The sequence below is a fragment of the Oncorhynchus masou genome, chromosome 12 (genome assembly GCF_036934945.1).
Source record: "Oncorhynchus masou masou isolate Uvic2021 chromosome 12, UVic_Omas_1.1, whole genome shotgun sequence".
In the NCBI taxonomy this organism is placed as follows: domain Eukaryota; kingdom Metazoa; phylum Chordata; class Actinopteri; order Salmoniformes; family Salmonidae; genus Oncorhynchus; species Oncorhynchus masou.
The window spans coordinates 46,225,761-46,369,939 of NC_088223.1; the positions used below are offsets into that span (position 1 = coordinate 46,225,761).

General features: G+C 42.8%; 2 protein-coding genes across 2 annotated transcripts; one reads left to right on the top strand and one right to left on the bottom strand.

Moving 5' to 3' along the window:
• Positions 1 to 7,254: 7,254 nt before the first annotated feature.
• adamts15a (ADAM metallopeptidase with thrombospondin type 1 motif, 15a) lies at positions 7,255 to 37,049 on the bottom strand. Its single transcript, XM_064980746.1, has 8 exons — positions 35,815 to 37,049; positions 29,001 to 29,133; positions 28,302 to 28,469; positions 15,035 to 15,321; positions 14,530 to 14,707; positions 14,064 to 14,239; positions 10,673 to 10,848; positions 7,255 to 10,455 (listed from the first exon to the last, which is right to left on the bottom strand). The coding sequence occupies exons 1-8, from the start codon at positions 36,760 to 36,762 to the stop codon at positions 9,654 to 9,656; spliced, it is 2,868 nt and encodes a 955-aa protein (XP_064836818.1). The 5' UTR covers positions 36,763 to 37,049; the 3' UTR covers positions 7,255 to 9,653.
• Positions 37,050 to 39,923: 2,874 nt separating this feature from the next.
• Positions 39,924 to 66,028, top strand: adamts8a (ADAM metallopeptidase with thrombospondin type 1 motif, 8a). The gene is made up of 9 exons (XM_064979168.1): positions 39,924 to 40,658; positions 56,868 to 57,107; positions 58,161 to 58,293; positions 58,617 to 58,784; positions 60,724 to 61,040; positions 63,720 to 63,906; positions 64,397 to 64,569; positions 64,757 to 64,932; positions 65,152 to 66,028. The coding sequence occupies exons 1-9, from the start codon at positions 39,924 to 39,926 to the stop codon at positions 65,882 to 65,884; spliced, it is 2,862 nt and encodes a 953-aa protein (XP_064835240.1). The 3' UTR covers positions 65,885 to 66,028.
• Positions 66,029 to 144,179: the final 78,151 nt, after the last annotated feature.

Here is a 144,179-nt window from a genome sequence, read left to right on the forward strand (position 1 = left end):
CTGTCATTGCAATAGAATCCTACTCCGGTGCGTTCTGCCTACAAGAAAATATCTTGCATAGTAAAAAACACCTCTCTCCAGATTACATCTCAAACTAAGGGCAACCATGGCATCCGACAGGAGATGCGTCCATCTATGATATGTACGGGTAAGAAAGTTGTTTAATTTCAAGTTAAAGTGTACTGTTAGCTAGCTAACGTTAGCTGGCTTGCTAGCTAACGTTACATTCATGCAGGGTAGTAAAAGGATTATGGTTCATTGTTTAGCTAGCTCGCTAGGTACATATTTTAACAAAAGACTCCACAATACAAGTATCCATTTCAATTGCCTTTCACTGCGACAACTGTTGATAGACATTGGTTAGCTACCTGCAGATTGATGCAGGGTACCAACATCATTAATTGTGATTGTGGTTCATTGCTTAGCTAGCTATCTAGCTACATGTCTTAACAAAATACTCCACTATGCAAGTAACCATTTCAGGTGCATTCGTAAATTCCGTCTGGCCATCTACTACGATTTCAGAGCAATCTCATCTGAGTGTGCCAGAGCGCAGAATAAGTGATGAATTTGTGAACGCTCAACACCAGTTGAATATGGCTGGTGTCAGTAAATGTTGGCAAAAAAGCGTAATTAAATTGTTGCCAGCAGCACAGTTACAGTCACCAATGCTCTGGATAACATGAAAACAGCCTAACCAGCTCTGCTAAGGCGAGTAAAATGGTCAGAGTGGGGTTTTCTCTCATTATGTGTCTGGAAGTAGCTAGTAAGCTAGCCAATGTTAGCCAGTTAGCTTGACTGCCGTTTTGATGTCAGAATGTTCGGATCAGCCCTACTCATCGGCCAGAGGGTCCAGTGTGTGCTCTGAATGCTCGGAGAGCAGAATACTCTGAATTTACGAAAGGACAATTTAACAGCACAGTTGTAGTCACCAACGCTCTGGATAACATAACAGCCTAACCAGCTCGGCTAGGGAGAGTAATGTTCAGTGAACATTCTGTTCTCTCATTTGTGCCTGGAAGTAGCTAGCAAGTAGCTAGCCAGTTTATAGTGGAGTCTGGCCTGCTCGCCTCCCTACCACTGAGGAAGTACAGTTCCCGCTCAGCCCAGTCAAAACTGTTCGCTGCTCTGGCCCCCCAATGGTGGAACAAACTCCCTCACGACGCCAGGACAGCGGAGTCAATCACCACCTTCCGGAGACACCTGAAACCCCACCTCTTCAAGGAATACCTAGGATAGGATAAGTAATCCTTCTCACCCCCCTTAAATGATTTAGATGCACTATTGTAAAGTGGCTGTTCCACTGGATGTCAGAAGGTGAATTCACCAATTTGTAAGTCGCTCTGGATAAGAGCGTCTGCTAAATGACTTAAATGTAAATGTAAATGTAAGTTAGCTTGGGTGCTTGACTGCTATTTTTATTTATTTTTTATATATTTATTATTATTATTATGAACAAAACAAATACAAAAACAGAAATATACATAAACCTACATATCGAGATACATTTTCATTTTGTCAAAACATTTTATGGTACGTTTTGCTTTTTTGTTTTTATACTTAATTTCAAAATAATATTTAAATCAATCTTAACAATGTGAAGTGGGGTTTGTTCTCCGCCCACTTCATTTTATGGATAAAGAATCGGCCATAAAAATTAACAAATCAACAATGAATGTTAAATCAGGGTCCATATAATTTGATTCAAAATAAAACATAATATCAGAGTCTTTCAAATGAACATTAATAGGAACATTAAAAAAAATATATATCTACTATGAAATCTTCTGAAATAAGAACAGTCTCAAAATAAATGGTCAGGGAGTCTCTGGGTCACAAACAACAAATACACATTTGTGTATCAAAGCAAAATTACTTTCCCATTGTTCCTCAAATAGAGTGTATGATATACCATTTTGTAGCTCTGAGTCTCTACATTTATCCAATGTAAAAAACACAATTTCAAATGTTGCTACTTAAGACCGATTTGACAAATACTAAACAACCCTAAGGAATGACTCTTGTTGGAGCTACAATGTCATCAAGAGAGTTTTAGTGGATATCCCACTTCTGACACCATGTATTGGTTAGAAGACCATTATGTTATCCTTCATTAGCATATTTACTCCGATAAAACCAAAAATGTTATACAGCATTATGGGTATTGAAGTATTTCATCCTACAAGTGTGGCCTGAGGGGACTTTTGGGGAACTTTTGGCCTGTATTTACTGACAGTTGAAGAAACTCCATCTATTCCGTAACACCAAGTGTATTAACAACAGACATTAAGTTGAACAATCACTGAACCTTAGACACACAGAACCCTTTTGGGCCGAATGACTTAAGTTATATGCACTGGAGAAGAGGGGTGAAATTTGTTGTTATGAGTAGTATAGCCTAGTCCCAGATATGTTTGTGATGTCTTTCCTATAGCCATTATCCAGACTCCTATAACCATTGGACCAGGCTACAGTAGACCCTTTCTCCAGGTCAGCAATATTGTTCCCAGATGTATCATATTCTATTCCCTGACTTAGCACCCAGCAGACCTCCTCAGAGTTGACATGTGCTGAAGTGGGCCCTAAGGGCTCTTCTGATAAGCCCTTTAATTTAACATTCACCATATAGGCCTACCCTCGTTCAGTACCATATGATACTGGTACAAAGCACTTTTTATTCCACAGCGATTATCCTTTAAACTGTCTCCAGAGAGAGCAGTTTGTCTGATTCAGTGATTCCGTGTTCAACCACAAAAACAGGAATCTGTTGCTGATCAGACGGAACCCAGAGAGAGAGAAGAGAGAACTGAGTCATCTGCTGACTCTTCTCATTCTAATTATCTCCAGAGTTCTAGAACGGTTAACATTTTTTTCTGTGGTCGTTGGTGAAACTAAAAATGACGGGGGAAAGAAAAGAAAGAGGAGGAAAGAAAGAAAGAAGCTTGGATTTATGGGTCAGTTGGTTTAAACAGGATATAAGGTGATGAGGTCGGATTTTCCTCCTCTTGCAAAGACTTCCCCCTCTTCCTATTCTATTGGGCCCAAAAGATCCCAGGTTTAAATTCCAGGGCATGTATTCAAAAAGCATCTCAGAGTAGCAGTGCTGATCTAGGAACAGTTCTGATTTGAGATCGTAATGAATACAATTTTATGGACGCAGGGACCTAATCTTAGATTAGCACTCCTACACTGAAGCAGAAGGTGGATGAGTTCATGATAAGAATGGCGCCGGAGGAGAAGGCTGAGATTAACGGGCTCCTGACCAACGAGTGGGTAAGCAGCCTCTACCATCCACCCTATTAGCCAACGTACAATCACTAGATAATAAACTGCATGAGCTGCGATCAAGACTATCCTACCATCGGGACATTAAGAACTGTAATATCTTATGTTTTGCCGAGTCGTGGCTGAATGACGACATCGATATCATACAGCTTTTCAAATGGTAATGCTCACCTGAGGAAGAGTATCTCATGATAAGCTGTAGACCACACTATTTACCAAGAGATTTTCATCTATATTTTTCGTAGCTGTCTATTTGCCACCATAAACCGATGCTGGCACTAAGACCGCACTCAATGAGCTGTATGCGGCCATAAGCAAACAAGAAAATACTCATCCAGATACGGCGATCTTAGTGGCCGGGGACTTTAATGCAGGGAAACTTAAATCAGTTTTCCTAATTTCTACAAGCATGTCACATGTGCCACCAGAGGGAAAAAAAAAGAAATTAAGATAAATCTACATTAAAACTAATTTTAGCAGACTAGAATATGTTCCGGGATTCTTCCGAAGGCATTGAGGAGTACACCACATCAGTCACTGGCTTCATCAATAATTGCATCGATGATGATGTCTCCACAGTGGGGTACATACCCCAACCAGAAACCATGGATTACAGGCAACATCCGCATCAAGCTGAAGGGTAGAGCAGCAGCCTTCAAGGAGCGGGACTCTAACCTGGACGCTTATAGGTTAATCCCACTATGCCCTTCGACGAGTGTGGCAGGGCATTGATGTGGCAGGGCATTGAAACTTTTAAGGACTAAAAAGGGAAGCACAGCCGCGAGCTGCCCAGTTACACAAGCCTACCAGATGAGCTAAATGACTTCTATGCGCGCGTCGAGGCAAGCAACAGTGAAGCATGCATGAGAGCACCAGCTGCTCTGGACGACTGTGTGATCAAGCTCTCCATGGTCGATGTGAGTAAGACTTTTAAACAGGTCAACATTCACAAGGCCGCAGGGCCAGACGGATTACCGGGATGTGTATTCCGAGTATGCGCTAACCAACTGGCAAGTGTCTTCACTGACATTTTCAACCTGTCACTGACCGAGTCTGTAATACCAACATGTTTCAAGCCGACCACCATAGTCCCTGTGCCCAAGAACCCCAAGGTAACCTGCATAAATGACCACCGACCCATTGCACTCAAGTCTGGAGCCATGAAGTGCTTTCAAAGGCTGGTCATGGCTCACAACACCATTATCCCAGAAACTCCTAGTTTGCATACCGCCCCAACAGATGACGCGATCTCTATTGCATTCCACACTGCCCGTTCCCAACTAGAAAAAAGGAACACCTATGTGAGAACCTATTCATTGACTATAGCTCAGCGTTCAACACCATAGTGCCCTCAAAGCTCATCACTAACGTAAGGACCCTGGGACTAAACACTTCCCTCTGCAACTGGATCCTGGCCTTCCTGATGGGCACCCCCAGGTGGTAAGGCTAGTTAACAACACATCTGCCACGCTGATCTTCAACACAGGGGCCCCTCAGGGGTGTGTTCCCAGTCCACACCTGTAATCCCTGTTCACCCATGACTGCATGGCCAAGCATGACTCCAACACCATCATTAAGTTTGCCGACGATCCAACAGTGGTAGGCCTGATCACCAACAGCCTATAGGGGGGAGGCCAGAGACCTGGCATGTGGTGCCAGGATAACAACCTCTCCCTCACTGTGATCAAGACAAAGGAGATGATCGTGAACTACAGGGTTGTAGTGGAGCAGGTTGAGAACTTCAAGTTCCTTGGTGTCCACATCACCAACAAACTATCATGGTCCAAACACTAAGTGAGTCATGAAGAGGGCACGACAATGCCTATTCCCCCTCGGGAGGCTAAAAAGATTTGGCATGGGTCCACATATAATCAAAAAGTTCTAAAGTTGTACCATCGAGAACTGGTTGCATCACCGCCTGGTATGGCAGCTGCTCTGCATCTGACCGCAAGGAACTACAGAGGGTAGTGCGTACGGCCCAGTACATGACTTGGGCCAAGTATCCTGCCATCCAGGACCTATATCCCAGGCGGTGTTAGAGGAAGGCCCTAAAAATTGCCAAAGACTCCAGCCACCCTAGTCATGGACTGTTCTTTCTGCTAGCGCACGGCAAGTCTAGGTCCAAAAGGCTTCTTAACAGCTCTTACGCCCAAGCCATAAGACTCCTGAACATCTAATCAAATGGCTACCCAGACCAGTCAAAAGTTTGGACAGACCTACTCATTCAAGGGTTTTTCTTTATTTCTACTATTTTTCTACATCAGAACTATGAAATAACAGATAGGGAATCAAGTAGTATCCAGAAAAGTACCCTTGATAAAGAGCCCTGATGGAGTTGGGTCCCCCAAAAGAATGCCCCAGATTTATTGAGAAGATGTTGTTACTAAAGCATCTGTATCTTCCAAGATATGTCTCCCTGGAACAAGCGGTTCTTCAAACTGCTCAAAGTTTTTTTTCTCTTCTGTGAAGTGCATGCTGCACTGCTCAGAATTTCTCTAGATACAGTTGAGAGTTATTTTGCTGTTCCAGAGGAGCCTTCAACCAAACTCCATCATCCTGGACTGAGGCTAAGAAGCCAAGAACAAAACAATTCCGTCAGGTTTTTCTATTCCCTTAGCTTTTTTTCTCTTTTTATTTTTTATTTTGATCTGCTTTTATGTAGGTCAGTTTAATCAAACTTTCTTCCTACTGACATAACAATACCTTCAGCTTGATGTAATAGTCCTCTCTGCAGCCTGGAACAATACCTCCCTCCTGGCTTACTGGCTGTACTAGCTAGCCTCTGACCCCTTTCTCTGTTTCTCTTTCTCTCTCTTTCTCTCAGTGAGAGCCGAGAGCCTGCCTATATATAACAGAGTAATACTGAAGTCAAACTGCCATACATGGCTTTGCTTTGGGAGGCTCCAGATGTAACATTTTCCTGGTTGCAATTTGGTTCCTTCCACACTCCCTTTCTCTTCTTCTCCCTCTCTGTTTGCCCTCTTTTTTGGATGATGATCCATATTTTTGACGTGCCCCACATTAAACAATGCCTGGAAAATGATATGCTATAAACATATGACTAACAGACACAACTACAAGAGAGAGAGAAAAAAAAACCTTTGTATATTGTATACATATCCCACTGGGTACGCCACGTCATTTCAAAGTGGATAATATTTGACAGCAAAGTTCAAATGGGAATACAATGTCAGATATTTTGTTTATTTATACAACAGATTCATGTGTTATCACGGTGCTTGGTCAGAACCAAATGACCTGGATTGGAGTTGAGATTACATTAAAAGTACATGGTGCAAGTTATCAATGCCGTTTGAGATTCTGCACAGATTATTACAACAATTGTGAAGAACTCCATAGACCTGCAACGACCTATGCATGCTATCTTGAACATGCACGCTTTATATGATTCATAAGAAGAAATGCATAGTTAGACAGTAGCCTCAATGTGGCTTTGAATGTGTTCATCATTTTAAGGTTGAATGTTACATTAGTTTGAAAGAGATGTATCTTCTGCTTGGACAGTTCCATCTGTGCCACTGGCTGTAATTCCAGTTTGTCTACAAAAAAATATTTATATGTTGAATTCATGTCTCCATCTCAACCAAAAATCGAAGTTAAATAATATGACTAAATCAAATCAACTTAAAATGCACTTTAAATAAAGTTTGATTTGATTTAGTCCCATTCTTTAACTTGTATTTTTGTTTGAGATGGATTTGTGTATGTTTACCATGATGACATAATCCTGTGGTTTAAATTTTACCCCCAAAACAACAGTTTACATTGATGACTTTTTCAAACCTAATGTATTTTTCACATAGATTCCATGTCACAAAACATTGACAAATTACATTGAGTCAACCAGTTTGTACCCAGTGGGAAGCTTTTTCATTTATCGTTGGCAACAAGCCTGAGGACGACTGTGAGAACCAAATATATTTTGAAGAGGGGAAAAGGGGGAGTGAACAGATGTGTAAATGTTTTTATTTGGAATAAATATCTTGATGTCAAATACAATAAAAAAATTGCCAGCGTAGACAAACCCTCCCCCAAAAAAACATGAAAAAGTATTTACAATACTTATTTTGCGCAAAGCGGAATGGATGTATACATAGTATACAAAGACAGCCCATGCAAGGACATGACATTGCACTCTTTTGCTGTACAAAGTGCAAAAGATAAATGACAAATAAAATATTCCAAGTAATACAGGAACCATCGTGTAGATGGACAATGTGGTCCCTCTGAAGAACCAAAACAAGAAGCATATAATGGATTACAGGGGGTTTCATTAACTGTGTACAAAGAACAGCTTGCCTCTTGCCTTAGGGCTCCGGCTGTGGACAGGATGGAACAGAGAGCTCCAACAGAACACACATTCTGTCACAGTCTCAGAAGTATTAGTAGGACATTTTTCTATACCACTTTGATGATTTAATTTCGATGATAATAACTTGGCTATGGCAACTAAGCCAAACACGTTGACAGGATTTCAGAAGCTGCACCGCTGGCTCAACAATTGGAATGATAGGGGCAACAATGAACACACAATCAAACCCAGTGATAAAGATGAGTACATGCTTGCTATGTCCTAGTACAAGCTCAAATACTGCATCTATACTAACACACTACTTGGAAGAATGCATGCCCGACACCCACTGCTTAATTCCTTGTGGTGTGCCAGTGCAGATATTGGAACACACTGTCTGTCCATGTGCATGTGTGGAGGGGATGGTGGGGAAAGGGAGAATGAAAGGGAGAAGGTATCTGCAAGTTAGCATTTTGTTGGATGGTGTACACGGAGTGTACAAAACATCATGAACACCTGCTCTTTCCATGACATAGACTGGCCAGGTGAATCTAGGTGAAAGCTATGATCCCTTATTGATTTCACTTGTTAAATCCACTTCAATCCGTGTAGGAGGGAGAATCAAACAGGCTGAGTCAACATCGGTCTCTGCTAAACTGAGCTGAACAACGTGGTAACGGCCGGTGGGGCGCAGCCTAACTTAGTGTGGCGCTGGGCGCAGCCTAACGTAGAGGATGATGACATCGCTGAAAGCTCTCTCTCTCTCGCTAACACACTGGTGTGGTGGTGACAGAGTGCAGACTACTACAGAGGCGTCGGTAGCGAGTTTCCTTTTTTCTGTCCCAGTTCGCTTCTAGGGACTGACTACACTACTGTATGGGGCTTTTTCTAAAGCAGCCAATAGGACGATTTTTGCATCTATTTCTGTAACAGTTTTCGTTACTCAAGTTCTGCTGTCTGTCAAAGTTCTGTAGAAAGTTAATGTCTTATGCCGCATCCAAGGACAGGTTTATTTCTGCTCTTCTGTATTGTTTGCAAGAGGAACACAAGGGAAACAGATATGATATCCCCATTGCACTACCCCTTTTTGTCATTGCTAAAAAAATGTGTAGGCATATTTTCATGTCGTGGAGGAGCAGAACACCATAGGAAAACAATTATTTTCATGGATCACGGAACAGACATTCTATCATCACATTCTATGCTTACCAAATTAATTCCTAATAAGAACATGTTAATTCTAGAACCAGGTGTGGAATAATTATCATGATACTGTATGAACCAGGTGTGGAATAATTACCATGATACTGTATCTACTGGTAATATCCGGTGCAATAATACTCTACAATACTCTGTATAGTACAACCATTTCTCCTGATTCTTATTCTACCTCTGGACGTAAAGGGGATACAATAAGTATTTTTGCAGTATAAAGTATTCTCATGCAGTACAAGGGCATTATGATCTTGGTCCAGTTAGCAGATGGTTTTTCCATACTGTATGTTTTCTTAAAATTTTCCCACAATGTCTGGCTTCAGGATAAGTAGGTGAGAAAGCTGTGTGGACAGTTGGCTCGCGAGCAACTTAGAGTTCTGCTATGTCCCACAGAACCTGAACTTTACAACACCAGAAAGGGACAAGATCGTGCATTGGTTCCAGATTCATCAGGTCAACTGGATGGATTGCTGGCATATGGACACTCTAGAATACAATCTAGAATACATTGGGATTGTAACAAAAAATACAAACAACACCAACTGTTTCTGTAATATTGGCTCTTCAAAAATGTTTCCGGTAACCAACTAACCAATGACCTAAAGATTACAGCACAGTTCCCTCTCAGTCTCTCTGTCTTTCCAACAACATTCTTCATTCTTCACATTTGTCCCATTTTGCAGGCAGATGCCAGATACACCAGAAACAAAAATCATTATTGGGATTGTTTATTCTTGTTGGTTTTGTCTTTGTCAAATGTATTTTTGAAAAACACACCAGTCCATTGAGGAGGGATAGTACTTGTAGACTAGGAGGCAACAAAAGGAGGGTTCATGGTGTGTTAACAGGGCTTTAGGTGACAGAAGTCCAGTTCCTGTGGCTTGCGTTTCCCCGCACTGCAGTGGTCCCGGGGCAGCTGCAACCCCGTCTGCGTGGTACAGCGCAGCGGCCGCCTCTTGAAGCCTTTCCCGCAACTCCTGGAGCAGGGCGACCACTCCCCAATCTCCCACACCGGACAAGGGTCCCCACACACTCTGGTAGCAGAGGGCCTCACGATGGAGTCACAGTCCAGCCCTGGCTCTCCGTCCTGCGCCAGGCACTGCACCAGCCTCCCTTGCACCCCTCTCCCACACGTCACCGAACACTCGTCCCACATGGCCGCGGACCACTTACCTGGAATGGGTCCCTCAATACTGTATGAGGACTTCTTCAGGAGATCCCCTCCTTCTCCTCCCTTCTGCCCCCCGCCCACGTCCTCCGCTAGAACACTGTTATGTGACCTCGCCCGTTCCTCTTTCTTCTTGTCCTTGCTCTCGCGGGCCAGGTAGAAGGAGTAGCGGATGCGGGGAGGGGTCATTTGACCGACAGACAGGACCTCCACAGTGAGGGCCTCGCGGAGCGGCTTCACAGCCAGCAAGGTCTCTGCCAGGCCGGCCGTACCGCTGTACCTCAGCAGGCTACCCTTCACGATGATGTCCCTCTCCACGGCAGAAACCACATAGTTCCCGTTAAGCAGGTACTGGCCCTGGCTGTTCTTCACCGCCAGGTAGTTGTCATCACTCACCAGGCCCTTGTAGCCGCGCTGCCGTACGTCTATGTTGGATGCCCCCACCGGAAGCATAACCACAAAGTTGTAACCGTGTCTTTGGGGGAAAATAGAATACATTCATAAATCAGTAAAACCACTGTTATTAAACAGTTACAGTAATGTTAACAAAACCATTCCTTTTACATGGAATTCATCCAATCCATTCCTGTTATAGGAATTTGTGTCACTTGTAAACAATGACGACTTCCATGCATTACAAGATGGTTCTCTAAACACCTATGAGAAATTGCATAAATGGTCCGAGAACTCACATGGGTTTGGTGAAGAGTCCTGACACCTTCTTGCAGCTCTTGTTGTCACCTCCACAGGTGCCACACTTGTCAAACTTCTTGTTGGAGCCCAGTTTGCCGTCACAACCAGCCTTGATACACTTCCCCTGGACACATACTGCTGAGGAGTCTGGAGAACATGGGGTCCCATCCACCACCTGGGATATAGAGATAGATATATTTCATTACTCAACAAATGTTATGCAACATCAATAGCGGCAGGTAGCCTAGTGTTTTGAGCGTTGGACTAGTAACCGAAAGGTTGCAAGATCAAATCCCTGAGTTGACAATGTAAAAATCTGTTGTTCTGCCCCAGTTAACCCACTTAACTGAATTGCCTAGTTAAATAAAGCTAAAATAATAAATAAATAAAATTAAGTTCTGGGCTCTGAGATTTGTGTTCATAACATACACAAACTATATATGCAAAATATCACACCTGAGGGGTATTTAACAAAACAGGTTTGAGGAGTTAGCGAGGTAACTTTGGTCAACTCAGGATAACTGGTCATACGAAAGTGGAAAACCTTTTAGCCAGGTAAATTTCTATGCCCACGAATTCTTCAGAACTAACCTGCACCGGGCAGGCTAACTCCCGTAAAACTTACCCTGAGTGAAATGACTGAGCCGCGAGTTGAGGACCAAATGCAATCAGATTCTGTCCCTGTTGCAAAGATTGCGACATCATCCCCTTCATTTGAGGAAGACGACTGATTAAATACTGCATTATTCAATTGTTTTTTTGCGTGTTAAAAAAAACAGTAAGGTTAAAATATCACATTGCACATTTAGTAAGAACACGATTAATTTAAAACGTCACGCAACGTAACCCTTTTGTTAACCCTTTTGTTATGACTTAATAAAGAAATAAAAAATATCGATAGGAGTGGGGGAAAAAATGTTTGTGTGTTGATAAATAAGCATACCAAAGCACACAAAAGACGGCATTAACAATAAGTAAAAAATAAAAAGTCTATTTCACACCATCAAAAAAATCATTTTGATTTCGGCACAAATGAAAATGTAGCACTGACTCGCACATGGATTGATATTTCAGCATTGTCTCAATGAAGATTTTGTTGTTCGACTTGCCAAGTGCGACATGCACGTGCAGTTAAACGCCTGCTAGAGTTAGCGGCAGGCGGACGAGCAATATCCACTGTCATAGTATGGATGAAGCCTGAGCTGGAAAGCGAAGCTAACTGAAGCTGGTTAGCTTTAGAATACCCTAAGTAGATGTAGCTTGTTTTGTGGGATACCCCTCTGTTCTGTCCTACTGTGATCATTTTAGACACGCTTAGACTGTGCAAAATATGTAGTTTACATACAGCCTTTATAGTTGGTTCTCACAACCTGAACATGACCCTACTAACGCATGATCAGCCTGTCTGGAGTGGAAGCAGTCGACCAGGTCAGTATGCTCAACAGTCTGTGTCGGCAGAGTCGGGACCATGGTGAAATATGGAGCTGATAACTCAACATAGTGTCTGTGAGTACTGCCTCAACTGAACTCAACACTTTTTCCCATTAATCTTGTTGTCATAAGGTTCCATGACTTTGTCCACACAGGGCATCTGAACACACAAAATACATGTAGATGATTTTCATAACATTTTGGGTGTTTTATTTAACTTTTGCACACCTGTGGTGTTCCTAGTCAAAAATGACCGATCATTATAAATGAATGGGTGAGACTCCAATTACTGTATAAAATTGAGTGGCAACCCCAACGGGAACTTTTCCCCAATAGAATCTTTCTGCCACGGGAACCACACCTGTTGGCATTCTCACAAACATTCACAAAATTGTTTCAATAATATATAGAACTTTTCTCGCAGCTCTGGTATATGAAACCTTTTTGAGGCCTTGCTCACAATTCATTCTGTGGCAGCACAATGACCAAACGATATACTGAATGTGAGGCTCTTGATCATATATTTGATCATGACACTGGTGAGGAGGAGAGAGGCCTTGTTAAACTTTGACACAAAGTAGTCTGTGATAAATAGCACAATATGTTTCATCTGAGTATTTGTTAGAGTCAAAATAATCCATACATTATGCTTTTTTTACTCAAAAACGAGTTGTGTGAGCTTAGGTCAATGAGGCCTACAGGCCTTGTAATGTTCACAAGAACTTAAGTTGATAAAAAGATCTAACACAACATTAGGTGATAACATTAGCTATAATGGGGTGGTCATTTTGGAATGAAACGAACACAACAGGAGTGTTAAATAAACACTTGTTCTCAGAAACTCTGTTCCAGTATTGACCAGTAAGAGCTCTTACCCCTTCATGTCTCTCTGCATATCTGCCCCTGCTCTGAAAGCCTGATAGTGTGATGGCAATGTGAAGTGGAGTTTGTGGACTGTGGAACCCGCAACTCCATGCCGTGACTGAGGCTCCTGGACTGTCTCACTCCACACCACTCTATCTGAACAAGATAAGCCTTGTCTCCATGCCCTCCCTTCTCTCTCTACATTCCCTCCTCATTCCTTTCTTCTTAGACGCTGCTCTCTTGTGTGGGTGTGTGTGTGTGGGGGGGCTTTAGTAATTCTGGACAAAAACATATCTCAGGTGGTCTGGACATGTGTAGGAGAGGTCTTCACGGATATACCCTAACCCGATTACCCGAGATCCGACACGATATTCGATAGTAGGTAGGTCAGATATTCTGTAGTTGACCCTTGGATCCCGGGTTGGATCACGCTCGGTCGCCAGGGATTTCGGATCTGTCTGACAATATGTGAAATACCGACCAGATCCAAAACTGTATTTGAAGAAGAAAATATCCTGATGAAAATAAATATTCCCCATGAATCACATTTGCTACACATGGCAGTTGTCAAAATCATGAATCTCTATCCTCTGCCTGTCTGCCTCTTTCTCTGACTGGCTTGATCTCTCGCTGTAGCGGACATGCTACATTGTTTCAACTGGGCCCTCCCAAGGGGGAAGTGTTCAGGTAGCATATTCCATGATGTTTCCACTGGAGATATGAGATCAGCAATATGTTGCTATTTCATACCAAGGCGCAGTGGTTACTTATGCCTATCGAGAAGGAGAGTGTTGGAAAGATCTTTCAAACCCAGTGAGGAACTACTGCTTAAATTTACACACAGGCCAGGTACTTTTATGCGTGCTCAAGCAAAAAATGACCTGGTCCTGTCGGTGTCAGTGGGAATTTAATGGATCCGATTCCATTTGGATTGCAATTTCTGGATCCGAGAAGACCTCCAATGTGTAGTGCTTAACAATGCTGCTTCTAGCACACGTACCATGTCTTCATGGTTTCAAATGTGCCTGTTGCTAACCTTAGGTTTGAGGGTATAGAATAGAATAAAATAGAATAGGAAGGTGGCTGCTAACTAACCTTGGGTGCAAGGACGTAGAAGTATCCGGTGCCGTTGGCCCTGCAAATGAGCTTGCACTTGTCCTTGGGGGAGACCCCGGAGTACTTGGGGACCCAGACCACCGAGGGGGTAAGCCGGTTGGTGTTGAGGCTGAACCCGTTAAACGCCTCACACTGCTCCTCGCGGTAGCTTTTACCTAAGACAGGGAGAGAGAGGTCAGATGTTAGAGGTGAGGACCAACTATACAGTCATGTTGATTTAATGTGTACTGTCCCAGTAAAACTAAATGTAACAAAGTAAAAGTAATAGAGTAAAGTAGTTATAGGTTTTGAGAGATGACCTGGCAGGGATCACCTCTCTTGGAGCAAGGTACAACATGTTGCCATGGTCCGGAAGAAGTGGAGTGAGCTCATTGACCTTACAAAATGTCCCAAAGGGAATAGAGAGGATTAAGTAATTAAATATAGGTCTTGGGCCGACTCTTACCTGTGTCAGAGCAGGGGTTCAGGCTACAGGAGCGGTACTTGACCCGGACCCCTTGGCAGTATTTGCCCCCGTTGGAGGGCACTGGGTTGTTACACTCCCTCTTGGCCAGTTGGACACCCCCACCACACGTACGGGAGCAGGAGCCAAACGAACCCCACCTCCCCCACCGCCCGTCCACCTGGGGTGAGGTTATAACAGGTTATTATACGGCTATAACAGTTATTAAAGTGTTATTACATGGTTCTTATAAGCGATATGACAACATGGCCTATGTCAGTGGCCAATGCTCCAGCGTGAGTAAAAGACCTAAATAAGTATGTTTGACAACATGGGGCTTGCGTCATTCACACCACAGTGGAAGGGCATTCACATCTCTACTGACATGACATATCTCACACTGGTGTGAGAATTGCTTGAAAGCTTGAAGTGTTTGAAGTGTGTTGACGAGTGTTGGACGAGCGAGTGTGTGTGTGTGTGTGTGCATGTGCATATCTCACAGCCTTACCTTTGTCTTGTGTATATCCATCTTATCCATGCAGACGCCCCTCATACACAACTTTCCATCCCCACAGGCGGTGCCATCAGCCCAGGGGAAGTGACGTGTCTGACACACCAGCTGGCCCCGGGACTTCCCTGTACACCAGAGCCGACCACAGGGTGGCTGCATGAAGGGACAGGGCTTGGAGCCATCTCCGAAGGCCAGCTCACACTGCCGGTCCAGGCTGTAGGAGGATCCAGGGAGGACTTCAGGCAGGGCCAGAGGCTTCAGGGGCTGATCCAGCAGACACTCACCTAGTGAACAGAGAGTGAGAAATACAGGCCATGAGTTACACAGCTACACCAACAGAAGTTTTTTACTCCAACTCTTAGTAAGGCTGAGCTTACTGTATTTCAAGTGTCTTCAATTCAAGTGTTTAACTGCTGTTTTAACTGCTGTTTTATTTTTCTGCAGTGAAACACTTTGCACGTGAGGATTAGGATTTTCAAATGTTTGTGTGAGTGGGTACGTGTGTATCTCTGCGTGTGTGCACGTGTGTGCAGATTAAACAAGTGCACAGCCTCTCAGCCAGTCACCCAGTCGTGACCCTGTGACGTCGACCCCTTTGAAGACGGCGCTTCAGAAACTGCTGATGGTTCATTACACGTAGCTGTTAAAGACCAAACACACACACACACACACACAGGAGGTGGTACGTCTACCTCCTAAAACATACACACACAATTTCTTGACTCGACCATGTCTAGTTTAACCCATTAGTGTGCTGTTCCATAGACGTCTGCCTAGTGTCACACACACACACAAGCACACAGACATGCACACACACATGTGAACACACAGACATATACAGAGACATATGACCACTCACACACACACACACACACACACACACACACACACACGCACAAACAGATATATGCAAATTCATTGACTTAAGGCTAGGGTTGCAAAGGGTCGGAATCTTTCTGGTGAAATAGTAGCTTACAGCAAAGTGTGTTTAAATTATTTCTAACTTGTTAACAATTTCTGCTAGTTAGTTATTGCTACCGTGTGGGTTTTAGCTTGCTAACTGAGGAGTGTGCTAACTGCTAACTGAGGAGTGTGTTCATTCACCTGTTTCCATACATTCCATTCATTTTAAAACATTTATCTTACAAAGCAGTTGTTTAATCTAACTTCTGAACTGTTTATCTATACATGGAATTGTATTTGTTGTTTTTTTTACTCATTTTTTTCTAATCTTTACAGGAAAATCCACAGGCACTATCTGATTGATGTGTGGAGATATTTCACTGCAGCTTATGTAGAAGGAAAAGCTGTGTACATTTGCAAATACTGTGCCAAATCATATGTGAAGAATGCAACAAAGATGCAGAATCATCTGGTGAAGTGCATAAAGTTCCCTCAGCGCTTACAACAAGCAACCTCTGACAAAAGTCCCTCTACTTATATTTGAGGGGGAAATGATGAATCAGACACCTTATCGATAGCAACAGCTCATGGTCCTCCTGGAATCAGATATTTTTTGACTCAATGGAGGAATGTAGTCAGAGAAATGCTGATGAATGTCTTGCTCGCGATGTGTATGCAACTGGTTCACCTCTGATACTCACAGGCAATGTGTATTGGAAGAGATTTCTGAATGTTCTTCGCCCAGCATACACCCCTCCAACCAGACATGCTTTATCCACTCATTTACTGACTTCAACAGAGTTCAAGTGAAGGTCAAGCAAATCATAGAGAAAGCAAACTATATTGCATTCATCTCTGATAGGTGGTTGAATGTTCGTGGGCAAGGAATAATTAACTACATCATCTCCACCCCTCAACCATTATTCTACAAGAGCACAGACACAAGGTACAACAGACACACCGGTCTCTATATAGCAGATGAGCTGAAGGCAGTCATCAATGACCTTGGACCACAGAAGGTATTTGCACAGGTGACAGACAATGCTGCGAACATGAAGGCTGCTTGGTCTAAAGAGGAGGAGTCCTACCCTCACATCATACCCATTGGCTGTGCTGCTCATGTATTGAATCTGCTCCTCAAGAACATCATGGCACTGAAAACAATGGATACACTCTACAAGAGAACCAAGGAAATAATTAAGTATGTGAAGGGTCATCAAGAGCAGCAATCAACCTCACTAAGCAAAGTGAGATAAATAAGAGCACCACATTGAAGCTTCCCAGCAACACCCATTGGGGTGGTGTTGTCATCACGTTTGACATGATCTCCTGGAGGGGAAAGAGTCTCTCCAAGAAATGGCCATATCACAGTCTGCCGATATGGACAGCCCCATCAAGGGGATCCTCCTGGATGATATATTTTGGGAGAGAGTGGTAAGCAGCCTGAAACTCCTGAAACCTATAGCAGTAGCCATTGCACGGATTGAGGGAGACAATGCCATCACGTCTGGTGTTCAGACTCTACTTGCAGATGTAAGAGAAGAAATCCATACTGCCCTGCCCACTTCACTGTTGCTCCAAGCAGAGGACACTGCTGTTCTGAAATACATAAAAAAGCGTGACGACTTCTAACTGAAGCCCATATACGCCACAGCGTACATGTTGGACCCCAAGTATACTGGCTAAAGCATCCTGTCTGGTGCAGAGATCAACAAGGCCTATGGTGTCATCACTACCGTGTCTCGCCACCTTTGCCTGGATAAGGGCAAGGTTCTTGGCAGTCTGGCGAAGTACACTTCCAAACAAGGGCTTTGGGATGGAGATGCAATATGGCAGTCGTGCCAACATATCTCATCAGCCACCTGGTGGAAGGGACTTTATGGATCTGAAGCTCTTTCCCCTGTGGCCTCCATCATCCCCCAAATCCCACCAACATCAGTCGCCTCAGAGCACAACTGGTTCTTGTTTGGGAACACACACAACAAAGCACGCAACAGGCTGACCAACACAAGGGTTGAACAATTGGTGGCCATCCAGGCAAATTTGAGGCTTTTTGAGCCTGACAATGAGCGATCCTCAACAAAGTTGGAAAGTGACAGTGAAGATGAGGCCTCAGAGTCTGATGTTCAAGAGGTGAACATTGAGGAGGTCCAGGGAGAAGACATGAAAGTCTGAGAGGAAAACAACCAAAGTTTTTGTTTCTAAATTATCATTTTACAGATGTATGTTGAAAACATTTTTGGGAGATGCGATGGATCATTGGAGATCATTCAATATTCCCTTTATTTATTTATTTATTTATTTATTTATATTTTCTTTTGTTGTTCAGTGAAATCATCCCACGTGTGAAGAGTCAACTAATTTAATTAAAGTCCAATTCGTAACTAAATCGTTTTTTTTCTTTCTATTGGAAGCATTTATCATTTGCAATTATGTCAACTTATGATAATGTAAAAGGTTTATGTTTCTGTCTCCATGTGATATGGTAAATATATCCAATGCAAAAAAAATCTAAATTTAAATGGTATTAATATTAATGTGCATATATTTCCATTAATTCCTATATATTCCCGTTAATTCCCACGGAATCTTTCCACCTCTGAATATTCCCCAAAATGTGCAACCCTACCTAAGACAGCACACCTGAGTGACAAAAGCCCTGCAGAGTGGAGTTACGATAAGAAGAAGAAGCACAGAGCAGAGGGTCTAGCTGTTTCCAGGAAAAGTCTAATAATAATTCAGGTTTGACAGGCCTGTGTTACACAACATCAAAAGGCCAGACTGAATTGGAAGCATCGGACGGTCTGTGACTTAGCACTCAGTGAGACTCTCCTAACTTCTCAATACACTCAAATCTAACTTTATTTGTCACATGCTTCGTAAACAAAAGGGGCATACTAACAGTGAAAGGCTTACTTACAGGACCTTCCAAACAATGCATATATATATATATATACAGTGCCTTGCGAAAGTATTTGGCCCCCTTGAACTTTGCGACCTTTTGCCACATTTCAGGCTTCAAACATAAAGATATAAAACTGTATTTTTTGTGAAAAATCAACAACAAGTGGGACACAATCATGAAGTGGAACGACATTTATTGGAAATTTCAAACTTTTTTAACAAATCAAAAACTGAAAAATTGGGCGTGCAAAATTATTCAGCCCCTTTACTTTCAGTGCAGCAAACTCTCTCCAGAAGTTCAGTGAGGATCTCTGAATGATCCAATGTTGACCTAAATGACTAATAATGATAAATACAATCCACCTGTGTGTAATCAAGTCTCCGTATAAATGCACCTGCACTGTGATAGTCTCAGAGGTCCGTTAAAAGCACCAAGAGCATCATGAAGAACAAGGAACACACCAGGCAGGTCCGAGATACTGTTGTGAAGAAGTTTAAAGCCGGATTTGGATACAAAAAGATTTCCCAAGCTTTAAACATCCCAAGGAGCACTGTGCAAGCGATAATATTGAAATGGAAGGAGTATCAGACCACTGCAAATCTACCAAGACCTGGCCGTCCCTCTAAACTTTCAGCTCATACAAGGAGAAGACTGATCAGAGATGCAGCCAAGAGGCCCATGATCACTCTGGATGAACTGCAGAGATCTACAGCTGAGGTGGGAGACTCTGTCCATAGGGCAACAATCAGTCGTATATTGCACAAATCTGGCCTTTATGGAAGAGTGGCAAGAAGAAAGCCATTTCTTAAAGATATCCATAAAAAGTGTTGTTTAAAGTTTGCTACACGCCACCTGGGAGACACACCAAACATGTGGAAGAAGGTGCTCTGGTCAGATGAAACCAAGATTGAACTTTTTGGCAACAATGCAAAACGTTATGTTTGGCGTAAAAGCAACACAGCTCATCACCCTGAACACACCATATACCCACTGTCAAACATGGTGGTGGCATCATCATGGTTTGGGCCTGCTTTTCTTCAGCAGGGACAGGGAAGATGGTTAAAATTGATGGGAAGATGGATGGAGCCAAATACAGGACCATTCTGGAAGAAAACCTGATGGAGTCTGCAAAAGACCTGAGACTGGGACGGAGATTTGTCTTCCAACAAGACAATGATCCAAAACATAAAGCAAAATCTACAATGGAATGGTTAAAAAATAAACATATCCAGGTGTTAGAATGGCCAAGTCAAAGTCCAGACCTGAATCCAATCGAGAATCTGTGGAAAGAACTGGAAACTGCTGTTCACAAATGCTCTCCATCCAACCTCACTGAGCTCGAGCTGTTTTGCAAGGAGGAATGGGAAAAAAATTCAGTCTCTCGATGTGCAAAACTGATAAAGACATACCCCAAGCGACTTACAGCTGTAATCGCAGCAAAAGGTGGCGCTACAAAGTATTAACTTAAGGGGGCTGAATAATTTTGCACGCCCAATTTTTCAGTTTTTGAATTGTTAAAAAAGTTTGAAATATCCAATAAATGTCGTTCCACTTCATGATTGTGTCCCACTTGATGTTGATTCTTCACAAAAAATACAGTTTTCTATCTTTATGTTTGAAGCCTGAAATGTGGCAAAAGGTCACAAAGTTCAAGGGGGCCGAATACTTTCGCAAGGCACTGTATATATATATATATATATATATATATATATATATATATATATATATATATATATACATTATCATTCAAAAGTTTGGACACACCTACTCATTCAACGCTTTTTCTTTATTTCACTATTTTCTACATTGTAGAATAATAGTGAAGACATCAAAACAATGAAATAACACATATGGAATCATGTAGTAACCAAAAAAGTGTTAAACAAAGGTTATAAAGTAGTCGCTAGCCTTTCTTGATAATTCCTGCAATACAGCCTGTTCAGAACTTTGGTGAAGGTTTGAACCAGTTTGGAAGTGTTTTATTTCATTCTCTTCAGCCATTTTCTTTGGCCAAATGAAGTTCCAAATGCAATGTTGTGTTTGCTGTGATATTTTCCCTTTAGCAATAACTTGACTTATGATATTACATTACCTTATGTTTAGAAATGGTTTTGACAGTTTGGTGTGGTGTGATAAGAAGGCAGTGTGCACTGGCACTCTAACTGTCTATGACAGTAGAACTTGAGGAAGAACATTTTAGGCCTACCAAAGATTCTCCTATAATCTAACATACAATGCTTATCTTTATTAAATTTTTTTAGGATAAAACATTTACGAATTAGCCTCCTATGTCTATATCTGTATAGCAGACGCAGTAGCCTATCTGACAAGGATAAATAAATGCATGTCGGTGTCATAGCATGCCACTGGCATATCTGTATCTCTCTCTCTGGGGCTAGGCCTAAGCATCTCTTCCTTTTACATTTTATTTTAAAATATTAATATTATAGAGTGGATGCATAAGTCTATAGGCCTATATGCATGCAATTCTCTGATGCATTTTGTGCTCAAATCTAACAGCTGAACCGTTAGGTGGACAATAATTATTTTAGGAAAGTAAAACTCAATAAAACCATATGCAATAGTTTTGCATATGCTACACATCGAAAATCAAAACATATAGAATAGTGTTTTTGTAATTTGTTGTAGGCTGTTTTTAAGGACATGTAAATCATTTGGTGTTCATGGCTGGCTGAAGGACTGGACCAAGGTGCAGCATGGTAAGCGTATATTTTCTCTTTATTAAAAATGACGCCGACAAAACAAAGAACAAAACCAAACCGTGAAGCTTTGGGCTACGTGCCCTGAACAAAGTCAAAGTTAACTTCCCACAAAACAGATGGGGGATAAGGGTACCTAAGTATGGTTCTCAATCAGAGACAACGATAGACAGCTGTCCCTGATTGAGAACCATACCAGGCCAATACATAGAAATACAAAACATAGAAAAAAGGACATAGAATTTTTATTTTACCTTTATTTAACTAGGCAAGTCAGTTAAGAACAAATTCTTATTTTCAATGATGGCCTAGTAACAGTGGGTTAACTGCCTTGTTCAGGGGCAGAACAACAGATTTGTACCTTGTCAGCTTGGGGATTTGAACTTGCAACCTTTCTGATACTAGTCCAATACTCAAACCACTAGGCTACCCTGCCACGCCTAGAATGCCCACCCTAGTCACACCCTGGCCTAACCAAAATAGAGAATAAAAAGTCTATATGGCCAGGGCGTACCAGGCCAATAGCCCTAGGCTTTTGATGCCACTGGCTGCGTGTGTGGACGCCCTAATGGCACATTGGCACATAGATGACCAATACATTTGTCAAATGTCCGATCAATGAAAATCGTCACTTGTCCAGCGTTTCTGTTAGGTAATAGCCGGCTTTTGGACGATAAAAACAATAGAAAAGGTGATAAATAAAATTAGCACTGGTCAATTGTCCGGGAGAAGAAGAAAAAATCACATTGCAAAATAATCATTTTTAGCCTATTCATTGATGGATGGAAAAACCAGTCAATACATTTGACCGGTCATGCTTATCGGTCTATGGGTTAATTTGCATAATTTTGTGGAATAAAATTGGCACGCACAGTGGTTCCTCCATTAAAAGTTGTGTCATACTGCAGCACACCTTGCTGCAGCATTCTATGGCACGTTATTTAATTACATTGGTAACCCGTTTATAAAAGCAATAAGGCACCTCGGGGGTTTGTGATATATAGCCAATATACCACGGCTAAGGGCTTTTGAGTCCACCCCCCACCCTTAAATATCCCCCACTACACCACTGGCTTAAATAGCCCCCGCTATCCATACATTTTTTTCTTCTTCACCTGGGGATCATCTGTTTTACAAAAAGTGCACTCTCCTACATACATGAGTGCGCTGGTATTACCATTTCTGTCTTTTCAGCATCACCAACCTGTCACGCAATTAAGGCCTAGGTCCACTGCGCAAACATGTCTATAATAGATATAAAGACTGCAGGAATTAATGTTTCAAGAAAGGAGTGTGTATATTTGGCCTGGCAAAGTGGTTGTATGCGCTTATTAAATGGAGGCTGATAATTATGTGTTTTTTGCTCCGCTGGTCTCGGCTGACTGAGTACAAATGTCTCTGACAGGACAAGACCGAGACACTAAAAATGTGGTCTCAAGAACGGTCACAGTCTCCAGTAATTACAACACTGCCTAGACCTACTGATTGTATGAATTTGGGTTCTATTGTCCAACATGTGTCCCAGTGTCTGCTGGGGTCTTTGACAACTTTTAGGACCTTTCTGGACCCTTTCTGGACCCTCTATTTCTGAAACTATCCGCCGCCATTGTCGCAACCCCTATTACCAGCCTGTTCAACCTCTCTTTCATATCGTCTGAGATCCCCAAGGATTGGAAAGCTGCCGCAGTCATCCCCCTCTTCAAAGGGGGAGACACCTTGGACCCAAACTGTTACAGACCTATATCCATTCTGCCTTGCCTATCTAAGGTTTTCGAAAGCCAAGTCAACAAACAGGTCACTGACCATCTCGAATCCCACCGTACCTTCTCTGCTATGCAATCTGGTTTCCGAGCCGGTCACGGGTGCACCTCAGCCACACTCAAGGTACTAAACGACATCATAACCGCCATCGATAAAAGACAGTACTGTGCAGCCGTCTTCATCGACCTTGCCAAGGCTTTCGACTCTGTCAATCACCATATTCTTATCGGCAGACTCAGTAGCCTCGGTTTTTCGGATGACTGCCTTGCCTGGTTCACCAATTACTTTGCAGACAGAGTTCAGTGTGTCAAATCGGAGGGCATGCTGTCCGGTCCTCTGGCAGTCTCTATGGGGGTGCCACAGGGTTCAATTCTCGGGCCGACTATTTTCTCTGTGATGTTGCTCTTGCTGCGGGCGATTCCCTGATCCACCTCTACGCAGACGACACCATTCTATATACTTTCGGCCCGTCATTGGACACTGTGCTATCTAACCTCCAAACGAGCTTCAATGCCATACAACACTCCTTCCGTGGCCTCCAACTGCTCTTAAACGCTAGTAAAACCAAATGCATGCTTTTCAACCGATCGCTGCCTGCACCCGCTTGCCCGACTAGCATCACCACACTGGATGGTTCCGACCTTGAATATGTGGACACCTATAAGTACCTAGGTGTCTGGCTAGACTGCAAACTCTCCTTCCAGACCCATATCAAACATCTCCAATCGAAAATCAAATCAAGAGTCGGCTTTCTATTCCGTAACAAAGCCTCCTTCACTCACGCTGCCAAGCTTACCCTAGTAAAACTGACTATCCTACCGATCCTCGACTTCGGCGATGTCATCTACAAAATTGCTTCCAAACACTCTTCTCAGCAAACTGGATGCAGTTTATCACAGTGCCATCCATTTTGTCACTAAAGCACCTTATACTACCCACCACTGCGACTTGTATGCTCTAGTCGGCTGGCCCTCGCTACATATTCGTCGCAAGACCCACTGGCTCCAGGTCGTCTACAAGGCCATGCTAGGTAAAGCTCCGCCTTATCTCAGTTCACTGGTCACGATGGCAACACCCATCCGTAGCACGCGCTCAAGCAGGTGTATCTCACTGATCATCCCTAAAGCCAACACCTCATTCAGCCGCCTTTCGTACCAGTACTCTGCTGCCTGTGACTGGAACGAATTGCAAAAATCTCTGAAGTTGGAGACCTTTATCTCCCTCACCAACTTCAAACATCAGCTATCTGAGCAGCTAACCGATCGCTGCAGCTGTACATAATCTATTGGTAAATAGCCCACCCATTTTCACCTACCTCATCCCCACAGTTTTTATTTATTTACTTTTCTGCTCTTTTGCACACCAATATCTCTACCTGTACATGATCATTTATCAATCCAGTGTTAATCTGCAATATTGTAATTATTCGCCTACCTCCTCATGCCTTTTGCACACATTGTATATAGACTCCCCTTTTTTTCTACTGTGTTATTGACTTGTTAATTGTTTACTCCATGTGTAACTCTGTGTTGTCTGTTCACACTGCTATGCTTTATCTTGGCCAGGTCGCAGTTGTAAATGAGAACTTGTTCTCAACTAGCCTACCTGGTTAAATAAAGGTGAAATAAAAAAATAAAAAAATAAAAATTCTCCACTGCCTGGTATAGAGGTCCTTGAAGGTCTTAACCTGCTCCACTACAGCCCAGGCGATGTGGATGGGGGCATGATCAGCCCTCCGTTTCCTGTAGTCCACGATCAGCGCTCTTGTCTTGCTGACATTTTTTTTTTACCTTTAACTAGGCAAGGAGAGGTAAGGTTCTCCTGATACCACACTTCCAGGTCACTGACCTCCTCCTTATTGTCTCTTCATCTTTGGTGATCAGAGCTATCACCGTTGTGTAGTCATCATCAGTAAACTTAATGATGGTGTTGAAGTCATGCATGGCCACGCAGTCATGGGTCAACATGGAGTACAGGAGGTGACTAAACACGCACCCCTGAGGAGCCCATGTGTTGAGGGTCAGTGTGGCGGTTGTGCTGTTGTGCTGTTGCCTACACTCATCACCTGCGGGCGGCCTGTCAGGAAGTCCAGGATCAAGTTGCAGAGGGAGGTGTTCAGTCCCAGGGTCCTGAGCTTAGTGATGAGCTTGAAGGGCACCATGGTGTTTTAGTCGATGAACAACATTCGCACATAGGTGTTCCTCTTGTCCAGGTGGGAGAAGGCAGTGTGGAGTGCAATAGAGATTGAATCATCTGTGAATCTGTTGGGGCGGTATGCAAATTGGGTCCAGGGTGTCTCAGATGATGGTGTTGATGTGAGCCATGCATTTCATGGCTACAGATGCGAGTGCTACGGGGCGATAGTCAATTAGACAGGTTACCTTGGCGTTCTTGGGCACAGGGAATATGGTGGTCTGCATGAAACATGTAGGTATTATAGACTTTGTCAGGGAGAGGTTGAAAATGTCAGTGAAGACACTTGCCAGCTAGTCAGCCCATGCTCTGAGTACACATCCTGGTAATCTGGCCTTGTGAATATTAATCTGTTTAAAGGAATTAGTCATATTGGCTACGGAGAGTGATATCACACAGGAACAGCTGGTGCTCTCATGCATGGTTCAGTGTTGCTTGCCTTGAAGCGAGCATAGAAGGCGTGTAGCTCATCTGGTAGGATCGTGTCACGGGGTAGTTCGCGGCTGGTTTTCCCTTTGTAATCCGTGATAGTTTGCAAGCACTGTCAAATCCGACGTGCGTCAGAGCCGGCGTAGTAGGATTTGATCTTAGTCTTGTATTGATGCTTTTCCTGTTTGATGGCTCGTCAAAGGTTGAAGAGGGATTTCTTATGAGCGTCCGGATAATGTCCCACTCCTTGAAAGCGGCAGCTCTAGCCTTTAGCTCAGTGAGGTCACACAAGAATCCATGGCATGCCTGTAATCCATGGTTTCTGGTTGGGATATGTACGTACGGTGGGGACGACTTCATTGATGCACTTATTAATGAAGCCGGTGACTGATGTGGTACACTCCTCAATGTCATTGGATGAATACCGGAATATATTTCAGTCTGTGCTAGCGAAACAGTCCTGCTGTGTTTCATCTGCTTCATCGGACCACTTCCGTATTGGTTCTTCCTGTTTTGAGTTTTTTGCTTGTAAGTCCAATTTGTAAGTCGCTCTGGATAAGAGCGTCTGCTAAATGACTTAAATGTAAATGTAAATGTAAGTAGGAATCAGGGAGGGCGAGGGAGAGCCTTGTATATGTTTCTGTGTGTCGGGTAAAGATGATCTAGAATTTTGTGGCCTCTAGTTGCAAAGGTGACATGCTGGTAAAAATTAGGTAAACGTATTTCAGTTTCCTTGCATTAAAATCACCGGCCACGGAAATCGCCACTTCTGGGTGTACATTTTCTTGTTTGAATATGGCTCTATACAGGTTGTTGAGTGCAGTCTTGGTGCTAGCATCGGTTTGCGGTGGTAAATAGACGGCTACTAAAAATATAGATGAAAACTCTCTTGGTAAATAGTATGGTCTGCAGCTTACCATAAGGTATTCTAACTCAGGCGAGCAAAAACTTGAGACTTCCTTAACATTAGAGAACACGCACCAGCTGTTTTTAACAAAGAGACACCCACTCCTAATATCCCAAGGCACTCCTAACTTGCGTGCGTGCTTGTGCTACTTTGAACCAGCCATTGTCGTTGTCTACTTTTCTCTGCCCTGAGGAAAAATGTCATGTAACGGCCATGAAAACAGAATGGAACGAACAGAGCATTTTTCTTCTATTCTATTTTAACCTATGTGGGAAGTATTGAGGACTACACCTAGCTGCCCAAACCACTGCGGTGGTTCTTCGTATAACAGCCCCTCTAATTTGGGACAGATGGTCAGGATAGCAGGCCTTGAAATAACAGTTTGTCACTGATCTGGGTCCAGACCTTGTGGTTTGCCCTGCTTGGCACAAGCTCCATATTCAAGAGAGTAGGATTAGGATGTCTGCAGAGAGAGTTCTCTCTCTCATTGTCTGTAATGTAACATTTTGTGAGGGCCTCCAACATTACAGTGAGTGTAGGCTGTCTGGTCTGTGCACATGTCCCATTTAGAGTTATCTGATACGTGATTCGTCTTTAAGACAGAGATCACATAGCTGTTGTTACCCCATCAGGTCATATTCATGGCTGAGAGGTTATTATATTCTTGGACTATTTGAAGACTTATAATCATTATGTTAAGCAGTATACATGTCTAAAACACATTTCCCTTTCAGGGACAATAACTACCATCTTTATCTATTTGATCTTATCAGACGGAATTGAGAAAAATAAAGAGACAAATGTCTGCTTTGCGAAGTAAGTCAGCCTGCTCCTTGCCAACCGCAGGCTTCATAGCCCCCTAGTTACTGACCCTGTAGCAACAGATAACAGGCTAGACTGTGTGACTCTGTTTGTGACAGGGACACAACAGGAACAGAACAGGCTCTGTGATTGCTCAGCAGCACGTTAGGATGGGCATGTGTTCTCTCAATGTGATCAGCCATCAGCAGTCCTGGTGCCAACACAACACAAGATGTTTGTACTGTATGTTGTCAACCAATGAGTGTGTTATAAGGGGTGCCTGGAGCAACACAGTGAGACTGAGTTCAGCTGAGTCTCACTCATACCTCTTTATCAAACACTTTCCCTACATTCCTTCCTCTCGTTCTACACAACAAGGGTCAGGGGTTAGGGGTCAGAAGGTAAGAGTCACGATGACTCACCATTTCCACTGTCCAGGCAGTGTACCAACCTTGTAGGGTTTTCCCACATATTACACAAGATACATGGGTTAAGGGTTTGCCCAGTTTTTTACCGGCAGCACTCAAGGGTTACCCAAATATCTCTTTACCACTACCACACCTTAGTAAGGGTCAGGTATGTGCTGTGCGTACATGCCTATGTGTGTGCGTCAGGGGTTAGAGGTCAGAGGTTCTGCTGACTCACCATGTCCGCTGTCTAGGAAGTCAGTGATGATGGCTGCGCTGCAGTGGGACCAGGGGCTGGTCCTGTTGATCTGGATCAGGGTAGGGGACATCATGTGGTTGTCCTTCAGCTTCCCAAACGTCTCCTCACACGCCTTCACATTGTCATGTGGCATGTTGAACACGTGGCCTAGAGCAGGAAGAGGAAGAAGGGAGACATTACTGTCTCATTCATCTTTGTTATTCAATAAATTACTTACTGGATTTACTTGGGCAGCATAGGTCATATACCTTGCCGTCAACTGGCTTGTTATTTTTGTCAGTCAATAAACACTGGACATTTACAAAAATGATTTTATGGTTGCTCAGGTATTGTGAAAGGAGGTGATACCGTCAACAGTTTCGTCTTTGTTTGATGGTTTTACAGCTTTACATTCACATAAAAATACAATGAGAATCTACATAGATATCGGTCTTCCTTTATATCAGCTCTAATGCTGTTCAAACTAAAAAAGTGGAAATCGGGGTCATTTTTAGTAACTATTCTTGTCACACTGACAAAACAGCAACTTTGGGTTCTCAATGACTGTGCCAGGGGGGTTTGGAGAGGACAGCAGGTTTGGGTGAATGGGTTCACCCCATTGAGTCAATTCAGGAAGTAAACTGAACGTTCAATTCCAACCCTGGAGGACGGACTAAGATGATGTGGCAGAGCACTCACCAAGTTCGTGAGCAGTGGTGAAGGCGGAGGGCAGACCGTCGTCTTCTATCACAGAGCAGCTTCTCTTGGGGTCACACATGGTGCCCACGTCAGCCATGCCCAGGGTGTCACAGGTGGAGGCTCCACAAAGGTCCTGGACAGGAGATAACACACACACCACACACTGGTCAGACAAACACACTCATCTCTCCCATTACACATGTCAATAACATTTGTATTGCTGTTCTGAGATTTAACTAGGATATTCACTTGCTGTCAAGCTAATTTGACCCTCTTACTTGTCGTGCTTTTAATACCTTGAAAGAGGTAGACCACACAGTAGTATGTACTATATATAGTTATTATACTGTGTGTCATCAAATCAAATTGTATTTGTCACATACACATGGTTAGCAGATGTTAATGCTGTGACAAACCATTCTAATATGTCTGCTTTGGCTTGCCATACGTTCTCCCAATAGGCATTGCTTTCTGGAAACCCCCACTACACATTCAATCTACCTTTACTTGAGTTAATGAAAATGCCTCCAATTGTTCTGTAGCAAAGTTTCCAATTTACCTACATTTCTGCACCACACTGTTTTAAACACAATGTATGTTAGTGAGTAAGGACCCATTGGGACCTCATTATCACAGGCCTCACAGGCCTCACTGACAACCAGGCAGTACCTAAACAACACTTTCTGCCCAGTTTGTATTATTCTGTAAATAAATCTGTGAAACTAAATTTAGTATGATACAGTATGTTACGTTATGTCGGGTTACATTATGAATGGAATAGCGGTCGTACAATATCATACAAATTAGAGGATGTATAGTATCATACATTTTACCTGGTCGTACAGTAAGTAGCATACGAATTGGATGACGGAAGTTATCACACATCTGGGAGGACATATGGTATTATACGTCTTTCTCTGAGACCAGGTTGAGTGTTGCATGTAACAACAAAGTAGAAATACGGGGAAAATTTACGTTGTTGGTTTGGGGAACTAACAACAAAGGTTAGGATAAATTACGTGAAAGGTTAGGGGAACTAAAAGAAAACTGTAAGGTGAATTTAAGTAGTAGTTTAGGTAAATTGGTTTAAAGTTTAGAATAAAGGTTAGGGGAAGAGTTAGCTAAAATAATACAGTTGTTCCCGATGTGACTCAAACACACAACCTTTAAATTGCTAGGTGGTCGCGGACTACGTCCAACCAATCTCCCTACTTTTGTTTCAGTCTAAAGTAACTAGATAATTAGTAGGTATCATACATCTTGGAGATGCTCAGAAATACATTAAGTATGTTTCATATTGCTCTGATGCCAGGCTGTGCACACTAGAGTAGAATCTTCGACAAACACACAGTAAAAACCATCAATCCCCAAGCTCCTCTCAGCTTTGATCTGGTGTTTAAAAGTATATCCAAACTGAAGCCTTAAAGTACTGTAACAAATTATTTGAAGTATCTACCACAATTGCTTGACAATGAAAATCCAATCCAGATGTGTGTGTGTGTGTGTGTGTGTGTGTGTGTGTGTGTGTGTGTGTGTGTGTGTGTGTGTGTGTGTGTGTGTGTGTGTGTGTGTGTGTGTGTGTGTGTGTGTGTGTGTGTGTGTGTGTGTGTGTGTGTGTGTGTGTTTTAACTCAATATCAAATAATAAAGTACCTGGGATTCATTTCAATTAAAATGGTCAAAAATCGTAATTTCTCATGCAATCATTTTCTACGACTGTCTGGGAGTGGTTTGAGTGGGGAGGGAAAAACTGAGAACGGTCTTTTCAAACAGCTCTTACACTAAAAGCCCATTATTGTCATATTCACAATTTCATATTATTATTCCAACCTCATAGTGTGGAAATATATACAAAACACAGGACAATCACATTTTTTGATTGTTCTAGGCCTATGAGAAAGTATACTAAACTGCAATGAGCTGCTGTGTTTTCATCTGCCAATGACCTACTTTTCCCATCCGCCATCTGCCATATCTTTCCATGGTGTGGACTCACTCACCCAGCTGTTTAACACACACACAGACACGCACGCACGCACACAAACACAACTGCCAATCCTGACTCTCCATCCTATCCATCTTTCCACGGTGTGGACTCACTCACCCAGCTGTTTAATGACAATGACCAATAATATCGTTCCAATCCTGACTAATCATTATTAAAAGACCCACTACTTTTGGTGACCTTGTTTCTGCATGTTACTTCCTCTTTTCACTGAACCAAGCATAGAACAGAGTAGGATTTGGGATGGCCTAGTGGTTAGAGTGTGGGGCCAGTAACCGAAAGGTTGCTGGATTGAATCCCCGAGCTGACAAGGTAAAAATCTGTTGTTGCAAAAAGAGCAACAGCGAGAAAGAATTAGGCTAGGCACTAAACAAGTTACACAACAACAACTGCAGCAGCTTGCAACGACAACTGGAAACCTTGGTCTGATACACCAGTATCACTGGGAAGGGTTTTATAAGATCTGGAAATACTTAGCTAGGTGTGTCCTTCCCCCCTTGTTACCCTGGTGTGTATCTGTCTATCATGGAAGTTAATAGCAAACTTAGTGTAGAGTTACTCTCCCATCCAGCCCTCTCTGGGGAAATATGAATCTGGCAGGTTTATGGTCAGAATCCATTACTAATCTTTTGGAAAAGGGGTTTTCACATACACTGCACATTCTGTGGACGTTACTGTGCGATCTCAGCAAGCTGCAGAGCAGTAAGGAAGGAGCCATGGGGAGAACTGAGGCTCCCTGTGAGAGCTGAGTGGTCTATATAAAACACATAAGTATAGTACATTAAACTCAGCATAAGTAAACATCACATCAGGCGCAATCTGTGCCTTACTCAAGCCAATGTGCTGTTGATTGCAAACCATTTCAAGACCCTTTCACAGGCGTCTAAATCTAATGTGCCTAACCAGCTGGGGGGAAATGGTTGAAATGGCGTTAGAAACTGATTGAAATTACATCATTTTGATGTCATGCCCTCTGGGTATTTAGAATGAGAATGCCTATGCCACAAGCATGGAAAGTGTCCCATGACTGTCTCCTGCTATGGACCAAGGTCGGCTGAGTGCATCATCAGCATCACCACCAGCCCATGTCTGTCAAAACCTATTCATTTTCACTGTGTCAAAGACGACTCCTCTCCTCAAGCAACACTGACCCAATTGGCACCCGGTGGTACAAACAGCAGACTTTCATTAGGCTTTTATAACATCCAAACTGTTCCATGTGTGCATTCCCCCTCCTTCTCTTTCCATTTCTCTCTCTTCCTCTGCCTCTATCTCACTCCAACTCACTCTCAATTTGTCTACTTTCTCCCACTCTCCAGTTCTCGCACTCTCTCCCCTCTCTCTCTCTCTCTCACACTTTCTCCCTCGCTTTTTCTCTCTAGTTCTCCCACTCTCCCCATCCTCTCTTTCTCTCTCTCTCTCTCTGAGTCACAGACTACATACCAGTGTCCACCACAACTCAGCTTTAACATGTTTAATCAGACTTGTTATTATTATAGACAGAAACTAGCGGAAATGGAAAGGAGAGCTGGAGAGAATGGGATTGGGGTGAGAGGAGGAAGTTAGGATTACTGCCAATGAAAGACAGTAAAGAAATTAGCTCACACAAGGGTCTGAAGTGTGGTAGTTGTAAGGGCCCATTGGGAGTATTGGGTCTCATAATGTCAGCTTCACAGCTGAAGGTGAGATATGTTAGTCTTTCACGTCCACTCCAATGTTCAGGAACAGTAAGACTCATTTGTCATTGAGGAATAATCTGAATGCCTGAGGGAGCTAAATTTAAACTGAAACTGATTGTTTCAAGTCTTTCTTTCTCCCACTTCCTTTACAAGTCCCCATGGCAGTATCTTTTAAATGATGAGCCCAAGCCCATGCTTTGGAAGGTTTTACCCTCACAGAACTGCATAGTATCTCAGTGGTCATAACAAATCCTGTTGCCAATGGTCTGTATGGTTACCAAGATTACTGTAAAGGCAATGACTGCAGAGTGTAATTCTAGAGATAAAATATTCATCCAACTTGTTGAATTAAGTTTTATCAATCTACTCCTCTTCTAGTAGGCCTATTATCATTGACATTACTTTTTAAGCCTACATTCAGCCAATACAGCTGCCAACTAAGCCAACAAAAGTGTTGCCTGGAGAGATATGATTCTGACACATTCAATTTTCTAATAGTGATGCTGATCCATATTGCCATTCTTTGCCACTCTTTGCCACTCTTTACCACAGCGAATGTTCTGACACACACAACAGTCAGTCTCTGTTATGTTATTCAATGTGTAATTACTTGGTTATAGCCTGGCGTGAGACTGTTTATATTTAGTGGTTTTAGGATGACAGGCTCATATGGTGCTGCTTAAAATGACTTGCAAGGATTCTTTGTCACTTTTGGGGTTTTGAGAGGAAAGCGTGTGACTGATGATGGCCAACTGTGCCACGCCACACTGCCAGTGCTACTAAGCCTCTTTTATTAGGTGTAAATCTGAGGGACTCGATAAAGTTGGGCTTTATTAAAGGTAAGGTTTAGCCAACTGGAAACCACTATGGTAAATTAAAAAGCAACAAGACGTGTAATAGTGTAGTTATTGTGCAGTTGTTTAAAATCTCCAGTGTATTTTCAATACTCAACAATAAATGATCAATCAATTTTCAGAATGACTTTCACATAATGTGTAGGTGAACAACCCTGACGAGTGACAGGAAAAAAAAAAAATCGCTGTAGAGGACACATGGTGGGAACGCAGGAGTGAATGGAAATACACACAAACAGATCTAAATCAAAATGCTAAAACTGAGCCAACAACCCAGATGAGAAATGTGCACTAGGCAGAGGAGAGGTGTGCTGAATCCTGTCCCTTGCGGCTGGCTGCAGCTGCGAGGCTCTCCCTCCTCTAGTGCTGCTGTGGTTTCAGACTGGGGGCAAGCACGTGGGCCAGGGCCAGAGACGTGGCGGGAGGGACGGAAGGATAGGGGAATTTCTGACATGTTCATGGTGATCTTCCCCAGGGGCATATTTAATGGGGAGCAGGCAAGGCATCCTCAGAGGGGGAAGGGGGAGGTGGGGTGGGACAAGCCAGCACAATTACAGCTGGAGGCAAGGCAGGGTGGGAAAGGTCCACATAAAACAAGACACTTCCGATTGCTGCATCCCTCGGGGTACTGACGGACTGACTGACACTCCCTTGTCACAGAGCACAGGTCAAATAACTAAGCTAGTTGTTAGTTTATTGGTACATTTTCTATTGGATTATTATGTTCAGTATGTTTGCTGGAAAGTACAGTGACTTGGTCATGAAGAGATTGGCCATGACATAATGTGCTATATGACATGATCCGGAATTATTTAAATTACATCTGCCAAGTAAGGGTGGTTGAGTACAGCACTGCACTGACATTAAGTTTGGCTCTGCCAATCTATTTATTGCATGAAAGCTCTGAGACTAAAGTAGCTAACTGCATGGTAACTGTATTCCTTGCTACTATTGGAGGTGTTTGAATCTCTCTCCCCACTAAATGCTTGCCTACCTTCAAGACAGTAAACCATGGACAACCTTCTTTACTAAGGAAAACAAAGGACTGTATAACGTCTGTGTCTGTCTGTCATATCACGGCTGTCTGAAACTTGGCTGAGAAGTGAGTGTTCACATGTCTCTTCATGGGTCAAAGAGCTACACCTTCTCTAATAATGGTTGGAATGTAAGGAGGGACTTCAACTCTGACCTTGTCTGAAATTTAGAAATGAATCAAAAAGAAAATGTCAGCAAAACAGAAACAAATAACTGCCACTCTGCTCTGACAGTGATTGTTTTTGGTTGTAATGGTAAACTTGGACCATGACAATCCCTGACCTTACTTCAGTGTTAGGGCTGACCAGCCGGTTGGCCACGTGGCATGTAGAGTCTTGTTGTTTGGCTGTGTGAGTAATGAGTAGTCTGGTCTGTCGACACTGTGCTGTGGGCGCGGCCCTCCATTTCACTCTCTCTCTCTCCCTCCCAACAGGTGGGGATTGTCTCAGAGTTCATCAGAGGTGGAAAGTGTGTTTGAGTGCAAATCAATTAATGTTTAAGGGCATGGACAACCCACTGAACCCAGCCTTTTATAAATAAGCATTGTGATTTGTGAACAAGCATAAATCAAGTCAGTGTCTACTTTATGAGACCTGGGGTTGGGTTGGTTTAGCTAGTTTTATGTCTACGACTATGTCTCGTGTGCCATTGGGTTTACATGGACTTATGCCAAGGCTGCCATACCTCCTTGTGACAAGTTCTATTATATGGCATCTATGTCAACATAGACAAACACACTGATGACTAATAGAAGCTGCTGGTCAGCATTATAGACTGGTTTAGACTGCTTATGTGGTGCATTCAATTATATTCCCATTTTCAAACTATTGCAATGATCCAATGCATCACAATCATCCTCATTCTGCATACAGATTACACAGTAATTCTAATTGCACAGATGCATACATACTTGCAAACCAAGGTAAAATATAGGGTGCTTAAATCTATCCAGTTTCACGGCATGTACAAGTGTGAGGTGTAAAATGGAAATGTGCTTTTTGCTTATTGCAACTCCCCCTGAGAGTGGGGTCATTGGCAGGAATCAACCATTATTGACAGAGACCCTGAAACATTTAGGGTTAGAGGGAAGATTTTTCATCTTGTGGAATTCAAACTAGCAACCTTTCGGTTACTGCCCCAACACCTTTGCAATAAGCTACCTGCCATCCCATGCTCCCATGGTGATCGCAAGGTGGACAGATAGAGAGCACCCCATGTTGACAGAATAAAGCTCAACTTTACCTGCTTGGTGAACAGTATGGCAGTATCCCAATAGTCTGGATGCTTGTCGTTATTCTTATTCATCTTTTTTTGCCAAGTGCAGAAGTTACGCAGCGTCATTGCTGCATTGCCTGAGACTTTGGGTCCTTTGTCATCATCAGTTAGCACAATGAACTTGACAACAACAATGTTGATGGAGTTGAGAATACTGGGGTGTTTGTAGAGCCTAGCTGCCACAGACATGAGTGTCAAGAGGTAATGTTTAAGGTCATCTCCATGGAAACTAGCCATGGACTCATCAGCAACAACCAGCGTCTCCACGTATCTGGGGATGGAGGCAAATCTCTTGGATCTACCTTGGATACCTTTTAACATTGTTTCAGTCACATTGTGCCCTTTGTATAAGTGCTTGTATTTCTCCAAAGACGCGGCGACGTCGGGACTCAGACCCGTGTCCACCGCGCACCTGGAGGTCGAGTTACCGTTGAAGTTATCATTGCTACGGCGCCGGATAACATGCACGCTCTCGGCGCTCCTGGTATTTCCTGAAGTGGTGTCATTGTGGACAGGATTGATTAAATATTCCCAGCCTTTGAAACCGAATGCGCCTTGCAAGCCCTTGCACAGACTCAGCGCTGCGTATGAGAGCCGGTCTGAGTTGACATAACCAGAGTAAAAACACCTGCTCAGGTCCCCGCTTGCAGCTGGACTGGAGGCAGAGACTGTGGGGGCAAGGAAATTTGAATCTGGATGCAAATCAAGCACAAGCTCCTGCTGGAAGGCGCTTATTTTAAGAACAATTATCCCCGTAAGAATATCCTCGCCGTTGTCAAAAATATTATGCTCATATTGTTTGTCATCCAGTCTAATGGGGTAGCAAAGTTCACTTTCACTCTCCATGCAATTAACGGATCTGGAGTGTAGAATCACGAAACAATAGAGCAATATTGTCCTTATGAACATCACCATGATTGATTTTATTGAGTAACCTAATGCAATGATCAGGAATTGAAATGAACAACAGAAGTAGCCTGCACGAGCCGTAAACGTTCCCTATGATGCAGTCGTAATGAGTGATCGATACAACAGAGAATAATCCAAGGCGCAAATGGAAGTCTATTCTAAAACATTGCCGTTACAAGTCCGCTCAGTGCAAAATCCTTCAGTGTCTGACCCGTTCCCATCATCTACCTGTCTGCTGAGCCGATTGCTTCCTTCTGTGGACTTTATGCTTTTGCGTCATGAGTAGCCTAAATATTGAGAAATTGTAATCAGATTTTTTGGGGTCGTAACTAGTTACCACAGCCGCAAAGTCGTAATTATGGTTTAACCCCGCCTATTTCTACAATTTCTCTTAAAATCTGATTTTAAACCTAACGTTAAATTTATCCATAACCTTAAACACACTGCAAACCTTATGCCTAACCATAACCTTAAATTAAGACTATAAAGCACATTTTGTTTTAATTAATTTTTATGATATAGACCATTTCGACTTTGTGGCTGCGGTAACTAGTGACAACAGAGTTTTTGGGGAGGCGCTCGGGAAAGCTCATTGGTTTATGCGTCTCAGTTCAAGGTTTACTCTGCGACCACTTGAAACTCTGTACTGTATTAGCATCACAACTTCCGCGCAGCACACGAAAAACAGGGTTTCCTTCCACTTACCCCTCGAGCTGGGTCTGTGCTATGCTATGCAGTGCATAGCGCGCAGCCTGCCTCCATACACATTTGTATCCAACGCAACATCCAAAGCAAAGTAGCACAACACCAAATGAGTGATATATTTTGCATATGTTTCCTAGCCAGTGCCAATACTCTACAAAATGTCCTTTTATAACATGGCTTTGTGAATTAGTAAGATGTATCTAGGAGTTAGGCTATGCTTCAACACCCACTGATGATACAAATATGATCATCTTATTGGCATACGAGCTCAGAGACAAACATCAGTGGCCGGGGATAAGTGTGCATAATTTTAGTCTTGTGCTCAATATACCCAGTCTTCTTGGGGTTTATAATTAACTGAAACCAGTGGGCTACATGCCTATGCGCTGTAGTATAATTGAGCCAGTGAGACAGGGTTTAGGCTATATCTGATTATAAAGTAATCATGCTGTCACAATCATCATACTAATCATCATCATCAGATCATTCAGGAAAAGTCCATTCAAGTTCAACACGAGTTTATTGCCTACAATGTAACACAGTAGCCTAATGTTACTATGGAACTGTGAAAATAATAATACAACACAACCTTGACAAAGTGAAACAATCTGATGTGTTGGGTACTTTTACTTGACGTTTTTGCTCTTTCAAGATTGTTCAGAACTCCAACTTAATTTAGATGGATGCCTGGCGGTGTCCAGACAGTCCTCTTTTCAGATACAATATTCTGGAGGCTGATACAAGTGCGGCATCTTGTGGCTAATAGGCATAATCATGTACACGCTTCCCTCTAACTAAACAAGACTAATCAAATAAATACATTTTTTTTATTTTACCTTTATTTTACTAGGCAAGTCAGTTAAGAACAAATTCTTATTTTCAATGACAGCCTAGGAACAGTGGGTTAACTGCCTGTTCAGGTTTTGAATTTGCAACCTTTCGGTTACTAGTCCAACGCTCTAACCACTAGGCTACCCTGTTACGTTTTAATTGTGTGCATCATTTGTTTGATTTCTTTCCATTTAAATGCATTTTTGTAACATACATGGGCTTCAACTCCATCATCAGAAGCGCCTACATTTGAATTGGGAAACAACACTGCCACATCGTGGTTAAAAGACGGTAATTTAATAATACTTTTGTTTTATCATTGGTCATTATGATAATTTAGCTGACACCTGATAGAGACTTCGAAGTAAAGTAGCCTATTGTAATGTGGCCAAAATGGGAAATACGTAATAGACATCGAAGCATTTTAAAAGTCCCAAAGTGAATGTGATGCGATTGCATTTTTTTTTCATTGTAATTTTGGAAATTTTATTTAACTCCACATTTGTGTTAGGTGTGGGCGTGTTTTAACTTAATTTAATGTGTCTAACGAAAACACAATTATTACATTATTATTGTTGTGTAACAAATAGCCATTTTACATTTTTACTACCAGGCTATAACTGTCAATAGCTATAGCCATAAACTGCCTACTGATCCTCAATAATGTACACGTGTCGAGCTCAGTCAATCACCGAGAATGAATAAGCAGCACAAGCACAGCCTACAAAATAATTCCAGAGAAAGAAAAATGTGCTCAAGTCTTTCCTCTATGTATCACTCACGGCTTTATTATGTAATATATGTAAGTGCTTCCTTTGAGCTGAAATCAAATATTTGGTGGTAAACAGTCCAGTCACAGAGGTTCTAAATACTGTACTGTCTTCGGTCCAGTCTTGTCAGATGGAACGTGAAGATGAGACTTGAGCCTTAAGTGTGCGCATGCAGTTCTGGAAGAGATTTGATTATATTTTCAGACTTATGCTGCAGTTTGCCGCTGAAATAGAGAGCTAAGCGTAATGGAGTGAGTTGAGCCAACGGTTTGTTGGTATTACTTCGACCTTACTCGGTAAAGGGACGTCCCAAGGATCCCGTTTAGACTGTCCCGTCTAGAATATCTGTTGGAACTATTGAAGAGTGGGCGTGCCAGTGAGGTCCCATTGGATCAATTTGATTTTAGTTTATGTTTTTTTCTGTAAGCACGAGGGGGTGGAGAGAGCAGCAGCAAATTATATAAAAAAGTAAACCACTTAGGCCTATGTTTAAGAAGAGCAGGGCTGTATAAATACCAGTCACGATAAGTCGCCGCTTATTCAGTCTGCTACAGGTCTCGAGTTCTGACTTCAACTAACTATAAGAATAATTCTTTATTTTTAGTATAGCCTACTGTTTTGCAACTCCTATAGATGTCAATGGCTATAGGTGATTGGTGGTTGTTTAATTTTGATTTACTAAGTCAAATTAAGATGTATAGCGCAATTTTATGTTGAGCACTCAAGACTGTATGGTACCTGTTATACGCGCTCTTCTTTATTCATAGCAATTTCTCGATTAAGAAGATTAAGAAGAAAAAATATCTTATCACACATTTACATCGTTTCTTTGATATAAAGGGTGCTTGTGATAGTAATAAAATGGGTTCAACTTTACATATCACTTTATTAACCCTGTCCTTCAACAACGTTGTGCTGTCGGAATTGTTCCACTCGGAGGAGACCATACCCGTCATAAACAGTGTGAAGACCAGCGGTCGGCTCTGGAAAAGGAGCGAGGATCAACATAGCTTCAGATTGACAGCTTTCGGCCAGGACTTCACATTGAATTTGACTCCGGATGACTCGTTTGTTGCTCCAAAGTTAACCATTCAGCACATACAATCGAAACATCTGGCTGCGCTTTTCAACGGAACCAGATCAGGGCATTTTACCGGTGGTATCATCAAGACAGAGGGGAATGGGGACGAGCTTAAAGGCTGCTTCTTCTCAGGGAAGGTGGACACCGACCAGGAATCTGTTGTCGCGGTGAGCCTGTGCCACGGGATGCAAGGGTTCTTCATAGCGCATGGGGATGTGTATCTAATTCAACCCAAAGTTCTTGGCCATGGTAAAACAGAGAGATCATTCTTGCAGGTACACATTATAAAAAGGAGAGTTTTGACCGAAGTACAAAATTTGTCCAAGACTTTCCAAGCTTTTGATCAGGTGAAGGATAAAAGCCGTCTGGCCACAGATGACAGCACTGCATATCCTGTTGATGATGCTGAGCTAGCGACGGGACGGAAGCGACGGTTTGTCTCCTCTCCAAGATATATCGAGACGCTGGTCGTAGCCGACGCTTCAATGACACATTTCTATGGAGACGAAATAAAGGTGAGGGCATGAACTAGCACAAATTGATAACCACAAAACCGAATATATCGTTAACAAAAATGATAAACCGATGCACTAATTATATATTGTTTTGCATTGGATGCAATGTGATGGGCACATGTCCAAACGCGTAATTACACACAAAGGATTTCCAATGCAGTTTAATTTTCCAGGCAAAAATAAGCGCCTGAAATGGCATTTGTGGAACTGTCAAGGCAGGCCAGCCTGATCTCATAGACCAGGCGTAATATAGTAAATGTAAATCCGTGAAATCTAAATTAGTGTTACTTGGTATGGTTACCTGGTAAAATAATGATAAAATAAATAAAACATATTAAACATAAGATAGAAGGTTATTTAAGGCAAAAACAAAGGGAGGGTGGATGGGTGGGCATATAATGCAAATGTCTAGCAATCTTTGTTTTAATCTCATCATGGATAACTTTAGCATTTTAGCTAATTAACAACTTTGCAACTATTTACTACTTTTTAGGTAGTTTGGAACCACTTAGCATGCTAGCTAACACTTCCTCAACCTTAACCCTAACCCTTTTAGCTAACCTTAACCCTTTAACCTAACTCCTAACTGTAACAATATCCCCTAGCTTAGCTAATGTTAGCCATCTGGCTAACATTAGCCACCTAGCCACCTACCTAATGTTAGCAACAAAAAATTGGAATTCGTAACATATCCTACATTTGCATATTCGTAACATATTGCACATTTTGCAAATACGTAACATATTTTACAAATTGCACATACAGTGAAAGTCAAAAGTTTGGAACCACCTACTCATTCCAGGGTTTTTATTTATTTAAAAAAAATCTACATTGTAGAATAATAGGGAATACATCAAAACTATAAAATAACACATATGGAATCATGCAGTAAGCAAAAAAGTGTTAAACAAATCAAAATATATTTAATATTTGAGATTTTTCAAAGTATCCACTCTTTGCCTTGATGACAACTTAGGACACTTGACATTCTCTCAACCAGCTTCACCTGGAATGCTTTTCTAATACTCTTGAAGTATATCCTGAGCACTTGTTGGCTGCTTTTCCTTCACTCTGCAGTCAAACTCGCCCCAAACCATCTCAATTGAGTTGAGCTTTGGTGATTGTGGTGATCAGGTTATCTGATGCAGCACTCCATCACTCTCCTTCTTGGTCAAATAGCCCTTACAAAGCCGCCTGGAGGTGTGTTGAGTCATTGTCCTGTTGAAAAACAAATGATAGTCCTACTAAGTGCAAACCAGATGGGATGGCGTATCGCTGCAGAATGCTGTGGTAGCCGTGCTGGTTAAGTGTGCCTTGAATTCGAAATACATCACTGACAGTGTCACCTGCAATGCACCCCCACACAATCACACCTCCTCTTCAATTCTTCATGGTGGGAACCACAAATGCAGAGATCATCCATTCACCTACTCTGTGTCTCACAAAGATATGGCGGTTGGAACCAAAAATCTTACATTTGGACTCATCAGACCACTGGTCTAATGTCCATTGCTAGTGTTTCTTGACCCACGGAAATCTCTTATTATTATTGGTGTTCTTCAGTAGTGGTTTCTTTGCAGCAAATTGACCATGAAGGCCTGATTCACACAGTCTCCTCTGAACAGTTGTTCAGATGTGTCTGTTACTTGAAGTATGCAAAGCATTTCTTTGGGCAGCAATTTATGAGGCTGGTAACTCTAATGAACTTAACCTCTGCATTAGAGGTAACTATGGGTCTTTCTTTCCTGTGGCGGTTAAAGTAATGATGGACTGTCGTTTCTATTTGCTTATTCGAGTCATTCTTGCCATAATATGGACTTGGTCTTTTAACAACAGGGCTATCTTCTGTATACCACTGCTACCCTGCCACAACACAACTGATTGGCTCAAATGCATTAACCTCTTGATGCTATGGGGGCGCTATTTCATTTTTGGATGAAAAACGTTCCCGTTTTAAACAAGATATTTTGTCACAAAAAGATGCTCGACTATGCATATAATTGATAGCTTTCGAAAGAAAACACTCTGACGTGTCCAGAACTACCAAGATATTTTCTGTGCGTGCCCTAGAACGTGAGCTTCAGGCAAAACCAAGATGAGACGGCATCCAGGAAATGAGCAGGATTTTTGAGGCTCTGTTTTCCATTGTCTCCTTATATGGCTGTGAATGCGAGAGGAATCAGCCTGCCCTTTCTGTCGTTTCCCCAAGGTGTCTGCAGCATTGTGACTTATTTGTAGGCATATCATTGGAAGATTGACCATAAGAGACCACATTTACCAGGTGTCCGCCCGGTGTCCTGCGCCGAAATTGGTGCGCAAAAGTCAGTTTCAAGTATTTTTCCATGGAATTTAGAGAAGAATGCAAGCTTCCACGAACGATATATCAATGAAGAGATATGTGAAAAAACACCTTGAGGATTGATTCCAAACAACGTTTGCCATGTTTCGGTCGATATTATGGAGTTAATTCGGAAAAAGTTTGACGTTGTAGGTGACTGAATTTTCGGTTCGTTTCGGTAGCCAGATGCGATGTACAAAACGGAACGATTTCTCCTACACACAGACGCTTTCAGGAAAAACTGCGCATTTGGTATGTAACTGAGAGTCTCCTCATTGAAAACATCCGAAGCTCTTCAAAGGTAAATGATTTTATTTATTTGGTTATCTGGTTTTTGTGAAAATGTTGCGTGCTAAATGCTACTCAAAATGCTAAGCTAGCTCTGCATACTCTTACACAAATTCGTCAATTTCTATGGTTCAAAAGCATATTTTGAAAATCTGAGATGACAGTGTTGTTAAGAAAAGGCTAAGCTTGAGAGCAGACGCATTATTTTCATTTTATTTGCGATTTTCAGAAATCGTTAACGTTGCGTTATGCTAATGAGCCTGAGGCTTTAGTCACGATCCCGGATCCGGGATGGGGAGTTTCAAGAGGTGAAGGAAATACATTCCACAAATGAACTTTTAACAAGGAACACCTGTTAATTGAAATGCATTCCAGGTGACTACCTCATGAAGCTGGTTGAGAGAATGCCAAGAGTGTGCAAAGGTGTCATCAAGGCAAAGGGTGGCTACTTTGAAAAATATCAAATATCAAATATATTTTGATTTGTTTAACACTTTTTTGGTTACTGCATGATTCCATATGTGTTATTTCATATTTCATAGTAGGACAGACTATGTTTGTTTCCACTCTCTATTGGTTATACAGACTCTTGGCCTCCCATCCTATTCTAACCACCTCTTCCCGGCTTTGTATTCATGTTTCCTGATGAAATTGCTGTACAATATGATCTTGTTTCCATTTAATGCACATTCAAATGTCATAAATCAACACTGCAGAGCTCTCTATATCCTCTGCCGTGCCCTGATTGTATTACTGGAACATCTACCCTGGACCATCTACTGTTGCTAGCCGCAATTCAGACTTGATATCTGCTTCACTGATTTCTGCTCTCTTAAAAGCCTGGGTTTTCTACACGTTAACCCTAGAAACGTATTACCTAAAATTGATCAATTAAAAGTGTGGGTTCACAGCTCCAATCCAGATGTGTTGGTCATTACTGAGACGTGGTTAAGAAAAAGTGCTTTGAACACTGATGTTAAACCTTTCTGGTCATAACCTTTTTCGGTAAGACAGATCTTCCAAAGGTGGTGGCGTAGCAATCTTTAACAAGGAACACCTTCAGTGCTCAGTTGTCTCCACCAAGTCTGTCCCCAAACAATTCGATTTTCCGGTTTTAAGCATTAAACTTTCAAATAGCTCTTTGTTGACTGTTGCTGGGTGTTATTGTCCACCATCAGCACTGGCCTGTACCCTAAATGCCCTATGTCTGAATTTGTCCTGCTAGGTGACCTAAACTGGCAGATGCTTAAACCACCTGACCAAGTCCTAAAGCAACTAAAATAATGGGACTCTCTAATTCTTTCTCAGATTATTACTAATTCCACAAGGTATGTCTCCAAACACCCAGAAAAGGCTATTTTCCTTGATGTTATCATCACAAATAATCCTGATAGGTAAAAGTCTGGTGTTTTGTGTAATGACCAAATCAATCATTGTTTTAAAGCCTGTGTTCATAATGGCTGCTCAGTGAAATTACCTGTACTGATTTGTCATAGACGCTTGCTAAAAAACTTTAATTAGCAAGCCTTCCTTCAAATCAAATCAAATACAATTTTATTGGTCACATACGCGTGTTTAGTAGATGTTATTGCGGGTGTAGCAAAATGCTTGTGTTTAAGCTCCAGTAATATATAACAAGTAATATCTTAACAATTTCACAAAAATACCCACAATAAACACAAATCTAAGTAAAGGAATGGAATTAAGAATATATAAATATATGGATGAGCAATGTCAGAGTGGCATAGAATAAGATACAATAGAATAGAATACAGTATATACTGTACATATGAGATGAGTAATACAAAATTTGTAAACATTATTTAAGTGACTAGTGTTCAATTATTGAAGTGGCCAGTGATTTAAAGTCTATATACATAGGCAGCAGTCTCTAATGTGCTAATGATGGCTATTTAACAGTCTGATGGCCTTGAGATAGAAGCTGTTTTTCAGTCTCTCGGTCCCAGCTTTGATGCACCTGTGCTGACCTCGCCTTCTGGATGATAACGGGGTAGTGAACAGGTAGTGGCCGTGTGGTTGTTGTCCTTGATGATCTTTTTGGCCTTCCTGTGACATCGGGTGCTGTAGGGCTGGTAGTTTGCCCTCGGTGAAGCATTGGGCATACCGCACCACCCTCTGGAGAACCCTGTGATTGTGGGCGGTGCAGTTGCTGTACCAGGCGGTGATACAGCATGACAACATGCTCTCAGTTGTGCATCTGTAAAAGTTTGTGAGTGTTTTAGGTGCCAAGCCAAATTTCTTCAGCCCCCTGAGGTTGAAGAGGCGCTGTTGCAACTTCTTCACCACACTGTCTGTGTGGGTGGACCATTTCAGTTTGTCAGTGATGTGTATGCCGAGGAACTTGAAGCTTTCCACCTTCTCCACTGAGGTCCAGTCGATCAGCTCCTTAGTTTTTTTGACGTTGAGTGGGAGGTTACTTTCTTGGCACCACACTCCCAGGGCCCTCACCTCCTCCCTGTAGGCTGTCTCGTCACTGTTGGTAATCAAGCCTACTACTGTTGTGTCGTCTGAAAACTTGATGATTGAGTTGAAGGTGTGCGTGACCATGCAGTCATGGTTAAACAGGGAGTACAGGAAGGGGCTGAGCATGCACCCTTGTGGGGCCCCAGTGTTGAAGATCAGTGAAGGAGAGGTGTTGTTTCCTACCTTCAGACCCAGGGACTCGAGCTTAATGATGAGCTTGGTGTTGAATGCTGAGCTGTAGTCACTGAACAGCATTCTTCCATAGGTATTCCTCTTGTCCAGATTGGATAGGGCAGTGTGCAGTGCGATTGCTATTGCATCATCTGTGGATATATTGGGGCGGTAAGAAAATTGAAGTGAGCCTATGATGTCGGGTAAAGTAGAGGTGATATGATCCTTGACACTTCATGATGACAGAATCGAGTTCTACAGGGCGATAGTCATTTAGTTCAGTTACCTTTGCTTTTTTGGGTACAGGAACAATGGTGGCCATTTTGAAGTATGTGGGGACAGCAGACTGGAATAGGGAGAGATTGAATATGTAAACACTCCAGATAGCTGGTCTGAGGATGCAGCTAGGGATGCCGTCAGGGCAGCCTTGCAAGGGTTAACAAACATGCTTAAATGTCTTACTCACATCGGCCACAGTCCTTGGCCCGCGTCATTGGCACTGGATTATCCTTAAAGCGGGCGAAGAAGGTGTTTAGCTTGTCCGGAAGCAAGATGTCAATGTCTGCAACATGGCTGGTTTTCCTTATGTAGTCTGTGATTGTCTGTAGACCCTGCCACGTACGTCTCGTGTCTGAGCCGTTGAATTGCGACTTCACTTTGTCTCTATACTGATGTTTTGCCTGTTTGATTGCCTTACGGCGAGAATAACTGCACTGTTTGTATTCGGCCATATTCCCAGTCACCTTGCCATGATTAAATGCAGTAGTTCACACTTTCAGACCTGGCCCCTGTAAATTGGTATAGAATCAGCTTGATCTCTGTCGAAGACTTGGACCTTCTTTTTTAATATTTTCAGTGGTATTGTTAACAAACACACACCCAAGTAAATTGAGAATTAAAACAGGTTCAGCCCCTGGTTCGACCGTGATCTGGCAAAGTTTCTCCACCTCAAGAATTCCATTTGGCGCAAAGCACACGCATACTCAGGCTGACTGGCTCTCATTCAGGCAAATGAGAAATAGTGCACTCAGGCTATCTGGAAGGCCAAGTTAGTTACTTTAAGGAGCAGTTCTCCCTCTGTGGGTCTAACCCCAATGAGTTCTAAAAAAAATGGTTAAAGACCTAGACAATAAATCCTCCTCACAGGTGCTCATGTCCCTTAATGTTGATGATGTGGTTGTTACTGGCAAGGAGCACATGGCTGATCTCTATAATCACCACTTCATTAAGTTAGGATTCCTATTTGATTCAGCCATGCCTCCTTGCCCGTCCAACATTTTTTCATCACCCACCCCTTCACGTGTTTTCCCCTGTTCTGCTGCAAAGTTTCTCCCTGTAGGTGGTCACTGAGTCCGAGGTGCTAAAGGAGCTCCTTAAACTTGACCCCCAGAAAACATATGGGTCAGATGGTTTAGACCCTTTCTTCTTTAAGGTTGCTGCCCCTATCATTGCCAAGCCTATCTCTGACCTTTTTAACCTGTCTCTCCTCTCTTGGAAGGCAGCCACGGTGCATCCCTTATTTAAAGGGGGAGATCAAGCTGATCCTAACTGTTATAGGCCAATTTCTATTTTGCCCTGTTTATCAAATGTGTTGGAGAAACTTGTCAATAATCAACTGGCTTTCTTGATGTCTATAGTATCTAGTCCCAGTTGGTTTCCGCTCAGGTTATGGATGTGTCACTGCAACCTTAAAGGTCCTAAATGATGTCGGCATTGCCCTTGATTCCAAGCAATGTTGTGCTTCAATTTACTTGGCAAAGGTTTTGATTTTATTTATGTTTTACCTTTCTTACCTTTCTAAATTCTTATTTTCAATGACAGCCTAGGAACAATGTGTTAACTGCCTTGTTCAGGGGCAGAACGACAGATGTTTACCTTGTCAGCTCAGGGATTCGATCTTGGAACCTTTTGGTTACTATTCCAACGCTCTAACCACTAGGCTACCTGCTGCCCCTAATATGGTAGACCATTCCATTCTTGTAAGACGGCTAAGGAGTATTGGTGTCTCTGAGGGGTCTTTGGCCTGGTTTGCTACCTACCTCTCTCAAGGAGTGCAGTGTATAAAGTTTAAAAAAACTGCTGTCTCAGCCACTCCCTGTCACCAAGGGAATACCCTAAGGCTCAATCCTAGGCCCCACGCTCTTCTCAATACACATCAACAACATAGCTCAGGCAGTAGGAAGCTCTCTCCTCCATTTATATACAGATGATACAGTCTTATACCATCCTACCCATGCTAGATTACGGAGACGCAATTTATAGATCGGCAGGTAAGGGTGCTCTCGAGTGGCTAGAGGTTCTCTACCACCGTGCCTCTACACCTGCATTGCTTGCTGTTTGGGGTTTTAGGTTGGGTTTCTGTACAGCACTTTGATATCAGCTGTTGTACGAAGGGCTATATAAATACATTTGATTTGATTTGGCCATCAGATTTGCCACTAATACTTCTTATAGGACACATCACTGCACTCTATACTCCTCTATAAACGGGTCATCTCTGTATACCTGTCGCAAGACCCATTGGTTGATACTTATTTATAAAACCCTCTTAGGCCTCACTCCCCCCTATCTGAGATACCTACTGCTGCCCTCATTCTCCACATACAACACCTTGTTCTCCCAGTCACATTCTGTTAAATGTCCCAAAAGCACACACATTTCTGGGTCACTCCTCTTTTCAGTTTGCTGCAGCTAGCAACTGGAACGATCAGCAAAAAACACTCAAACTGGACAGGTTATCTTCATCTTTTCATTTAAAGAATCAATCACAGACATTTACTGACAGTTGTGTCTGTTTTGCTTGATGTAGTGTTGTCTCTACCTCCTTGCACTTTATCCTGTTGTCTTTGCCCAATAATGTTTGTACCATGTCTTGTGCTGCTACCATGTTGTGCCGATGCCATGTTGTGTTGCTACCATGTTGTTGTCATGTTGTGTTGCTACTATGCTGTGTTGTCATGTTTTGCTGCCATGCTATGAGGTGTCTTAAGCCACTCTTGATGTAGTGTTGTGGTGTCTCTCCTGTCGTGATGTGTGTTTCGTCCGAGGAACCATGCCAAATTCTTTCAATCTCCTAAGGGAGAATAGGTTTTTTCGTGCCCTCTTCACGACTGTCTTGGTGTGCTTGGACCTTGTTAGTTTGTTGGTAATGTGGACGCCAAGGAACTTGAAGCAGTTTTTTACAACAGTTTTCAGCTGTGCTAACATAATTAAAAAAGGGTTTTCTAATGATCAATTAGCCTTTTGAAATTATAAACTTGGATTAGCTAATACAACGTGCCATTGGAACACCGGAGTAATGGTTGCTGATAATTGGACTCCTGTACGCCTATGTAGATATTCCATTAAAAATCTGCTGTTTCCAGCTACAATAGTCATTTACAACATTAACAATGTCTACACTGTATTTCGATCAATTTGATGGTGTTCTAATGGACAAAAAATATATTTTCTTTCAAAAACAAGGCCATTTTTAAGTGACCCCAAACTTTTGAACGGTAATGTAAGTTAATTTGACCCAAAACTTTTGCTCCCCTAAAATGGGGGGACTATGTACAAAAAGTGTTGTAATTTCTAATAGTTCCTCAAATTAAAGCTGACAGTCTGCACTCATAGTAATTTTATAATTTCAAAACCAAAGTACTGCAGTACCGAGCCAAAACAAATAAAATTGTCACTGTCCCAATACTCTTGGAGCTCAATATATACAGTATCTCTGTCAATACCTAATAACCTCAGAAAAGATGGAGACATTCTGGTCTTAATATATCGTGTGATGTTATACAATCTGACTAAGTTTGTGTCTATCTGAAACTGTAAATAAAAATGTTGGCACAGAGTCTTGTGTTTGAGTTTAAACCATCTGGGAATGAGAGGAAGCCAAGAGTAGTTTTGTTTTTGTGGTCTTCAACCCATTTTATTGATGGAAAGAAAAACACAAATGTTTAAACATTTGATTCCAATTGGCTTACGGATTTGGGTCCCTTCTCTGACTTCCCTCAGAGCGTGTGTTGTCAGATCTCTTTGCAATTAATTAAGCAGTGAAATTAATCCAGGATTCAATGTTTATTGACAACAACTAGGTAGTGCACAATTGATAGTGCCTTACCAGCAAACCCGGGAACATTCCCATAACATTAACCTAGATTCACATTAAGTTAGGGATGTATCTAACACTAAGAATATAACATACAAAAACATTCAGACAAATGCATTTATCATAAATGTTTTATATTAAATATCCTTGGAGTGTTCTAACGTTCGCTAAAATGTTGTGCACAACATCTGTAACAATGACCACAGAACATTCCCCAAAAAGTTTGTATGTTTGTATAAAACATTTGCCTGATGTTGCAGGAATGTTCCTATAACACATTTAATCTGTTCTTTAAAGGTTCCCAGAATGTTTAATTAGCTTGTGGGAAGAGTCTGGTGGGAACATTGTGGGGACAAAATATATGTTCCCAAAACACCAAAACTGTCCAGCTGTGCAGATGATTTCACAATGTTTCTTTAAGGGTGCAAAAAACATTCACCTTATGTTACAAGAACGTTCCCACAACACATTTCATCTGTTGATTCCCACAAATTTGTGGGAACTTTGTGGAAACATTGTTGGGACATAACAAGAGACACAGCATACTCCCAAACTCAAAAACTGTTGAGTAGTTTTGACATTCAGATAACGTTTGTATCAACGTGTACAAAACATTCATTTGATGTTGCAAGAATGTTGACAAAACAGTGTTTCTGAGTTATTTAAAGGTTCCAAGAACATGTAATTAGGTTGTGGAAACAGTGTGGGTACATTATGATAGGTTACCAAAACACAAAATATGCTCAGTTGTGATGACATTCATACAATGTTTAAGTTAGGTTGCACAGGACATTCCCTTGATGTTGTAAGAATGAAATGTGAGTTTTTATGAAGTTCAGAACATTTTCCTTTAAAATTTAACATAATTGTCCATTGATGTTCACTCAATATACATTTTACCTACCTTTACCTAGCATTTAGAAAATTATGTATTTACGTTTGACCTAATATTACCACAACATATGCACATTAAAGCATAGGAAAGCAGATAGGAATGCATCCACATTATGTTTCTCTCCGGATGTAATGGCAATTCACATTTGAGGACTGTATTTGACAAATAGTGCATTCGGAAAGTATTCAGACCCCTTGACTTTTTCCACATTTTGTTACGTTACGTTTTTCCTCATTAATCCACCCCATAATGACAAATTGAAAACAGGTTTATACACATTTAAAAAAAAAAAGAAATACCTTATTTACATAAGTATTCAGACCCTTTGCTATGAGACTCAAAACTGAGCTCAGGTGCATCCTGTTTAGATTGATCATCCTTGAGATGTTTCTAAAACCTGATTGGAGTCCACCTGTGGTAAATTCAATTGATTGGACATATTTTGGAAAGGCACCCAACTGTCTATATAAGGTCCCACAGTTGACAATGCATGTCAGAGCAAAAACCAAGCCATGATGTCAAAGGAATTGTCTGTAGAGCTCCGATTGAGGATTGTGTCGAGGCACAGATCTGGGGAAGGGTAGCAAAAAATATGTGCATCATTGAAGGTCCCCAAGAAAACAGTGGCCTCCATCATTCTCAAATAGAGAAATTTTGGAACCACCAAGACTTCCTAGAGCTGGCCGCACGGTCAAACTGAGCAATCGGGGAGAAGGGTTTTGGTCAGGGAGGTGACCAAGAACCCAATGGTCATTCTGAAAGAGCTCCAGAGTTCCTCTGTGGAGATAGGAGAACCAGCTCTACAGCGCTCCACCAATCAGGTCCTTATGGTAGAGTGGCCAGACGGAAGCCACTCCTCAGTAAAAGGCACTTGATAGCCCGCTTGGATTTTGCCAAAAGGCACCTATAGACTCTCAGACCATGAGAAACAAGATCCTCTAAACAAGATCCTCTGGTCAGATGAAACCAAAATTGAACTCTTGGCCTGAATGCCAAGTGCCACGTCCCGAGGAATCCTGGCACCATCCCTATGGTGAAGCATGGTGGTGGCAGCATCAAGCTGTGGTTATGTTTTTTAGCATCAGGGAGACTGAGGGAAAGGATTGAGGGAAAGAAGAATGGAGCAAAGTACAGAGAGATCCTTGATAAAAACCTGCTCCAGAGTGCTCAGAACCTCAGACTGGGGGAAAGGTTCACCTTCCAACAGGGCAACAATCCTAAGCACACAGCCAAGACAACACAAGTCTCTGAATGTCCTTGAACCCAATCAAACATCTCTGGAGAGACCTGAAAATAGCTGTGCAGCGACGCTCAACATCCAACCTAATAGAGCTTGAGAGGATCTGCAGAGAAGAATGGGAGAAACTCCCCAAATACAGGTGTGCCAAGCTTGTAGCGTCATACCCAAGAAGATCCGAGGCTGTAATCGCTGCCAAAGATGTTTCAATTCAACGAAGTACTAAGTGAAGGGTCTGAATACTTATGTAAATGTCATATCTGCAAAAATTCTAAAAAGCTTATTTTGCTTTGTTATTATGGGGTATTGTGTGTAGATTGATGAAGAATTTAAAAAAAAATCTATTTTATAATAAGGCTATAATGTAACAAAATGTGGAAAAAGTAAAGGGGTCTGAATACTTTCCAAATGCACTGTAGAGACACAGGACATTCTTATTTAATTCGTAGGACATTTGAACAGCATTTAATCATACAAGCACATCCATATTTTTAACACTTCAAATGTTGACAATCTGTATTTAATTTAATTCATAGGACATTTGAATTTGAACATTTAACCATACAAACACAACCAGATTTTTTTACACTTGCTATATGTAAACAATCTGCATAGAATTTCATTAATAGGACATTTGAAACGCATTTAATAATAAAAATAAACATTATTTTATACTTCATACAGTGCCTTCAGAAACCACAGACTTTTTTTCTCACCCATCAACACACAATACTCCATAATGACAATGTTAATACATGGTTTTAGAAAATTTTGCTAATGTATTGAAAATTAAATACAGAAATATCTAATTTACATAAGTATTCACACCCCTGAGAAAATACACTGCTCAAAAAAATAAAGGGAACACTTAAACAACACAATGTAACTCCAAGTCAATCACACTTCTGTGAAATCAAAATGTCCACTTAGGAAGCAACACTGATTGACAATAAATTTCACATACTGTTGTGCAAATGGAATAGACAACAGGTGGAAATTATAGGCAATTAGCAAGACACCCCCAATAACACCCCCAATAAAGGAGCGAGCTGTGGCAAGAAGGTTTGCTGTGTCTGTCAGCGTAGTGTCCAGAGCATGGAGGCGCTACCAGGAGACAGGCCAGTACATCAGGAGACGTGGAGGAGGCCGTAGGAGGACAACAACCCAGCAGCAAGACCGCTACCTCCGCCTTTGTGCAAGGAGGAGCAGGAGGAGCACTGCCAAAGCCCTGCAAAATTACCTCCAGCAGGCCACAAATGTGCATGTGTCTGCTCAAACGGTCAGAAACAGACTCCATGAGGGTGGTATGAGGGCCCGACGTCCACAGGTGGGGGTTGTGCTTACAGCCCAACACCGTGCAGGACTTTTGGCATTTGCCAGAGAACACCAAGATCGGCAAATTAACCACTGGCGCCCTGTGCTCTTCACAGATGAAAGCAGGTTCACACTGAGCACATGTGACAGACGTGACAGAGACTGAATACGCCGTGGAGAACGTTCTGCTGCCTGCAACATCCTCCAGCATGACCGGTTTGGCGGTGGGTCAGTCATGGTGTGAGGTTGGTCCTGGTCAGTCCCTGGATGGGAGACCAGGTGATGCTGAAAGTGGTGTTGGAGGGCCAGTAGGAGGCACTCTTTCCTCTGGTCTAAAAAATACCCCATGGCAGTGTTTGGGGACACTGCCCTGTGTAGGGTGCTGTCTTTTGGATGGGACGTTAAACGGGTGTCCTGACTCTCTGAGGTCATTAAAGATCCCATGGCACTTATCGTAAGAGTAGGGGTGTTAACCCTGGTGTCCTGGCTAAATTCCCAATCTGACCCTCAAACCATCAAGGTCACCTAATAATCCGCAGTTTTCAATTGGCTCATTCATCCCCCTCCTCTCCCCTGCAACCATTCCCCAGGTTGTTGCTGTAAATGAGAATGTGTTCTCAGTCAACTTAACTGGTAAAATAATGGATATATAAATAAAATAAAAATATGTGGGGGTACTGAGATGAGGCAGTCATTAAAAAATCATGTTAAACACTATTATTGCACACAGAGTGAGTCCAGGCAACATATGTAACTGGGTAAGCACATTTTTACTACCTAACATATTTAGGCTTGCCATAACAAAGGGGTTGAATACTTATTGACTCAATACATTTCAGCTTTTCATTTTCAATTAATTTGTAAAAATTTAAAATAAATAAAATCTCATAACATCTCATTTTGACATTACAAGATATTGTGTGTCGGCCAGTGACAAAAAAAATCTCAATTTAATCCATTTTAAATTCAGTCTGTGACACTTTGAAAAAGTCAAGGGGTGTGAATAATAAGACTTTCAACACGTGATGTAGAAAGAAGTGAGTGATGGCTGTTTAACAGTCTGATTGCCTAGAGATAGAAGCTGTTTTTCAGTCTCTCGGACCCAGCATTGATGCACCTATACTGACCTCGCCTTCTGGATGATAGCGGGGTGAACAGGCAGTGGCTCGGGTGGTTGTTGTCCTTGATGATCTTTTTGGCCTTCCAGTGACATCAGGTGGTGTAGGTGTCCTGGAGGGAAGGTAATTTGCCCCTGGGAGTGATGTGTTGTGCAGACCTCACTACCCTCTGGAGAGCATTACGGTTGTGGGTGAAGCAGTTGCCGTACCAGGCGGTGATACAGCCCGACAGGATGCTCTTGATTGTGCATCTGTAAAAGTTTGTGAGTGTTTTCGGGGACAAGTCAAATTTCTTCAGCCTCCTGAGGTTGAAGAGACACTGTTGCACCTTCTTCACCACGCTGTCTGTGTGGGTGGATCATTTCAGTTTGTCCGTGATGTGTAAGCAGAGGAACATAAAACCTTCCACCATCTCCACTACTGTCCCGTCAATGTGGATAGGGGGGTGCTCCCTCTGCTGTTTCCTGAAGTCCACGATCATCTCCTTTGTTTTGTTGACGTTGAGTGAGAGGTTATTTTCCTGACACCACACTCCGAGGGCCCTATCCTCCTCCCTGTAGACCGTCTCGTCGTTGTTGGTAATCAAGCCTACCACTGTAGTGTCGTCTGCAAATTTGATGATTGAGTTGGAGGAGTGCATGGCCACGCAGTCATGGGTGAACAGGGAGTACAGGAGAGGGCTGAGAAGGAGAGAAGGGTAAGGAGAGCCCGCAGGTTTTGGTAGCGGGACGTGTCAGTGGCACTGTATTGTCCTCAAAGCGAGCAGAGGTTTTTTAGTTTATTTGGGAGCAAGACTTTGGTGTCCGCGACAGGGATGGTTTTCTTTTTGTAATCCGTGATTGACTGTAGACCCTGCCACATACGTCTCGTCTCTGAGCCGTTGAATTATAACTCTACTTTGTCTCTACTGACGCTTAGCTTGTTTGATTGCCTTGCGGATGGAATAGCTACACTGTTTGTATTCGATCATGTTTCCGGTCACCTTGCCATGATTAAAAGCAGTGCTTCGCGCTTTCAGTTTTGCGCGAATGCTGGCATTAATTTACTGTTTCTGGTTGGGGAAGGTTTTAATAGTCACCGTGGATACAACATCACCGATGCACTTGCTAATAAACTCGCTCACCGAATCAGAGTATACATTCATGTTGTTGTCTGAGGCTATCCGGAACATATCCCAGTCCACGTGATCGAAGCAATCTTGAAGCATATAATCAGATTGGTTGGACTATTGTTGAACAGACCTGAGCATGGGCGTTTCCTGTTTTAGTTTCTGTCTATAGACTGGAAGCAACAAAATGGAGTCGTGGTCAGATTTGCCGAAAGGAGGGCGAGGGAGAGCTTTGTATGCATCGCGGAAGTTAGAGTAGTTATGATCCAGAATGCTGCCAGCCGATGTTGCGCATTCGATATGCTGATAAAATTTAGGGAGCCTTGTTTTCAGATTAGCTTTATTAAAATCCCCAGCTACAATAAATGCAGACTCATGACATGTGGTTTCCAGTTTGAATGAATGTTTACGCGCCTGCTTCTGCCTACCACTGCTCAGTCAGATACTTAGATACTTGTATGCTTGTATGCTCAGTCAGATTATATGCAACGCAGGACACGCTAGATAATATCTAGTAATATCATCAACCATGTGTAGTTAATTATGATTGATTGTTTTTTATAAGATAAGTTTAATGCTAGCTAGCAACTTACCTTGGCTTACTGCATTCGCGTAACAGGCAGTCAGTTTCCTTGTGTAGTGCAACGAGAGAGAGGCAGGTGGTTATTGCGTTGGACTAGTTAACTGTAATGTTGCAAGATTAGATCCCCGGAGCTGACAAGGTGAAAATCTGTTGTTCTGCCCCTGAACGAGGCAGTTAACCCACCGTTTCTAGGCCTTCATAGAAAATAAGAATGTGTTCTTAACTGACTTGCCTAATTAAATAAAGTTATAAAAAAATATATTTAAAAAATCGGCAAATCGGCACACAAAAATATCAGTTTCCGATTGTTATGAAAACTTGAAATCGGCCCTAATTAATCGGCCATTCCGATTAATCGGTCGACCTCTAGTTGAGTGTTACAGATCATTGGTCTGGTCATTGTTTCCCATGCTTCCACATGTGCTTCCAGTTGCTCATTTGGTTAAAACATGGTGCTGGCAACACCAGGGTTCGATTCCCGCATGAGCCACATTTCCGTAATATATGTGTCACTGTCAATGCTGACAGTTCTACTAAATTATATATTACAAGGCATTTCTCTCTCTTCCCTCTAAAGCACTACCTACTGACTCTGATGGCAATGGCAGCGCGGGTCTACCGCCACCCCAGTCTGAAGAACTCAGTGAGCCTGGTGGTTGTGAAGATGCTGGTGGTGGAGGACGAAGATGTAGGACCCCAGGTGTCCAGCAACGGAGGAATGGCCCTCAGGAACTTCTGTAACTGGCAGCAGCTCTTCAACCCCTCCAGCCAGAGGCATCTGGAACACTACGATACAGCCATCTTATTCACCAGACAGGTGAGAATTTAGAACATTAGCCATTCCATCTCAATCACCCAGCAAGCTAGGACACAACTATCCAATTCACCAGGCAGGTGAGATGAACCCTATTACCCTTTTACTCTCTTATGCTGACCAAACAGTACTAGCTCAAATATTTTATTTTAACATTGTCCTTTTCAGTATGGTTCCAGCAGCTATGATGGATGCAAAACCAGGCCATGCTCGGTACAGCTTGGTTTGGCTCTGTTTGGTGTGAAAATCAGGCACGTGCACAGATAGGGTGGCACGTGCACAGATAGGGCTCCACCTGTGCAGCGCAGGAGGCTGCTGAGGGGGAGAATGGCTCATAGAAATGGCCGGAACGGCGCAAATGGAATGGAAACCATATGTTTGATGTATTTGATACCATTCCACCCATTCCACTCCAGCCATTACCACCAGCCTATTCTCCCATCAACCCCTGTGTTGTGCAGAGCACATGCCCCTTTGCCCTTCCAGTCTCCCTTCCAGTCTCCAAAGTACCCTTTTTTGGGGATGCCTGTCTGTAAGTGTAACTGAAACTAGAGCTTCAATGGCCTTTTTATACTGAATCCCCCTTCACTATGTGCTTTAGATACCACACAGTTAAATTGTCTTTCTCCCCAAATCTACTGGCTGCCATGTATTTGCTTTATTTTACGATGGAAACACTGACAAATATGTTTTGCTGGCAAGAGCTTCACTTTTAGGGGGAAAACCCCATCTGTCTGGAACAAACGTAGCAATGTCTGGATATCAGTGTCTGAAATGTGTCCCTCCTCTTCCTACTCTCCCTAATCCCCTAGCCCTTTTCCTCTCCTCTCCTCTCCTCTCCTCTCCTCTCCTCTCCTCTCCTCTCCTCTCCTCTCCTCTCCTCTCCTCTCCTCTCCTCTCCTCTCCTCTCCTCTCCTCTCCCTCTACCCCATGTAGGATATCTATGGGCTGATGAGTTGTGAGATCCCTACTCCTCTCGCCCTTTTTCTCTCATCTTATCCTCTTTCCCATTGTGATAAAGTCCTCATGCCCTCTCTCCCTATACCCCCTATGCAGGACATCTGTGGTCAGAGGAGCTGTGACACCCTGGGGGTGGCTGACGTGGGCACCATGTGTGACCCCAAGAGAAGCTGCTCTGTAATAGAGGATAACGGTCTGCAGGCTGCCTACACCGTGACACACGAGCTAGGTATGTTAATACGCTATAGAAATATGGGCTTGGTATGTTACAGTAACACACTATGGAACAAACTGCATACTGGTGTGTTTCCTATCTCACAAGGTAGGAAACTTGAGTAAAGGCCAATGTGGATGGATGTCCAGTACTTCTCCTGAGTCACTTGTGATGGCTGTCCTGCTTTGCCTCTTGTTTTCATTCAGTTAATATCATAATTAGGTTCCTTGTAAACCACAAAACCATCCAACTAGCTTAAATGAGAAATACAGTTAGAAAAGTGCATGATGTAAGCCATACGTCAGCTCTCAGCAGCATCTTCTTCTTTATCTCCTCAGGTCATGTACTCAGCATGCCTCATGACGACTCTAATAACTGTATCAGATGGTTCGGACACTTGGATGGGCCACACATGATGGCATCTGTGTTCTTTAGCCTCAACAAGACTTTGCCATGGTCGCCATGTAGCGCCCGCTATGTCACAGAGTTCTTCGACAATGGATATGGTAGGATAACTTACCCTTTTAAACCTTTATCCCAGTGCTTTCTTCTCTACTCTTTTATTCTATTCAATTCTCTCTAACCACTGTATCAAGTGTAGATGTATTGAGTCAGATGTATTGCCTGAAATAATGATTCCCCGATGCACTACTTACTACCCACGAACATAATTGCATCGACAGTTTGTTCTTATTGGTTAACATGTGGTTCCCAGCTTTCATTTGGTTTTGGTCATGAGGTAGCATTCGAGACAAACTGAATCTGAGTAAAAACAGTTTGCGGTTTCATTATGTTTGAATAACAGTTTTGAGACATTTGTCCTAAAGGGCCATAGGCTGTTATTATGCAGTTAATAGACACCTGCCACAGAGAGTGTGCTATGTAATTTAGGACTCAGAGAGTGGGGAGAAATCCCTATATAATATGAACCCCTAACATTTCACAAGTTTAGTTTATTTCTCTCTCTTTTTAAAAAGCCCATTTTGCCTAAACTCGCTCCATCAACCTCTATTTATGGTCTCTGAAAACCACTATTTGTAATTTTGCTGAGAGTGTCCAAACTAACAGTCCTTGGAGAGTAATCTCATCTATCTTTGCAGTGAGAGGCTCTTCTCTTCACTTCTGTCTGCTCATGGTAGGGCAGAGACACAGACAGCACTGTAATAATTCAGATGACACACACACACAGCAGACATGCCTGAGATTGCTGGGAGAAGGCATCTCAAGATGGATGTTTTTGCTCCTAGAATGGAAGATAGCAAATCTAAGGCAAAGCAGATATTTGTGTTGCGAAATAGCATACATTTTTCTCAGTCAATGTTTTATCCCCCATCAATATTTCAATCTTCACTTTGATTTCTCTCTCAAATTCAAATTCAAGTTGCTTTATTGGCATGAAAAAAGCATTGCGTCAATATTGCCAAAGCAACAATATATACAATATACATTGAAATAAAATAATCTCTCTGTCTCACTCTCTGACTCATCTGCTGGTGAGTCACACATTCCAGCTTTAACAACTGTTTTCCCTCACAGAGAAGAGAAAACGAGTGTAGCCAAGCACATGTTGTCTTTACCGGCCTTGCCACAGATATATAGTGGACTGATGTTGCAGAATTCTCCTTTGTTAAAGGGGCCATACCACTAAAAAGATCTAACAAAATAGGATTAAGCAACATACTGTACCAGGGCAGAGAGGCAGTAACTCTTCTGTCTGACATGCACATCAATGCCAAGAGTTAAAGTATATTTTTCTACATAGAGTTCATGAAGAAAAGCTGCTTCAGAAGTCTAAATTTAAATGTAATGTTTGGCAATGATCTACAACGATTTCTATCACCCGATTCAGCCACTGGATATGATGTTACCTTCTGGCAACAAAATCTTTAGAGGCAAAGAATGTATCTTCCCTTAAACACATCTCTGTGTATTTGGCCATTCCATTCTGCTATGGAAATAGCCCCCTCAAGCTAAAACTGTTGTACACCTGTTTTAGGTTTGCAAAAAATAAACATAACAGTCCAATTTCACGTGCTTCAGGCGGACTGGCACCCAGTTGCAGTTGTCGTTTCCTGGTGATTGACAGAAGAGGAACGTGTGCTCCCAAATTTATCAGAGCTTTAGCCCCCCCCTAGGTCTTCTTAACACCTTCAGTATAATACAGTATGTACAGATCTCCCAAATGTCAGTCACTGACTAACACGTCCTCCAGATCTTATTGACATTTTGTCACCCCTGAGGTTACTGGAACTTTCATGCCTGTTGATGTGTCTGTGCCTGTTTGTTAATGTAGCTAGACCATTGTTGTATACAATCATTTATCCTCAACTGACTAAATAAATATAAATGTGCCTCTTTCCAGGTGACTGTCGGCTGAACTAGAAACGGCTTTATAAATAAATTTGATTGACTGATTTGTGCCTGCTTTATGTTCCTCTCTCCCAGGTGACTGTCTGTTGGATCCTCCAGAGCAGACTCTCCCTCTCCCTGTTGATCCCCCTGGTGTCTCCTACAACCTGGACCGTCAGTGCCAGCAGGCCTTCGGGGAGGAGTTCAGCCTGTGTCCGGACACCCCAGAGGACCAGACTTGCAGCCAACTGTGGTGCCGGGAGGAGGGCCAGCCACACTGCACCACCCGGAACGGCAGCCTGCCCTGGGCTGATGGCACGCTCTGCTGGGCTGGGGCCGGGGCTGGCGCTGGGACCAACACCACCTGTCAGGGAGGTGTCTGTGCTGCAGTGACTGATCAGCAGAAAAGAGAGGTAACTATATGTACAGTTGAAGTCGGAAGTTTACATACACTTAGGTTGGAGTCATTAAAACTATTTTTTCAATCACTCCACAAATTTCTTGTTAACAAACTATAGTTTTGGCAAGTCAGTTAGGACATCTACTTTGTGCATGACACAAGTCATTTTTCCAACAGTTTACAGACAGATTACTTCACTTATAATTCACTGTATCACAATTCCAGTGGGTCAGAAGTTACATACACCAAGTTAACTGTGCCTTTAAACAGCTTGGAAAATTCCAGAAAATGATGTCATGGCTTTAGAAGCTTCTGATAGGCTAATTGACATCATTTCAGTCAATTGGAGGTGTACCTGTGGATGTATTTCAAGGCCTACCTTCAAACTCAGTTCCTCTTTGCTTGACATCATGGGAATCTCGAAAGAAATCAGCCAAGAACACAGAAAAAAAGTGTAGACCTCCACAGGTCTGGTTCATCCTTTGGAATCAATTTCCAAATGCCTGAAGGTACCACGTTCATCTGTACAAATAATAGTACGCAAGTATAAACACCATGGCACCACGCAGCCGTCATACCACTCAGGAAGGAGACGCGTTCTGTCTCCTAGAGATTAATGTACTTTGTTGCGAAAAGTGCAAATCAATCCCAGAACAACAGCAAAGGACCTTGTGAAGATGCTGGAGGAAAAAGGGACAAAAGTATCTACATTCACAGTAAAACAAGTCCTATATTGACATAACCTGAAAGTCTGCTCAGCAAGGAAGAAGCCACTGCTTCCAAAACCGCCATAAAAAAGCCAGACTACAGTTTGCAACTGCAAATGGGGACAAAGATTGTACTTTTTGGAGAAATGTTCTCTGGTTTGATGAAACAAAAATAGAACTGTTTGGCGGGGAAGGCTTGCAAGCCAAAGAACACCATCCCAACCGTGAAGCACAGGGGTGGCAACATCATGTTGTGGGGGCGCTTTGCTGCAGGAGGGACTGGTGCACTTCACAAAATAGATGGCATCATGAGGATGGAAAGTTATGTGGATATCAAGACATCAGTCAGGAAGTTAAAGCTTTGACGCAAAGGGGTCTTCCAAATTTTTATTTACTAGGCAAGTCAGTTAAGAACAAATTCTTATTTTCAATGACGGCCTAGGAACAGTGGGTTAACTGCCTGTTCAGGGGTAGAACAACAGATTTGTACCTTGTCAGCTCGGGGATTTGAACTTGCAACCTTCTGGTTACTAGTCCAACACGCTAACCACTAGGCTACCCTTCCGCCCTTGGACAATGACCCCAAGCATACTTCCAAAGTTTTTGGCAAAATAGCTTAAGGACAACAAAATCAAGGTATTGGAGTGGCCATCACATAGCCCTTACCTCAATCCTGTAGAACATTTGTGGGCAGAACTGAAAAAATGTGTGCAAGCAAGGAGGCCTACAAACCTGACTCAGCTACATCAGCTCTGTTAGGAGGATTGGGCCAAAATGGAAGACTAACTGAAACATTTGACCCAAGTTAAACAATTTAAAGGCAATGCTACCAAATACTAATTGAGTGTATGTAAACTTCACTCTCTACTATTATTCTGACATTTCACATAAAAAAAAGTGGTTTTCCTAACTGACCTAAGACAGGGAATTTATACTAGGATTAAATGTCAGGAATTGTGAAAAACTGAGTTTAAATGTATTAGGCTAAGGTGTATGTGAATTTCCGACTTCAACAGTATTCTGAACCATTCTGATTCTTGCTCTGTCTGTCTGAGTGATGGACTAAAATCCTCCATCCTTCTGCATAGGGATCGGATGATTGTGTCTGAGGCACTAACTCCTCCAGTCTCTGTGTGATTTATGAACCCTCTTACCTGCCTGAAAAAACATGTTTAAATAGGCTTCCTCAACAATTTACTACCTACTTCTGCTTTTTGTATGCAGTGTTTATGTCATAGCCTACAGGACTTCTCTCTTGCAGTCTTTCTCTTCTGACTTTCTCTCTCTTGCGCTCTGTTTCTCTCACTGTCTACACTTGACCATGACAGGTGTTATTTCTTTTCACTGCTTTGGTGAGAGACCGTTTCTGGCTCCCGTCTGTTTCAATACTTCATCTTCAGAAATAGAATGTAGTCTCATTTTGTCAGGTGCCCCCATCCGGCCCTGGCCCTATGCCCGGCCCCAGTACCAGCCCTGTCGCGTGGCAGCTGAAAATAATAAATCCCTCTCTTATTCAGACCCCCAAATGTCAGTCTGAGGGCCCGGCTTAGTATATTTGGTTCAGGCCTTGTGATTCCAGACACTCTGGCTGTTAGAGGAGTTGTTGCAGCCAACTCGTAAAAACCCCAGAGAAATGAAATGCTGTGTCTTAGTAGCACATGCCAGGAGCTGTGAGTACGCACAAGAGGCAGTTACACGCGTGGCAGACTGCAGGCCAGGCCACTATATGCCACAAGAGATGCCAAACTAAAAACCCTAACCAAGCAAAGAAAAACTCTTATCAAGACTGCCATATAGTAATTATTTTCAAATGACACGGGTAGGGTATTTCATTACTGAGGGTAGAGATTCCATTTTTGTAGTGTGAATAATTTAATTTCACATGTTCACTCAAAGCCTGTAAACTTTGTGACAACAGTTGAAGGGTTCTAAGCACAATTTCATTGATTTAATTACTGATTGATCTGTCTGGTTGTATCTTGTAGGAGCCTGTGGACGGAGGTTGGGGTATGTGGGGCCCCTGGGGGTCATGCTCCAGGTCATGTGGCGGGGGGGTGGAGTTTTCCCAGAGAGAATGCACTGATCCCAAGCCACAAAACGGAGGAGCATACTGTGCGGGACAGAGAGCCAAGTACCAGACTTGTCACATACAGGCCTGCCAAGATGAGCATGGTAAATTAACACCAATAATGAATCACTATATCCAAATCAATAACTGATCGATATATCCACACCTCAACAATTACATTGGGCGGGCACCCAAGCACAGACACACACATAGAAATGCGAGCACACGCACTCTACACACACGTACACATGGATTTTGTATTGTAGATATGAGGTAGTAAAGTAGTGGCCTGATGGCACACACTTAATGTGTTGTGAAAAGTGTTATGAAATGTAATGTCATGTAATATTTTTAATTGTATATAACTGCCTTAATATTGCCTTGGCAGCAGCGAATGGGGATCCTTAATAAATACAAATACATATTCCATATGGTGCATGCAATGATAGCATTTCAAATGTATACAGTTGGCATTATCACATACAGTATAGATGCAAGGCTAGTTTAATTAGTAGTATAAGAGTTTCCTTGACATGCTTGAATGTCATCAGTAGAGATAGGATTGATAATGATATGCCATGTTCGTTCTCCCAGGTAAGAGCTTCAGAGATGAGCAGTGTGAGAAGTACAACAGCAACCGATACCTGGACATCCATGGGAACATCAAGCAGTGGATCCCCAAATACAACGGTGTCTCACCCAGGGACAGGTGCAAACTGTTCTGCAGAGCAAGAGGCAGCAATGAATTCAAAGTCTTCGAGGCCAAGGTAGCTATAACTCTACTCAAATTTGAAATAGTTCCCAGCTGGTTGAAATGACAACATTATAACCAGAAACCAGTTTTGCCTAATTTTGATCACTTGGTTGATTCATTTCCAACTAATCAACACGCTTGATTTACAGTGATCTAGGAGTTGAGGCAAATACTTTGCATGTTTTTCTATGTTGTTTCAGGTTGTTGATGGCACCACCTGTGGCCCAGACACCACCTCCATCTGTGTCCAGGGACAGTGCGTCAAAGCTGGCTGCGATCAGGTGATCGGCTCCAGTGTGAAGCTGGACAAATGTGGCATGTGTGGGGGTGATGGAACAACCTGCAGGAAGATCACTGGATCGATGAATAAAGCCATGTGAGTAAAATAAATATATTCAGGATTAAATTCCTTTGAGGGCAGAGTTGTTTCTCTGATTTCGTGAAAATGGTTGACTGATTCACGTCTTTTAAAGATGATTCTGATGTCATAGAAAGCATTCAAATGCTGGTCATGGAAAGTCATTAGCATACATCCTGTAGATAAGTATAAGCTTTCAACTGAAACGTTCCTCTGTCTTAATTTAATTCAACACAGTTTCGGCTACAACGACATTGTGACCATTCCGGCCGGGGCCACCAACATCGACATCAAGCAAAAAAGCCACCGCGGGATCAGACACGACGGCAACTACCTGGCCTTGAAGACAGAGGTTTCCTACATCCTGAACGGGAATTTCTCTGTGTCTACAGCAGAGCAGGACATCCCAGTCCTGGGCGCCGTACTCCGGTACAGTGGTTCCTCCACCACCCTGGAGAGGGTCTTGAGTTACCAGAAGCTCCGACAGGCAGTCGCTGTCCAACTCCTGTCCACAGCCGGAGACGCCTCTACCCCTAGGGTCAAGTACAGCTTTTTTCTCCCCAGGAATGTCCCCTTCACCAAGCCTGGAGCTGAGGGTAGAGCTTCGCTACATGCGATTCTGCCACTAGGGGGCTCAGAGTGGGCTCTGGGGGAGTGGTCTGAGTGCTCCAAGAGCTGTGGTTCAGGTTGGTCAAGAAGGAACGTAGAGTGCCGGGACGGGGCAGGCACCCTGTCCTTCTCCTGTGATGAGGACCTGCGGCCGGCAGACATCCGGCCGTGTGGGGACCTGCCCTGCCCTGTCTGGCAGATGGGTCCCTGGTCGGCATGCTCGAGGACATGTGGTGTGGGGGTGCGCCATCGAAGCGTGCTGTGTATTGACTACACCGGTAAGATGGTGGAAGTAGGAAAATGTAACCTCGCCAAGAGGCCAGAGGTGGTTTCTTCAGAGTGCAGCTACCAGGACTGCTGAGTCTGTGCTGATAAAGCAGGAAGGGAAAGGGCCGTTGGTGGCAGTGGTGGGATCCAAGGCCGAGGGAAGTAGTGTAGTAAGCTAGTTAGTTAGTCAACTAACCAATGCACAACCATTTGTGTCAACTAACCAATGCACAAGAGTGGTCGGTTCACTATTTCAGCCAGAACCAAAACTGTGGTTTGGTTGTAGAAATATTTCACATTTGATAGATTAACTTAATTATTTCAATGTTTATTTCCTTGATGATGTCATAGCTTCAAAACGCCTATTGACGGTTTGTTTTCCAACAGAGATCTACCTCAAAGGATGTAAAAATAATCAACTATCACTTCTTAACCTAAAGTATCTGTTTGCATCTAGCTTAACACATTATCAAAGGTACATCTTAACTTTCCACAAATGCTGCTGATAGTCCACTGGAGTGGTTGAATACCACTGTCATTCATTTTGTCGGGTCACATGCCCCCCTTTTGAACACACATGCCCTCAAATCAATTCAAAGTATACTACCTAATCAAATCAAGTGACATTCAATATTTTAGGGAATAAAGAAAAACCTTTCATATGAATAGAGAGACAATACCTCAAATCAAATTTTATTTCTCACATGTGCTGAATACAACAGGTGTAGGTAGACCTTAAATGCTTACTTACAAGCCCTTAACCAACAATGCAGTTATAAGAAAATACAAAAAAAGTGAAATAAGAATAACAAATAATTAAAGAGCAGCAGTAAATAACAATAGCAGGGCTGTATTCAAGGGGTACCGGTACAGAGTCCATGTGCGGTGGCACCGGTCTCGAGGTAATTGAGGTAATATGTACATGTAGGTAGAGTTATTAAATTGACTATGCATAGATAATAACAGAGAGTAGCAGCAACATAGAAGAGGTGGTGGGGCAATGCAAATAGTCTGGAGCTGCTGTTCAGGAGTCTTATGGCTTTGGGGTAGAAGCTGTTTCGAAGCCTCTTGGGCCTAGATTTGGCACTCCGGTATCGCTTGCCGTGCGGTAGCAGAGAGAACAGTCTATGACTAGGGTGGCTGGAGTCTTTGACAATTTTTAGGGCCTTCCTCTGACACCGCCTGGTATAGAGGTCCTGGATGGCAGCAAGCTTGGCCCCGGTGATGTACTGGGCCGTACTCACTACCCTCTGTAGTGCCATGCGGTCAGAGGCCGAGCAGTTGCCATACCAGGCAGTGATGCAACCCGTCAGGATGCTCTCGATGGTGCTACTATAAAACCTTTTGAGGATCTGAGGACCCATGCCAAATCTTTTCAATCTCCTGAGGGGGAATAGGTTTTGTGTGCCCTCTTCTGCTTGGACCATGTTAGTTTGTTGGTGATGTGGATGCCAAGGAACTTGAAGCTCTCAACCTGCTCCACTACAGCCCCGTTGATGAGAATGGGGCGTGCTCGGTCTTCCTTTTCCTGTAGTCCACAATCATCTCCTTTGTCTTGATCACGTGAGGGAGAGGTTGTTGACCTTGCACCGCATGGTCAGGTCTCTGACCTCCTCTCTATAGGCTCATGGTTTTTGGTGATCAGGCAAACCACTGTTGTGTCATCAGCAAACTTAATGATGGTGTTGGAGTCGTGCCTGGCCCTGCAGTCATAAGTGAACAGGGAGTACAGGAGGGGACTGAGCACACACCCCTGAGGGGCCCATGTGTTGAGGAGCCATATCGGAACATCTGAAACACTGTTCCATTCTGTCTGTGTTTCTGGAACACTGGAGCATGTTTTTGATGCCAAGTCTCTGGCCACAGAGTTAAACTCACACTATCATATTTCTCAAATAAATCAGAGCTATTTAATCAAGTAGGGATGATTGAAACAAACCCACATAACCTTTTTAATTTGCTTGACTATTTATAGCTTGCTGAAATATGCATATTCATGATAGAAGTACTAGTTCTTTAGACTTAATTTTGTATCTACTGCTAGTTGGAATGGTTTTGTGGCATTCTTTTAAAACAAATGTCTGTCATGTTAATAACAAGGAGATTGTATTTATTTTCTTAACTTTGTGTTTTCGTTATTATTCTTGGCCATGGTGAATGCTGAAGATAAACATTTTATGAGTTGTGTTTTTTCTTCAACTAATGACAAGGAAAACAATGGAATATCTGTATCTAATGTAAAACATGTATATGATATGATGTTTCGTTTGAAATATGCTGTCCCAGAAAATATGGCATTATGAAAGTTTAGCTGAAGAATAATACTTTTGAGCTCAACTGAAACGAGCATAGCAGCTATTGAAACGGTGTAAATGTACTTTATGATGCCACAACCTAGATGTCATTCATTAATTTGTGTTAAATTGCATGTAGAATCACAGCTTCTTTTAGAAGTGAAATAAGAAATGAGAAGTTGTTTATGTAGATAGTAGATACACTCCTAATGTGGTTAAAGTCTAATCCACACACTCTTAGGAAAAAAGGGTTCCAAAAGGGTTCATCAGCTGTCCCCATAGGATAACTCTTTTTGGTTCCATGTAGAGGAAACCAGAACCCTTTTGGGTTCCATGTAGAGGAACCCAAAGGGGTTGTACCTGGAACCAAAAAGGGTTCTCCAAAGGGTTTTCCTATGTGGGTAGCCGAATAACCATTTTAGGTTCCAGATGGCACCTTTTTTTCTAAGACTGTACAACTCAGAGTAACGGAGAAAGAGGTAATGGTTTCCATGTCCTCTGTTAGGTAGAAATAAAATATATTGTATATTTGAGCTAAGAGTCATTTCCACTCTCTGGGTGGAATGAGAACAGAAGTTTATAAGACACAGCAACAACTGAAACTGTTTAATGGTCATTTTAGTTAATAGCTACAGTTGAAGTCGGAAGTTTACATACACTTGAGCCATATACATTTAAACTCAGTTTTTCACAATTCCTAACATTTAATCCTAGTAAAAAATTCCCTGTCTTAGGTCAGTTAGGATCACAACTTTATTTTAAGAATGTGAAATGTCAAAATAATAGTAGAGATAGTTATTTATTTCAGCTTTTACTTCTTTCATCACATTCCCACTGGGTTAGAAGTTTACATACTAATTGAGTGTATTTGGCAGCATTGCCTTTAATAAGTTGGGTGAATTTTGGCCCATTCCTCCTGACAGAGCTGTTGTAACGGAGTCAGGTTTGTCGGCCTCCTTGCTCGTACACGCCTTTTCAGTTCTGCCAACAAATTTTCCATGGGATTGAGGTCAGGGCTTTGTGATGGCCACTCCAATACCTTGACTTTGTTGTCCTTAAGCCATTTTGCCACAACTTTGGAAGTATGCTTGGGGTCATTGTCTATTTCAAGACTGATGTCTTGAGATGTTGCTTCAAAATATCCACATAATTTTACATCCTCATGATGCCATCTATTTTGTGAAGTGCACTAGTCCCTCCTGCAGCACAGCACCCCCACAACATGATGCTGCCACCCCTGTGCTTCATGGTTGGGATGGTGTTCTTTGGCTTGCAAGCTTTCCCCTTTTTACTCCAAACATAACAATGGTCATTATGGCTAAACAGTTATATTTTTGTTTCATCAGAGCAGAGGACATTTCTCCAAAAAGTACGATCTTTATCCCCATTTGCAGCTGCAAACCATAGTCTGGCTTTTTTATGGCAGTTTTTGAGCAGTGGCTTCTTCTTTGCTGAGCGGCTTTTCAGGTTATGTCGATATAGGACTTTTGTACCTGTTTCCTCCAGCATCTTCACAAGGTCTTTTGCTGTTGTTCTGGGATTGATTTGCACTTTTCGCACCAAAGTACGATCATCTCTAGGAGACAGAACGCGTCTCCTTCTTGAGTGGTATGACGGCTGTGTGGTCCCATGGTGTTTATACTTGCGTTCTATTGTTTGTACAGTTGAACGTGATACCTTGTGTGTTTGGAAATTGGAAATTGGAAATTGCTCCCAAGGATGAACAACTTGTGACTTGTGGAGGTCTACACATTTTTTCTGAGGTCTTGGCTCATTTTCCCATGATGTCAAGTAAAGAGGCACTGAGTTTGAAGGTAGGCCTTGAAATACATCCACAGGTACACCTCCAATGGACAAAAATGATGTCAATTAGCCTATCAGAAGCTACGAAAGCTATGACATAATTTTCTGGAATTTCACAAGCTGTTTAAAGGCACAGTCAACTTAATGTATATAACATTCTGACCCACTGGAATTGTGTGGAATAATCTGTCTGTAAACAATTGTTGGAAAAATTACTTGTGTCATGAACAAAGTACATGTCCTAACCAACTTGCCAAAACTATAGTTTGTTAACAAGAAATTTGTGGAGTGGTTGCAAAACGAGTGTATGTAAACTTACGACTTCAACTATATATTAAAATTATTATATTTCTGCCAGGTAAATCCCTGAGTATTAAAACATCATTGCTTTATTTAATTGAAGATGCTGCTGGTGACAGAGTAAAAGCTATTAGCCACCCCTTATGTGTCGTTAGTTGAAAACAGCTTTGTTTTCAGATTTCCTCTCACTAGGTATGTAATGATAGAGCATTCCAGAATGTATTTAAAGGAGAAAAGATGTAGAACTGAATTCAAAGCATTCTATCCCTTCAATGAAGGTCTTTACGATGCTATTGTTATAGCTTCCCTACAAAGCTATTTATTTTTTAATACTTTCAGACTAATTACTACAGTTTCATCTTTATGTTGCTGCTGTCTATCTTCCTGAATTGTAAGAAATTAGACTGATTCGTAATTTAACAATAAAGATGTCTCTTGACTGAAACACTTTTATTGGGTCTGTCTTGTTCTACCAGTTCTTCAACACAAGAGGATTCTCTTGTCTGGTAAGCCTCATTGTCCACATTTTGAGGCCTGAAAATGTTTTATTTTAAAAATAAATATAATAAATTATATATACAGTACCAGTCAAGTTTGAACACACCTACTCATTCAAGTTTCTTTTTTCTTTTTACTATATTCTACATTGTAGAATAATAGTGAAGACATCAAAACTATGAAATAACATATATGGAATCATATAGTAACCAAAAAAGTGTTAAACAAATCAAAATATATTTGAGATTTGAGATTCTTCAAAGTAGCTACCCCAGGTTTGCACACTGTTGGTATTCCCTCAACCTGATTCATGAGATAGTCAACTGGAATGCATTTAAATTAACAGGTGTGCATTGTTAAAATGTCATTTGTGGAATGTCTTTCCTTTTTAATGTGTTTGAGTCAATCAGTTGTGTTGTGACAAGGTAGGGGTGGTATACAGAAGACAGCCCTATTTTGTAAAAGCCCAAGTCCATATTTTGACAAGAACCGCTCAAATAAGCAAAGAGAAACGACAGTCCATTATTACTTTAAGACATGAAGGTCAGTCATAATTCACAAACTTTAAAAGTTTCTTCAAGTGCAGTCGCAAAAACCATTAAGCACTATGATGAAACTGTCCCTTATGAGGACTGCCACAGGAAAGACATACCCAGAATTGCTTCTGCTGCGGAGGATAAGTTTGAGTTAACTGCACCTCAGATTGCAGTCCAAATAAATGCAACACTTATCAACATCAACTGTTCAGAGGAGACTGCGTGAATCAGGCCTTCATGGTCAACTTGCCGCAAAGAAACCATGACTAAAGGACAAAAATAATAAGAAGAGACTTGCTTGGACAGAGAAACACGAGCAATGGACTTTAGACCGGTGGAAATCTGTCCTTTGGTGTGATAAATCCAAATTTGAGATTTTTGGTTCAAACCGCCGTGTCTTATGTGAGAAGCAGAGTAGGTGAACGGATGATCTCCGCATGTGTGGTTCCCACCATGAAGCATGGGGGAGGAGGTGTGAGGGTGCTTTGCTGGTGACACTGTCAGTGATTTATTTAGAATTCAAGGCACACTTAACCAGCATGGCTACCACAGCATTCTGCAACAATATGTCATCCCATCTGGTTTGCGCTTAGTGGGACTATCATTTGTTTTTCAACAGGACAATGACCCAAAACACACCTCCAGGCTGTGTAAGGGCTATTTGACCAAGAAGGAGAGTGAAAGAGTGCTGCATCAGATGACCTGGCCTCCACAATCACCCGACCTCAACCCAAATGAGATGGTGTGGGATGAGTTGGACTGCAGATTGAAGGAAAAGCAGCCAACAAGAGCTCAGCATATGTGGGAACTCCTTCAAGACAGTTGGAAAAGCATTCCTCTTGAAGCTGGTTGAGGGAATGCCAAGAGTGTGCAAAGCAGTCATTAAGGCAAAGGGTGGCTACTTTTAAGAATTTAAAATATATTTTGATTTGTTTAACACTTTTTTGGTTAACTTCGTATGGCTACAAGGTGCCCATATCAAATGGCCTGCTCCTCAGTCATAGTTGCTAATATTTGCATATTATTAGCATTATTGGATAGAAAACATTCTGCAGTTTCTAAAACTGTTTGAATTATGTCTGTGAGTATAACAGAACTCCTATAGCAGGCAAAAACCTGAGAAATTCCACTTCCTGATTTGTTTTCTTCTGGAGGTGGCAGATTTTCAACCAAGGTCTCATTGAAATTGCAGCAAGATATGGATGAATTTTCACTTCCTACGCCGTCCACTAGATGTCAGCAGTCAATAGAACTTTGTCTGATGACTCTAATGTGAAGGGGGGTCGATTGACACAGGAAATAGTCAACACAGCCATGAGTGGACCATGCTTTCATCAGGCGCGTTCACAGGGGAAGGACTTGCGTTCCACCGCTCATCTGAAGTAATTCTAATTCTTTGGTTGGAACGTTATTCAAGATATATGTAAACAACATTCTAAAGATTGATTCAGTACATCATTTGACATGTTTCTACTGACTGTTACGGAACCTTTGGACATTTCGACACGTTATAGTGGACACGCTTTTTGACTTTGGAATTGTTTAGCAAACGTGTTAACCAAAGTAGCTAATTGGACATAAATAACGGACATTTTCGAACAAATCAAGCATTTATTGTGGACCTGGGATTTCTAGGACTGCATTCTGATGAAGTTCATCAAAGGTAAGGAAACATGTATTTTGTATTTTCTGCTTTCTGTTGACTCCAACATGGAGGCTAATTTCGTAAACTTTTTCTGAAATCTAACACAGCGGTTGCATTAAGGAGAGGTATATCTATAATTCTATGTGTATAACTTGTATTATCATCTGTTCTGATTTCGCATTTAAAAATGAACAGATAGGTAGGTTTGAACGTCGTTGCAGATAGCCTGGATATGGACACTCCATTACCAAAAGTATGTGGACATCTCATTTCAGAATCATGGGCATAAAAATGGAGTTGTTCCCCCCTTTGTTGCTATAACAGCCTGCACACTTCTGGGAAGGCTGTCCACTAGATGTTGGAACATTGCTGAGAGGACTTGCTTCCATTCAGCCACAAGAGCATTAGTGAGGTCAGGCACTGATGTTGGGCGATTAGGCCTGGCTTTCAGTCAGCTTTTCAATTCATCCCAAAGGTGTTCGATGGGGTTGAGGTCAGGGCTCTGTGCAGGCCAGTCAAGTTCTTCCACACTGATCTCTACAAACAATTTATTTTTGGACCTCGCTTGTGCACAGTGGCATTGTCATGCTGAAACAGAAAGGGCCTTCCCCGAACTGTTGCCACAAATATGGAAACACAGAATCGTCTATAATGTAATTCTGTGCTGTAGCGTTAAGATTTCCCTTCACTGGAACTAACGGGCCTGAACCATGAAAAACATCCCCACCAACATTTACAGTTGGCACTATGCATTCGGGCAGGTAGAGTTCTCCTGGCATCTGCCAAACCCAGATTCGTTCGTTGAATTGCCAGATGGTGATGCGTGATTCATCACTCCAGAGAACCCGTGTCCACTGCTCCGGAGTCCAATGGTGGTGAGCTTTATACCACTCCAGCCGACCCATGGCATTGCACATGGTGATCTTCGGCTTGTGTGTGTCTGCTCGGCCATGGAAACCCATTTCATGAAGCTCCCGACGAACAGTTCTTGTGCTGGCGTTGCTTTCAGAGGCAGTTTGGAACTCCTTAGTGAGCGTTGCAAACAAGGACAGACGATTTTTACGCGCTACGCACTTCAGCACTCCTGTTCTGTGAGCTAATGTGGACTACCACCTCTTGGCTAGACGGTTCCACTTCACAATAACAGCACTTATAGTTCACCAGGCAGCTCTAGCAGGGCAGAAATGTGTTAAAAGCCACTGTGCTCTTCAGTAAGGTCAAATCCAATCTTATTTGTCACATACTCATGGTTAGCAGATGTTAATGCGAGTGTAGTGAAATGCTTGTGCTTCTAGTTCTGACAATGCAGTAATAACCAACGAGTAATCTAACCTAACAATTCCACAATACTACCTTATACACACAAGTGTAAAGGGATAAAGAATATGTGCATAAAGATATATGAATGAGTGATGGTACAGAACGGCATAGGCAAGATGCAGTAGATGGTATCGAGTACAGTATATACATATACTGTATGTGAGAATGCTGTTCATCGACTACAGCTCAGCATTTAACACCATAATACCCTCCAAACTCGTCATCAAGCCTGGGTCTCGACCCCGCCCTGTGCAACTGGGTACTGGACTTCCCCCAGGTGGTGAGAGTAGGTAACAACATCTCCACCCCGCTGATCCTCCACACTGGTGCCCCACAAGGGTGCGTTCTGAGCCCTCTCCTGTACTCCCTGTTCACCCACGACTGCGTGGCCACGCACGCCTCCAACTCAAACATCAAGTTTGCGGACGACACTACAGTGGTAGGCTTGACTACCAACAACGACGATCCGGCCTACAGGGAGGAGGTGAGGGCCCTCGGAGTGTGGTGTCAGGAAAATAACCTCACACTCAACGTCAAAAAAACAAAGGAGAAGATCGTGGACTTCAGGAAAAAGCAGAGGGACCACCCCCCTATCCACATCGACGGGACAGTAGTGGAGAGGGTAGTAGTTAAGTTCCTCGGCGTACACATCACGGACAAACTGAATTGGTCCACCCACACAGACAGCGTTGTGAAGAAGGCGCAACAGCGCCTCTTCAACCTCAGGAGGCTGAAGAAATTCGGCTTGTCACCAAAAGCACTCACAAACTTCTGCAGATGCACAATCAAGAGCATCCTGTCGGGCTGTATCACCGCCTGGTACAGCAACTGCTCCACCCACAACCGTAAGGCTCTCCAGAGGGTAGTGAGGTCTGCACAACGCATCACTGGGGGGAAACTACCTGCCCTCCAGGACACCTACACCACCCGATGTCACAGGAAGGCCATAAAGATCATCAAGGACAACAACCACCCGAGCCACTGCCTGTTCACCCCGCTATCATCCAGAAGGCGAGGTCAGTACAGGTGCATCAAAGCAGGGGCCGAGTGACTGAAAAACAGCTTCTATCTCAAGGCGATCAGACTGTTAAACAGCCACCACTAACATTGAGTGGCTGCTGCCAAGATACTGACTCAACTCCAGATCACTTTAATAATGGAAATGTATGGAAATTGATGGAAAAAAATTATCACTAGCCACTATAAACAATGCCAATTAATATACTGTTTACACACCCTACATTACTCATCTCATATGTACAGTAGATGGGTTAGGGCAGTGTGGTTGCGTCGTCTGTGGACCTATTGGGGCGGTAAGAAAATTGGAGTGGGTCTAGGGTGTCAGGTAGGGTGGAGGTCCTTGATATGGTCCTTGACTAGTCTCTCAAAGCACTTCGCGATGACGGAAGTGAGTGCTACGGGGCGGTAGTCGTTTATCTCAATTACCTTAGCTTTCTTGGGAACAGGAACAATGATGGCCTTCTTGAAGCATGTGGGAACAGCAGACTGGGATAAGGATTGATTGGATATGTCCGTAGACACACCAGCCAGCTGATCTGCACATGCTCTGAGGACGTAGCTGGGGATGCCGTCTGGGCCTGCAGCCTTGCGAGGGTTAACACGTTTAAATGTTTTACTCATGTCGGCTGCAGTGAAGGAGAGTCCACAGGTTTTGGTAGTGGGCCGTGTCAGTGGCACTGTATTGTCCTCAAAGAAAGCAAAGAAGTTATTTAGTCTGTCTGGCAGCAAGACATCCTGGTCCGCGACGGGGCTGGTTTTCTTTTTGTAATCTGTGATTGACTCTAGACCCTGCCACATACCTCTTGTGTCTGAGCCATTGAATTGCAACGCTACTTTGTCTCTATACTGATGCTATACGGTTTCTGGTTTGGGAATGTGTTAATAGTTGCTGTGGGTACGACATCGCCAATGCACTTTCTAATGAACTCGCTCACCGAATCAGCGTATTTGTCAATGTTGTTGCTGGACGCAATGCGGAACATATCCCGATCCACGTGATCGAAGCAGTCTTGAAGCGTGGAATCAGATTGGTCGGACCAGCGTTGAACAGACCTGAGCGCGGGAGCTTCCTGTTTTAGTTTTTGTCTGTAGGCTGGAAGCAACAAAATGGAGTCGTGGTCAGCTTTTCCGAAAGGAGGGCGGGGGAGGGCCTTATATGCGTCTCGGAAGTTATAATAACAATGATACAGGGTTGTACCAGCCCTGGTTGCACAATCAATATGCTGATAGAATTTAGGGAGTCTTGTTTTCAGATTAGCCTTGTTAAAATCCCCAGCTACAATGAATGCAGCCTCAGGATATGTGGTTTCCAGTTTACATAGAATCAAATAAAGTTAGTTCAGGGCCATCGATGTGTCTGCTTGGGGGGGAATATATACGGCTGTGATGATAATCGAAGAGAATTCCCTTGGTAGATAATTCGGTCGACATTTGATTGTCAGGTGAACAGAAGGACTTGAGTTCCTGTATGTTGTTATGATCACACCACGTCTCGTTAATCATAAGGCATACCCCCCGCACCTCTTCTTACCAGAAAGATGCTTGTTTCTGTCGGCGCGATGCGTGAAGAAACCAGCTGGCTGCACCGACTCCGAGAGCGTCTCTCGAGTGAGCCATGTTTCCGTGAAGCAAAGAACGTTCCAGTCTCTGATGTCTCTCTGGAATGCTACCCTTGCTCGGATTTCATCAACCTTGTTGTCAAGAGACTGGAAATTGGCGAGTAGTATGCTCGGGAGTGGTGTGCGATGTGCCCTTCTCCGGAGCCTGACCAGAAGACCACTTCGTTTGTCCCTTTTACGGTGATGTTGTTTAGGTTCGCCGGCTGGGATCTGATCCATTGTCCTGGGTGGAGGACAAAACACAGGATCCGCTTTGGGAAAGTCATATTCCTGGTCGTAATGATGGTGAGTTGAAACCTAAGATTACCTGAGGTACCAATGTAAGAAATACCACTTAAAAAATAAATACTGCATAGTTTCCTAGGAACGAGAAGCAAGGCGGCCATCTCTGTCGGCGTTGGAAGTCAAGCAGGTCATTACACTGCCAACGTTTGTCTATGGAGATTGCATGGCTGTGTGCTCAATTTTATACACCTGTCAGTAACGGGTGTGGCTGAACTAGCCGAATCTACTAATTTGAAGGGGTGTCCACATACTTTTATATACACTGCTCAAAAAAATAAAGGGAACACTTAAACAACACAATGTAACTCCAAGTCAATCACACTTCTGTGAAATCAAACTGTCCACTTAGGAAGCAATACTGATTGAAAATAAATTTCACATGCTGTTGTGCAAATGGAATAGACAACAGGTGGAAATTATAGGCAATTAGCAAGACACCCCCCCAATAAAGGAGTGGTTCTGCAGGTGGTGACCACAGACCACTTCTCAGTTCTTATCTTTCCTGGCTGATGTTTTGGTCACTTTTGAATGCTGGCAGTGCTTTCACTCTAGTGGTAGCATGAGACGGAGTCTACAACCCACACAAGTGGCTCAGGTAATGCAGCTCATCCAGGATGGCACATCAATGCGAGCTGTGGCAAGAAGGTTTGCTGTGTCTGTCAGCGTAGTGTCCAGAGCATGGAGGCGCTACCAGGAGACAGGCCAGTACATCAGGAGACGTGGAGGAGGCCATAGGAGGGCAACAACCCAGCAACAGGACCACTACATCCGCCTTTGTGCAATGAGGAGCAGGAGGAGCACTGCCAGAGCCCTGCAAAATGACCTCCAGCAGGCCACAAATGTGCATGTCTGCTCAAACGGTCAGAAACAGACTCCATGAGGGTGGTATGAGGGCCCGACGTCCACAGGTGGGGGTTGTGCTTACAGCCCAACACCGTGAAGGACGTTTGGCATTTGTCAGAGAACACCAAGATTGGCAAATTAACCACTGGCGCCCTGTGCTCTTCACAGATGAAAGCAGGTTCACACTGAGCACATGTGACAGACGTGACAGAGTCTGGAGATGCCGTGGAGAACGTTCTGATCTAGGATTTGTTATTTTAGTTTTCCCTTTTTTTTTTTGAGCAGTGTATATATAGTGCACATCCAATGCTAGCATCAGTAATAGACACATTTTTATGGGAACGTTGCACGGACATTTATGTGTGCAAAACATAAATAATTACACATCATGTCTTTTGCAGAGTCCCTGATTGGTGAACCACTGATCCATTCATTGCTCTTTGCCTGTTGGCAAGGTTCGGGATACTCACGCACACAGTGCTTTCACCATGCATATTTGACAGACACGATTACATTTGCATGTTCATTTATTCAGTAATTCTTATTCAACATGTCTTCACCTGGAATTTGAACTCACAACATCTTAGTTCCCGGGACTCCGATCTTCCTGCTACGCAACCATGTCTTGTCAGGTATCAGTTAATCTGACTATTCTCTCATTATAGATTTTATTGACTTATTTCAGCAATTGAAGGGCTTTCTGTATAGTTGTCTAATGTTGTTGTGGCATGTTAATTAGCCTGTTTTAATGATACTCCTGAATCACTATGATCAATAAAATATTTTAACAGAGCTGAGATTTACTTCTGGACAGATTTTTTTCTGGACAGGGCCTAATAAGCACATACCCTGGGGATATTCCTTATTGGGACAGTGGTTAAGGTGGTTGTCATTGGTGCTGGTGGCCTGGGTGTGAGACCGGCGAGAGGAGTCACCCTACTCTCACATTTTTAGCAATACATGTTAATGTCATTATTGCTGTGTGAATAGCATTTATCAGACATTTCAACTGTTTATATGGAAATGTTATTAGAACACTTGGAAATAATATTTGTTTATTTCCATAGTGTGCATATATTTCTCCTATTTCATCCACTTCTAAAACTTTGGCTTTTAGCATTGTGCCTTTGTGAGTGACCTCCAGACGTTTTTTTTCAGGTTTGATGTGGTGTTTCTGGACAAAGAGATCTTTTTTCTCATTTAACTCAAAATAATGGTAGTATTACCACAAGGAAAACGTAAATAACCTCTTGAAGCTAAGGGGACTATTTTTATGTTTGGAAAAATAACGTTCCCAAAGTAAACGGCCAATTTCTCAGGATCAGATGCTAGAATATGCATATAATTGACAGATTAGGATAGAAAACACTCTAACGTTTCCAAAACTGTCAAAATATTGTCTGTGAGTATAACAGAATATTGCAGGCGAAACCCTGAGGAAAATCCAATCAGGAAGTGCCTCTTATTTTGAAACCCTTCTGTTCCTATGCATGCCTTTCCTCCATTTAAAGAGATATCAACCAGATTCATTTTTCTATGGCTTCCCTAAGGTGTCAACAGTCTTTAGACATAGTTTCAGGCTTTTATTTTGAAAAATTAGCGTGAAAGATCACATTGCGTAAGTGGATAGGTGGGGGCTCTCAGAGTGAGTTTTTGCGCTACAGAGTAAAGCGGCCATTGTTCCTCCCACTGTTATTGAATAACCTACACATGGTTGATATATTATCGAATATATATTTTAAAAACTACCGGGTGAATGATTATAAAAACGTTTGAAATGTTTCTCTGGACATTATGGAGAATATTTGGAATTTCCGCCTGCGTTGTCGTGACCGCTCTTTCCTGTGGATTTTTGAACATAACGCGACAAACAAACGGAGGTATTTTGGGTATATAAATAATCTTTATGGAACAAAAGGAACATTTGTTGTGTAACTGGGAGTCTCGTAAGTGAAAACATCCGAAGATCATCAAAGGTAAACGGTTAATTTTATTGCTTTTCTGATTTTTGTGACCAAGCTTCCTGATGCTAAGTGTACATAATGCTATGCTAGGCTATCGATAAACTTACACAAATGCTTTTTGAGCGCAAATTAAGATGACTTTTGAGTAGTAAGACATGTATAAAAGCAACAGGTACCACTAATAAGAAGGGGCTAGAAGAGTCTTATATGGTGAGCTACCGAGTGGCTAGGACAGGCAAGCCCCAAACTATTGTGGGGGACATAGTTCTTCCTGCTGCCGCGGATATGGCTGGGACAATCCTGGGGGAAAAGGCCAAAAAAACTATACAGAAAATGCCTTCATCAAACAACACTGTTTCAAGACGCATCGATGATGTGGCAGGAGATGTTTTGAAACAATTAATGCTTCGCAGGCCTGGCACAGCTCCTGGTATATGTCCATTACGTTTATGGGGGTCAATTAAGGAAGACATCCTCTTCTGCAAACCTCTGGAAACCAGGACAACAGGAGAGGTTATTTTTAATGTACTGGACAGCTTTGTGACATTAAATGGACTTTGGTGGTCAAGATGTGTTGTTGTCTGTACTGATGGTGCAAAAGCACGTGCAAGCAGTTGCTCCCGTCTCCATTTGGGTACACTGCAGCATCCACTGAGAGGCCCTTGCTGCCAACCTTCCTCAACTATATTTAATGTGCAGGACAAAATTGAGGCGATGATTAAGACGTTGGAGCTCTTCTCTGTATGCATTAACAAGGACAACACAAAGGTCTTTCCATCATTGTAAGATTTTATGTGTGCAAATGAACTCAAGCTTACGGACAATGTCAAATCTGATATAGCGAAGCACCTGAGTGAGTTGGCTGCTCAATTACGCAGGTAATATCCCGAAACGGATGACACAAACATCTGGATTCATTATCCCTTTCATGCCCTGCCTCCAGTCCCCTTACCGATATCTGAACAAGAGAGCCTCATCGAAATTGCGACAAGCGGTTCTGTGAAAAATGTATTTAATCAGAAACCACTGCAAGATTTCTGTATTGGGCTGTGCTCAGAATATCCTGCCTTGGCAATCGTGCTGTTAATACACTGATGCCCTTTGCAAGCGAGTATCTATGTGACCGTGGATTCTTGGCCTTCGCTAGCATGAAAACCAAATACAGGCACAGAGTGTGTGTGGAAAATGATTTAAGACTGAGACTCTCCAATACAACCCAACATTGCAGAGTTATGTGTATCCTTTCAAGCACACACATTAACCTGTGGTGAGTTATTCCCAATTTTTGATTAACAAATAAAGTTTTATATCTAAGATGGCTAAATAAAGAGCAAAATTATTGATTATCAGAAACCTACCCACTTCCTGGTTTACTCTCTCCACCTGCCCATTACTCTCGGGTGATAACCGGAGGTCAGGCTGGCCGAGACCCCCAGACGCTCCATGAACGTCCTCCATACTCGAGACGTGAACTGGGGGCCCCGATCAGAAATGATGTCCTCCGGCACCCCGTAGTGCCGGAAGACGTGGGTGAATAATGCCTCAGCAGTCTGTAGGGATACCGGGCAACGGGAGGAGACGGCAGGAGTTAGAGAACCGATCCACAATCACCAGAACCGTAGTGTTCCCCTGAGACGGGGGCAGATTGGTCAGGAAATCTACGGACAGATGAGACCATGGCCGTTGTGGAACGAGGAGGGGTTGTAACTTGGAACGGGGAACGGGAAGGGGACAGTGCGTCCGCCTTCACGTTCTCGGAGCCCGGTCTATAAGATAACGTGTACTGGAATCGGGTGAAAAACATGACCCACCTTGCCTGACGTGGGATCAGTCTCCTAGCTGCCCGAATATTCTCCAGATTTTGGTGGTCGGTCCAGATGAGAAAGGGGTGCTTAGCCCCTTCAAGTCAGTGTCTCCACACCTTCAGAGCCCTGACCACCGCTAACAACTCCCGCTCCCCCACATCATAGTTACACTCCGCTGGGCTGAGCTTCCTCGAGAAGAAAGCGCAGAGGCGGAGTTTTGGTGGCGTACCCGAGCGCTGTGATAGCATGGCACCCACCCCAGCCTCGGAGGCATCCACCTCCACTATGAATGCTAGAGAGGGGTCCGGATGCGCCAACACGGGTGCATCAGTGAACAGCGCCTTCAACCTGTTGAAAGCTCCGTCCGCCTCTGCTGACCACCGCAATCGCACCGGCCCCTCTTCAGCAGTGAGGTAATGGGAGCCGCTATCTGGCCAAAACCCCGGATTAACCTCCGGTAGTAGTTGGCAAAACCCAAAAACCACTGCACCTCTTTTACTCAGGATGGTAAGTTGGTGGTTGAAGATATCCCTCTAGTGGTGTGGGGGCTGTGCTTTGGTAAAGTGGGTGGGGTTATATCCTTCCTGTTTAGCCCTGTCCGGGGGTGTCCTCGGATGGGGCCACAGTGTCTCCTGACCCCTCCTCCCCTCAGCCTCCAGTATTTATGCTGCAGTAGTTTGTGTCGGGGGGCTAGGGTCAGTTTGTTATATCTGGAGTACTTCTCCTGTCCTATTCGGTGTCCTGTGTGAATCTAAGTGTGCGTTCTCTAATTCTCTCCTTTCTCTTTCTTTCTCTCTCTCGGAGGACCTGAGCCCTAGGACCATGCCCCAGGACTACCTGACATGATGACTCCTTGCTGTCCCCAGTCCACCTGGCCGTGCTGCTGCTCCAGTTTCAAAGGTTCTGCTTTATTATTATTCGACCGTGCTGGTCATTTATGAACATTTGAACATCTTGGCCATGTTCTGTTATAATCTCCACCCGGCACAGCCAGAAGAGGACTGGCCACCCCACATGTGCTCTCTCTAATTCTCTCTTTCTTTCTCTCTCTCAGGGGACCTGAGCCCTAGGACCATGCTCCAGGACTACCTGACATGATGACTCCTTGCTGTCCCCAGTCCACCTGGCCGTGCTGCTGCTCCAGTTTCAACTGTTCTGCCTTATTATTATTCAACCATGCTGGTCATTTATGAACATTTGAACATCTTGGCCATGTTCTGTTCTAATCTCCACCCGGCACAGCCAGAAGAGGACTGGCCACCCCACATAGCCTGGTTCCTCTCTAGGTTTCTTCCTAGGTTTTGGCCTTTCTAAGGAGTTTTTCCTAGCCACCGTGCTTCTACACCTGCATTGCTTGCTGTTTGGGGTTTTAGGCTGGGTTTCTGTACAGCACTTTGAGATATCAGCTGATGTACGAAGGGCTATATAAATAAATTTGGTTTTACCGTGGTCGGAGTCGGCCAATTACGCACGGCCTTAATGCGGTCATCCTCCATTTCCACCCCCGAGGTGGAAATGCGATAACCCAGAAAGGAGACGGCTCGTTTGGAGAACACACACTTCTCAGCCTTGACGTATAGGTCATGCTCCAGCAGTCTACCAAGCACCTTGCGTACCAGAGACACATGCGCGGCGTGAGTGGCTGAGTAGATCAGAATGTCATCGATATAAACAACCACTCCCTGCCCGTGCAGGTCCCTGAGAATCTCGTCTACAAAGGATTGGAAAACGGCTGGAGCATTCTTTAACCCATACAGCATGACGCAGTACTCATAGTGGCCCGATGTGGTACTAAATGCGTTTTTCCACTCGTCTCCCTTCCGAATACGCACCAGACTATACACGCTCCTGACATCCAATTTTGTGAAGAACTGCGCTCCCTGAAATGATTCCACTGCCGTAGCAATGAGAGGTAGTGGGTAGCTGAACCCCACTGTGATCGCATTTAGAACTCTATAATCAATACACGGACGTAAACCTCCCTCCTTTTTCTTCAAGAAAAAGAAACTCGAGGAGACGGGTGAGATGGAGGACTGAATGTACCCCACTAAGTACACGAACATGTACATCTAATGCAAACACCAGGGTTACAATAATCAATCCCGCACAAAGAACCAGGCGGGCCGGGCCGGCTGACTAATAAAGCCTCACTAATTATAACCAACTCAAAACAGGTATACTCAAAACGCCTCTATAGTGCTCTAACTAAAAGCCCCATAATCACGCCTGTCCTCCATGCTAATTAATAACTTCCGGCGCCGACAGAGATGGCCGCCTCGCTTCGCGTTCCTAGGAAACTATGCAGTTTTTTGTTTTTTTTATGTGTTATTTCTTACATTAGTACCTCAGGTCATGTTAGGTTTCATTACATACAGCCGAGAAGAACTACTGTATATAAGATCAGCGTCAACTCACCATCAGTACGACGCGGATCCTGTGTTCTGCCTTACAAACAGGACAACGGAATGGATCGCATGCAGCGACCCCAAAAAACGACTCCGAAAAAGAGGGAAACGTAGCGGTCTTCTGGTTAGACTACGGAGACGGGCACATCGTGCCCCACTTCCTAGCATTCTTCTTGCCAATGTCCAGTCTCTTGACAACAAGGTGGATGAAATCCGAGCAAGGGTAGCATTCCAGAGGGACATCAGAGACTGTAACGTTCTGTGCTTCACGGAAACATGGCTCACTGGAGAGACGCTATCCGATGCGGTGCAGCCAACGGGTTTCTCCACGCATCGCGCCGACAGAAAAAAACACCTTTCTGGTAAGAAGAGGGGTGGGGGTGTATGCCTTATGGCTAACGAGGCATGGTGCGATGAAAGAAACATACAGGAACTCAAATCCTTCTGTTCACCTGATTTAGAATTCCTCACAATCAAATATAGACCGAATTACCTACCAAGAGAATTCTCTTCGATTATAATCACAGCCGTATATATCCCCCCCCCAAGCAGACACAACGATGGCTCTGAACGAACTTTATTTAACTCTTTGCAAACTGGAGACCATTTATCCGGAGGCTGCATTCATAGTTGTTGGGGATTTTAACAAGGCTAATCTGAAAACAAGACTCCCTAAATTTTATCAGCATATCGATTGCGCAACCAGGGGCGGAAAAACCTTGGATCACTGTTACTCTAAATTCCGCGACGCATATAAGGCCCTGCCCCGCCCCCCTTTCGGAAAAGCTGACCACAACTCCATTTTGCTGATACCTGCCTACAGACAAAAGCTAAAAAAGAAGCTCCCACACTGAGGTCTGTCCAACGCTGGTCCGACCAAGCTGACTCCACACTCCAAGACTGCTTCCATCACGTGGACTGGGACATGTTTCGTATTGCGTCAAATAACAACATTGACGAATACGCTGATTCGGTGTGCGAGTTCATTAGAACGTGCGTTGAAGATGTCGTTCCCATAGCAGCGATTAAAACATTCCCGAACCAGAAACCTTGGATTGATGGCAGCATTCGTGTGAAACTGAAAGCACGAACCACTGCTTTCAATCAGGGCAAGGTGTCTGGTAACATGACTGAATACAATCAATGCAGCTATTCCCTCCATAAGGCTATCAAACAAGCTAAGCGTCAGTACAGAGACAAAGTAGAATCCCAATTCAACGGCTCAGACACAAGAGGCATGTGGCAGGGTCTACAGTCAATCACGGACTACAGGAAGAAATCCAGCCCAGTCACGGACCAGGATGTCTTGCTCCCAGGCAGACTAAATAACTTTTTTGCCCGCTTTGAGGACAATACAGTGCCACTGACACTGCCTGCAACGGAAAAATGCGGTCTCTCCTTCACTGCAGCCGAGGTGAGTAAAACATTTAAACGTGTTAACCCTCGCAAGGCTGCAGGCCCAGACGGCATCCCCAGCCGCGCCCTCAGAGCATGCGCAGACCAGCTGGCTGGTGTGTTTACGGACATATTCAATCAATCCCTATACCAGTCTGCTGTTCCCACATGCTTCAAGAGGGCCACCATCGTTCCTGTTCCCAAGAAAGCTAAGGTAACTGAGCTAAACGACTACCGCCCGTAGCACTCACTTCCGTCATCATGAAGTGCTTTGAGAGACTAGTCAAGGACCATATCACCTCCACCCTACCTGACTCCCTAGACCCACTCCAATTTGCTTACCGCTCAAATAGGTCCACAGACGATGCAATCTCAACCACACTGCACACTGCCCTAACCCATCTGGACAAGAGGAATACCTATGTGAGAATGCTGTTCATCGACTACAGCTCGGCATTCAACACCATAGTACCCTCCAAGCTCGTCATCAAGCTCGAGACCCTGGGTCTCGACCCCGCCCTGTGCAACTGGGTACTGGACTTCCTCACGGGCCGCCCCCAGGTGGTGAGGGTAGGTAACAACATCTCCTCCCCGCTGATCCTCAACACTGGGGCCCCACAAGGGTGCGTTCTGAGCCCTCTCCTGTACTCCCTGTTCACCCACGACTGCGTGGCCACGCACGCCTCCAACTCAATCATCAAGTTTGCGGACGACACAACAGTGGTAGGCTTGATTACCAACAACGACGAGACGGCCTACAGGGAGGAGGTGAGGGCCCTCGGAGTGTGGTGTCAGGAAAATAACCTCACACTCAACGTCAACAAAACTAAGGAGATGATTGTGGACTTCAGGAAACAGCAGAGGGAACACCCCCTATCCACATCGATGGAACAGTAGTGGAGAGAGTAGCAAGTTTTAAGTTCCTCGGCATACACATCACAGACAAACTGAATTGGTCCACTCACACAGACAGCATTGTGAAGAAGGCGCAGCAGCGCCTCTTCAACCTCAGGAGGCTGAAGAAATTCGGCTTGTCACCAAAAGCACTCACAAACTTCTACAGAGGCACAATCGAGAGCATCCTGGCGGGCTGTATCACCGCCTGGTACGGCAACTGCTCCGTCCTCAACCGTAAGGCTCTCCAGAGGGTAGTGAGGTCTGCACAACGCATCATCGGGGGCAAACTACCTGCCCTCCAGGACACCTACACCATCCGATGTTACAGGAAGGCCATAAAGATCATCAAGGACATCTACCACCCGAGCCACTGCCTGTTCACCCCGCTATCATCCAGAAGGCGAGGTCAGTACAGGTGCATCAAAGCTGGGACCGAGAGACTGAAAAACAGCTTCTATCTCAAGGCCATCAGACTGTTAACTTCTTGAAACTCCCCATACCGGATCCGGGTTTGTGACTAAAGCCTCAGGCTCATTAGCATAACGCAACGTTAACGATTTCTGAAAATCGCAAATAAAATGAAAATAATGCGTCTGCTCTCAAGCTTAGCCTTTTCTTAACAACACTGTCATCTCAGATTTTCAAAATATGCTTTTGAACCATAGAAATTGACTAATTTGTGTAAGAGTATGCAAAGCTAGCATAGCATTTTGAGTAGCATTTAGCACGCAACATTTTCACAAAAACCAGATCATTTACCTTTGAAGAGCTTCTGATGTTTTCAATGAGGAGACTCTCAGTTACATACCAAATGCGCAGTTTTTCCTGAAAGCGTCTGTGTGTAGGAGAAATCGTTCCGTTTTCTACATTGCGTCTGGCTACCGAAACGAACCGAAAATTCAGTCACCTACAACGTAAAACTTTTTCCGGATTAACTACATAATATCGACCGAAACATGGCAAACGTTGTTTGGAATCAATCCTCAAGGTGTTTTTTCACATATCTCTTCATTGATATGCAGTTCGTGGAAGCTTGCTTTCCTCTCTGTATCCCATGGAAAAATACTGGCAGGTGACTTTTGCGCACCAATTTCGGCGCAGGACACCGGGCGGACACCTGGTAAATGTGGTCTCTTATGGTCAATCTTCCAATGATCTGCCTACAAATACGTCACAATGCTGCAGACACCTTGGGGAAACGACAGAAAGGGCAGGCTCATTCCTCTCGCATTCACAGCCATATAAGGAGACAATGGAAAACAGAGCCTCAAAAATCCTGCTCATTTCCTGGATGCCATCTCATCTTGGTTTTGCCTGAAGCTCACGTTCTAGGGCACGCACAGAGAATATCTTGGTAGTTCTGGACACGTCAGAGTGTTTTCTTTCGAAAGCTATCAATTATATGCATAGTCGAGCATCTTTTTGTGACAAAATATCTTGTTTAAAACGGGAACGTTTTTCATCCAAAAATGAAATAGCGCCCCCATAGATGTAAGAGGTTAAACAGCCACCACTAACATTGAGTGGCTGCTGCCTACACACTGACACTGACTCAACTCCAGCCACTTTAATAATGGGAATTGATGGGAAATGTTGTAAATATATCACTAGCCACTTTAAACAATGCTACCTTATATAATGTTACTTACCCTACATTATTCATCTCATATGCATTACATTTACATTCATACATTTAAGTCATTTAGCAGACGCTCTTATCCAGAGCGACTTACAAATTGGTGAATTCACCTTCTGACATCCAGTGGAACAGCCACTTTACAATAGTGCATCTAAATCATTTAAGGGGGGGTGAGAAGGATTACTTATCCTATCCTAGGTATTCCTTGAAGAGGTGGGGTTTCAGGTGTCTCCGGAAGGTGGTGATTGACTCTGCTGTCCTGGCGTCGTGAGGGAGTTTGTTCCACCATTGGGGGCCAGAGCAGCGAACAGTTTTGACTGGGCTGAGCGGGAACTGTACTTCCTCAGTGGTAGGGAGGCGAGCAGGCCAGAGGTGGATGAACGCAGTGCCCTTGTTTGGGTGTAGGGCCTGATCAGAGCCTGGAGGTACTGCGGTGCCGTTCCCCTCACAGCTCCGTAGGCAAGCACCATGGTCTTGTAGCGGATGCGAGCTTCAACTGGAAGCCAGTGGAGAGAGCGGAGGAGCGGGGTGACGTGAGAGAACTTGGGAAGGTTGAACACCAGACGGGCTGCGGCGTTCTGGATGAGTTGTAGGGGTTTAATGGCACAGGCAGGGAGCCCAGCCAACAGCGAGTTGCAGTAATCCAGACGGGAGATGACAAGTGCCTGGATTAGGACCTGCGCCGCTTCCTGTGTGAGGCAGGGTCGTACTCTGCGGATGTTGTAGAGCATGAACCTACAGGAACGGGCCACCGCCATGATGTTAGTTGAGAACGACAGGGTGTTGTCCAGGATCACGCCAAGGTTCTTAGCGCTCTGGGAGGAGGACACAATGGAGTTGTCAACCGTGATGGCGAGATCATGGAACGGGCAGTCCTTCCCCGGGAGGAAGAGCAGCTCCGTCTTGCCGAGGTTCAGCTTGAGGTGGTGATCCGTCATCCACACTGATATGTCTGCCAGACATGCAGAGATGCGATTCGCCACCTGGTCATACCTATATACTGTACTCTATATCATCGACTGCATCCTTATGTAATACACGTATCACTAGCCACTTTAACTATGCCACTTTGTTTACATACTCATCTCACATGTATATACTGTACTCGATACCATCTACTGTATCTTGCCTATGCTGCTCTGTACCATCACTCACTCATATATCCTTATGTACATATTCTTTATCCCCTTACACTGTGTATAAGACAGTAGATTAGGAATTGTTAGTTAGATTACTTGTTGGTTATTACTGCATTGTCGGAACTAGAAGCACAAGCATTTCGCTACACTCGCATTAACATCTGCTAACCATGTGTATGTGACAAATAAAATTTGATTTGATTTGATTTAACAAACAGAACAGAGCATCGTCCGTGAGGCACAAAGCTAGCTGAAGTGCCTTATCTTCAACCAACCACTCCCGTGATTAAGCTAACAGTTGAAAATGGGCATGAAAAGCTTCCCAATGTGCCTCCTCCTCCTCCTTTACTCTCGGACTACCACAAAGTATTTTCAGTCCCTTTTCTCAGCTACCGTAATCCACGTAGCTACCTAGCCACCGCAATGTTTGTCAGCTAACTACCTCAATTTTTTGTTTCTGCTTCTGACATCAATGTAATGACCTCGATATATCATGAATAAAATAATTTCCAGGACAGTGGATCGTGTTCTCGAATTAAACGGTTTATTATGCAACTCAAACAGGTTACTGTAGCCTATGCCAAATAAATCCTTACACACAAATCACAAATCTCCAACTCTGAGAGAAAGCTCACTAATCCAGGATGTAAAAGAGAGGGAATGCCAGCATGGCAATTTAACAGAACCTGTGTTCAATCCTCCGTTGTTCCACCAACCACAAGGACGCCTGGCATGAAACATTCCAGGCATCCCAGCTAACAATTCTAGGGTGAGAGAACGCTTACGTAATGTTGCCCATAATTTTTCCCCAGATGTTTGAGTGTCCAGTTTTACGATAACTATGGGAACATGTCTGTTACAAAAACTTCCTGAGAACCAATTTAGCATGTTTGGGATTAGAGTTAGGAGAACACTCTCTAAATGGCAAACATAACTTCTCAGAATATCCAATATTAATATCCTAGACACGTTTCATTGGAATGTTGCAAGAACATTCCTTTGTCCAGTTTTCTGAGGGTTAGGACAATATGTCATTTAATGTTCCACAAAAAAATATACAGAACATGGTTGCCAGTGTTGCCACTTCGTTTCGTGCATAACAGAACTCGTGTCAATATATCCCCCAAATACCAGCTTCTCTGGCATTATCACTTAACTGAAATGCAGCTGGGTTTTTCATACTCAACAGTTTATCTTGTGTTTCAAGAATGGTCCACCACCCAAAGGACATCCAGCCAACTTGATACAACTGTGGGAAGCATTGGAGTCAACATGGACTAGCATCCCTGTGAAATGCTTTGGACACATTGTAGAGTCCATGCCCCGAAGAATTGAGGCTGTTCTGAGGGCAAAAGGGAGGGGGGTGCAACTCAATATTAGGAGGGTGTTCCTAATGTTTGGTATACTCAGTGTACATGATAACATTGTGCATGTTAATATATACAGAATTTATTATTCAGCATATCCTCATCTGGGATTTGAACCGCTTATTTCACATCATTTCAAACTTCCTGCTACGCCACCATGTCTGTGTCAGTTATCAGTTAATCAAATATTCTCTCATTGACTGCTCTCATTGACTACTTATTTCAGCAATTTTAGGGCTTTTTGTATAGTGGTCTAATATTGATGGTCAATAAAATAGTTGAGATTTACTTCAAAGTGCGTTTCAAGAAGACGATGGAGAGATGCTCAGCTATATAGAATCGGCAACGTTATCACAATCTATTATTTCGGGGTTTGTTGTGTTTTTTTAATGGAAATACAGAAAATGCCACTGATGCAGACCTTTGTAACATCTATATTTTAAAAAGACTAATAAATCCATGTAATATAGCCTACACCTTCACAATAAATCCATTATTTATTTAGACAGGTCTAAAGAAACATGATATGAAGAAAATGTAGTCTGTTTCAGAAGAACAGAATAGCATACTCTGAGTTGTCCTTATGTTAGGTCCTGATCTGGCTATGCCAGTTAACAAAGAAATAGGTAAGGCTGCATGATGCGACTCTAATGATGATTTGAAAACAGTTGCTTGAAAGGCATGAGCTCTGCTTTGTTTTTTTTGCGCAGGCTGTACACTGCATCATTCACTCACTCATAATTTGACAAGCATTTGATAATGCCTAGAATTTCAAGGTGGCATCCCATAAAAAAATTCATGCCTTTTGTGGCCAGTGGCCGTTGCGCCCTTCTCCTTATTATTAAGTGCTGAGTCCTCCGAGTCACCTCTCACTCACATGGCTCTCCACGTGATTGGATCTCTATCTCTCTCTATCGAATTCCGAGGTGCATATTGAAGATATTGGAAAAACTGTCCACATTTACTTATCGTCAGCCAACAAGACGAGTAGGCCTAATGGGATCAGCAAAAGCACTAGCCTATGTCATTCTACTATTCCCCATAGTGCAAAGGTCGCCATATTCTATTCTGTGCGATAAATAAATATTCCAAACATAGTCTAGGACAGTTGTGGGATAGGATAGATCCCAAATGAATACAACCACTAGCAACAGAGCAGACGCAACATAGCAGAACGTTTAGCTTAAAATGTTGATCAACTGTTTGGCTACTTCTTCACATTATAAGCGCAGCAATGCGCTACAATATAGGTTATAAACGCAAATATTCCATTAGCGGAAAACACCATTATCAAAAGTGATCGCAAATACAGTTATGCATGTAATGCTTTCATTTTAAACATGCATATTTTTTTATGGTGAAAATGATTTTCTCCAAACTTGAAACTCATGCGCAGTTTATGGGCTCCCGAGCGGCACAGGGGTCTAAGGCATAGCATCTCAGTGCAAGCGGCGTCACTACAGTCCCTGGTTTGAATCCAAGCTGTATCACATCCGGCTGTGAATGGGAGTCCCATAGGGCTGCAGCGTCGTCCGGGTTCGGCTAGGGTAGGCCATCACAGTAAATAGGAATTTGTTCTTAATTAAATAATAAATAAATAACCTTTGTAAAGCTTATGTAAAGTTCCAAATTTAGTCCATTTAAGAATGATGGAGGCCACTGTGTTCTTGGGGACCTTCAATGCTGCAGACATTCTTTGGTACCCTTCTCCAGATCTGTACCTCGACACAATCCTGTCTCGGAGTTCTAAGGACAATCCCTTTGACCTCATTGCTTGCTTTTTGCTCTGACATGCACTGTCAACAGTGGAACCTTATATACAGTTGAAGTAGGAAGTTTACATACACTGAAGTTGGAGTCATTAAAACTCGTTTTTCAACCACTCCACAAATTTCTTGTAAATAAACTATAGTTTTGGCAAGTCGGTTAGGACAGCTACTTTGTGCATGACACAAGTAATTTTTCCAACAATTGTTTACAGACAGATTATTTAACTTATAATTCACTGTATCACAATTCCAGTGGGTCAGAAGCTTACATGCACTAAGTTGACTGTGCCTTTAAACAGCTTGGAAAATTCCAGAAAATGATGTCATGGCTTTAGAAGCTTCCGATAGGCTAATTGACATCAATTGAGTCAATTGGAGGTGTACGTGTGGATGTATCTCAAGGCCTACATTCAAACTCAGTGCCTCTTTGCTTGACATCATGGGAATATCAAAAGAAATCAGCCAAGAAAAAACTAATTGTAGACCTCCACAAGTCTGGTTAATCATTGGAAGCAATTTCCAAGCAATTGAAGGTAACACGTTCATCTGTACAAACAATAGTATGCAAGTATAAACACCATGGGACCACACAGCTGTCATACCGCTCAGGAAGGAGATGCGTTCTGTCTCCTAGAGATGAACGTACGTTGGTGTGAAAAGTGAAAATCAATCCCAGAACAACAGCAAAGGACCTTGTGAAAATGCTGGAGGAAACAGGTACAAAAGTATCTATATCCACAGTAAAACGAGTCCTATATCGACATAACCTGAAAGGCCGCTCAGCAAGGAAGAAGCCACTGCTCAAAAACCACCATAAAAAAGTCAGACTACGGTTTGCAACTGCACATGGGGACAAAGATTGTACTATTTGGAGAAATGTCCTCTGGTCTGATGAAACAAAAACAGAACTGTTTGGCCATGATGACCATCATTATGTTTGGAGGAAAAGGGGGAGGCAAGCCGAAGAACACCATCCAACCGTGAAGCTTCGAGGTGGCAGCATCATGTTGTGGGGGTGCATTGTTGCAGGAGGGACTGGTGCATTTCACAAAATAGATGGCATGATGAGGATGGAAAAGTATGTGAATGGAAAAGTAGGTGGATATATTGAAGCAACATCTCAAGACATCAGTCAGGTAGTTAAAGTTTTGTCGCAAATGGGTCTTCCAAAGCATATTTCTAAAGTTGTGGCAAAATGGCTTAAGGACAACAAAGTCAAGGAATTGGAGTGGCCATCACATAGTCATGACCTCATTCCAATAGAACATTTCCAAATACTAATTGAGTGTATGTTCTGTAAGTTCTGCCCCACTGGGAATGTGATGAAATAAATAAAAGCTGAAATAAATCATTCTCTCTACTATTATTCTGACATTTAACATTCTTAAAATAAAGTGGTGATTCTAACTGACCTAAAATGGGGAATTTTTATTAGGATTAAATGTCAGGAATTGTGAAAAACTGAGTTCAAATGTACTTGGCTAAGGTGTATGTAAACTTCTGACTTCAACTGTGGGTGTGTGCCTTTCCAAATCATGTCCAATTAATTCAATTTACCACATGTGGACTCCAATCAAGTTGTAGAAACATCAAGGATGATCAATGGAACCAGGTTGCACCTGAGCTCAATTTCGAAGTCTCATAACCTTGGGAGTATTAGTATTTTCAAATAGTAAACATAAAAATGTAAAACCCTTGATAAAAATGTATATATTCTTTAGTTTATCATATTATCATCATCAACATTTTAATGATTTTATAATGAACACTTTATAATGAACATACATCAATAATTGTAAAGCTGACTACATAAAATTACACGTAATTTAAAAGTGTTACAAATTGGGCTATATTCCCACACGCCAAAATATTTTTCTTCATTCACTAAATTATGTGTGGTTATCTTTGGATATATTCTCCAGACTTGCCCAGAGGGAATTGTTGATATGTTGTAATAGTTTTTTTCTAGATTACATTTTCTTTAGAAAAATGCGACAAAAAAACATTTTCTGTACATGTCTTTAGTACTGTATTTTACAGATAGAAAGATGAAAAAAGTATTTACCCACATTCTGCTGTGGACATGTCCAATCCTGGAGTGACTAAAAAGAATTAAACCAACATTTTTAGGTTGACTTCATCCAGTGTCCAGAAGAATGTATTTGTATAATGAGATTTCACCTCGTTTGCATATTTTAATACAATATTTCAAAAAAAAATTCTCACAAAAAAAGTCTTATTTTTGTGTCTAAATTCAGCTGCTAAATTTGATTGTGATATGATTAATAAGACATTTTACCCCCTAAGATGGTGCATTGCCTTAAAAAGTTGAGAATCTGAGCTTTCCAACAATGCCCAGAATATTTACTGTACTCCTAATATTATTAGAAATAGTATTTTTAATATCGGGAATAGGCAACTGCACTTACATTTGACAAATGCAAGAGAGGAAACAGATGAATTAACAATGCACATGGTAAAATACAGTTTAGGATGTGAGCAACGATTTTTTTTATAATTAAAAAATTGCATATATGAAAGCAAAGATTATCAAATACATTGTTTCTAATTGAGGTAAATTACAATTGAAATGTCCTGGTTGCGCATTAGTTCAAAAGAGAGATGAGTGACAAGTGACCGAATGGTAGCTGTGTGTGTGGGAAAGCCAGGCAGATCAGCTCAATCAGCCCATACAACTGAAAGACCAATGAGAGGATTGTATTATATTCTGCTAAAGCATGGGTGATTATGATTGGACAAAACAGATCAAAAGGAGATCAAAAGGAGCCGAATGTCCATGAAACTGAATGGCCCATTTGTCTCTCGTGGAATTCTCTTCTCATTACATTTTCATCAACTAAAACTAAAAGTAATTTGTAAACATTTTTTTAGGGCATCTCCTCTCATTATTGTCATTTGTTTTTCTCAGGAAAAATAGGTTGTTGATTGATGTTTTTCGTCATAGTTATTGTTGACAAAATTAACACTGGTGCTAAAGGTACCCTACAAACCCACCTTGTTTCCTTCATTTTTTGCCTCCCTCTGAGGGACGCTGGTCCGACCAATCTGATTCCACCCTCCAAGACTGCTTCCATCACGTGGACTGGGAAATGTTTTGTATTGCGTCAAACAACAACATTGACGAATACACGTGCGTTGAAGATGTCGTTCCCATAGCAACGATTAAAACATTCCCAAACCAGAAACCGTGGATTGATGACAGCATTTGCGTGAAACTGAAAGCACGAACCACTGCTTTTAATCAGGGCAAGGTGACCGGAAACATGACCGAATACAAACAGTGTAGCTATTCCCTCCGCAAGGCAATCAAACAAGCTAAGCGTCAGTATAGAGACAAAGTAGAATCGCAATTCAACGGCTCAGACACAAGAGGTATGTGGCAGGGTCTACAGTCAATCACAGATTACAAAAAGAAAACCAGCCAAGTCACGGATCAGGATGTCTTGTTCCCAGGCAGACTAAATAACTGTTTTGCCCGCTTTGAGGACAATACAGTGCCACTGACACGCCCGCAACCAAAACCTGCGGACTCTCCTTCACTGCAGCTGACGTGAGTAAAACATTTAAACGTGTTAACCCTCGCAAGGCTGCAGGCCCAGACGGCTTCCCCAGCCGCGTCCTCAGAGCATGCGCAGACCAGCTGGCTGGTGTGTTTACGGACATATTCAATCAATCCTTATCCCAGTCTGCTGTTCCCACATGCTTCAAGAGGGCTACCATTGTTCCTGTTCCCAAGACAGCTAAGGTAACTGAGCTAAACGACTACCGCCCCGTAGCACTCACTTCTGTCACCATGAAGTGCTTTGAGAGACTAGTCAAGGACCATATCACCTCCACCCTACCTGACATCCTAGACCCACTCCAATGCAATCTCAACCACACTGCACACTGCCTAACCCATCTGGACAAGAGGAATACCTACGTGAGAATGCTGTTCATCGACTACAGCTCAGCATTTAACACCATAGTACCCTCCAAACTCGTCATCAAGCTCGAGACCCTGGGTCTCGATCCCGCCCTGTGCAACTGGGTACTGGACTTCCTGATGTGCCGCCCCCAGGTGTTGAGGGTAGGTAACAACATCTCCACCGCGCTGATCCTCAACACTGGGGCCCCACAAGTGTGCGTTCTGAGCCCTGTTCACCCACGACTGCGTGGCCACGCACGCCTCAAACTCAATCATCAAGTTTGTGGACGACACAACAGTGGTAGGCTTGATTACCAACGACGAGCCGGCCTACAGGGAGGAGGTGAGGGCCCTCAGAGTGGGGTGTCAGGAAAATAACCTCACACTCGACATCAACAAAACTAAGGAGATGATTGTGGACTTCAGGAAACAGCAGAGGGAACACCCCATATCCACATCGATGGGACAGTACTGGAGAGGGTAGTAAGTTTTAAGTTCCTCGGCGTACACCACGGACAAACTGAATTGGTCCACCCACACAGACAGCATCGTGAAGAAGGCGCAACAGCGCCTCTTCAACCTCAGGAGGCTGAAGAAATTCGGCTTGTCACCAAAAGCACTCACAAACTTCTACAGATGCACAATCAAGAGCATCCTGTCGGGCTGTATCACCGCCTGGTACGGCAACTGCTCCGCCCACAACCGTAAGGCTCTCCAGAGGGTAGTGAGGTCTGCACAACACATCACCGGGGGAAAACTACCTGCCCTCCAGGACACCTACACCACCCAATGTCACAGGAAGGCCATAAAGATCATCAAGGACAACAACCACCTGAGCCACTGCCTGTTCACCCCGCTATCATCCAGAAGCGAGGTCAGTATAGGTGCATCAAAGCTGGGACCGAGCGACTGAAAAACAGCTTCTATCTCAAGGCCATCAGACTGTTAAACAGCCACCACTAACATTGAGTGGCTGCTGCCAACACACCGACTCAACTCCAGCCACTTTAATAATGGGAATTGATGGGAATTAATGTAAAATATATCACTAGCCACTTTAAACAATGCTACTTAATATAATGTTTACATACCCTACATTATTCATCTCATATGTATACGTATATACTGTACTCTACATTTACATTTTACATTTAAGTCATTTAGCAGACGCTCTTATCCAGAGCGACTTACAAATTGGTGAATTCACCTTCTGACATCCAGTGGAACAGCCACTTTACAATAGTGCATCTAAATCATTAAGGGGGAGGGGGGGGGTGAGAAGGATTACTTATCCTATCCTAGGTATTCCTTATCATCTAATGCATCTTTATGTAATACATGTATCACTAGCCACTTTAAACTATGCCACTTTGTTTACATACTCATCTCATATGTATATACTGTACTCGAAACCATCTACTGCATCTTGCCTATGCCGCTTCTGTACCATCACTCATTCATATATCTTTATGTACATATTCTTTATCCCTTCACACTTGTGTGTATAAGCCAGTAGTTTTGGAATTGTTAGTTCGATTACTCGTTGGTTATTACTGCATTGTCGGAACTAGAAGCACAAGCATTTTGCTACACTCTCATTAACATCTGCTAACCACGTGTACGTGACAAATAAATTTGATTTGATTTGAAACCACATTTGTGGAAAGGATTGCAGGTTCCTCCCCTCTGGCCTCCTCCTCCGATGCACTTTGAAAGAGAGGTAAGGAATGAAGGATACATGGATTTGAGGACGGAGGAGGCATGGATTTGACAGCTAGTGGGTGTGTAGGTAAAATGCAATATGACCATAAAGGAAGCATAGTGATATAAAAGTCTGACCGTCTTTCTTTTTAATGCTGTGTGTGTGTGTGTAACACTCCTACTTATCATTGTATTGAATGTAACATATTCAAGCTACCAACATACTGACACAAGATACCAACAGGGCTAAACTGGAATCCAGGGTTAATTGCTGCTCCTTACTGCTATCTGGTGGAATTTAACAGGCTACTACATACAATTGAAATGGATTAAATAGGCCTTTTTCTGAAATTATTGATAAGAACCCCCAAAATCATTGTTTCTATCCAATAAAGCACATATCTGATATCTGAGTTTTAGGTGTGTATAGATTAGAGCATGAAAAATATTGGACACTTCTCAAATAATTTTGTGCACTGTGGTATAAAGAAAAAGGTGTGAAGAGTCTGAATCAGGGTGACAGGATATGTGTCTCTTGATAGAATAGAGGGGAGAGACCTGTGCACTTGTCTCATGAAAACACTGCGGTTGCAGATGTTGTACAACATTGAGTATAGGCTACGTTCCATGATTTTCCCTGGAATAAAACATCAAACATGGACACAACAATCAAATCAAAAATCAAATCAAATCAAATTTATTTGTCACATACACATGGTTAGCAGATGTTAATGCGAGTGTAGCAAAATGCTTGTGCTTCTAGTTCCGACAATGCAGTAATAACCAACAAGTAATCTAACTAACAATTCCTAAACTACTGTCTTATACACAGTGTAAGGGGATAAAGAATATGTACATAAGGATATATGAATGAGTGATGGTACAGAGCAGCATAGGCAAGATACAGTAGATGGTATCGAGTACAGTATATACATATGAGATGAGTATGTAAACAAAGTGGCATAGTTAAAGTGGCTAGTGATACATGTATTACATAAGGATGCAGTCGATGATATAGAGTACAGTATATACGTATGCATATGAGAAGAATAATGTAGGGTAAGTAACATTATATAAGGTAGCATTGTTTAAAGTGGATAGTGGTATATTTACATCATTTCCCATCAATTCCCATTATTAAAGTGGCTGGAGTTGAGTCAGTGTCAGTGTGTTGGCAGCAGCCACTCAATGTTAGTGGTGGCTGTTTAACAGTCTGATGGCCTTGAGATAGAAGCTGTTTTTCAACGCAGTATAAAGACAAATCATCTACACAATCATTTGTTAAATGGGCCTTTTCCTATAATGAGGGGGGAGGGGGGATGAGTATACTGAAGGTGTGTGTGTGGTGGCCTGGCCAGTCCTTTATGGGTTGTTTCTGTAGCCTCAGGCCTTTGGCTCTTAATCTGAAACTCTCACCCTGCTCTCTACCTCTTTACTGTCACTCTGTGCTGTCATACTCTGACTCATCCACTCTCCTCCTTTACTGAGCCCATGCCCTCGACAGACAGAATAGCAACACCAGCAGAGCTACAGCACCCCTCATTCTGAAATGGCACCTCTTTAGAAATGATATGGTCTAAAATGCTCAGATTACCAATGTTTAACTAGGTAGCTAGGACAGTTAAAAAACAATTTACAGCACCAGGGTTCATTAATAAGTGAATAAACACTATCAATGCTGTGACTAGATTATAATCTTAAATCTAATGTTGAAATTGAGAAATATCACCTTATATTGGCATTAATAAATTAATAGATATTAGATTAATAGAATGAAGTTAAACAGGTGAACTCATGTTTTGAAAGGACAGGAAGTGTTGGCTGTGCATTTAACCCTGCCCACTTGTGAAAATCAAACTATTAAGTTGTTTTTTGGTTTATGTGCAAAAACAACACAAAAAAAAATCAAGCCATTTTACATTTTTCCATAAAAAATTTAATTAAAAAAGGGTTGTTTTCATGTTGCCGATTGCTCTGTTTTAACACAGAAAATGAATTAAAATGGCGCCGGGGGGTAGGGCTGCTGTCGTATCGGCTCTTAACCAACCATGCTATTTAAAAACATTTTTTTTAGGTATATAGAAGTATCTTATATCGGCTGAAAGTTTAAAGTCTTGTTAATCTAACTGCACTGTCCGATTTACAGTAGCTATTACAGCGAAAACATGCCATGCGATTGTTTGAGGACGGTGCCCCACATCAAAATATTTTTCCACCGGCACAGGTTTCATAAATTCACATATAACGATAAAATATTCACTTACTTTTTGAAAATCTACCTCTGATTTGTCATCCAATGGGTCCCAGCTATAACATGTAGTGTATTTTTGTTAGATGAAATACTTCTTTATATCCCAAAAAGTCAGTTTAGTTGGCGCCATCGATTTGAGTAATCAATGTGCAGAGAAAGGAATCTGAAAATCTACCCTTAAACCTTGTTTCAACAAGTCAAAATGAGTTTCTATTTACTCCTCACATACCCTAAAATGTAATCAAACTAGAATATTTCTTACGGAAAGAAGTATGTTCAATAGGAAACCAATTTTAGCAGATGCGTAATGTTTTCATGACGCACGCAAACACTGGACGCACGCAAACACGGATTTCCAAGACTGTGTCCTTCTGCTAAACTGATATTTCTTATTCGTTTTTAAATTACAAGCCTGAAACCTGGAACATAGACTGCTGACACCCTGTGGAAGCCATAGGAATTGCATCCAGGGAGCTCATTCTCAATGTGACATTTCTCTTGCATTTCTAAGAGGATGGTCTCTCTCCAAAAATAATTCTGGTTGGTTTTTCTTTGGATTTTCTCCTCTCATATCTATTGTGTTATATTCTCCTACATTATTGTAACATTTCTACAAACGTAAAGGTGTTTTCCTTCCAATGGTACCAATTATATGCATATCCTGGCTTCAGGGCCTGAGCTACATGCAGGATACTTTGGGCATGTCATTCAGACAGGAAGTGGAGAAAAAAGGGGCCTAGCACAAAGATTAAGTACTGCAGTGCATCTCCTTCTCATGGACTGCACTAGATTTGCCAGTTCTTGCTGTGAGATGTTACCCCACTCTTCCATCAAGGCACCTGCAAGTTCCTGGACATTTCTGGGGGGAATGGCCCCAGTCTTCACCCTCCGATCCAACAGGTCCCAGACTTGCTCAATGGGATTGAGATCTGGGCTCTTTGCTGGCCATGGCAGAACACTGACATTCCTGTCTTGCAGGAAATCATGCACAGAACGAGCAGTATGGCTGGTGAGATTGTCATGCTGGAGGGTCATGTCAGGATGAGCCTGCAGGAAGGGCACCACATGAGGGAAGAGGTAATGCTCAAGCTGTAACGCACAGCATTGAGATTGCCTGCAATGACAACTAGCTCAGTCCGATGATGCTGTGACACACCGCCACAGACCATGACAGACCCTCCACCTCCAAATCAATTCCGAACCAGAGTACAGGCCTCGATGTAACGCTCATTCCTTCGACTATAAACACAAATCCGAACATCACCCCTGGTGAGACAAAACCGCGACTCGTCAGTGAAGAGCACTTTTTGCCAGTCCTGTCTGGCCCAGCGACGGCGATATTGTTGCCGGTGATGTCTGGAGAGGACCTGTCTTACAGGCCTTTCTCAGCCTATTGCGGACAGTCTGAGCACTGATGGAGGGATTGTGCGTTCCTGGTGTAACACGTGTTGCTACACGTGGTCTGCCACTGCAAGGATGATCAGCTGTCCATCCTGTCTCCCTGTAGTGCTGTCCTAGGCATCTCACAGTATGGACATTGCAATTTATTGCCCTGGCCACATCTGCAGTCCTTGTGCCTCCTTGCAGCATGCCTAAGGCACGTTCACGCAGATGAGCAGGGATCCTAGGCATCTTTCTTTCTGTGATTTTCAGAGTCAGTAGAAAGGCCACTTAGTGTCCTAAGTTTTCATAACTGTGACCTTTAATTGCTTACCGTCTGTAAGCTGTTAGTATCTTAACGACCGTTCCCCAGGTGCATGTTCATTAATTGTTTATGGTTCATTGAACAAGCATGAGAAACAGTGTTTAAACCCTTTACAATGAAGATCTGTGAAGTTTGGATTTTTACGAATTATCTTTGAAAGACAGGGTCCAGTTTCTTTTTTTGCTGGGTTTATATACATTTTATGGACACAGTATATTTTACAATAGTTATTTTTTGTTTGTTTTTAGTCCCAGCTTTCAGCTCCACTCAACCACTTCCATCTATCTCTGAACACCATCCAGTTTAGATTTCTATTTTCCATATGTTTTTCAATTGTGCTGTGATGTTTCCCAAAAGTTCTGAACCTTTCTATTTTCATAGATACTACATATTGTACATTAAAAATAAATATTTTTGCTAAGATTATTATTATAGTATCGATCGATTGACTAGGACTTTTTAAATCACCCAGCAGTGCTATTTGCAGATTGGGACATAACTTGGCAGGGGTCTGGGGGCCTTCCCATTTTTTGGCGCATCTCAACCACATTTCCTGCATTTCTACACAATCTAATATGACCCATGGCCCTTCGAGCCCTCTCTATTTACAACAACAAAAAGTAAGCAAAAATGACCACAGTCATCAACCTAGGTAAGAGATTATAAAATATATTTAAGTGAATGATAAGATTGAACTACATCCATGATAATTAAGTAATCAATATTGTGTTCCACCTTTAACCAATTGCCTAACAAATGAACAACTCTTACAATTAAAGTACAAAGACAACTTTTGATTGTCTTAAAGACATCCTCCATATCAAATTTCAGCCAAACCACACAGCCAACCGCCTACACGCGGCTCTAGTCAATAACTCGAATCTCTCCCCAACACAAATTCCTACCCATCTTTTTGTAATGTCTCAAGGGAAAGGTTTGGATAATAAAAGTTGAATTAAAACACACATGCGCCCACACAGAAACAGTACACCCACCATATAATTCATATCATAGGCCTAAGAGCACTGTAAAGCTATTTTTACTTGCACACAATATATCTGGGTCACCCCGCCCTGCCCCTAGGGGTCCACGGCCCTGCAGTGACCCAACCCAACACACCCTAAACATTATGGGTTTCAGGAGTGTTATGCCAAGGCCAGAGTGACAGCAGTACAGCAAACCCCCAGGTCCAGGACTGAGCAGCCCAGCAGCTAGGGATTGTCTCCCGAGTGGTGCAGCGTTCTAAGGCACTCGGTGCTAGGGGCGTCACTACAGACACCCTGGTTCGGATCCAGGCCGGTGTAGGCCGTCATTGTAAATAAGAATTTGTTCTTAACGGACTTCCCTAGTTAAATAAAAAAAATGAATAGGTATCTCTCCTGACGTGGGCATTTTTTCAATACAGACGCCTTTTGTTATACAGTATTCCATATAAGGCATCCAGACCTTATGAAAGTTGCACAGTATACCCTTAATCTTAAAACAAATATAGAGATACTGTACATAACTTGACATTTCTTCCGTACCTTTCAATTAATGGCAATGCATTTATTAGCCCCCCTATACAGTAAATGCTAGGTCACACCGTTTTTTCTTCTTCCAGCATGTACTTCTGAAACGTAACAAAACAATGGCTACAAAAATGTTCCAAACAAACAACTGCTGTTAGATAGTAAAAAATAGCCAGATAACTAGAGGCTAGAGCTGACCTGATTGTGGTAGCTACTCATTAGCATAACTTATTAATTCACCTCAGTCGAGAAGGGATCAAACATTAGCGACCCTGGTCTCTCGCCCTTTGAGCGTTCCCTGGGTTAACAGCCCCTGCTCTTCCTGGAGCAAGAGGAAGAGGTTGGCATACCCTCGGCCAAGATGCTCGTCCACCGCTGTCGACATACCTGAAAGAGAGCCCGGTAGGCTTTTCTCAAGACCTTACCGGCACCCCGGTATCGTCTCAGGCAGAGGGTATGGCTGTCCACCCGAGATCTGCCCCACTGGGTGGAGTCCCGCAAACTTTCCCCCGGTTTATCATCCCTTTCCCCATCTCCAAGATCATTAGCCCCTCTGCTGTTTGTCTTCGTTGCCCCGTACCCTCTGTATACAGTGGGGCAAAAAAGTATTTAGTGAGCCACCAATTGTGCAAGTTCTCACACTTAAAAAGATGAGAGAGGCCTGTAATTTTCATCATAGGTACACTTCAACTATGACAGACAAAATTAGAAAAAAATCCAGAAAATCATATTGTAGAATTTTTTATGAATTTATTTGCAAATTATGGTGGAAAATAAGTATTTGGTCACCTACAAACAAGCAATATTTCTGGCTCTCACAGACCTGTAACTTTTTCTTTAAGAGGCTCCTCTGTCTTCCACTCGCTGCCTGTATTAATGGCACCTGTTTGAACTTGTTATCAGTATAAAAGACACTTGTCCACAACCTCAAACAGTCACACTCCAAACTACACTATGGCCAAGACCAAAGAGCTGTCAAAGGACACCAGAAACAAAATTGTAGACCTGCACCAGGCTGGGAAGACTGAATCTGCAATAGGTAAGCAGCTTGGTTTGAAGAAATCAACTGTGGGAGCAATTATTAGGAAAAGGAAGACATACAAGACCACTGATAATCTCCCTCAATCTGGGGCTCCACGCAAGATCTCACCTCGTGGGGTCAAAATGATCACAAGAATGGTGAGCAAAAATCCCAGAACCACACGGGGGGACCTAGTGCATGACCTGCAGAGAGCTGTGTGTTACCATCAGTAACACACTACGCCGCTAGGGACTCAAATCCTGCAGTGCCAGACGTGCCCCCCTGCTTAAGCCAGTACATGTCCAGGCCCGTCAGAAGTTTGCTAGAGAGCATTTGGATGATCCAGAAGAAGATTGGGATTTTTAAGTGGGAGAACTTGCACAATTGGTGGCTGACTAAATACTTTTTTGCCCCACTGTATATCATTGTTTGCATTTTACAGTACTATTTTCTTTACTGTAAAACATTACAGAATCACTGTACATTTACAGCAGCAATGCTGTAATGTATGCGGTAAGAAAATAGTACTGTAAAATATATCACAGCATCTCTACTGTAAAGCAAAATTACAGTATTAGTCTGGTGACCGTATTATGTTGTAAATTTGTAGGGACATTTTTTACAGTGTACCTTTTCATTCAGCATAAACACAACCAGTCATGATGATTCCATCTGAGTGTCAAACAATTACTTCAAAAGGCTGCTGTAGGATACCTGTGCATGTTACTCCACTCTAAAATAATTCTCACATCCATTCAGTGCGCTGTGCAACCGCCATTTGATAAATGCAAAGAGACTTCAGTTACAAAACACCAAAAAGTGTTATGAATAAGTGACATTCGGTTATTGTCACTTACACAAGTCTTGTAACTCTATTTGTACATTTTGTGATTGTCCATCCATGAATCCACAGCTTCCAAATGGCCTACAACCATGTCTATTTTTTTTATTGAATCAATAATTTTGACGGTAACCCTCCAAAAGTCATTCATAAACCTTTTTAATTTCCAAATGTAAATAATGCTTGATTTCCGGTCGTGGGCACAAAGGAGTGATGCTTCAAATACAGCAGTTGGGTAACATATTTAACTGAGCCTCTCATTCTCCTTCATTTCCGGCCTCATTTGTGTAGGCCAGAGAAAATCCGCTGAGTTCGACAATAAATAGTGGTTGAATTTATCCTCAAGGCGATGACTTTTTTCCTCATTGTTAGGCTATTTGATGTGTAATTTTTTATAAAAAGTATAACTATAAATAGTATAAATGCAGTAGTTTAGCAATGTGTTTTGAGCGTGGACTGACTGTATTATTTGGCATTAAAATTTATATCCAAGCTGGGAGAGAGCGAACCTGTTATGCAGGTTCAGTCAGGCTATACAGGACCGTTGCATATTCCCAAAAATAAATTGGTAGCTGATTAGTATGCTGTTATTGAAAATGTATTTTACAATCTGCAATTTCCAACTTTAATTACTGTAATTACATTATTGCCACCAGCCGGCAGACACTGTGTAAAGCTTCGTGAAATATTAGGCTTAACATGAGAAAAGTATGACCAAATAGGCCTACCAATAAACATTTATCCATTAGCTAAAGCAAAGCTATAGGCTACATGCCCTAGCACCACAGAAAGCCTATCAACCATTTGATAGGCTGCCGCATAGGGGGGTGGACTGCGTTATGCCAGTGCATCAATCTGTACATTTTGTGATTGTCTATCTATTCTGTAATCTGTACATTTCGTAAATGCCTATCAAATCACATTTATTTGTAAAGTCCTTCTTACATCAGCTGATATCACAAAGTGCTTATACAGAAACCCAGCCTAAACCCCAAACAGCAAGCAATGCAGATGTAGAAGCACGGTGGCTAGGAAAAATTCCTTAGAAAGGCAGGAACCTAGGAAGAAACCTAGAGGAACCTGGCTTTGAGGGCTGGCCAGTCCTCTTCTGGCTGTGCCGGGTGGAGATTGTAAGAGTACATGGCCGTTAAGACCAGATTGTTCTTCAAGATGTACAAACATGCATAGACGACCTGCAGGGTCAAATAAATTGCACAGTGGTTGTAGAGGGTGCAACAGGTCAGTACCTCAGGAGTAAATGTCAGTTGGCTTTTCGAGGTCGAGACAGCAGGTGCGGTAGAGAGGGAGAGAGAAGGAGGGAGAGGGTTGAAAATATAAGGTCTGGGACAAGGTAGCACATCCGGTGAACAGGTTAGGGCTCCATAGCCACAGGCAAAATAGTAGAAACTGGATTAGCAGCACAACCAAATGGACTGAGGACAGGGACAGGCCAGGTAGTTCTGAGGCATGGTCCTAAGGCTCAGGTCCTTCCGGAGGGGAGAGAGAGAAAGAGCGAGAATTCAAGGGAACATAAGTTCACGCTCGATAAGACAGAAGAATTTCACCAGATATGACAGACTGACCATAGCCCCCCAGCACATAGACTATTGCAGCATAGATACTGGAGGCTGAGACGGGTGGGGGGTTGGGGGGGTGACAGTATAGTGAAAAAGCCTGGCACAATGTGACGCACCTCTCCTAGGGATGTCATGGAAGAGCACTAGTAAGCCAGTGCCTGAGCCCCCGTAATAGGGTCAGAGGCAGAGGATCCCAGTGGAGAGAGGGGAGAAAGCAAAGGCGGTTCGTCACTCCAGTGCCTTGCCATTCACCTTCGCACCCGTAGGCCAGATTACAGTATGTCCGATGATTGAGTGTAGAGATTATTCTTCAGTAAAGATGTAAAGGTCAAGAACGAGTCTGCATCTCTCACATGGATAGGCAGACCATTACAAAAAAATGTGATCTATATGAGAAAGCCCTGCCTCCATCTGTTTGCTTAGAAATATATAGTAATATAGAATAGGGGTCCTAAAACGGAACCTTGAGTAACACAGACACTTACCATTGATTTGTCAGAGGACAAACCATGCACAGAGACTAACTGATATATTTCCCACATGTAAGATCTAAATCAGGGAAGAACTTGTCCATGAGGACCAATTAGGGTTTCCATTCTCTCAAAAAGATTGTGATGATCGATCGTGTCAAAAGCAGCACTAATGACAGGCCTGGGAAAAGGCCGGCCCGGGGGCCGTATGCTGCCTGCGATTTGATTCAATACGGCCTGCAGAATCATGCTCAGATCACTTAAAGAATTTGCGATAGTAAAGTTTTCAAAAACGTATTTACTTTACAAATTAAAAGCCAAATGAAAATGTCTTGTGTAATGATTTAACTCCCACCACTTTTGGGACATTTATTTTGAAGGCACGTATAAATAACAACTGCACAAGGACAGACAATGAATTACAGGCTGACACACATGTAAGAGTTACAAAAAGTAGCTCGCCAGAAATTGCCCAAAAAATAGGTTTTCAAAGATTTCAAAGAAAAGGAAAGTAGACAATAAATGTAGGGTTAAATACTTCTTTATTGAGGTATCAGGGAAGGCTGTGTGCTTAGTGTGCAAAGAGAGAATTGCTGTCTTGAAAGATTACAACTTGTCCCAACACTTCTAGATGAAGCATGCAGAGAAATATAGAAATATGTCTTCTGAGCAGAGGGCAAGTGCATCAAAAGAGTTGATTTCTTAGTTGCAAAAGTAGCAAGGACTTTCCCTTCTGGGCAGGCAGTCTTGCGAGGGTTAACACGTTTAAATGACTTACATACATCCTCAGTGGAGATTGAGTGTGTCGCCCACGTTGTAATGATTGTTAAGATCTCCTACCACTCGTTCGACCTACTGAATTGCTCCTCCTCTTTGTCTCTATACTTCTGTTTCACCATCTTGATCAATCTGCATAAGTCATATTTGTACTGTTTAACCAAACTATTGTCGGTGGTCACCTTGCCATGTTAATAAGCAATTTTCCTACAAGGCTGCTATCAATCCACATTTCTTTATTTTCGGGTATATTTTGAAAGATACTATCTGTATAACGTAATCTGTGCATTTTTATTACTATTTATTATTATTATTATTATATATGAACATATATGATTTTTCTCCCCAATTTTGTGATATCCAATTGGTATTTACAGTCTCGTCCCATCGCTGCAACTACCCTGTGGACTTGGGAGAGGCAAAGATTGAGAGGCATGGGTTCTCCGAAATACGACCCTACCAAGCAGCACTGCTACTTGACACACTGCTTGCTTAACCCGGAAGCCAAACCCGGAAACCAGTGTGCCGGAGAAAACACCATCCAACTGGCGACCAAAGTCAGCATTCAGGCACCCAAGCCCGCCATAAGGAGTCACTAGAGCGCAATGGGACTAGGAAATCCCGGCCGGCCAAACCCTCCCCTAACCTGTACGATGCTGGGCAAATTGTGCGCCAACTCATGGGTCTGACAGTCACGTCCGGCAGTGACACAGCCTGGGATCGAACCCGAGGCTGTAGTGATGCCTCAAACACTGCGCTGCAGTGCCTTAGAGTGCTGCGCCACTCGGGAGGCCATCTATGCATTTTTGATGAATCGGGTGACTGGGGTCAGCATATTTCTTGAAATTATCTCCAGAGGCAACCCGGAACATATTCCAGTCCACGTGATCAAAATAGTCTTGGAGTGTGAATTCTGATTGGTCGGACCAACTCAGTATACACGTGATCACCGGAACTTCCCTCAAGTCTTTGGTTGTAGGTGGGGAGAAGCAAGATGGAGTCATGGTCGGATTCTCCAAAAGGAGGATGGGAGGGCCTTATACCCATGTAGCTAAGCAGCTAATGTTATACAGCAAGTAAAGTAAGCTAGCTAGCTACGTTAGCAACTCATTTCGGATAGCCTGCACACTAATGTTACTGTAGCAAGCTAGCTAGCTAATAATACATAATTTAACATTTTCAAAATGTATTTACATAATTAAATAGGTTCTCCCACTGCTACCGTTTTCTGGGTCCTTTGAAATTAAATAATGGGCAATCTTAATAATATTTTTGGTGGTAGCAAAACGCAGCCAGCCATGTGGATGATTGGAGGACACCGGGCAACAAAGTTCCATCACAGTGACTCTGGTCTTCCAAAATGGCACCTGTTGTGGTTACTACGTCATTTCTGCAGCTGCAACCCCTCTATAGTGTAATACATTTTAACTTTTAAAACCAATTAAAACAATGTCACCTCCCATACCTGACACTGACCTCATCAGAGCGCGATGTATGTTTGTTGTTGTTGAACACCGTCGAACGCTGAAACCTGAACTAAAGACCTCAGTTTAAAAGCTGACAGTGTTTTTACATACTTTATATACTTTTATTGGATTTTGAATCCTGCGGCTCTGTTGGGCTAAATTGCTGTGAGTGCTGCTATCTGTCCTGGGATCCTGCCAGATTCTGTATAGGGGAGACGTGAAAGCCCAGCTAGCCTCAAGCTAGTCTCAAGAAGAGGCTGCTATTGAACGTTTCCAACGTTGCAGGAGCTGCGTTTACTTTGCTTTGTTCCGGGACAATGTGGACCGCGTTGACTTTCAATGTAGCAACTGCTTGTAGCAAACCTACATAAGCTACAGGGAAACCCACGCCCACCTACTTTAGATTTTTTCTCCACCACAGTAGCCGGATGCCGCTCTGGTCTGGTGGAAGTTTCGCCGCAGTGTTGACTCTCCACAGCTGACTGGCCGGTGCTAGGCAGGGGTTCCATCCCCAAAGGGATCTCCTCCTTCCCTGGAGAACAAAGCTGATCTCGACTCAACCAACCAGCCATGGAGGTACGTCACTCGCCGTGAAAATCAAAGACGTCGTCCTCTGGCAATGGGAGTCTCCATGGAGATGTTGAGCCCGGAAATGTCACAGACCAGAAACAGCTTTGCCACCCTGGTTCCAGAGGTTCCACCACCTTCGTCTGTGGTGGCTTCTGAATCAAGATCAGATCCAGAGGTACCTGAGTCTTAGTCCTCGGCTCTGTCTCCCTCTCCGGTAGGCTCCTACCTCGGGTTCAGATCCTCGGAGCTCCCAGCCTCACCAGACCGTGAGGCTGCCTGAGAGAAAGTCCCATTCATCATCATTAGCTGTCATCATAGGCAGCTCAATGGTGAGAAACATCTCAGTCCCCAAGGCAAAAAACTCAGTGCTACCCAGGAGCACAATTACAGGACATAACAAGGTTGCTTCCGACTGCTCTACCATAGATGCTGGGAGATGACACTGTCGTAGTCCATGTGGGGCCAAACGATATAAGGAGGGCTAGCTCGGAACATTTGAAAATTGATTTTAACGAACTGATTTTAGCATTAAAAGGCTCCAGAAAAACGGCCAATCATTTCAGGTCCAGTACCATTGTTGGGCCACGGGTATGAAAGATTTAGCCAGATGTGTAATGCCAGCAGTCTGCTAAAAGACTACTGTAGCTCTGCTGGAGTCACTTTTATTGATCACTTTGACAACTTCTGGAAACAGAAGATACTCTACAGGAATGACGGAGTCCATCTAAATCATCTTGGCTCCTGGACTCTGTGATCCAGGACCAGCTCAGATAATCCCTACCATTGTGACAATGAGTTGTCATAATGCTGCATCAAATGTACATGATCTTAGGGGCATTGGCAAACACAATGTAAGTCATTTAAGTTATGTATCCCTAATTGCATCGAATACATCTGTTTATCCTACAGCTATTGTAAGCAGTAGTCATGAGCCTATCAACCAGAGTTACACTGTTAGCACTGAGCCGGTGTGCAATAGTGGGAAGACCATTTTATGCAGCTCACAGCTCCAATGTAAATAACATGAGTAAATCTAACTCTGATAAGCTCTGATAAGCTTTCCAGTATTAAAAACAATCAAGCAACCCAGAAAAGTGCTACAAATAGCCCATATTAACATATGTAGCCTAAGAAACAAGATCCATGAAGTAAATAATTTGCTTGTAACAGAGAACATTCATCTTCTGACTATTTCTGAAACTCTTTGATGATCTTTGATGATACAGTGGTAGCAATACATGGTTATAACATCTACCGAAAAGACATAAATGACAACGGAGGCGGTGTTGCTGTCTATATTCAGAACCACATTCCTGTAAACTTAGAGACGATCTAATGTTAAATACTGTTGAAGTAATATGGCTACGGGTTCATTTGCCTCACCTAAAGCCCATTCTTGTGGGAAGCTGTAATAGACCACCAGGTGCTAACAGTCAGTATCTGGAAAATATGTGTGAAATGCTTGATAATCTATGTGATATTTTCTGGGTGATTTAAATATTGACAAGCTATCATGAAGCTGCACACTCAGGAAAAAACTTCAAACTGTAACCAGTGCTTGCAACCTGGATCAGGTTGTGAGTTAACCTACCAGGGTAGTTACAAACAGCACAGGAATTAAATCATCAACATGTATTGATCACATTTTTACTAATGCTGCAGATATTTTCTTTAAAGCAGCATCCAAATCCATAGGATGTAGTGATCACAATATAATAGCCATATCTAGGAAAGCCAAAGTTCCAAAGGCTGGTCCTAATATAGTGTGTAAGAGGTCACACAATAACTTTTGTATTGATTCATATGTTGATGATGTAAAGAATATTTACTGGTCTGTGTTGAATAATGAGGAGCAACCAGACACTGCACTTGATGCAATTATGAAACTACTTATTCCAGTTACTAATAAGCACACACCCACTAAGAAAATGACTGTAAAAACTGTTAAATCTCCTTCGATTGATGAGGAATTGAAAAATTGTATGGTTGAGAGGGATGGCAAAAGGTATGGAAATTAAGTCTGGCAGCCCAACTGATGGCTAACGTACTGCAAATTAAGAATCATGTGACTAAACTAAATGAAAAGGAACTTCACTATGAATCAAATATAAATTATATAGAATGATTGTAAAAAGCTTTGGGGCACCTGAAATGAAATTCTTGGGGAAAAAAGCCAACTCGGCTCCTTCATTTATTGAATCAGATGGATCATTCATCACAAAACCCACTGATTTTGCAAACTACTTTAATGACTTTTTCATTGGCAAGATAAGCAACCTTAGGGAAGACATGCCATCAACAAACGCTGTCACTAAACATCCAAGTATATGGGGACCAAATTATGAAAGACAAGAATTGTACTTTTGAATTCCGTAAAGTCAGTGTGGAAGAGGTGAAATAAATATTGTTGTCTATCAACAATGGCAATGTCAGGGTTTACCAGAATTGGACCCAGAAGCAGACCAGGACAAGGTGAGTATAAAGATGGTGGGTATTTATTAATCAATGAGAACGTGGAGGTAGATACTTCCGGGTGGAGGAGCGGGCAGCGGAGGTGGGTTGATGGGAGTGGATAGGCAGATCCAATGGATAACAACACACTGGCGATGAGCAGACAGGGATGGGGTATGGATTCCGGGTGAATGGCTGTAGACAAAACAAACGGCGGTAAGTTAAAGGCAAGCAAGACGTACAAAACAATAAAACAAAACAAAGTCTATAAACTGGAGGCTGGTTCGTGGGCACAACATACTGTTCATGGCTAACGATCCGGCAGGGAATGGATGTCAGGTCAGAGCTTTTGAAGGGGAGAGGTGATGATCAGGACAGGTGTGCAGATTACTGATGGGATACAGGTGCAGGTGAACATCGATCTCCCAACAAGCTAATTCACCCGGCAACCAGACAGGGTGTGTTCCAGGACACCGGAAACACACTCCAGGACAGAAACACAGGCAAACACAGACTCAGGAAGTGGGATTCGTGACAGTACCCCCCCTCCGACGAACGCCACCGGGCGGACTACCTGGAGCGCCAGGGTGGAGGCGGTAGAAGTCACGAAGCAGGTCGTCATCAAGGATCTGACGCCGAGGAATCCAACTCCTCTCCTCTGGACCATATCCTTCCCAATCCACGAGATATTGGAAACCTCGACCCCGCCGTCTGGAATCCATTATGCGGCGCACCGTGTAGGCAGGACCACCTCGGATCATCTGAGGAGGAGGAGGACGAGGAGGAGGTGGCAACAGAGGACTGAAGAGAACCGGCTTGAGGAAGGAGACATGAAAGGTGGGGTGTACTCGAAGCGTTGCTGGCAATTTGAGTCAGACCACAACAGGGTTAATGATTCTCTCCACCACAAACGGACCAATGAACTTTGGTGACAGTTTCCTCGACTCAGTCCGTAGAGGAAGATCCCGTGTAGCCAACCAAACCTTATCTCCGATGGTATAAGCGGGAGCAGGAATACGGCGACGATTCGCCTGGATCTGATACCGGTCAGAAACTCTAAGGAGGACCTTCCTGGCCTGATGCCAGGTCCAGTGGCAACGACGAATGTGGGCCTGGACAGAAGGAACCGAAAGATCCCTCTCCTGAGAAGGAAACAAGGGAGGTTGGTATCCGTGCAGGCATTGGAAGGGGGACATCCCAGTGGCAGATGAAGGAAGGGTATTATGGGCATACTCAACCCAGGGTAATTGAGATGACCAAGAGGTGGGATCAGAGGAGACAAGACAACGCAGCGTGGACTCCATCTTCTGGTTGGCTCTCTCCGCCTGACCATTAGATTGTGGGTGAAATCCAGAAGTGAGACTGACTGTAGCTCCAATGGCCAAACAGAAGGATCTCCAGACAGCAGAGGTAAACTGAGGACCACGGTCAGAGACAATGTCACTGGGCAATCCGTGGACCCTGAAAACCTCCCTAACCAGGATCTCGGACGTCTCCGTGGCAGATGGAAGCTTGGAGAGAGAGACAAAATTAGCAAACTTGCTGAATCTGTCCACAATGGTCAGAATGACCGTGTTCCCAACAGAAGGGGGCAATCCCGTGACAAAATCCAGGGACAGATGCGACCAAGGTCGCCGAGGAATAGGTGGGGGGTGAAGAAGCCCAGAGCTGGGCCGATTGGTACTTTTGTTGTGAGCACAAACAGGACATGCGGCAACAAACCTCCGGGTATCTTCTCCCATGGCAGGCCACCAAAATCGTCTGTGCAGTAGCGCCATAGTCCAAGCAACGTCAGAGCAGTTAAAGGGGCGGCCACCCGGCTGTAATCACGGATAAACCTCCGATAGAAGTTCGCAAATCCCAGGAATCTCTGGAGCTGCAATCTCGTACCGGGCCGGGCCCAATCCCGAACCGCCCGAATCTTCTCTTGGTCCATCTTGATCTCACCCCTGGAGATGATGTACCCGAGGAAGGATGTAGTGTGGGCGTGAAAATCACACTTCTCTGCCTTCACAAACAGACGGTTCTCAAATAACCTCTGCAGGAGCTGCTTAACATGCTGGATGTGGCTGGAAAGCTCCTTGGAGAAAATCAGGATGTCATCCAGGTAAACGAACACAAACAGACCGATCATATCCCTCAGCACGTCATTCACCAAACTTTGGAACACTGCTGGAGCGTTGGAAAGTCCAAACGGCATCACCTGGTACTCGAAATGTCCCATAGGTGTATTGAATCCAGTCAACCACTCGTCCCCCTCTTTGATCCGAACCAGATGATACGCATTGCGTAGATCAAGCTTCGTAAACACAGTAGCACCCTGTAAAGAATCGAAAGCGGAGCTCATCAAGGGCAAGGGGTACTTGTTCTTGACCGTAATATCATTCAACCCCCGATAATCAATACACGGTCGAAGAGAGCCATCCTTCTTACTCACAAAAAAATCCAGCTCCCAGGGGTGATGACGAGGGACGAATGAGACCTGCAGCAAGAGACTCCTTTATGTAGGTCTCCAGGGCTTCCCGCTCAGGTCGAGAAATACTGTATAACCGTCCCTTGGGAAAGGCAGCTCCAGGGAACAGCTTAATTGTACAATCATAAGGTCGGTGGGGAGGAAGTGACTGAGCTTTCTGCTTACTGAACACCTCACCCAACTCGTGATATGTTTCAGGAACCAGGGACAAATCAGGAGGAGCAGACTCACTGACCCGACTGGGGACAGCATGAGAACAGGCAGTCCTGAGGCAGTTCGCATGGCAATCAATGCTCCAACTAGTTACCTTACCAGTCACCCAATCGAACGATGGATTGTGTTCTCTTAGCCAGGGGTATCCAAGAACCAGAGGAACATGGGGGGGGAAGGCAAAATGAAAAAAGAAATAACCTCTGAATGATTCCCCGACAACAACATCTTAACCGGTTCAGTCCTCATAGTGATCCGTGCCAGACTACTGCCGTTCAGAGTGGTTGCTTCAATGGCTTCCGGTAATTGCTCATTGGAAAGCCCCAGCTGTTCCACTAAGTCGGCATCAATGAAGCTGTCATCGGCACCTGAATCGATGAAAGCGTTAATCGCTAAACTCTGATTCTTATTTATGAGGGTAGCAGGAAAACGAGGTCTGACAGGGCTCTTGAGAGGTTGAAACTGGCTCACTAACAAGCCTCCCAAACTTAATGAGCCGAGCAGTTTAACGGGCGCTGAGGACAAACGGAGATGTAATGTCCCGAGCTACCACAGTAGAGGCAGCAGTTGGTCTCACGTCTACGTTGGCGCTCGTCCTTAGTTAACCTGTGCCGCCCCACTTGCATAGGTTCAGGATCTGGCGGCAGGACTCCTCCACTAATCCCGTGTGAGGGAAAATGATCAAACCGTTCTGGTCCCCTTCCTGACCCGAATGGTAACCGAGGCTCAGATTGATTAGATGGACCCCACTGCTTCTCCCTCCTTCTCTCTCGGACTCTATTATCTACCCGAATAGCTAAGGTGACCAAACTATCTAGGTCACTAGGCTCTGGATAGGAGATCAGCTCGTCCTTGAGTTGCTCCGACAACCCCTGGTAAAAACCTGCTTGTAGTGATTCCTCATTCCAACCACTCTCCACAGCCAATGTCCTGAACTCTATCACAAAGTCTGCCACACTGCGAGCTCCTTGGCGAAGAGAGAACAAACGTTTAGCTGCGTCCTTACCTCAGACTGGATGGTAAAAAAGCTTTCTCATCTCTGCCGTGAAACCCTGGTATGACGTCATGCATGTGTCCCGTCGTTCCCAAACAGCTGAAGCCCATTCCAGAGCTCTACCACGCAGCAGCTCAATAACAAAAGCTATCCTAGCCTTATCTGTGGCGTAAGAGTAGGGCTGCAGATCAAAAACTAACCCACACTGTAAAAGAAATGAACGGCATCCTCCCAGATCTCCCTCGTACTTCTCCTGTGTCGGAACCTTGGGCTCACGGAAGGAACCCGCTCCCGAATCGGCAGGTGATATGGGTGAAACAGGTGGTGGATGATCCGCCGGCAACCTGAGCTGATCCTGGATACTCGTTAATCTATCCGATAAGTTCCGGATTGAACCCGCTATCTCATGTAGCGCCGTGTTGTGTTGTCCCAACATCTTCTCCTGCTGGGTAATTGTATGGCAAACAGAGTCCAGGTCCGCTGGGTTCATCACTGGCCGGATCGTTCTGTCAGGGTTTACCAGAATTGGACCCAGAAGCAGACCAGGACAAGGTGAGTATAAAGATGGTGAGTATTTATTAATCAATGAGAACGTGGAGGTAGATAGTTCCGGGTGGAGGAGCGGGCAGCGGAGGTGGGTTGATGGGAGTGGATAGGCAGATCCAATTGATAACAACACACTGGCGACGAGCAGACAGGGATGGGGTATGGGTTCCGGGTGACTGGCTGTAGACAAAACAAACGGCGGTAAGTTAAAACCTGATGGGGCTACGGGATCCCAACTGGGAACCTCCCCTCCCCCACCAGCCCCCCACGGTGACGCAGGGAAAGCAAAAATATTCTTAAAAATATTTAACCTCCACACATTAACAAGTCCAATAGCTTAAATGATCTACCCAGCATGTCAGAATTTTAAAATGTTTTACAGCGAAAACATAGCACATATTTATGTTAAACCACCACTAGGGAAACATACAATATGTAGCCACATGGCTATGCAAATTAGCACAATCACAAACGCAGGATTAAAAGAAAAATAATTCACTAACCTTTTGAAAATCTTCATCAGATGACAGTAATAGCACATGTTACACAGTACATTTATGTTTTTTTCAATAATATGCAATTTATATCCATAAATCTCCATTTACATTGAGCCATGTTCAAAAAATGCAGCAGAAATGACCGGAGAAATTATCAATCTCCAGCAGCTAACGCCAGATAACAGCAATAAACATCATAAACTTTGACTAAATATACATGTTCTACATATATTTAGAAAGATACACTTCTTCTTAATGCAAACGCTGTGTTACATTTATTTTTAACGTTACAGAATTCGTTCACTATTCAATAATCTGAGACGGCCCCCTGCCATTACCATTATTTCTCTACTATGTTGGATTCGACAAAAATACAATTTTTTAACATAAATATTCCCTTACCTTTGATGGTCTTCGACAAGAATGCCGTGGAAGGAGTTATACTTACCTAATATAACGTTTGGTTGCAGTTGGTGTGTCTTTGTATTAGCAAAAGCTAACATCTTCAGGTGAATTACCCCAAAAATGACTTCTGGTCACGAAAATTGCGCATCAAAACTTCAAATTTACATATTATATGTCGACTAAACTGGTCAAACTAAATGCAGAATCAAGCTTTAGGATGTTTTTAACGTACAAAACAATTGGCGATTAAATCAAACGTAACGAACTCACTTCAACCAGCTTGGAAAAAAATTTCAGTTTTTCCAGAGCGTGCTCCTGTAAACTCGTGACACCCAAGTGTTTGGCCCACCAAGCAGTCAAAGCTCGTGCCAATTTCTCCGTTGCACGTCTCACTGTAAGACGGGAGCGCGCTGAAGAGATAGAAACTGTTCCCAGAGCCATAGCTGGTTGGGAAGGGTGGGGGCGATGACGTCAAAGTTGGGGGAATTTTCTAAGGAGGGAGAGAGAGTTTGGATGAATGGCTGCCCTGTGAGTTCTGCTTTACATACAGACATAATTTGAACGGTTTTAGAAGCTTTAGAGTGTTTTCTATTCAATAATAATTATTATATGCATATATTAGCAATTGTTGACAGTTTTTTTTTAGTTTACTTTAGGCACACCATTCATCCAAAAGGGGGCAGTATTTCCCATAGCCCTAACTGGATAAAGGCAAGCAAGACGTACAAAACAATAAAACAAAACAAACTCTATAAACTGGAGGCTGGTTCGTGGGCACAACATACTGTTCATGGCTAACGATCCGGCAGGGAATGGATGTCAGGTCAGAGCTTTTGAAGGGGAGAGGTGATGATCAGGACAGGTGTGCAGATTACTGATGGGATACAGGTGCAGGTGAACATCGATCTCCCAACAAGCTAATTCACCCGGCAACCAGACAGGGTGCGTTCCAGGACACCGGAAACACACTCCAGGACAGAAACACAGGCAAACACAGACTCAGGAAGCGGGATTCGTTACAGGCAAGCCACCAGGGTCTGACAATCTAGATGGAGAATTACTGAGGATAATAGCAGATGGAATTCCACTCCTATTTGCCACATCTTCAATTTAAGCCTACTGGAGAGCATGTGCCCTCAGGCCTGGAGGGAAGCTAAAGTCATTCCGCTACCCAAGAATAGTAAAGCCCCCTTTACTGGCTCAAATAGCCGACCAATCAACCTGTGTTACCAACCCTTCGTAAACTTCTGGGAAAAAATGTGTTTGAACAGATACAATGTTATTTTACAGTAAACTAATTGACAACATAATTTCAGCATGCTTATAGGGAAGGACACTCAACAAGCACTTACACAAATGAATGTTGATTGGCTGACAGAAATTAATGATGATTTTAATGAAAATTATTGTGGGGGCTGTCTTGTTAAACTTCAGTGCAACTTTTGACATTATTGTTCATAGTCTACTGCTGGAAAAACGTATGTGTTATTGCTTTACACAACTTGCTATAAGGTGGATAAAGAGTTACTTGTCTAACAGAACACAGAGGGTGTTCTTTAATTGAAGCCTATCAAATATAATCCAGTTAGAATCAGGAATTCACCAGGGTAGCTGTTTAGGCCCCTTGCTTTTTTCAATTTTTACTAACGACATGCCACTGATTTTGAGTAAAGCCAGCGTTTCTATGTATGCTGATGACTCAACACCATATACGTCAGCTAATACAGTGACTGAAATGACTGCAGTACTCAACAACGAGCTGCAGTTAGTTTCAGGGTGGGTGGCAAGGAATTAGTTATTAGTTATAGTTAATTAAATATTTCTAAAATAAAAAGCATTGTTTTTGGAACAAAACACTCACTAAACCCTAAACCTCAACTAAATCTTGTAATAAATCATGTGGAAATTGAGCAAGTTGAGATGACTAAACTGCTTGGAGCAGATTGTAAACTGTCATGGTCAAAACATATTGATGCAGTAGTAGCTAAGATGGGGAGAAGTCTGTCTATAATAAAGCGATGCTCTGCCTTCTTAACAACACTATCAACAAGGTAGGTCCTACAGGCCCTAGTTTTGTCCCACCTTGACTACTGTTCAGTTGTGTGGTCAGGTGCCACAAAAAAAAGACTGCAATTGGCTCAGAACAGGGTAGCACGGCTGGCCCTTGGATGTACACAGAGAGCTAATATTAATAATATGCATGTTAATCTCTCCTGGCTGAAAGAGATTGACTTCATCACTACTTTTTTTAGGAGCGGAATTGACATGTTGAATGCACTGAGCTGTCTGTCTAAACTACTGGCACACAGCTCAGACACCCATTTATACTCCACAAGACTGGCTATTCTTTAAAAGTGCCTTCCCCACCATCTTAAAACCTCTTGGAACTCTGGGGGCGGTATTTCATTTTTGGAGAAAAAAAAAATGTTCCCGTTTTAAACAAGATATTTTGTCACGACAAGATGCTTGACTATGCATATAATTGACAGCTTTGGATAGAAAACACTCTGACGTTTCCAAAACTGCAAAGATATTGTCTGTGAGTGCAACAGAACTGATGTTACAGGCGAAACCCAGATAAAAATCCAATCAGGAAGTGCCCCATATTTTGAAAGCGCTGCATGCCAATGACTCCTTATATGGCTGTGAATGGACTACGAATGAGCTTACGTTTTCTACGGTATTCCCCAAGGTGTCTACAGCATTGTGACGCCTTTTTACGCATTTATGTTGAAGAATGGCCATAAGGGACCACATTGAGCAAGTGGTCACATGATGGCTCCCGCAGAAAATCTTGCGTAAAGTACTGAGGTAGCCATTATTCCAATCGCTTCTAATGAGAAACCAATTGTCCCGGCGGATATATTATCGAATAGATATGTGAAAAACACCTTGAGGATTGATTCTAAACAACGTTTGCCATGTTTCTGTCGATATTATGGAGCTAATTTGGATAAAAGTTCGGTGTTGTAGCCAAACGTGAAGAACAAACGGGAGCTATTTCACCTACAAAAATAATATTTTTGGAAAAAAGGAACATTTGCTATCTAACTGGTAGTCTCCTGAGTGAAAACATCCAAAGTTCTTCAAAGGTAAATGGTTTGATTTGATTGCTTTTCTTATTTTCGTGAAAATGTTGCCTGCTGCTAGCCGGGCATAATGCTATGCTAGCCTATGATATACTTACACAAATGCTTGTCTTGCATTGGCTGTAAAGCATATTTTGAAAATCTGAGATGACAGTGTGATTAACAAAAGGCTAAGCTGTGTCTCAATATATTTCATTTGTGATTTTCATGAATAGGATGATTTTCTAGGGATATTTATGTCCGTTGCATTATGCTAATTAGTTTGAGGCGATGATTACACTCCCGGATCCGGGTTTGAGAGTCGCAAGAAGTTAAATAAGCATGCCCCTCTCAAAAAAAGTAGAACTAGGAATAGATATAGTCCTTAGTTCACTCCAGACCTGTCTGCCCTTGACCAGCACAAAAACATCCTGTGGCGTTCTGCATTAGCATCGAATAGCCCCCGTGATATGCAACTTTTCAGGGAAGTTAGGAACAAATATACACTTGCAGTTAGAAAGGCTAAGGCAAGTTTTCAAACAGAAATTTGCATCCTGTAGTACTAACTCAAAAAAGTTCTGGGACACTGTAAAGTCCATGGAGAATAAGAGCACCTCATCCCAGTTGCCCACTGCTCTGAGGCTAGGAAACACTGTCACAACCGATAAATCCACTATAATTGAGAATTTCAATAAGCATTTCTCTACGGCTGGCCATGCTTTCCACTTGGCTACCCCTACCCGGGTCAACTGCCAGGCACCCTCTACAGCAACCCACCAAAGCCCCCACCATTTCTCCTTTACCCAAATCCAGATAGCTGATGTTCTGAAAGAGCTGCAAAATCTGGACCCCTACAAATCAGCCGGGCTAGACAATCTGGACCCTCTCTTTCTAAAAATATCTGCCGAAATTGTTGCAACCCCTATGTTCAACCTTTCTTTCGTATCGTCTGAGATTCCAAAGATTGGAAAGCTGCCGCGGTCATCCTCCTCTTCAAAGGTGGTGACACTCTAGACCCAAACTGCTACAGACCTATATCTATCCTACGACATCATAACCGCCATTGATAAGAGACATTACTGTGCAGCCGTATTCATCGACCTGGCCAAGGCTTTTGACTCTGTCAATCACAACATTCTTATTGGCAGACTCGACAACCTTGGTTCCTCAAATGATTGCCTCGCCTGGTTCACCAACTACTTCTCTGGTAGAGTTCAGTGTGTCAAATCGGAGGGACTGTTGTCCGGTCCTCTGACAGTTTCTATGGGTGTGCCACATGGTTCAATTCTCAGGCTGACTCTCTTTTCTGTATACATCAATGATGTTGCTCTTGCTGCTGGTGATTCTCTGATCCACCTCTACGCACCTCTGGTGAGACTGTAAACTCTCCTTCCAGACTCACATTAAGCATCTCCAATCCAAAATTAAATCTAGAATTGGCTTCCTATATCGCAACAAAGCATCCTTCACTCATGCTGCCAAAAATACCCTCGTAAAACTGACCATCCTACCGATCCTCAACTTCGGTGATCTATAAAATCATGTCATCTATAAAATCTCACTCTACACAACAAACTGGAGGCAGTCTATCACAGTGCCATCCGTTTTGTCACCAAAGCCCCATACACCACCCACCATTGCGACCTGTACGCTCTCGTTGGTTGGCCCTCGCTTCATACTCATCACCAAATCCACAGGTTATCTACAAGTCTCTGCTAGGTAAAGCCCCGCCTTATCTCAGCTCACTGGTCACCATAGCAGCATCCACTCATAGCACGCGCTCCAGCAGATATATCTCACTGGTCACCCCCAAAGCCAATTCCTCCTTTGGTCATCTTTCCTTCCAGTTCTCTGCTGCCCATGACTGGAACGGATTGCAAAAATCTCTGAAGCCGGAGACTTCACATCTCCCTCACTAGCTTTAAGCACCAGCTGTCAGAGCAGCTTACAGATCACTGCACCTGTACATAGATGGGCTGTTTACAGATGGGCTATCTACCTATCTCATCCCCATACTGGTATTAATTTATTTATTTTGCTCCTTTGCACCCCAATATATCTACCTGCACATTCATCTTCTGCCAATCTACCATTCCAGTGTTTAATTGCTATATTGTAATTACTTCGCCACCATGGCCTATTTATTTCCTTAACTTACCTCATTTGCACTCACTGTATATAGACTTTTTGTTTTCTTTTGTTCTACTGTATTATTGACTGTATGTTTTGTTTATTCCATGTGTAACTCTGTGTTGTTGTATGTGTCGAATTGCTATGCTTTATCTTGGCCAGGTCGAAGTTGCAAATGTGAAGAAAAAAAAATTAAATAAAAACATGCCACAAGAGGTCTCTTCACAGTCCCCAAGTCCAGAACAGACTATGGGAGGCATGCAGTACTACATAGAGCCATGACTACATGGAACTCTATTCCACATCAAGTAACTAACGCAAACAGTAAAATTAGATTTAAAAAACACCTTATGGAACAGCGGGGACTGGGAAGCCACACAAACATTGGCACAGACACAGGCATACACACACACACACACACACACACATATATATATATATATATATATACGATAACATACGCACTTTATTTAACCAGGCAAGTCAGTTAAGAACAAATTCTTATTTTCAATGACAGCTTAGGAAAAGTGGGTTAACTGCCTGTTCAGTGGCAGAACAACAGATTTGTACCTTGTCAGCTCGGGGTTTGAACTCGCAAACTTCCGGTTATTAGTCCAACGCTCTAACCACTAGGCTACCCTGCCGCCCCTATACATACACATGGATTTAGTAATGTAGATATATGGTAGTGGTGGGGCCTGAGGGCACACAGTGTGTTGTTAAATCTGTGAATGTATTGTATCGTTCTAAAATTGTACAAACTGCCATTATTTTGCTGGACCCCTGCTTTGGCAGCAGCTAATGGGGATCCATAAGAAATGCAAATACCTCCACCCCACCAAAGTCCACATTGTGTATCAGCCTAGATAATGACATTTCTGGGTAGAGTCGACCCCCTGCAGAAGTGGAGCCCCGTAATGCTCCAAATTAGGCCTCTCCCTGGGCCTCATCCTGCACATCTGCATCCATCAAAAACAATCTGCCGCAGCTCAGACCCAGTCAGCCCAGCAGCTTGGACCCTGATCTCCAGTGAGGTAATGCTCTGGCCTGGCCAGACGTCAGATGTGCGACGCGTAGCGAACGAGTTGGCAGGCTCCTCCATAGCAGTGCTGCACGATGATGCTGATCCGATACATATTTTTCCATCCAGATAATCAGAAACAGACTCTCATTGGCCCCCCTGCTCCTTCAGCTGCGCAGCTGCTGTTTATATGCAGATGTAAACAGCCAGAATAGAGATATTACTTTACTCCAGTAAAGGCTCTGCGCTTGCATGTTTTCCCATCATGAAAGATCACAATAATCTAGGTTCTCTTCAGCAATATTATACTCCGGTCCTTTGTTTACATCTCTAATAAGCAGTGGTTTTGGTGTTAGTAATGTGTTGTTTTCATAAGTGTCAATCTCCATTGACCATGACATCATAATGCTTTCTCTCTCTCCCCCCTGGCCCCTCCCTTCCTCCCTCAGTACCTGAGCCAGCTGCAGGAGTTGTCTCTGGGCCAGTTGTAGCTGATCTCCTGCTCTCCCCCACAGATAGACAGGCCCAGGATGGGGAAGAGGGGCTATAGTTGAATAGTACACCAGAAGGTCCTTACCTCTCAACAGGGAAGCTAGGTGCTGTACTAAGTTCTCTGCAGCATTCTGAATTGGTGTCTACTTCATAGCATTACTACAGAATGGCCTGTAGGTCACTGTCACTACCGGTAGTGACCAACATCAGGTTAAGCTTTAGGACAGGACACTCATAGTTCTGGCTACGACCTCAGGCCCAACATGGAAAAAGTAATATGAAATGATCCAGATGATGGGTGAGCAGCATAAGCTCAGGACATTTGCCTTGGCGAACCAGATAAGGTCCGTAGTGTGGTGTAATGTCATGTAAGCAGATTCCAAGACACATGCATGTGATTTGGTGTCCCTCTGATTTGCGACCCGGGACCGAGGTTCAGCCTTGTTACTTTGAGGAATTGGGTCAGTTCCCATAGCATCCACATGTTGCTATGAATCACTGAAGGTGATAAACCAAATGGAAACAATTATCTGATGATTGTGTCATGTAGAATGGATGAACTGTATAGAAAAAAGATCAGAGGCCCAGAACTGAAGTTGCATCCACTCAAGCAATTCTAACGTTCTGGTATTGAAGAAAACACAATACAATCGATTCTCATTGTGGTTTTGACATTATACTATCGTACAGATCCAATGTCTTCATATGGTAGTGAGACTGCACCATATTTCAGAATGTACAGTACCAGTCAAAAGTTTGGATATTCCAGGGTTTATCTTTATTTTTTCTATTTTCTACATTGTAGAATAATAGTGAAGACATCAAAACTATGAAATAACGCATATGGAATCATAAAGTAACCAAAAAAGTGTTAAACAAATCTAAATATATTTCATATTTGAGATTCTTCAAAGTAGCCACCCTTTGACCTTGATGACAGCTTGGCACACTTGGCATTCTCTCAACCAACTTCATGAGGTCGTCACCTGGAATGCGTTTCAATGAACAGGTGTGCCTTGTTAAAAGTTAATTTGTGAAATTTCTTTCCTTCTTAATGCGTTTGAGCCAATCAGTTGTGTGTTGACAAAGTACAGTTGGTATACAGAAGATCGCCCTATTTGGTAAAAGACCAAGTCCATACTATGGCAAGAACAGTTCAAATAAGCAAAGAGAAATGACAGTCCATCATTATTAATGCAGAAAATTTCAAGAACTTTGAAAGTTTCTTCAAGTGCAATGGCAAAAACCATAAAGCGTTATGATGAAACTGGCTCTCATGAGGGCCACAGGAAAGGAAGACCCAGAGTTACCTCTGCTGCATAGGATAAGTTCATTAGAGTTAACTGCACCTCAGATTGAAGCCTAAATAAATGCTTCAGAAAGTTCAAGTAAAAGACACATCTCAACATCAATTGTTCAGAAGAGACTGCGTGAATCAGGCCTTCATGGTTGAATTGCTGCAAAGAAACCACTATTAAAGGACACCAATAATAAGAAGAGACTTGCTTGGGCATACTCTGCATCTTTGTGAGACGCAGAGTAGGTGAACGGATGATAACCACATGTTTGGTTCCCGCTGTAAAACATGGAGGAGGAGGTGTGATTGTGTGGGGGTGCTTGCTGGTGACACTATCAGTGATTTATTTCGAATTCAATGCACATTTAACCAGCATGTCTACTACAGCATTCTGCAGCGATACGGCGATCTGGTTTACGCTTAGTGGGACTATCATTTGTTTTTCAACAGGACAAGGACCCAAAACACACATCCAGGCTATGTAAAGTGCTATTTGACCAAGAAGGAGAGTGATGGAGTGCTGCATCAGATGACCTGGCCTCCACAATCACCCGACCTCAACCCAATTGAGATTAGTTGGATCGGAGAGGGGGAAAAAAGCAGCCAACAAATGCTCAGCATATGTGGGAACTCCTTCAAGACTGTTGGAAAAGCAAGCCAAGTGAAGCTGGTTTAAGTGAATGCCAAGTGTGCAAAGCTGTCATCAAAGCAAAGGGTACCTACTTTGAAGAATCTAAAATATATTTTGATTTGTTTAACACTTTTTTGGTTACTACATGATTCCATATGTGTTATTTCATACTTTTGATGTATTCACTATTATTCTACAATGTAGAAAATAGTAAAACAAAAGAAAGAAAAACCCTTGAATGAGTAGCTGTGTCCAAGCTTTTGACTGGTCCTGTAGGTCCTGTAGTGTTTTAACCTTTATGTGTTTTAAGTTTTTCCAAATTGTAGGCTACTACCTTTAACACATTTTATTGTTCAAATATTTTATTTCACCACTGTTAGTCTTGAAATCTTTGACTGTCTACCTTACTCTGTTTAAGCACATGGCCACACATGTGAATCCTTAAACAGATGGGTGGTGCTAAGGCTTAAGAAGGTGTATAGGTGATATGGTGAATATGCTGAATAGGTGCTGAATAGGTGTAGACAAAGAAGAGCTCTCCAGTAGGTTTCCAAATATGTTTTCTCAAAAGAGGGGTTATGAGACTCGGTCTCATACTTTAAGTATTTACTGAAGACTCATCTTGTCACTATGGTACTATGAGTGAAGTCTGGCCTAGGGTTGTGAAGATCAAGGCACTGGAGTGATGAACCGCTATTGCTGTCTCTGCCTGGCCAGCTCCCCTCTCTCCACTGAGATTCTCTGCCTTTGACCCGATTATGGGGGCCGAGTCACTGGCTTTTTCCCCTCCCAGAGGACCTGAGCCCTAGGACCATGCCTCAGCACTACTTGGACTGATGACTCCTGGCTGTCCCCATCCCCATCCCCAGTCCACCTGGTAGTGCTGCTGATACAGTTTCTGCTATTTTGCCTGTGGCTATGGAACCCTGAACTGTTCAGCAGATGTGCTACCTTGTCGTGCCACTGCTCCAGTTTCAACTGTTCTGTCACCCAGGAACATTCATTGTCTTCGTGGTAAGCAACAGCAGTGTCGATTTGGACTTGTATTTTAGGTTATTGTCCAGCTGAAAATTGAATTCCTCTCCCAGTGTCTGGTGGAAAGTAGACTGAACCAGGTTTTCCTGTAGAATTTTGTCTGTGTTTAGCTCCATTCCATTTATTTTTTATCCTGAAAAATACCACAGTCCTTACAAGCATACACATAACATGATGCAGCCACCACTATGCTTGAACCTATGGATATTGTACTCAGTAATCTGTTATATTAGATTTGCCCCAAACACTTTCTTTCAGGACAAAAAGTTAATTGCTTTGCCACAATTTCAGCAGTATTACTTTATTGTCTTGCAAACAGGATGCATGTTTTCGAATAGTTTTATTCTGTGCAGACTTCTTTCTTTTAACTCTGTCAATTAGGTTAGTATTGTGGAGTAACTACAATGTTGTTGATCCATCCTCAGTTTTCTCCAATCACAGCAATTAAACTCAGTAACTGTTTTAAAGTCCACATTGGCCTCATGGTGAAATCCCTGAGTGGTATCCTTCCTCACTGGCAACTGAGTTAGGATGAATGCCTGTATCTTTGTAGTGACTGGGTGCCCAAAGGGATATTCAATGTCTGCTTTTTTATTTTTACCCATCTACCAATAGGTGTCCTTCTTTGTGAGGCACTGGAAAACCTCCCTGGTCTTTGTGGTTGAATCTGTGTTTAAAATTCACTGTTCGACTGAGGAACCTTACAGAAACTTGTATGTATGGGGTACAGAGAAAAATAATAATTGTCAGTACTATTAGTCATTAAAAAATCATGTTAAACAATATTATCCATGCAATTTATTATGTGACTTGTTAAGCAAATGTTTGAATACTTATTAACTCAAGGCATTTCAGATTTACATTTTTTATTAATTAGTAAAACAATTGAAAAACATAATTCCACTCTGATATTATGGGGTATTGTGTGTAGGCCAGTGACCAAAACAATCAATTTAATTGATTTTAAATTCAGGCTGTAAAACAAAATGTGGAAAAAGTCAAGGGGTTTGAATACATTCTGAAGGCACTGTATGTTGAGTATGAAGAGTTGAGGGTACCAATTTCTTTTACTTTTCCATGATTTTAGTGAGTATAGATTGTATTTTCTTATCGCCATAGAAGGAGAAGAATAATGGTACCTGTGTGGTTACTGCTGATTCATCCAAACAATCATATATATATTTTTTTTAATAACTCTAAAAGTAGGTCACTTTGTTCTAACAAACAAAAAAATGTCTGGCTCCCTTCCATCAACAAACTATCTTTTTCCTCTGGCAGTATTAGGATGGAGAATTTTCTACTGTCAAACAGGTTGCTACAACAGTGAGCAAAGTGTCTGTATATACTTTATGTCTAACTTGTCAAGGCTCCTGGATTTATGTTCTTACACCTTCTCGTGTAGCCCGGTTAAACCAGACTGAACGTTATGAATGCATTGAACAAGGCTTCCATTTGCAGCAAACACGTTCCCCAGTAACAATTTTCAGTTGGATGAATTGAATGAGTTTAGACCCAAAACAGACACCTAGGTTCATCACACACTACCTTCTCAGACTGTTAGCTAACTATATTTGCTAAGGTTAGCCTGAACACTGTGAACGCCAGACTGAAGCCAAGGTGAAACCAGACGGAACATTGTGAGTGCAATGTTCAGTCTGCTTTAACCAGGCTTCCTCATCAGATCAATGACTATAAGGTTACAGGATATAATTCCATTGAGGACAATGCTATAGCTGTGGTATTTTATTAGGTAAGATACCACAATGCATGTGATATCCTAATAAAGGCTAATGATGAAACAGATGAGGTAATGTGCTTTAGACAGACTCTTAAAGACACGATAAGAGGACGTCATATCAAGACATTCCTTATCTTAGAGATGAATGTTGTTGCTTCTCTCCATCATGAAGACACTTTAAACTGAAAATAAACTATTCCATTATAGTTTAATACAGATCATGTCTACCGAATTAGGTCATGTCTTTGGGGGTTTTTTTTCCAGCTAGGACCGGTATGATGAGATAACTGGGACTGTGGAACAAGATGGTACAGGTGCTAATTGCAAAGAGCGCCCGTAAACCACGCCCAAGTGGGCAGATCTACAGTAGGCATGTTGCACTGGGACACATTTTAATATGGAGATTGACCTCTCACTTCACAATGGGTCCACGGTGGTTATGTGTAGTTATGCTAATATATTTGAGACAAGTTTGCAGTTAATTTTGTCTTTGACTTAATAAGTGAAATATCTTTGGGTAGGTTAACAGGGTTGGTTATGTTTCCTCTTGCCTCTAAAGGCATGTATTTTTATTGGTTGGTTCAATTCCGATGACAATAACAAGTGTTATTGGCACCGCTTGCATATAGTGGGAGATCGCGAACGTCAAGTCTCCCCAGTATGAAAATGTGATGCAAGGGGTAGGTCACGTTCTGAATACTGTATTATTTTTAGATATTTTACAATGAGCACAAGTTTGCTGTACATTCCTGATTTATACATGTGTGGGTATATGGTACCTGTTAGGGATTGAGGGGCTTTTTGGGATGTGCTTTGTTATATGATTGCTGTATATGAGTGTTAGCTAGCATGCACCGATGTAACGGTCACATGAGGTCACTGCTAACACAGTTGTTTACATGCTACAGATTTTACCATCGACAGCCATTAACATGTGAAGCAGCACAAATATTGGCACAGACACATGCATATACACACACACACACACGATAACATACGCACTATACATACACATGGATTTAGTACTGTAGATATGTGGTAGTGGTGGAGTAGGGTCCTGAGGGCACACACAATGTGTTCTGAAATCTGTAAATGTATTGTAATGTTTCAGAATTGTATAAACTGCCTTAATTTTGCTGGACCCCAGGAAGAGTTAATGGGGATCCATAATAAATACAAATACAAACAGCGTTAAGCCCTGCACAACTAACGTGCTGTTTCCTATTTAACTACAGGTATTTACTCATGTTACATTTTGAATATGCCCAGTATGAAAATGTGATGCAAGGGATTTTACCATCGACAGCCATCAACATCATTAAGCCCTGCACAACTAACGTGCTGTTTCCTATTTAGCTACAGATAATAATAATGCTTAACTGCGACCACTGGCTGGGGTGATTTCTTTGAACAAAAGTATGATTAACATCTGTTACACGATAGCAAACAGTGAAACAATGAGATCCAGACAGTCCACGCTAGAACATTTTCTGGGTGAGGAGGGTGTTGTTTACTACCTGAATTATTTGGATTATCTGGTTACCACCAGTGTTTGGAATAAATTGTGCTCGTTGATAAAACAGACCTGGGGTGCCTTTTCACACAGATATTTATTTGACAAAGGTCCACAGTGGGTCTGTGTATGCAGTTTTATATTGGAGACATGTTTATAATTGCAGGGAATGTTATCTATTAATTTACTGTTAGGCTATAGTATTTCTGAGTAGGAACCATTGGTAGCAGCTAGGGAAACAACAACGTGTTCTCACTTTAGAGGATAGAACATCCCAATTTATCTGCATGACTGGCGCACTTTACCTGAATTTTTTGGATCATCTTGACAACACTACTTATTTTGCTTGACTAGAGGTTGAAATAAATGGTGTTTCTTTGAAAAAATTGGCCTGGCTGAGAATAGAACAATCAGACATAGAACAGTCTTGTTCCATGGCCCGAGTTATCTCATCACACCGGTCGCAGATATAGCTTATTTGTATATGCATCCATTTTCCTGTCAAATTAAAGTGAAATTCTTACCACAACAGTGAAATCACTTTTCTGGCACTGTCTCTTACTGTAACAAGTGATGTAGTGGTAAAAAAATATAGGTGGGTCAAATCTTATAGGTGGGTAAAAAGTCATGCTTTCTACAAAGGTAGGTAAACTTTTTGGCAAAAGAAAAAAGGTGGGTACACTTTGTTTACTTGCATTTACCCTCCACTACTCCATTGACTGTAACATGCACTTACTCATACTGTCATCTGACGTTTGCCACTGTTGCCAGGAAACTATCCACGTACCTTGGAGCAGAGTGCAGAGAGAGAGAGCCAGGCAGGAAGCTACTGTGTCTGTCTCCTCAGAGAGTTTGTAAAGGTGAGAAGGATTAAATGTCCTGGTGACGAAGTCTCTCCCTCAAAACCCTTTTCTTTCCTCACTACGATATCTCAAACATAGATGATGTTGATATGATGATGACACCCGGTTATGTTCAGCCCAAATCAAACTGAGGTCATTGTCAGCTGCTGACGTCTTCAATCTGACATGATTATACTATGAGTAATTCTATTATGATTTATAGGAATCAACATCAGACTTCTAAAGGGACCATTGTATTGTATCAACACAGTAGCCTGGTTCCAGATCTGTTTGAGCTGTGTTGCCAACTATTATCGTCTTTGGCATGACAATGACCATGGGAGTTGGTTGACAAGACAGCACAAACACATCTGGGACCAGGCTATCAAAACAGTGTCTCCTCAGGTCAAAATCTCCTGGCTGCTTTGGCTGTGTTTTAATGAAAAGTAACATACATTTGTGTAATAGACTTTTAACCTGATATACTGGATCCAATTGAGTATTTCTCCAACATTTCATAAACTACAGTATAATTTCATAACACCTATCAAGGTTTCAAATGGATTTCAAACAGATGTTAGATAATACACATTTGGATCACATATCATGCTTGATTTATAGGGAGCTACTTTTGTGGGCTTCAAGCTCAATTGGCACAACGTCTTTTCCGTTGTCACAGAGCAGCGGTGTGTTTTTTCATGAGGACAATTGTCCTTTATTTCGCTTGACAAGGATTAAGTATCTCATAACTGTGTCCTAATGTTGCTGAAAGGCCAAGCCCTGTGAAATAAGTGATAGCTTATATATATATTTTGTTGTATGTTCCATTCTTTCATGAGTAGTATGCTCAGAGATTTTTTCCATTGCTGTTTTCCATTGCACATTTGTTGTGTGATATGATCATTTGCGACGATCTGACACAAATGATAACATCACACAATAACAGTGATATTTTCCAACAGATCTGAATTTGTAACTGGGGGTGTGGTTGGTGTTGAAAATCTAGAGAGCTGCCCTTCTAATCAAGGTGAGCTGCTGTCAACAGGTGAAACATTGGACATAGAGAGGATAATACAGGCAATTACAGTGCTGTCAGAAAGCATTCACACCCCTTGACTTTTTCCACATTTTGTGTTACAAAGTTGGATTAAAATATATTTAATTGACATAGAATTATTATTTTTTAAACACTAATATATCTTCATTACATAAGTATTCAACCATTGGCAGTGATTGCAGCTGTGAGTATTTCTGGATAAGTCTCTAAGAGCTTTGCACACCTGGATTGTACAATATTTGCACATTATTCTTTTAAAAAGTCTTCAAGCTTACTCAAGTTGGCTGTTGATCATTACTAGACAGCCATTTTGAAGTCTTGCCACAGATTTTCAAGATGATTTAAGTCAAAACTCTAACTAGGCCACTCAGGAACATTCAATGTTGTCTTGGTAAGCAACTCCAGTGTATATTTGGCCTTGTGTTTTTGGTTATCGTCCTGCTGAAAGGTGAAATTGTCTCAGACAGAACCAGGTTCTCCTTTAGGATTTTGTCTGTGCTTAGCTCTATTTTGTTTATTTGCATTTTTTATTTATTTATCTCTAGTCCTTACAATTACAAGCATACCCATAACATGATGCAACCACCACCATGATTGAAAATATAAAGAGTTGTACTCAGTGGTGTGTTGGATTTGCCCCAAACATAACGCTTTATATTCAGGACATGGAGTTTATTTCTTTGCCACATTCCTTGCAGTTTACTATAGTGCCTTATTGCAAACAGGATGCATGTTTTGGAATATTTTTATCCTGTATAGGCTTCCTTATTTTCACTCTGTCATTTTGGTTAGCATTATGGAGTAACTACAATGTTGTTGATTCATCCTCAGTTTTCTCCTATCACAGCCATTAAATTCTAACTGTTTTAAAGTCACCATTTGCCTTATGGTAAAATCCCTGAGAGATTTCCTTCCTTTCCGGCAACTGAGTTAGGTAGGACGTGTGTATCTTTGTGGTGACTGGGTGTATTGATACACATAATTAATAACTTAACCATGCTCAAAGGGATATTCAATGTCTTCTTTTAATATACTTAAAAAGATGAGAGAGGCCTGTAATTTTCATCATAGGTACACTTCAACTATGACAGACAAAATTAGAAAAAAAATTCCAGAAAATCACATTGTAGGATTTTTAATTAATTTATTTGCAAATTATGGTGGAAAATAAGTATTTGGTCAATAACAAGTTTATCTCAATACTTTGTTATATACCCTTTGTTGGCAATGACAGAGGTCAAACGTTTTCTGTAAGTCTTCACAAGGTTTTCACACAATGTTGCTGGTATTTTGGCCCATTCCTCCATGCAGATCTCCTCTAGAGCAGTGATGGTTTGGGGCTGTTTGCTGGGCAACACGGACTTTCAACTCCCTCCAAAGATTTTCTATGGGGTTGAGATCTGGAGACTGGCTAGGCCACTTACGAAGCCACTCCTTCGTTGCCCGGGCGGTGTGTTTGGGATCATTGTCATGCTGAAAGATCCAGCCACGTTTCATCTTCAATGCCCTTGCTGATGGAAGGAGGTTTTCACTCAAAATCTCACAATACATGGCCCCATTCATTCTTTCCTTTACACGGATCAGTCGTCCTGGTACCTTTGCAGAAAACAGCACCAAAGCATGATGTTTCCACCCCCCATGCTTCACAGTAGGTATGGTGTTCTTTGGATGCAACTCAGCATTCTTTGTCCTCCAAACACGACGAGTTGAGCTTTTACCAAAATGTTATATTTTGGTTTGTTTTGACCACATAACATTCTCCCAATCTTCTTCTGGATCATCCAAATGCTCTCTAGCAAACTTTAGACGGGCCTGGACATGTACTGGCTTAAGCAGGGGGACACGTCTGGCACTGCAGGATTTGAGTCCCTGGCGACGTAGTGTGTTACTGATGGTAGGCTTTGTTACTTTGGTCCCAGCTCTCTGCAGGTCATTCACTAGGTCCCCCCGTGTGGTTCTGGGATTTTTGCTCACCGTTCTTGTGATCATTTTGACCCCACGGGGTGAGCCCCAGATCGAGGGAGATTATCAGTGGTCTTGTATGTCTTCCATTTCCTAATAATTGCTCCCACAGTTGATTTCTTCAAACCAAGCTGCTTACCTATTGCACATTCAGTCTTCCCAGCCTGGTGCAGGTCTACAATTTTGTTTCTGGTGTCCTTTGACAGCTCTTTGGTCTTGGCCATAGTGGAGTTTGGAGTGTGACTGTTTGAGGTTGTGGACAGGTGTTTATTATACTGATAACAAGTTCAAACAGGTGCCATTAATACAGGTAACAAGTGGAGGACAGAGGAGCCTCTTAAAGAAGAAGTTACAGGTCTGTGAGAGCCAGAAATCTTGCTTGTTTGTCGATGACCAAATACTTATTTTCCACCATAGTTTGCAAATAAAATCATTAAAAATCCTACAATGTGATTTTCTGGATTTTTTCCCCTCATTTTGTCTGTCATAGTTTAAGTGTACCTATGATGAAAATGACAGGCCTCTCTCATCTTTTTAAGTGGGAGAACTTGCACAATTGGTGGCTGACTAAATACTTTTTTGCCCCACTGTATATACCAATAGGAGCCCTTATTTGCGAGGCCTTGGAAAACCTCCCCAATCTTTATGGTTGAATCCATGTTTCAAATGCACAGCTAGACTGAGGGACCTTACAGATAATTGTATACAGAGATGAGGTAGGTCATGCAAAAATCATGTTAAATACTATTATTGCATGCAACTTATGTGACTTAAGCTCATTTTTACTCCCAAACTTATGTAGGCTTGCCATAACAACTGTACTTATTTAACTCAAGACTCTTTCAACTTCATTTTTTATTAATTTGGAGAAGAAGAAAAAAGCAGCAGAGGGTCCGTCTCTCACGGTCCCTGCTCTCTCCTTTCCTCTGGTGAGACTGACCAGAGAGATGGAACACATCTCTCACGGTCCCTGCTCTATCCTTTCCTCTGGTGAGACTGACCAGAGAGAGGGAACACGTCTCTCACGGTCCCTGCTCTATCCTTTCCTCTGGTGAGACTGACCAGAGAGAGGGAACTCGTCTCTCACGGTCCCTGCTCTCTCCTTTCCTCTGGTGAGACTGACCAGAGAGATGGAACACATCTCTCATGGTCCCTGCTCTATCCTTTCCTCTGGTGAGACTGACCAGAGAGAGGGAACACGTCTCTCACGGTCCCTGCTCTATCCTTTCCTCTGGTGAGACTGACCAGAGAGAGGGAACACGTCTTTCACTTGATAGCGAAACTAGAGTAGCACACATTACTTCTGCTTCTTGCACAAATTCATGTTGTTCCTATGACCAAAGAAAGTGAAATATTCCTCGATATTAAAATAAAAACAATGAGCTGCTAATTTAAAAAAAAAATGCAGGCCTATCGATACACTTGGCTTCTCATTAATTGCAGATGCAGAGCTGGTTGTAGCACGAGTGGCAGTAGGTAGAAGTGCATTTTATGTTTTGTAAAAGTGCTGAATAAAAACTTAAACATGAACTCACTCATAAAAACAGCAGCTCTTTGCTGTATTCTTTCATGATTTTAAAAGTTCTGAAACATCACTAAGGCTAGTATCAAACTTTGCTGTCGGGTCATGGAAACTGTAGGAATGGTGATTTGAGCTATCCGATTGGCCTACACAGTAGGCACACTTGATTTAGCCCTCCTGGTTCACCGGGTAGGCAGAGTTAGTCCCATCAGACATATTAAATGGTTAAAAATGGGAACACTTTGCATACCCGGCATGCAGGCCTTCTGAATAAAGTGCACCTACCGCCAACTGCGCAAGACAAATTCCAAAGGCTTTATCGTTGGCTTTTCTACAGAAAAGTTTGGTGATTGACTAGGAATGCCTTGAAGATCGATCAGTCGATCGATTGACCGGTTGATTACCACTGTCCTAAAGATGCAATCATAACCACCAGATGAAATAGGGCTCAGTTTCTAGTCTCCAGTGACTCCAGTCACCCAAGTCATAGACTGTTCTCTCTGCTACCGCACAGCAAGAGGTACCAGAGTGCCAAGTCTAGGACCAAAAAACTCCTTAACAGCTTCTACCCCAAGCCATAAGCCTGCTCAACAACTAAACTAATCAAAAGGCCACCCAGACTATTTACATTGACCCCCCCGCCCTGTTACGGTTTGATTTATTAGATTTTTGTTAATTAGATTTTTTTTTTTACTTTAGTTTGTTTAGTAAATATTTTCTTAACTCTATTTCTTGAACTGCATTGTTGGTTAAGGGCATGTAAGTAAGCATTTAACGGTAAGGTCTACACCTGTTATATTACACGCATGTGACAAATACAATTTCAGTTGATTTTGATCTCAAGTGCACAACAGAAATATCGCTAACCAAACAACAGTGCAGGTGCCTGCATAGTTGAATTAACTACACTCAAAACTCTAAATATCTTAGATTTTTTTCCAGGCCTCAAAAGTGATCTCCTAATGTGGTTTAAGCATGGTTGTAGAATTGTTGTAGAACATACAATTTTGTTGTTTTCTATTAATAAAGTGTGACTTGCAAAAATAATGACAAATCAGAACCCTGTGAATTTCTGAATCAGTTGACAGCGTAATTTACCTAATTCAAAAGTAGCCCTACTATTAGCCTGATTGCACAGAACAGCTTGGGTTGGCCTGACTGTGAAAGACCAATATGGGATTTATCATTCTTTTTGGTCTTTTAGAGTGTATTGTGTATTCAGAAAGTATTCAGACCCCTAGACTTTTTCCACATTTTGTTACCTTCCAGCCTTATTATAAAATGGATTTTGTTTAAATTCCCCTCATCAATCTACACACACAATACCCCATAATGACAAAGAAAATAAATACAACTGGAAATATGACATTTACATAACTATTCAGACCCTTTACTCAGCTATTAGAGACTCAATTCTTCTTGGATATGATGCTACAGCTTGGCTCACCTGTATATGGTGAGTGTCTACCCTTCTTTGTCCCAGTCTGAGGTCCTGAGCTCTCTGGAGCAGGTTTTCGTCAAGGATCTCTCTGTACTTTCTCTATAATCTTTCCCTCGATCCTGACTCCCAGTCCCTGCCACTGAAAAACATACACACGGCATGATGCTGCCACCACCATGCTTCACCGTAGAGATGGTGCCAGGTTTCCTCCAGACGTGACAGTTGACATTCAGGCCAAAAGTTTCAATCTTTGTTTCATCAGACAAGAGAATCTTGTTTTTCCTGGTCTGAGAGTCCTTTAGGGGCCTTTTGGCAAATTCTAAGCAGGCTATCATGCGCATTTTACTGAGGAGTGGCTTTCATCTGTCCACTCTACCATAAAGGCCTGATTGGTGGAGTGCTGCAGAGATGGTTGTCCTTCTGGAAGGTTCTCCCATCTGCAGAGAGGAACTCTGGAGCTCGGTTAGAGTGACCATCAGATTCTTGGTCACCTCCCTGGCCAAGGCCCTTCTCCCCCAATTGCTCAGTTTGCCCAGGCGGCCAGCTCTCGGAAGAGTCTTGGTGGTTCCAAACTTCTTTCATTTAAGAATGATGGAGGCCACTGTGTTCTAGGGGTCCTTCAATGCTGCAGAAATGTTTTGGTACCCTTCCCCAGGTCTGAATCTGAACACAATCCTGTCTCGGACAATTCCTTTAACCGCATGGCTTGGTTTTTGCTATGACATGCACTGTGGGACCTTGTGTGCCTTTCCAAATCATATCCAATCAATTTAATTTACCACAGGTGGACTCCAATCAAGTAGAAACATATCAAGGATGATCAATGGAAACAGGATGCATCTGAGCTCAATTTCGAGTCTCATAGCAAAGGGTCTGAATACTTATGTAAATTCTAAAAACCTGTTTTGGCTTAGTCATTATGGTGTTTTGTGTGAAGATTGGTCAGGGTAATTTTTTTTAAACTCCATTTTTAAGTAAGGCTGTAACGTAACAACATTTGGAAAAATTAAAGTGGTCTGAATACTTTCCAAATGCACTGAGTGTCATATAATTTTTCACACGGGGTGCCTTTCCTTCTCTGGGCAGACAGTAAGGCAAAATGTTTGTATACCCACTTCTCCAGGCACCACTACACCGCTGGACAAGACCAATCATGGCAAGGAATTTAGGTCATGAGTCTTTTTTCAAAACCTTTATTTAACTAGGCAAGTCAGTTAAGAACAAATTATTTGTTATATTGACGGCCTACCTTGAATGACCAGACACAACTGGGAGAAGATCTCCAAAAGCACTGCCTTAGTAGCCGAACCACTGCAGCAGCAGAAAATAGCCAAGTTCTGTCTCTGATCTGATAAAAGAATGTCACCATGCAGCACGATCCAAAGTCTTGGACGTAAAAAGCCCTAGCATTTCTCCAGCCTCTGGCTTCCAAGGAAATGTTTGTTACCATGGCAGGCCAAACGAACGCTGCTCTGGGACAGACAGAGAGACAGATGGTGGAGAGGAGAGCATCATCCCATCATTTCCTGGCTGAGTGGGCAGAGCAGAGGAAGATTCCAGTCAGCAGCTTTTTTCCCTTCTTATTACCTTTTCTAAGTATTTGGATACAGATGCAGCTTAGAAATGTATGACATGAGTGGCATATAGCACAGAACATGTGCACACACACAAACAGCCACCATCTCCCCTCTGCAGTGTGGCTGCATGAGGCTGGTGTTGGTGGGCTAGGCAGCGGGAAGAACAATTCACTCCCCTGTCCTCTCAATGAGCCTAATATCCTCCATATCAGCCCTTCCAGTCTCCCCGTCAGTCTGTCCGAGTATAGACATATAAAAATGGCTGTCTGTATAAACTGAGTGTGTTCCTTCCCAGGGTTCACTGACTTACATTTTTCTGCTGCAGTCAGGTAGAAAGAACACAGAGTCCAAGGCCTCAGAGTGACAGTCATATGCAGACCAGGCCAGTCCAGTTACCTTTTATTGGAAAGGCTTTTATACAGCCTCAAGGTATTTGAACATTATTTCTAATGACAGTAAATAGGAGACAGATGGCAACTGAAGCCATATCAAAGAGCTAGATAGTCATTACTTTGGTTCGTCTCAGTATATCTTAACCGCATATTTATGGCATTTTAACAGAGGCTGAAGTTGGAACACCCGTACAATAACGTTGTATAAAAACCCTAGTAGAGTGATTTTACACACATGCACGATTAACAGGGGGCAATCTGTGGGTCAGATTTGCCCACAAACTTTTTCTCTTTTACAGACAAACATTTATGACCATAATTTTTTAAAATTGGGTCCTCCACTCATCCCATTTCAATCTCTCAGAGGACCCACTCGCCCCAAGTAGACACCCAACAGACACTATACTTTAATTGATAAGGTAATACAAACCAACCACAGTACTTAAGTGGCAGTCATTCTTCAAATGTATGTACAATGTATGTATTCACATTTTTTGGGGTACTTAAGACGTTGGCACTAAAATGTCCTAATAAGGCATAGCACCTCAAGTACAAAAAGGTAATTTTCTTTGTTTTTTGTTAAATGTCTGCTCAGCCCACCTGCTGTATATGTCATGTATACAGTAACTATGTATACAGTAACTATACTACGAACCTCCCATTCTATGGAATGCCCACCACCCTCATATGTCATGTCTGCTAAAATGTTTTCCTTGGTTCTTCAATGATAAGGTTAACTTTGATTCTATACAAGTAAAGACCAACAAAACCCAATGTATCACATGGAATGTGCACTGGCTCCATGATGGGAAAAAAAGCATATGGTTCTCTAACACTTAGAGATTGTCAGCAGAGGTGGTTTTCTTGAAAGTTACATTTAAAAAAGGAGAAATGTAACATTTAAAGAGGAGCTGTGTTGGAGAGGCCCATGCTAGTGTAACGGATGTGAAATGGCTAGCCAGTTAGCGGTGGTGCGCGCTAATAGCGTTTCAATCGTTGACTCACTTGCTCTGAGACCTTGAATAGTGGTTCCCCTTGCTCTGCAAGGGCTGCGGCTTTTGTGGAGCAATGGGTAACGATGCTTCGAGCCCGGGTATGGGCGAGGGGACGGACTAAAGTAATACTGTTACACTACCACCTACTGTAGTAACAGCATAAGTGTAGGAATCCTGATAAATAAGAATACAACATTTCCCCATATATCCCAGCACCAGGACCAAGGCGGCCATTTTCTAATTTTGAATTGAACCTTACATGGTGAAAAATACACATTGATTTCATTGTATATCCAAGGGAAAATATGGAGTTTTTAGATTGAATTTGACACCTCTTGGGGATGTCATTCGAAAACATAATGTTAACTTTCACTACTATGCGGATGACACACAGCTGTACATTTCAATGAAACATGGTGAAGCAAAAAAATTGCCCTCGCTAGAAGCATGTGTTTCAGACTTATAAGGAAGTGGATGGCTGCAAACTTTCTACTTTTAAACTCTGACAAAACAGATATGCTTGTTCTAGGTCCCAAGAAACAAAGAGATCTTCTGTTGAATCTGACAATTAATCTTAAAGGTTGTACAGTCATCCCAAATAAAACTGTGAAGGACCTCGGCGTTACTCTGGACCCTGATCTCTCTTTAAAGAACATATCAAGACTGTTTCAAGGACAGCTTTTTTCCATCTACGTAACATTGCAAAAATCAGAAACTTTCTGTCCAAAAATGATGCAGAAAAATTAATCCATGCTTTTGTCACTTCTAGGTTAGACTACTGCAATGCTCTACTTTCCGGCTACCCGGATAAAGCACAAAATAAACTTCAGTTAGTGCTAAATACGGCTGCTAGAATCCTGACGAGAACCCAAAAATGTGATCATATTACTCCAGTGCTTGCCTCCCTACACTGGCTTCCTGTCAAGGCAAGGGCTGATTTCAAGGTTTTACTGCTAACCTACAAAGCATTACATGGGCTTGCTCCTACCTATCTCTCTGATTTGGTCACTAGAATTTCTAAGCAAACAGCTGGAGGCAGGGCTTTCTCCTATAGAGCTCAATTTTTATGGAATGGTCTGCCTACCCATGTGAGAGACGCAAACTCGGTCTCAAACTTTAAGTCTTTACTGAAGACTCATCTCTTCAGTGGGTCATATGATTGAGTGTAGTCTGGCCCAGGAGTGTGAAGGTGAACGGAAAGGCTCTGGAGCAACGAACCGCCCTTGCTGTCTCTGCCTGGCCGGTTCCCCTCTTTCCACTGGGATCCTCTGCCTCTAACCCTATTACAGGGGCTGAGTCACTGGCTTACTAGGGCTCTTTCATACCGTCCCTAGGAGGGGTGTGTCACTTGAGTGGGTTGAGTCACTGATGTGATCTTCCTGTCTGGGTTGGCGCCCCCCCTTGGGTTGTGCTGTGGCGGAGATCTTTGTGGGCTATACTCGGCCTTGTCTCAGGATGGTAAGTTGTTGGTTGAAGATATCCCTCTAGTGGTGTGGGGGCTGTGCTTTGGCAAAGTGGGTGGGGTTATATCCTTCCTGTTTGGCCCTGTCCGGGGGTGTCATCGGACCTGCTGTTTTCAACTCTCTAGAGACAGTAGGAGCAGTAGAGATACTCTGAATGATCGGCTTTGAAAAGCCAACTGACATTTACTCCTGAGGTGCTGACCTGTTGCACCCTCTACAACCACTGTGATTATTATTATTTGGCCCTGATGGTCATCTATGAACATTTGAACATCTTGGCCATGTTCTGTTATAATCTACACCTGGCACAGCCAGAAGAGTACTGGCCACCCCTCATGTTCCTCTCTAGGTTTATTCCTAGATTCTGGCCTTTCTAGGGAGTTTTTCCTAGCCACTGTGCTTCTACACCTGCATTGCTTGTTGCTTGGGGTTTTAGGCTGGGTTTCTGTACAGCACTTTGTGACATCAGCTGATGTAAGAACGGCTTTATAAATACATTTGATTGATTATCCCGGAAGCTTATCGTACTACACCGGCTCTGACACTCTTCGGATGTGGCAGGACTTGAAAACTATTAGAGACTACAAAAGGGAAGCACAGCCAAGAGCTGCCCAGTAACACAAGCCTACCAGATGGGCTAAATAAATTATATGCTTGCTTTGAGGCAGGTAACACTGAAACATGCATGAGAGCATCAGCTGTTCCGGACAACTATGTGAGCATGCTCTCTGCAGTCGATGTGAGTAAGATCTTCAAACAGGTGTTGAAGGGTTTTTATCAAATATGACTAAATAATGTATACATTGGTCGTAGAGTTGTAATATAATTCACAGAGTGGTCTGTCGTCTGTTAAAAGAATATGTCGGTACATAGGCCAAGAGGTAGGGTCAACAGACAACTCGTGATCACAGTGAAACAACAGGAAATATGTCTGGTCCTCAACCAGGGAGGGGAGAAACCATTGGGCTGCAGTAGACATATGGTAGCAGAAGATAAGCAATGTGTATGTGTTGGAATTTAATTGAAAAGCAGCTTTGTCATTGTCTGAGTGGAGGAGGGACATTTATGACGAAATGAGAGGTATATAAACCAATGTACAGGAAATGATAGGCAGAGCTCTCGAGGATAAACATCACTGACTATTTTTGGCTGGTCTCCGTCTGTTTCATTTCCCCCAGAACCTTACAAAAACTGGGTACAGACTGAGTATTTTAATTGAATTGGTTAATGAATGCATAAGAATTAAATTAATCTAACAACAGGTCAACATTCACAAGGCCGCAGGGCCAGACAGATTACCGGGACGTGTGCTCCGAGCATGTGCTGACCAACTGGCAAGTGTCTTCACTGACATTTTCAACCTCTCCCTGTCCGAGTCTGTAATACCAACATGTTTCAAGCAGACCACCATAGTGCCTGTGCCCCAAAACACTAAAGGTAACCTGCCTAAATGACTACCGACCTGTAGCACTCACGTCTGTAGCCATGAAATGCTTCGAAAGGCTGGTCATGGCTCACATCAACACCATTACCCCAAAAACCCTAGACCCACTCCAATTTGCATACCGCACCAACAGATCCACAGATGATGCAATCTCTATTGCACTCCACACTGCCCTTTTACACCTGGACAAAGGGAACACAGATGTGAGTATGCTATTTATTGACGACAGCTCACCGTTCAACACCTTAGTACCCTCAAAGCTCATCACAAAGCTAAGGACCCTGGGAATAAACACCTCCCTCTGCAACTGGTCCTGGACTCCCTGACGGGCCGCCCAAAAGGTTTCTAAACAGCTTCTACACCCAAGCCATAAGACTCCTAGACAGCTAATCAAATGGCTACCCAGACTATTTGCATTGCCTGCCCCCCCCTCATACGCTGCTGCTACTCTGTTATTATCTATGCATAGTCACTTTACTAAGTCTACCTGCATGTACATATTACCTCAATTACCTCGACACCGGTGTCCCCGCACATCGACTCTGTACCGGTACCCCTTGTATCTAGCCCCGCTATTGTTATTTACTGCTGCTGTTTAATTATTTGCTATTCTTATCTCTTACTTTTTTTAAGGTGTTTTCTTAAAACTGCATTGTTGGTTAATGTAAGTAAGCATTTTACTGTAAATGTCTACACCTATTCTATTCGGCGCCTGTGACAAATAAAATTGGGGTGGTTTGGAATTGTTGGGGTGGTTTGGAATTGGAGTGGGTCTAGGGTATCCGGGATAATTGTGTTGATGTGAGCCATGACCAGCCTTTTCTAAGCACTT

Excerpts from the sequence above, each read along its gene's own strand:
- adamts15a (XM_064980746.1), bottom strand. The coding sequence starts at position 36,762 with ATGGTGATGTTCATAAGGACAATATTGCTCTATTGTTTCGTGATTCTA. Across the intron at positions 14,708-15,034 it reads TGGATATACACAAGACAAAG|GTGGACGGGCGGTGGGGGAG; the intron begins GTAAGGCTGTGA and ends ACCTCACCCCAG. Across the intron at positions 10,849-14,063 it reads TCTACGTCCTTGCACCCAAG|GTGGTGGATGGGACCCCATG; the intron begins GTTAGTTAGCAG and ends TCTATATCCCAG.
- adamts8a (XM_064979168.1), top strand. The coding sequence starts at position 39,924 with ATGGGTTCAACTTTACATATCACTTTATTAACCCTGTCCTTCAACAAC. Across the intron at positions 58,785-60,723 it reads GTTCTTCGACAATGGATATG|GTGACTGTCTGTTGGATCCT; the intron begins GTAGGATAACTT and ends CCTCTCTCCCAG. Across the intron at positions 64,933-65,151 it reads GGATCGATGAATAAAGCCAT|TTTCGGCTACAACGACATTG; the intron begins GTGAGTAAAATA and ends AATTCAACACAG.